Source organism: Plutella xylostella, chromosome 7 (genome assembly GCF_932276165.1).
Source record: "Plutella xylostella chromosome 7, ilPluXylo3.1, whole genome shotgun sequence".
Taxonomy (NCBI): Eukaryota; Metazoa; Arthropoda; class Insecta; order Lepidoptera; family Plutellidae; genus Plutella; species Plutella xylostella.
In genome coordinates, this window is record NC_063987.1 from 1,219,264 (window position 1) to 1,324,928 (window position 105,665).

Sequence of the window (105,665 nt, forward strand, 5' to 3'; positions counted from 1 at the left end):
ACTCTGATGAATATATTTATTTTAGTCTGGCAACACTTTGATCTGTTATTGCGACATCTAGTGATCTCAATCAAAACTGCTAACGTCCTACGCTTTGAAACCAAGCTAATAGTACACATTTTCAAATCTAGATGGCGCTTAACCATTTATAACATGCTATTATTTTTATTAAATTTTCGTATATCGATTAGTAAGATCAAGGAAGGAACATGGGTAATATTTCTCCAACGAGGTTTAGATGCAGGTTTCTACTTACTTTCTTGAAATTGTATAAATAGACAATTTATAGAAACATGAAATAATACTTAACGGTAATGAGTAACACGGTATTACCTAATTACTTATGTTATTTTGGCATGTCCGGGGCGCGATTCACATCTCAACCGAAATATTTGTAAAGCGATACGAACGAGTTACGAGATGAAATCCGCAATGTTTAAAAACGCGATTCATAGCACACATACTTTGATCTCGTTTTCATATCGCTAGTTCGTATTTGGATGGCTTGAGTGAAATGAATGAAACTATATTTTTTTTAATTGCCATGCAAAAATTATAAATACTACCACTAATTGTTTTAAATAATTTTGTTCCTACAATATATTTTGTTGGAATTAGTGTCGATAGCAAGTATCAAGAAACAGCTTTTTAATTCAACGTTGAAGAAATTCATAACCTGTGGCACTTTTGACAGCCGCCATGTTTTCTCCATAAAAACATTGATTTTCTTTGCTCATTTTCGTGTCAACGTAGTTTTTTTGGAAAATAAGAAGAAAGGAAGTTTAACTTACTTAGAGAAATACGACTGAGACATGTAAGTATCAATGTATTAACCTATTTTTTTAAAAATATAAATGTTACCGGTTGTAGTCAAGAAGGTATTGTAATTTACGATGTATCCAATTTCTGTTTTGAATTGTTTTAGAAACACAAGCAGCAGCCGATGTGCTTGAGTAGCAGAAGGAGCAACTGCGTTGTGAGAGGGCCACGGCTTCAGCCCTCACAATGATAGCTGATTAGCTGAAGTAATGAACAGACAGGCTGCAGTCAATGAGAGGCTTCTTGAGGAGGGGTTCCTCATATGGAAAAAGGTAGGTTATTCCTAAATGTTTGGCTAAATAATAGAATAGAATTTAACTTCATTGTTACCCCAATAATGTCTTAGGAAAACTGGTGTTGAATATTTATGTTACAGCGTAGTTTTGTTTAGTATCTGTCTGTAATTTTTTAGATCAATATCATACTGAACTTTTCATTTTGTCTTTTCTAGGCTAATGAAAGGAACAATCAAGACCAGACTTAAAGTAAAATAATACGTATACATAATTTATATCGGAATAAGTACAAAATATTTTTGTAGGTATATGTTTTAACTATAAATTGAAAATCCACAGATTTTAGCGGCGACGCAGTTGCGCGACCAGTGAAGCTCAGGCTCCGCGACCAGCGTGGAGCGCGCGGTCAGCGCGGCGCTGCTGCGGCTGCTGCGCGGGAGGATCCCGTCCCTGCGCATGCGCCTGGCCTTCAATGACCTCACGCCTCTCTTCTTCCTCTTCTTCATGAGTCAATTCAAACAGAGGAGCACCTGTGATTACTGATTACCTAAGTTCCTATATACAATAATAGTTTAATAATTGTTAACAAAATATTGTATATATAAGTATTAATAATTACTTATACAAAAGGCTAAAAGCATTTTGTACCAGCCAACCTATAGGAGAGAATATGAGAAAAATAATAAGACTTTAATCTTTGATTGCCATTATCTGTAGCTTTATTAAGTGGTAAAGGGACCTAATTACTACCTATATTTTTTTAGTATTTGTGATAATTCATAGAATTTATTAGTTCTATCAATAAATAAAATATACATGCATTACAATGTGTTTAATTCATTAACTTACAATTTGCACACTGAGGGAATGTGCATGCTTTCGGTTAAAATATTCTTCCTCATTCTGCGAGGGCCTCAGGCCAAAACCCACACCAATCAAATAAATATCACTATACAAGCTTACTATAAAGGAAAATTACGAATTCGGTAAAGATGGAAACGTATCTCGTAGGGACGGCTGTCCGGCTGAAAAATGGCTTGAAGATCTTGGAGAGATGCGTACAAGGTCAATTTCACTTTTAGCAGTATTTTCTGAAAACGATCTAACAATTTCACCCTTTTCTTCGAAAGTTTAAAATCGCTAAAACGTCAAAATATGACAGATAAGCGATATCAAAAAGTTCAACAAAAATGACATGAATCGCGTCATTCTCCATTCCGTTCATTCATTTTGCGATCTCGAAACGATCTTACTATGTAGCTTGTTTTTAGTGCCATGTGAATCGCAATTTCATAGCTCGTTCGTAAAAATCTGAAAACGAGATGAAAACGAAGTTGTTTTTTGTGACACGAATCACCCTGCAGCATTGTAGTTACCTAAGTACAATTATTGTAACATTACAACATTTCTACATAGTCTGTTAGATCGAAACCAGGGAAAGGTTGATCGATTATATGTCATCTCCATATTAAATTCTTGACAGATGTGTCAAAAACCAAGCAATAATCCCTGGTTATGCTCTAACCCACTATGGAGAAATTGGCACTTACTATTTTAACTCGCCTACTCATAAATACGGCTAATCGAGTCCGCATTGTTCTATGATAATGGTAAAAAGAAAAAAAAAACCATAACACTCTCATATTGTACATAGTTACAAATAAATTATTTTTGGCAGTAAGTATTAAAAAAATATTTTTTTAAGGTTACTTAAAATGTATTAAGTACTGAATATAGCCTCTACCCACGTGACGTTTACTGATTTAATTCTGCCCTATACTCGTATTTATACTTAATTTTACTCTGGGTAAGAAGGCTGATGATGATGCTGAGACAGTCCTTCTTCATTACTCTATACTATAGGAATTGCGATAAAGAAATTGAGTTAAAAAACAATGTTAAGTACTTACAATACATACGAGTTTTTTTAGTACACGATGGCATAACTTTACTGGTCATATTTAAAATATTCAAATAACTCCTGCAAATAAAGTGTAGGTAAGTATCTAACCTAGAACAAGAAGTAACCGATTATGAATGTAAGTACATATTTCATAACACCTACTTCAAGGCAGAAAATAATCGATAGTTTTCACTTCCTAACACTCAGAGGATGAAAACATCCGAACGTGGCGTGCCAACGATTTTATATCGGATTCTACCGAACAAAAATCAATGGGTCCTGTAATTTAACTAGTAAACATACACTCCAAACGAATTTAGTCCATATGCTATAATAATAAAACCGAGAGCGCAAGGAATTGTATCGGCTTCGAAGGGACACATAATAAAGTGAACGCTCTAGATCTCCTATTTAAAATTAAAATTAGTGTTTATTAGAGCATAGTGCTTAAGGGCAACTGTATAATATTGAGAAATTTATTGTTGCTTAACTATAAGATTGGTATCAAGCTATCTAGTATCAGTTTATAGGTTAACAATAAAGGTAAATTGAGTAGGTATTAGCAACTACCTACCTACAGTGGAAAATACAGGAATAGACCTAACGGAGGTGAAGGATCTACATAATATTATATTATATTTGAATGGGCCAGCAATTTAGTATACTTACCTACCATAGTAACCCTTAAATCGATCTTAATTTATTATTAACAAACTTCGGTTATGGTACTAGACCATCTTTACAACATTAAAAAAATAATGCCCTTTATGAAAACCTACCTTACCTTCTTATAATACCTATACTTATACCTATACCTGTATAATAATATGTGGATCATGGAAGGGTCATGGGACATCTCACACACGGCCATACAACTAGGCAGAGCTTGTAAAATCGGTATCGGACAGCTAGCTGATATACCTATCGACACAGAAGAATACCTATTGTACATATAAACACCCAAGACCCGACTACAATATTTGTATTCATATGAGTACTTACATCAATGTATTTATTTCCCAACTGTAACTTTTATACACTGATTACCAGTCGTATACCTAGGCTACTCACCTAATTATTATTACCTATTCTGAACCTAATTACGCAACTTTTCCATTAGTGGACAACGCAATATCATTGGGATCATCTGTAATATTACTTACTACTTTAAAGTAATCTATGCAAAATGTATAAAAGTACTATCGGGGAATCGGGTAGTATACTCCTTTCTGTACTTCGCCTAGCGTATCAGTTGTTCTGCAGAGTTCTGCGGCCTTCTGAGGTCTCTAGCTTTTTCTAAAGCGAGACAGCAGTGAAAATTGGCGCAAATTTGTATGGCGCGGAGCTAGTGCAGCGCGAATACCTCTAGGTGGCGACTCTCCAGCGCCATACAAATTCACGTTTACTCGCCACTACTTAAAAACTCGCACTTAAAGTCTACCTATGTGAAAAAATTAGACATAGGTAAGTACCTAATAAATATAACAATATGCGTAAATAGTTTGCAATATAGCCATGGACTTTCTCCTACTCTGGAGGGTAATCTCCATAATATCCACGCTTGGAAGTCGGTTGGAGATCTCATACAACACAAACATTTAACACCCAAAACCCAGGAATAAAAGTATTTGCCTTTAACAAATAAATATCTTTCTCAAGCGGGAATCGAACCTGGACCCCTCAGTATAGCTATTCTATTCTATTCTATTCTATTCTATTCTCTGTGGGGGTGTAAGTTCCTGCACCTGGCTCTCTCGAGTGGAACCTTTGTGCATATCCCCAAGGTCTAAACTGCCTTCCTAAGCTTGGACCATTTCCCACCACGCTGGTCCACTGCGGGTTGGTGGGTTCACATATCTAGATGTGCTAAGTAAATCTAGATATGCAGGTTTCCTCACGATGTTTTCCTTCACCGTAAGAGCGATGGTATACATTGTACTTAAGTTAAAAGAACTCATTGGTACATGTCAGCGCCGGGATTCGAACCCGCATCTCTTGATTGAGAAGCGGGCGCTTACCCGACTGAGCTACCACCGCTCAGTATAGCTAACAGAGTTACTAATCACTGCGCCATCATGTTATTTGATCGTGTGTTCACTGCACACATGAAATGCTCACGGGATGCGGAATCTTGTTTTGAAAAAAACTCAGATAGTATTTCCCTGACGGTACCTACAAATATATTTTATAGTAAATAAGTAGAAGAACACCTAGTTATTAAGTAATAACTTTACTGATAATTTGCAATAATAATTATACTTGCCTGTATCTGTCTACTTACGTACATGATTGTATTCATATAAATCCAATGTGCTCCTTTTGAAAAGTAAAAGGGAGATTTGTCCAATGACTATATTTAAGTCTGTAAGTAATTAGTTTTTCTTTCAATTTTGTAATTTTTTCGACATGTGACAATGACTATTAAAGAGTTAAATACCACTTACTTTACTATACTTTAAATCCCACTGTGTATTTTAATATTCATTTTAAAATAAACGTATTCACCCTTACTGTTTTTTCGGACCTATTATGTACAGCAAGCAAATCCTACTAACCTATAATTGGACCGTCATTAAACAGGTGTCTATAGTGCTCAACGTAATAAGCAGTAACAAATTCAAGTGGAATATTTCTGTAGTAATTCACAACTAACATATTACAAAATAAGTAGAATTGTTTTATCTCTAGTCTTATAATTATTATAATACACTTTGTTAGACCATTAGGCATTTAAGTTTTGGTTTGGATGTATAAGTCTACCGGTCTACCAGAGCTTACGTAGACTAGGAGCGAGGTAAAAAAATACCAAAGAAATTGGATAAAGTTGTTGAAATTGGAATTGGAAACTCTTCTCATAGGTCTGTACAATAATTTTATTAGACGATACTTAAAAACTTAAAAACATGTATTCAAAGCAAGTTCCTACATTCAACAAATTTCAAAACCACTCGTAATATGGGTTTAAATAGGATGCTTACATTCATGCTAGCTTATAGTTATGCGTTATGCACTAAAATTATAACATATCTGACACCGGGTACACGTAACAGCATCCGTTTGACATTTTATCTAATTGGTCATTAACCATTCATGTCCCCATTAATTTAAAAACCTAATTACCTTGTGAAGTTCAATGTTGTGTTATGCTACAAATATAGCTCCGTGATTTCCAATTTATATTAACTGGTTTGTAAAATCACGAAATTCGCTCACGCATACATTAAAAATAGGGTAACGCTACGGAATTAAATGTTGGTTTTAATTGGCAAAAGTGGCAGCGGTAAAAGGCTTTTAGTTTCGCCGGTTAGCGCAAGGTGCGTTTTCTTTACGGGTTTCGCATGCATGCTCAGCTGGCTGAATGTTGTCAGCCATTGCCTCGCTCAGTAAGCGATCGCCTTTCAAACGAGGTTGGTTGCCGCGCGGGAAAACTTTTTAACTGTCAAAAATCAGCGGCAAATCACGCGCGGGAAACTTGACGTTTCTAATAAATTTTTCAACTTTTATTCGATTCGTTTTTGTTAATTGTTTGTTGATAAAAAGTGTTTAGATATCAATGTTAATATGAGGACTTTCTAGTGATAGCTAGTTTTGTTAATTTAGAATACTGAATGACTTGAAATGCAGTGAAGTAGTGTTATTTTTTTTATTTGTGAAAGAGTTTGGATTGTGTTGTTCAACATGAAGTTTGCACACTTTAGCGCCGGATGTTTGATATTATTAGCTGTATTAGTAGGTAAGACAAAAATATCATTTAATATCTATAATATTTTTTACTTCAAGAGCATTATTTTTGGTGTATTATATTATATATCTGACTAAGTACCTACATTATGTAATATGGCCTCGTTGCTTCAGTGGTCATTCGGCCAGATTCCGGCTTCGATTCACGGTCGCTGTATAAACTTGCAACACCCTCGGGCTTTACAAAAACATAATACATACTTACTAGATATATGAAGGTAGGTAGAGTTAACTAAGGAGTTATTCTTAAGTACTATTCAGACGGATCTCCTAGAGGGGTAGATTTTACCTCAGTATAAAGATATATTATTGAAGTTCGGGCTACAACCTATGGGATCTGTGATGTCTATAATCAATAATCTAATACAATAACATAATATACCCTCAATAAATTGTTATAGATGTTGTTATACATTGTTACATGACATACCAATCTACATAGTAAAATATAAAAAATAACTACTTACTTACATACTGTTAAGGCAACAAATGAAGTGACCAATATGAGGCGAAGCTATAATCTCTCAAGTCAAGGATTTCTTAATCGCGGATTAACAATTCTAAGGCCAGCGGTATTAATGAAAACTGCATGAAACGCGCGTTTAGTAATTATGCATCTATTAATATATTAGTTAGTTTCCAACTTGCCTAATTTTATTTGCTCATGACACGAAAAAATATAATTTTTTTATTGATTCGACGGAAATTGAATGGAGAAAAATTTAAGTACATACTATTATTACTAATTGTATTTTTCTACTCGTGCTTATTAAAATACGATTGTAAAAATAATATTTTTCCACTACTAATAATTATTTGTAAGTTCAGTTAACTCGTTGATGTCTTTTGTATGAGAACTGCACTGAGTTAATGAAACTATGTAGAAAATATGGTATAAAAATAACTACAGATATGAAAAATACCAACAGAAATGGCATAACTATGTTTGCTTGATTTGAGGATAATATATGGCTTAAGTAGGTCGTATATAATTTTATTAAACATAGGACATGTGATTCTATAGGTAAAATGTAAAAATTAAGAACGCTGACACATTCACTGCACATGTGACATTTCAAATTGACGCAGTGAATAATAATAATAATAATTAATTTTTTCTTCACAATACTAAGCATCTAAGCAAGCTTCCTCAAAACGCTGATATGTATAAAACTCAGATGAGACCTAGCAACATTGACAATGAGAAGCAAAGAAAGTGTAAACCAACTCTATATTCCGTAGTTTTTATGAAAATTCTCTTTCTCTAGAATCAATTGCTACAATTCAAGTCAAGACGCTCCTCTGCATTATGCTTCTTACGATCCATTAAAGATTAGTTTCAGTCACGCAACCGATCGTGGCAAAACAATTTCTTTATTGATTCTATTCTATTCCATAGACTACACCGAAACAATCCATTCGAGGAATTCAAAATGACATTACTTAATACCTAAAGAGCTTTCTAATGCTAATAAGAAAGTGATTATTCGCCAGCGATGCCGTGTGATGGCTAAACAGTTATGAGAAATGCACGAAAAAGTCTAGAATTCTGAATAGCATCCTAGTTTGATAAAAATAGACGATGCGACTTTCTTTGTTCTAATGTGTTTCGCATTCTATATTTCTATGTGTGAAATGGTACGAACTTTTCAAATATATCTGTCTACTACCTGTATTTTGTTTAGTCAAATAAAACAGTTCTAGGTATCGGTATTCGACTTTTTAAGGACGTTAGATGTTGTAACAAATAACATTAAGCGTAGGTAATTTACGTACCTGCCATAATATTATTTCAAGTAGGCACTAATATTACAAAGAAAAGATAGAGTCAAATTTTAATTTGAGTCCACTAAAGTGATAGAATCGACTCATTCACAACATCAGTATAAATACTACCTATTAAAATCAATGATTCATTGTTTTTCATTAATATTAGGTCATTATCGTTTGTTACTAGAATCTAGTTTGAAAACGATTATTAATTATTCTATTAACATTTGACCTGATCCTTTTAATATGCTAACGAAACGCTTTCTAAGTCAGATATTTCTGGTTGAAATCTTTTAGCTATTCAAACTATTTGTTCAGAAAACTTTCAGTAAAATGTTTGAGATTTGGGTTTCCTGATTAATTGGAAAGAATATAAAAATAAACGTTCAGTATCTACCATGAGTATATAAGGGGAAGTATGAAAGTGGCTCCTATAGTGGAGAAGATGAAAAGCCATCGTCTTTCTTGGTTTGGGCATGTCATGAGAAGAGAAGATGATTATGTTACAAAGAAAGTGTTGGAAATGAGACCCGAAGGAAGGCGCAAGAGAGGAAGGCCAAGAAAGACGTGGCTTGATTGCGTGAAAGAAAATATGAGAGAGTGTGGAGTGAATGAGGATATGACAGAGGATAGGGTAAAATGGCGTGACATGACCAACAAAGCCGACCCTAAATAAGGATAAGGCAAAGAAGAAGAAGAAGAAGAAGTTCAGTATCTACCATCAATCAGACAAATGACTTATTAAAGTATTTACGGGTGAGCTATGATGATAATAAATACAAATATACGTGTTTTCTTGTTAGCCGCCATTTTATTAGTTAACGTGACAAGAGGTCACCATACACTTCATAGAAGATGACCATAGACACAGTCATGACTTATACATAGTTTAACCGTACCTACATACTCGTACATACAAAATAGTCCAAATCCAGTTACAAAAATGTCAACAACAGACAGATAACACACACATGCTCTAGGCAACATGCTTAAGCCCTAGGACCTAGATAGGGCTACGAGTGAGTCACCTAACGGTGTCATGTCTAGTCTATGCACCTGCTGCCTGGCCGATGCCACACTGGCATCGACCGGGTTTTTACTCTATCCATCCGGGTTCTGTATTCGGGTTATGCAATATTTAACTGCTTACGTTCTTGGTAATAACTAGTTAGGCCATAGGCCGGTCGGATTATGAATGGTGCAAGGTACTGTCGAAGCTGTGTTTGAGGTTTTATCTGCTTTCATGTTTATTATTACACTTACGAGCAATGGAAAAGAACGTCAATGGCTGGTGGTACTTTTTCAATGCACGTGATTGTATAAATAGCCAAAGTAGAATTTGGTTTATGTGTTAATGAAATGTAGTAACATATTGGTGAAGTCAACTTTAAGCCTAGGTAGTTAAGTTATATACTTAACCCACTTATTACGGGAACAATAAAAAATCCGAAAAATGCCAATGAAATATAAATTCTAACTACATGTCAGTAAACTTATATTTATGTATCATTTTTTGACATGTGTGTGTCTTTTAAGGAACAGTAGGCATATTCAATTCAAATTCATTTATTTCGAGCATGGCACCCCATATAAGTGGGTTAATAATAATATACACAATGAGTGATGCCTTTGAATCCGTTGCGCAGAAAACAAGCAGATAGTGGCTGGATGAAGAAGACCAAGCATAGAGTGTACAGGTGACCGTTAAAGGCACTCAAAAAACCAAGCATGTGTTCACTTGTTTTATTTATTTATTATGATATACATTTATTTTAAGTTGCTTTAATAGTCAGGTAATATATTTTTTACCTACTAATTACCGACGTGTTACACGTCTGTAAGTAACAGTATGTAGCATAATTATCTAGAATCAGCTGATAGAAAAATTCAATCTAATCAAGATTTCACTATAAAACCAACATTTTAATTACCTTGAAGGTCGCAGTCACTAGTAGCTGATCGCGTTTTCACCGACTCCCTGGGGGTCACTCTATATGATAAAGAACGAAGTTTCAGAGCGCCACTGTGCGACCTACGGCTCTATCTCGTTGTATTAAACGTGCCGATTGCACGACAGCTCTCGTTCGTTCGTTTTTCGTCAGTATAGAGTAACCCTCCTTAGGCCGACATACGACGAAAGACCGAGTATGGACTGTGAGCCATATCTTGTATTCAGAGCTCGACTCATGAGCTAGTTCCGGGGTTTTAAGTAGGTGTATAGTATACCGGACTTCAATATCTGTCTGTTTGCGTGTATTTTTGGCCATGCGTATTGCTAAATTTCAAACTTTTTTAAAGTAAAATGAGAGCCAGAAGTGAAAATAGTACCTTTGGTTCAAATCACAGGCATAAATTTGAATAAAAACTCACTTCATCCATCAAGTTTTGGTAGATTTAGATTTAAATGTGTTATCACTTTAGTAGTACAATTTTTTTAAGGATGACTTGCACCAAAAATCTAATTAAAAATAAAATCTATTGTTCTTATGCTCTCTCATTATACTATCAAAGCAAGACAGCAATAGATTTAATTGCGTTTAAATGTAAGGTGCAAGACCTAAAAGTCATATTGCAAAAATAAAACAATTAATCCGAATGTTTGGAACAAGTTTACTATAGGAACAAATGCGTAACCTTGCTAAACTTAAGAGACATTGAATATAACAATTAGTATAAACAAATTGGCTCTTCACCGGCAGTGGTTTCCCACACTAAAGTAAAGGCCGTATATATGTGATGAATTTAAGTAAACACCTTAAATTTTAAATTTATAACATTGCTGACAACTTTTGTACCAGCAAACTTTATTTTCTACCTCTATATTAGAACTTGAAGTTAGCAACTTAGCAGCAATAAAACTTTTTCACCGTGTCAAACTAACAAACCACCTACTGATTCTTTCAAAGAGTTTGGATCGGACTGTGGGATTGACTTAAGCTGCGTACAGAGCGGCCAAACGAACGCCAACGAACGGGTTTCGTTGACCTTCGTTGCTGCAATCTGCCCTATATTATGTATGATAAATATCCATCGTTGGGCGTTCGTTGGGCCGGTCTGTACGCAGCTTTAAACGCTTGTAGGGTGTGGTGATAATCTGCTAAGAAAATTTCTCAATAATGTTCACTCTAAGTGGTTGATTTGATTTCAATAGGATACTTGAAGTTGACATCAATATTATGTATTTGGCTTCTCTTTTAAATTTAGAAATCGCAAGCATTGCTTTTTTACATAATATTACGCTCACTAACAATTTGTCTTAAACTGTGCTAAATAATACCATTTCTTTATTTTGTAGAAAAAATCAAATAAGAAGAATTTGAAGAAAAAAGAATATGTTTATGGCAATAATAACCCGAGAACGACAGTAAAATTAATACGATATTTATAATGATGACATTTCAACAAACCCTTACAACACCTTTGATAGCTTCTGAGGCAATGCCATCATTTATTTCTGATGAAAAATCATGTATTTTATGATTAACGCTCTTCCAATGACATGGATCGCACATTACTTTCAACCTTCACCCCAATTCACCATTTTATATTTTTCCAATATTACTTTACTAGCTAATACGCAAATATGCATTTTTAAACTCTTAACTGCAACTGTTCTGTTTTATGTACCTACTAAGAAATGATGACTATTATGTTATGACGGTGGCTTTCAGAATTGTATACACAAAATTGTAAGAGTAATATTTAAGGTAAGCGTCTATCTTTAGGTATCGTACGTATCGGACCAAACGGATTTTCACAAATGTATGGATGCAGTGGACGCATTGCCGATGAAGTGGACGCACTTGTGTTAAATACCGCAAAGAATACTGAATGCGATGCGTTCTTAGTGTACGATGCTGAAGGTGGACGCTTACCTTTAAACAACTACAATATCCAATATTCCTGAAGTATAATGATGTATGCTCGTAGAATCCAACTCGGATGGGCAGCGTTCGGGAAATTACGATACATCTTCACTGAAAACATACCTCAGTGTCTGAAAACAAAAGTTTTCAATCAGTGCGTGTTGCCAGTGATGACTTACGGAGCCGAGACGTGGTGCTTCACCAAAGGGCTTATCCATAAGCTCAGAGTTGCTCAGCGTGCTATGGAAAGGGCTATGTTAGGCGTGTCCCTGCGAGATAGGATTCGTAATGAAGAAATCCGCAGGAGAACTAAAGTTACCGACATAGCCAAAAGGATTAGCACGCTGAAGTGGCAATGGGCTGGCCACGTAGCCCGCAGAGCCGACGACCGCTGGAGTACAAAGGTTCTGGAGTGGAGACCCCGTGTCGGAAATCGGCGTGTCGGTCGCCCCTCAACCCGTTGGTCTGATGATCTGCGGAAGGTAGCGGGAAGCCGCTGGATGCAGATGGCGGGTGACCGTTTGGGGTGGCGATCGTTAGGAGAGGCCTATGTCCAACAATGGACTACAGAAGGCTGAGAGAGAGATAGAAGTATAGTGCTGGAAACGGTGGTAGAATTCTTACCAAATAATTAAGCAACACTTAGGCAAATACAATATGCATTTATTTATTTCAACAAGAGGTGCTACTTTAACATTATTTTGAACTTTACCTTAAAAGTAAACAATAGGTAGGTATTGGGACATCGGCGTCATAATTCACACATTATTGTAAAAAAGATTCCTAAAGTGTTAGTTTAGCCCACTTTGTTAGTGAAAGCAAAAGTGAGCTGACATTTTAGTATGCGTAAGATTTCAAGGTTTGTTTGAATAAGTTTTCATAACAGAATTATGTTCTAATTTATCGATTGACTCCGTATATACCAACTAATGTCCTCGGCTTATACATAAACGAGCAATGAAAAAGTTCCAGTGGTATATTATGGAGCCGCAATGGCAGGTGGATCTTTTTCAAAGCACGCGATTTTATTTAATAAATAATGCTAATAAAAGTTAGGACATAGCGTTGGGGCGAGGCTTATGTCTTGCAGTAAACTATTAAGGGCAGAAAAATTCAAACATCATCTTCATAAACGAAAGTTTTACATCATATTTTATGTAACACACCCCAACAGTAGTAACCTAACAGCATAGAATAATAAACAGGAAAAAGAACTGTGACCAAACGATGACCAGCTATTAGTACAACGATATAGCTTTGTCACGCAGTATGGTTGAAAAAATGACACTTGATCGATAAACTGCCATTTCACACACAATTTCTCGGTCTTGCTCTAGTAATCGGTCCGTTGGACACACGTTTCTCTGTAATCATATATTTGGAGTTTTCATTTCGTGGAAGGAAATGCAAAGTTTCCGTTATTTGATCGGTGGTCTGATAATTATGTGTGATATGTATTAGGGGGAATCTCATTTACATATCAGGTTACTTACATACTTTCATGTATTTTTGGTTTCAGTTTTTTATGTTTTGTACTTTGATTTCTCATATGACAATTTTCTTTTGTGTCGTGTTGGGCTTACGAATAGGTACACGTTTTTCTTTCTTTCTTTCTAGTATTACGTACTATTTCCATGGCATTATATTACGAAATATCATATTCCTCATGTAATGATTATACGAAAGTTTTGTTACATGCGAAAATTGTAGGAACCCATCTAATAGCCTCATTAACTAAAGATACTTTCGCTTTTTAACATAAAATACAGTAATTATTATCACACACTACCTAACAAGTTTCCTATAAGAGTATATTCCCAACATTTGTTAGTCAATTATCGCTGCTCTAAACTATTCTCACTTACAGTCTTTTGTTTTTAACGCTATCGAAGAAAGATGTGTAAATAAGGTCAAACGAACTCAGTCACAGAATGTGTTGTGTATAAGTGGCATTGGCATTGGCTTTCCAATGGGAATCTCGTCCATCTCACATTATTATGTATATTTGTAGGAACATACCTACATGATTGTGTCATGTAGAGTATTGTAGAGGTATAACCGTCACGTACCCACTGCTGGGGCACCAGTCTCCTTCCAAGGCAGGATTTAAGGCCTAGTCAACCACGCGGGCCCAGTCCGGGTGAGCAGACAAATGGTGTAGAGGTACAATATGGTCAATTTCTCAATGTTCAATCAAAGATCTAGCACAGTTAAATAAACCTTAGTCATAGAGCCTTGAACTTGATGCAGTGTGTGGGACTAGAGTTTTATGTGCTATCTCTAGTTATGTACAAAATATATTGCAGCACCTTGAAATTTACATAATATTGACCTACTTTTTTATGGACTTATTAATTAAATTAATGTGTTAATGTATCGTTTTATCTAGTTTTGCTGGATCGTACATTTATTTACTTCGGTAGGTATTCATTTTATATATTTATTACGTACGGTTTACAATATGTTTTTAATGTAATATTATTATGTTAATTGAATAAACATCTGTTTAGCTGGATTATTCAACTCAAAAACCATACCTAGAAAACTGAAAAGGTTAACAAATTATAGTTTGAGAAGATGTAACTTAAAGATTGAAGATACAACCTTTTTAATTGTCAGCATTATGACGAAGGCTGCCGAGCTCACGCGATCCATTAATTAAATAAATCCTCAGGCTTAGGATACATATGGATAAATTATTTGTTAACAACCTCAACCACTTTTATCATAATACACTCACGAGCAATGAAAATGTTCCACTTACAAACCTGTCTACACGAAATGCCCCCAATTTTTATAATATACTAGCAGTTCCCGCGCGCTTCGCTTCGCCTTAAAAAGTTTTCCCGTGGGAATTCCGGGATAAAAAGTAGCCTATATTCTTTCCAAGGGTCTAGACCGTATGTATACCAAATTTCATTCAAATCCGTTCAGTAGTATTGGCGTGAAAGAGTAACAGACAGACAGACAGACAGACAGACACAGATTAGGATTAGTTAGGATAATATCGGTACTAAGTTATCTATTTTTTTAAATATATTTTTTACAATTTCAATTAAAATATGTTCTTTTTAATCGGTAGGTAGGTAATATTCTTAGGCGCTGTTAAATTTACTTCAATGTTGCAGACGGCGTCATTAAGCTAGCTTTTACCGTTTTGGAGTAGTTTGGTGCTAAGTCACTGGAACTTTTTCATTGCTCGTGAATCTATTACACCTAATAGTTTGTTTGTTACAGTAGAAATGTTTAAATCTAGAGGTCGCTGGTTCAATTCTGCAACGGACACGGATAATTAAAATTACCGACTTTAGTAACGGTCCGGACGGCAAAAAGAGATAAGCATTAAGTGACGGGTATTAACGGTAATTTGCGTTTTTTTCGAGTTTACTTTATTGGACATGGTATAGTTATAGGAGAGAGATATACTGAAAAAAATATCAATTTTCCATAGTTGACCAAATGACACTGCAACTAAACATATTTTAATAAGATTTCCATCTCGAGTAATATTTTACTGGGCAGGTGGTATCTTTTAAGCAACGCTATTTGTAGAGAGTCAAGTGAGATAATGGCCGTGTTTTAGTGCTGCCATATATTACGTGAGTATCTTAAAATATAGCTTGCCATATTTTCCCAAAAAACGGTGACATTTGCAACCGTACAAACAATTATTTTTGTAAATATCGTAGGTCATGACAGTAACAATTAACTGACCGAGCAGTCAGGGTCGTGACACTCATGGCAGAAAGGGCAGGATGCTGGTCACCCAATTAGCTGACAGGTTTATAGGGCTGTTAAACAAACAATTAGGTACACTAAGAACTACTTAACTTGACTAACGTGCAGAAGACACTTTTGAAGAAGCTATAACCGATGCCGCTCAGCTGTTATTTATATTGAGGGTTAGATTAACAACTGTTGAGATAAGGACGCGCTTTGATTCCTGTCTATCATTCGTTTATAAATGAAATATTATCGCCAACCCACAAATGGCCGTCGTTTTAGTCAAGTTATGTGATTACTAGAGTATATATGTAGGTGTTTATTACTAAATGTATACCAAACAGTCTGTTAGTTACAAATATGTAAGATTTTATCGGATCCAAGTTGTAGGTACAGTTTAAAGATTTCATTAGCTTCGATTACAATTATCTCTATAAAGTCATCTTATATTACAACTACAGAAAGGTCAGTCACTGAGGTGAAAGGATTAGCAAGTCAGAGAAGTTGTTAGTTGTTTACTGTACCTACTACATAACGTACAGGCAAAACTCTTAACTGAAAGATGCAATAAATAAAATAGTAAATTCCTATCCTACATATTTGTTTCATTCTGTGCTCCCTGGTGGGCCCAGCGTGATCGGGAATCACGGGTAACTCTTGGCTGGTTTTAGTGCAATACAATAAAATAGAAATACCGTACTATAATTTTCTCATAAACAAACACAAGCATAGGACTATCCAAATAGTGAGACAATTAGTTTTCAGCCTTAAAAAATAATAACAAAAGTAAAAACCTTTTAAACTCGTAAAAAGCTCACAGATTTACACTTTACTTGGACTTGACCGATTTGTGAGGCAAATTAACAAGTCAAGTCCATCCGGCCGCGGTGGCAAGGCCCTTGAAAACACATCGACTCATGCGCACTTGATTTCGCATTCTAGAACTAGGTTGCTAACTAGGTAACCTGCGGGCTACCGCAATGCCGAAGCAACTTAATATGCTAATTTGTACTGAATTGTGGTCATTTGTCATTACAATTTAATTACAAAAAGCATCTGCTTCTCTATTTGTAATCTAAGTGGTCTAAGAAATTTATTTAACTGTTAAAAGTAGCCAGTGGCTTGAAAACAAGTGACCCGCTTTTTGCTATGCATTTGTACCCTTTAGGAGAAGTTCTCATATCGTATAATAATTAAAAAAATTAAAAAACCGACTTCAAAAAACCACTAAAATGTAAGAAATAATTTAAGGTTTACACAAATTCTACTCGTATGAGACAGTACAAATATACCTACCTAAGCAGGAACTGTTCTTTTTTGATGTTGGTGCGGTGACAAAGTAATCTGAAGAAATATGGCACCAACTTCAAAAAAGAACAGTTCCTGCTTAGGTATATTTGTACTGTCTCATACGAGTAGAATTTGTGTAAACCTTAAATTATTTCTTACATTTTAGTGGTTTTTTGAAGTCGGTTTTTTAATTTTTTTAATTATTATTTTATTTAATAGTTTTTAGTTTATTTGTAATAATTTTCAATCAAAAGTAAGGTGCAAATGATACCAAAAAGTCCTACTAATCAATACGAATCATTCAAGCCTAAACACGAAGTAGTTGCTATATACCGTTGAGGAGTACCCCTGACTGCCTTCCGTTTCCATCATCAGATCAGCTCAAGGTCACCATCATATTTTTTTGTTATAAGAACTATATTTACGTTCTTAATTTCATTAGAATCGGTTAATATGTGCCCAAAATGGAAATTCATACCCTGTTTTTACCCCTTTACCCACCCTTGGGGGTGAGATAAAATTCTGAAAAAAAAATGGGACCATCTGGGAGCTCAACCTAATACAACAAAAAAAGAATTTTCAAAATCGGTTCATAAACGGCGGAGTAATCGGTGAACATACATAAAAAAAAAAATAAAAAAAAAAAAAAAAAAGATCCCGACGAATTGAGAACCTCCTCCTTTTTTTGAAGTCGGTTAAAAAGTAAAATTATTTGATACACTATCGTTTCGAATAACGGTTGCAAGTTTAATTTACCGCTTGTGATTCAATAAAACGCTTTGAAAACATGTTAAACGCTATCTGTGTTAATGCAGAATGGATAATCTAGCTGGATGAAACACGAACAAGAGTTTTCACTCAATCGTAATTCAACGAGAAATACCTACATATTCGCGGTGCAGGGCTAACATATAACTAGGCTTAAACCCTTCCTTCATTGGAAGGAGACCCGTGCCCCAGCAGTGGGGACGTAATGGGTCGTGATGATGAGGGCTAACATAAGATATTATGTAAATAAGAGTAACTGCTCAGGAGCGTTACCTAAGGTTGATAAGAAACATTAAGAAGATACGGCTCGCAGCCTATTCCGTGAGTGCAAATCTTAATGTACACCGAAAATCAGGGGGCTCACTTGTCTTACCTCTGACTATGGTAGTTCAAGGATTACAGTCGTGAGCATATGTATATATCTGAATGTAATAAAAAAACGATTGAAAAATAACTATTTAATAAAACCAGAAAAATTTGTGTTAACTTAACTTAGTTTACTGCAAGTTAGAATAGCCGCGTTCGCTGCTACGCCGCGCCTACGTCACCGCCGCCGCTCGGCCCTTGAAAAGAATTCAACGCGCGAGCGAACTTGTTTTTGCAATGTCGTTCACTGGGCTACTCTAAATGCAACACATTGCTGTATTATTGTAGCCTTTATGTTGAAAAACCTAAACCGTGTAAAGCATGATGTGTTTTAGTTAACATACATATTTGTAATATTGTACCTAATGTTAATAACTTTATAATCGTCGAAATGCGATATTGTCTCAAGGGATACAATATGTCTATGGATTTAACCTATATCGCGTCGATTACGGAAGTTTGGTTATAAGTTTAATTATACGGCAATAGGTCAATGAACTCGGCCAACTGAAAATTAAATAAATATGGGCCTAACTTTGAAATCACGAAAAAAAACTGCTTCATATCTAATTTTAGTACCTATATGAGCTAATTGTTTTTTTCACCATTTCATCGTTGGTGCACTGATCAAGTCCCAACCTCTAGTTATTTTCACCACATCGAATTTAGTAGAAAGTAATTGTCACTGTAGCACTTGTCAGCACTAGTTTAATACTTGACCTAGAACTTAGGTACCGTTTTGAGTCTAAACGGTCTAGAGTTCGATTTAAATTGTAATGATTGTAGAGAAAGTGTTATGTAGGTGTGAGCTACAAAATCTACCTACATTATTTCATTTATGTTTTCACATTTCTATTAATAACTGTTTCGTCAAACAATAATTTCACCATCAAATGGGATGATATAACTTGCTTATTAGAAGTTTGAACCAGTAACTATAAGAATTAATTAGTATAATTATATATTTGTAACAGTTTAACATATAAATGTTTAAGAAGAACATGATACGATGTTGACAGTAATACTGTTGTTTCATAATAATGAATATTTAATTATTACAAATATGCTGTACTGATTATTCGTAGATAAAAAATATTATATTTTCACAAGTCCTTTCCCATATTGTTTTGTAAGAGGTGATGAATATTATTATGATTATACTAACTGTATGAAAAAAATGTAGAGCTGGTATACCTACATCTACTTACATACTTTCTTCTTTCAACAAACATTTAAGACCATAACGGTGAATTTCCTTAAACAGAAATTTTACTTATAATAAGACTACTCTATGAATTTACCTCATAAAATGTTATCCAGTCTACAATCGAAGAGTACCTTTACCGTAACATAGCATAGAAACTGGTCGAACAGGCTAGGCATTTGTGCAAAAGACGTAATTGTGAAACTCGTAGGACATTACGTTACGGTACAAGATTTAAATCAGCGGCTTTGTAACATGTATTGGTTTGAATATTCAAAAGTTTTGTGTAACTTTTTTGGGTAAGGAATTGAGGAGGAGCATATTTTTTAGCTGCAGTTGAAAGGTTATGACGGGCGAGAGTTCTGTTCTGCTTATGTTAGGTAACATAAACACTTAGACCTGTGTAGAACTTTAAAAACATAAGCATGAAAAGAAACATTAATAACTTTTTGTGGTGCATTAAGCTTGACTCCTATTTCAAATTCTTGATATTTTAGACTATCAGATGTTAGATGCTATCAAAGAATCTATCATCGTGCTTTGTCATTTCAATGGTAAATTCAAGTAAATTTTAATATGCGTACAAATGAATGCACCAAACACCTACTAGTATTTACTACAACAAGCCTCAAACAGTGCCAGAGTAATTAGATAAACCCATTGAGTAACTTCAACCACGTAATGATAGCGGCAAGTGGCAAGTGTCATTGTGACAAAGATGTTATCACTGTTATACGAAAATAAAGTTATTCTTACTACACGGCTTTTAACATACTCTTGGGGTTTCCCTCAGTAACACAATATTTGATTATGTTAAAAAGTGTATACTTAAAATATTAATAGTATTTATAAAACAGTTTTTAAAGGTTCTTATTGTGAATTTTCCTGTGGAATTATTGATGATGATGATGATGAGGTTCTACCTTTTTTGGCATAAGATTTTTTTGCCTAATCTCGTATTGCATAGTAAGTAACGTTTGGTCAAAGTCTCGTTACGCCGAAAATCATATGGCATAAATCTCGTTTAGTAAAAAGTTATTTCGCATAACATTGTTTAGCCTAATAATGGTATGGCCAAATCTTGAATAGCCTAATAATGCTATGGCATAGGTTTATACAAAGTAATAATATTCGTTTGGCTTTAACTTTGACGGAGCGTCTCCCTACATAGCGCCAACTGGTGCCTTGTATTGTTTCCGCTGTTTGGAAAACGCTCCGCTTTGGTTTTGATGAACATGTGCACCTAACACGCTCCTCCTCGCTTTGCTCGTCGTCGCACCTATTTTTAGGTTTCGATCTCATGGGGTTTGTAATAATTATATTGGTCGTTAACTTTCGATATTTTGATCATACAATATCGTGATTTTGGGGATGTAGGAGAAAAATACCACAATTTGTACATTTACTACATACTTAATATATTATTTATTAAGATAACATTAGGAGAAACAAGATTATACATAGGTATAGACGAACATAAATTTGAGCAAACGAAACTTAGGTGTTTAAAGATTGTGTCTAAAGAGTTTTAGACGAAACGAGCCTTATGCCCCATAAGTCTTGGCAAAGTGATGGTTCGGCCAAAAAAGTTTAGACCATACGAGTTATGCGAAATGAGTTTTGGTCAATAAAGATTATGCCAGATGAGCGGAACCCTGATGATGATGATGTCCTCCACGACGTGTCCGTCGACGGCGACACCTTATCAGTTCCTGGCATGTGCTCGTATGTGGCTTGCGAATTATTACCTACTAGTAACTATATAGATATATATATATTTATATATATATATATATATAGTTACTAGTAGGTAATAATTCGCAATATATATATATCGTGGAGGGGGTACACTACATAATTCCGAATTAATTTTTAACGAATATGAAAATAACGATTTTTTAAATTTCGAATTTCATAGTTCCGAATAATTCATAATCCCGAATTTTAAGTTTCTGAATAATGAAAATCACGAATAGTTTATAAACGAAATTTCAAACAACACATTTATTAAAATGACGAAAGTCAATTTTCCGAATATTATTATTTCGATGTTTCAAAAGTACGATTTTTATTATATCGAATTATTTAAATTACGAATCCCGAAGTTTTAATATTCCGAAAATACAAATTCCCGAATGTTTCTTAGTTAACAAGAAATGGTTATCTTATATTATGAATAATGCTGCATAATGCGTATAAAAACAATATTTTTTAAGCTATATTATGTGAAACGCTCCGCTCCGCTTCGCTGCGCTCCGCTTTGTTTTTCGATATCAATGTGCACCTAACACGCTCCTCCTCGCTTTGCTCGTCGTTGCACCTATCTTTAGGTTTAAGTCCTAAGGTTTTTAAGTTTAAACACCATAAAAATCCTAGCAATTGTTTTGCTCTATATTTGAAACGCTCCGCTCCGCTTCGCTGCGCTCCGCTTTGTTTTTCGATATCTATGTGCACCTAACACGCTCCTCCTCGCTTTGCTCGTCGTCGCACCTATCTTTAGGTTTAGGTCCTAAGGTTTTTAAGTTTAAACACCATAAAAATCCTAGCAATTGTTTTGCTCTACATTTGAAACGCTCCGCTCCGCTTCGCTGCGCTCCGCTTTGTTTTTCGATATCTATGTGCACCTAACACGCTCCTCCTCGCTTTGCTCGTCGTCGCACCTATCTTTAGGTTTAGGTCCTAAGGTTTTTAAGTTTGAACACCATAAAAATCCTAACAATTGTTTTGCTCTTTATTTGAAACGCTCCGCTCCGCTTCGCTGCGCTCCGCTTTGTTTTTCGATATCTATGTGCACCTAACACGCTCCTCCTCGCTTTGCTCGTCGTCGCACCTATCTTTTGGTTTTGGTTCTAAAGTTTTAAAGACGTTTATGTTTTTTTGTCAAAATCACGAATTATCATATTTCCGATCGGGATTTGACTTTTTCGTGATTATAATAAATCGGTATTTTATTTTTCGTATATTAAAGTAATCGTATTTTTTAACATTCGTATATTTAACAATCGTAATAACAATATTCGTCATTATAATATTCGAAATTATAATTTTCGTGATTATTATAATTCGGTATTTTAAAAAATCGGTATTGCAATATTTCGTAAATTACATATTCGGGGTTATCAAATTCGGAAAAAAGTTTTTCGGAATATTTGGGTGTTCCCATCGTGGAGGACATCATCATGATATGAAACATTGTATCAATTAGATACTAGAAACATCTAGCTCTGATTGTTGTGCCTAAGGGTCCGGGGTTCAATTCCCGAGTATTTTTTTCTCAGGGCTCGGATTATTTGAAGGATTTTTCTGTGTCTATTCCATCTGAAGTATGTATCTTGGACATACGTATTATACATAGACTGGTTAAGTATAGGTACTTATCTACTTACAACATTCATAATATATATTAAAGTTTATCTCAATAATTTATAAACGAAAGGAAGTTGTAGGCTTTACCTAGAGGTAGTATTCTCCTCAAATTTCCCATAAAACCCAGCTATTGTCCATTGTTTGACAATTGACGATCAATAATGTGTTTAAACTCTTGCGCAAGCCCTTGAAGGTAATACGAAAATGCCGTAAGGAAATGCGAATATATGTTGTTGGATATTGACAGATGTCTGAAGCTTTTACCAGTACATGGGAGTGTCACAGTCATAAACTTTCATGGGTAAGCATAGGTAAATCATGAGAATGATTACTATGATGTTGAAAAGGTTCAACACAATGTTCTTTTCAGCTTCAAGATTGCAGAGGTATTGCAAAAAATATGATTGGAATAACACCCTGAGTCTCCCTCTTTCGGCTTTCCTTAAAGTGGTTAGTGGTTTTCTGTTGCATGTAGATTTCAATATTTTGTTGTTTCCCTATTACATATGTTTGGTTTTAAAAAAAACTAATAAATTAACAACAATAATATTGTAACAAATTTAAAATTGTGTTAGCACGATAATGAAAAAATAATTATTTATAACACGAACTCCTAATTAAAGGTTTTAAATATACTGTGTTTATTATGCATATCTTTCTAAATTATATTTTCATTTCAAATGTAGCCGCTGGCAAAAGTGCATATAATTTTAGCAGCAAAATGACTAACTTTCATTAGAAACTGGCAGTTAGGAACTAAATAACCAAGAAGTTTTAGAAAATTGCCAGTCTAGCTCACTGGAGGAAATATTATTAAAACTCATTTCTACAGTGTTTTGATGCTTTTGAAGGAGGTCCAAGGGTGTCCCACACTACGTTGTCCTGTTTGTGGTCTCCACTCGAAAACTGGATACCATAAATGTAACAAAACGTAGCATAAATAGTGAACGTGACTTGAAAAAATATGTAAACCTTGACCATTTATATATTCAAATTCAAATTCATACCATTTATTCACACTAATTCACAAACATACACAATACAATACAAAACATAAAAATTAAATTTGTACTGGACTAACTACCTACATACATGACATGAACACAGTTAATAAATTGAAACATTATTAAAATAGAAATACACATAATTATTTTTCACAATTGTGTGGGTAGTTATATAATAAATTACTGAATTACTGTTACAGGCGGTTTGCAGTAGTTGTGGTTAGTATATATAGTAGTATATTATAGTTTAGCATTCCGGGAATGCTCAGAGATCTGCTAATGCAATGCTGTTCAGTTACCAACTAGCCAAAATTGTAAAAAGGTATTTATAAAACCAAGTCAATTTATTTGAAAAGATACATATCTCTTTGTTTAGTTATCCAAGTATTTTGCTCACTTCAGTTCACACGTGTTTTAGCAAAGTGAAGACTCTGCCAGTGTGTTGCTAAGTAGGCAAATAAGCGATTAACCTACTATGCATTAGAACAAAAAGCTAAAGGTTGTCTCTTCAACTACATATTTTACATTTGTGAGTCTCTAAACAATATTACTAACTTACTTTCCATAAGATCCGTAGTTAAAAAACAATATTATGCTATTTTTTGTACGTTATTTAGTGAGAAAAAATTATCATAACTTTTCGGTGAGAGGTTATATTTCGGCATAGGTATAATAATTATATCAAAAAGTTTAAAATGCTGGAACATACACATAAGGCATATTTTAAAGTTTAAAAGTAGGTACTAAATAATAGCCGTCTGGAAGCAACCTAACAACATGTTCGACATACACACAGTGTCTCAGTAGCAACAATTAGCACTAGCGTCGATAATCTATGAAAGTAAAAACAATGAAAACTGAGTTTCCTATAAACGCTGATTCCCAAGCACGAAGGTAAAAGTAGTAAAAGCTGACATAGAATGAGTAAATATTGATAGTCGGCCATTGTTACCCGAGTACGGGAGAAATTTTTAGTTCAATACTGGTGTTTAGTGTGTGAATGTGTGTGTGTGTGTGTGTGTGTCATAGTGGAGAGTGTTTGTTTCAGAGACTACAGTAAGTACTCGTAACTACACTTTCATTTATTACATACATAATGCTCACGACTGTAATCCCCGAAGGGGTAGTCAAAGTATGATGAAATTACAAAGAATAATTGTTGCCCTAATAAACTGCTACTGATGATGACACTAATAATATCTGTTGCAAAGTTAGCTTTGCCAGACTACACGCTGAAAATTTTGAAAAAAAAACTCATAGCGGTACTAACTGTGGCAAAGGTCATTGTGGTCAATCAGAAACACATCAAGTTTAGTTTTCGCCATAAATGGGCAAACTTCCCAAATTGTACCCAACGGTACTTTGTCTACCACAAAGGGGCGTTTCTGAAGGTCACAATTAGGCTTGTCTTATTTTTTATGTAAATTTTATGCACGTTGTAAATTTTTGCTTTTAAGTATTGAAAAACTACAATAGCTGTTAAAAAATTGATAATATTCTTACACATATTATTATGATTTAAAAGGAATGCAAATAATTAAAGTAAATTGCATAAAACATAAGCAATGCTCCGAAAATTTAAGTTTGTACTTAAAAAGTTTTCAGTGTCAAAGAAATATAAAAAAGTTAGGTTACTCCCCGACGCTATAAAATTATCTATTTTCCCTTAGATTGAGATACAAGATACCTATTAATTAAGGAAATCTCAGGATTGTTCTACAAGGTAACCGATGGTTTACGAGTACATTTGAAGAGGTTAAAGGTTAGCTGGAGGAAATTGCTTTTTGACAATAAGTCTGACTTTGTTCGCAAACTATGTATGATACAGTAAGCTCTTTACAAAAGTTGTTCAGAATGAACCCCCGAATCACACGATTTCGGAATACTATTCCACTTTAGCAACACTCTGTATAAAATGTCATCTTTCGCTTCTTCCAAATTTAAGTCTCTTAATTCACGGTCTAGGGAAGTACTAATATGAGCGAAAATGCATGTATCATCTTAAGTGCAATTGAAATTATAAAAAGGCAATTTGTGTAACTTTCAACACATAAAATATAATATATTCAAATCCAAATTAAAGCGTAAATGTAAATTAAAATTTTGCAGTTAACGAAAGTAAAAGTTCATTTCCTTTTTAGTTTGGTTGACTACTAGGTACTTTCTTTTGCACATTTTATCACTTTAATTACAAGGTTTCTTTTTACTTAAAATAAACTGCTTGAGAATATTGTTGAATAGTCACTACGCCATCCAGTTGCCATTGATCAAGTGCAATCAAACTTGGCAAATAGAAATAACTCGTAAAAATTACGCAAATCAATCACCTACAATTGAACCTGAATTGAGCACTTTAATTGTACATAACCCTGCAATTCAACTTGTGTAATATTAACTAACTGATAGTCGATTTCATAATACCAACTCTTGTTAGAACGATGAACAGTGAATATGTGTTTTTTTGGCAGCCAATACGTAATTATACTCTTTTTGTATTGAAGATATTGATGAAATTGTTAGAATGTATTTAATCACCTACTGTTAGTGGATAATTTTCGTGTGGTTACCAAGAATTTTAACTTTTTATGTAGGAATACGTTCTTACTACTAAAGAGACACGATAAACAAGTGTTTAACGCTGTGAAATCTTATGCATCTGTAACATACCATGTTAAACACTCACAACTAAAACCTGCTCAAAACATTTTATTTATACTACAGTTTTGGACGACCGAATGGCGTAGTGGTTAGTGGCCCTGACTGCTATGCCGAACGTCCCGCGTTCGATTCCCGGCTGGGGGAGATATTTGTTTAAAGACAGATATTTGTACTCGGGTCTTGGGTGTTGATATTTATATTTAGTATTTATCTATCTATGTATTTGTGTAGATATATCAGCTGTCCGACACCCAAACACAGGTTCTGCCTAGCTTGGGGTCGGATGTTCGTGTGTGAGATGTCCCCACATATTTATTTAGTTTTTAACCTATACATAAATAATTGTACCAATTCAATTGAGGTAGGTACAGGAAATAACTATTGCATCAATTTAAATTCCTGTGCACAATTCGACAAGGCCCTACTGTAACTATAACGACCGGTTTCTTTCATAACCTGAAGGTTAACCTTAAGCCCTGAGTGCCATAGGTCCGGGTTCGAAACCCGACAACGGCCAATTATGCAATACAGAATCTCCTTACGGCTTTCGCCTCACTCACCTATGAACAAAGGTGTGTAATGTTCTCCTATTTACAATGGCTGTATGCGTTTTTGTGTTACTTATACTAAGGATTATGTACTGAGTTATGAGTAGGGTTAAATAATGCTTATGACTTGTATTTAGAGATTAGTTAGTGTGCCTATTACTATACAGGTTGTCCCAAAAGGTTACGTAGCTGGAAAGGTCAGTGATAGGTGTGATCACAAGGGTAACCAGAAAAAGAACCTTGTGACCACCTGTATCACCCCCCTTCCCAGCTACGCAACCCTTTGGGACACCCTGTATAATTATCGAATACATAAGTACTATTAGTGTAGACAAGTATTTAAAGCTTATAAAGATTCTTATACAGGGTGTTGCAAAAAGGGTATACTAAGCCAAAACCACCATGTGCAGCATGTTATATCTAAGCCCGAATCTGAAATCAGAATTTCAAAATTCCTGAAAAAAATAACATTTCTATAGAAACTTTGTTGGTCACGTGACTTTTTTATTATGGAGAATGTTTTTTTATCGGCTTAGTATACCCTTTTTGCAACACCCTGTATAGGTCTTTATCAACGAATGTGCCTTTATTAATCATGCATGAAATAGAAACAGTGTTTAATCGAATCCGGGATGTAAACACAATCAGAAGGTAATCTAATGCAGAGGAAATGGTAATTATTACAGGCGCGAATTTGTTAGGTAATTTAATTAAGGTATTTTTATGGCCTTGTTAGGTAATTTACTGCTAGTATGCTGTTATGTATTAATATAGTAGAAGTTGTGGTAGTTATACACTATGTTTTATGTAGTTTAAAGCATGCGTGTTTCACGGCAAAAGCTTCTTCAGAAACCATTGTTTCAAACCTTTTATTTTTTATCCCAAAATAATGAATATCTTCTTAATATCTTCCTTCATTCGGATTATTCTTGTTATTAAATTCTCTATTGTACATCAATTCAAGATTATGTGCGGTCATGTGCAGAAAAACCAGACCCCCCTCTCATAGTAACAATGCTTCTGAGAGTGGTCAGATTTATCTGCCTTATACTACCTACATAGGCAGACTAATGGCGTTTTCTTCCACCTTTGGTGCTATGGAGAGAATGATAGTGACGGGTTGATTTGTCACATGTTGTTCGGTGGTTTTAAGAAACACCGTTTTAGGTTTTAACCAAAAACGCAAAATACCATACAATGAAAAAGTTTTAGTGACATAAGGAAGGTCATTCCAATATTTTTATTGCTCGGGAGTGAATTACACACAACACAGCGGATCACACCAAACTGATAAGCGATTGCAAAAAAGCCGCAATGGTCAAAAATTGGAGCAGAGTAAAAGTAGATCAGAAGTGCAGTAAAATGTCTGCTCCAAAAGTGCAAACCTTTCTCTTACACACTACAATCTCAATTGTGGATCAGGTACTTTCTCCCATCAATACACTAATTGGTAACACACATTTAGGTAAGTCACTATATACCTGTCAGGTTTACACCTGAGAATGTTGAGTTAAACAGAACTTGAGTATGGAATGCAGGGCTATGATTGGCGGAATTAAATTATCGTTAAGAAGGACTTCCGTTAATTTTATGCTATATTTTCTCGTGCAAATATGATTGTTTGTTTCCACAAAGACACTCATACACTCATGCTTTGAAAGGCACTCCCTTACTGGGTTGGCAACAAATAGTATGTTTACGTCTATGTTTCTTTTTGGAGAGATACCGGTATCTCTTGCGAGCGAACTATTTCGGCTAACTAAAACGAATGACAGGCTAAAATATTATGCATATTAATTAATTTCATATTTCTTTGAACCTCCGGTTTTATCGTCTTGGGCGTTTTCCAGAGAGGAAGATATATTGGAATTCCTCATATAAATATTAGTGACCCACAATTTATGCACGTCGAGTGTTGTGGCAGTCGTTGAACTGAGGTTCGGAACAGAAATTCACTTTCGCTACAGAAGTGGACTCAACGGGCCATCGCGGGCATGGACCGTACGGACTCGGTAGTTTAAACCATATTTTATTTTATTATAAAATTTAAAATCCTAATTAATAAAAAATAATAGAATATAAAAAATAATGTACAGGAAACAACGAACTAAATAAAAATTATTTAAGTAGGTACTTCAAAAAATATACCCACAGATTACTTGAAACAACAATATAGTTCAAAACCCTTAAATGAATGTTAAAATTAATTTCTGAACGTGAGCTAACTTCACCAAATTTATAATCGCCCACTGCCTTGACACAGAACTCTATTACCAAATAACCCTGCTATGACTCACTTATGCATACTTTCCTCAACAAGGTCCGCACTGGGACAAGCCCGCGTCCAGTGGACAGCACACTCCGTCCGCATATATTTATTCCCCGTCCACTTTCACTCATTTCTCCTCACAAGTATTTCGGCTCATTCCATATCAAGGCCACATTTCGACGCGTCACCGTTTATCACCTCTTGTCGCCGTATTTGGGAGAGTTTATTGGTTGAGAAATTGAGAGTTATCGGTTTTTGGTTTGGAGTTGCGGTTGTGTTCATTAGTGAGGCATATGGGTAGGCGCGACGGAGTCACGGCGCGGGCTAGGCGAGAACTTGACAGAGTAAATGAGACATCATTCTTGCGCCTTAAAGCATCGCATCGACGCTACCTCGACGCGACGCCGCCTGCGCCTCGACTCTAGCAGTGGACGGAGAGCCTAGAGTCATGTTTGAGTATTTACTCCGTTCGAGCAGTGAAATGTAAACGTATCTTTGTAGTAGGTATGTTTCCAGTTGTCACTAAACTTAGTGGCACGCCGCACGGTTACACACGATGAAAACTTCGACTATGCTCACTGATGACCAATAACGATTGGGTAAATTATCACATCAAAACTGTTGTCAACCTTAAAGAGAAAATTCTGGTTTCATTAACATTTATAAGGTATAACCGTGATGAATGTCAAATTGGGCTTGGAAGTTTGGAAACGTGTGGTTATTTGCATTAAGAATGAGGTTGTTTGTCAGTCAATTTATTGACCAATCAGATGGGTGGAAAAGTTATGGTGAGAAAAAGATGTCCTAGTTTTTAATAACCTCAGGTTGGTATCAATAGGTCAAACTATTTTAACGGACAATAACTACACGATTATATAATATATATTATTGTATCCATTGCACATGGGTATTTTCAATCCTAGCGAGTTGGTGATAAATAAACTCTAGCCATTGTTATTAAATAAATTATTCACCACTAGACCCTAAACAACGTGGTGAATAATTTATTTAATCACAATTCGAAAACAGCATGTTTTTATGGCTCTAATTCGTTTAAAAATGTTACTCTGTAATACTACTCTATATACTACATAATAAAGTTACGTACATAGGTAGGTTGCATAAATCAATTCACACATTTGTAAGAAAACCACAGTTTAATAGACTATCATTGAATGGACAAGCAATTTGTAAATAATGCAATTTTACACAGTACCTAATAGCCATATTAAATATATAAATAAATATGTGGGGACATCTCACACACGGCCATCCGACCCCAAGCTAGGCAGAACCTGTGTTATGGGTGTCGGACAGCTGATATATCTACACAAATACATAGATAGATAGATACTAAATATAAATATCAACACCCAAGACCCGAGTACAAATATCTGTCTTTAAACAAATATCAGCCCCAGCCGGGAATCGAACCCGGGACCATCGGCTCAGTAGTCAGGTCACTAACCACTACGCCATTCGGTCGTCAATCGTATTATTGCCTATTAGCGTAACATCCATCATACTCAAAGACTAAAGAGTCCTTGTGTGACGGGTAAAGTTTATTATCAGAAATTTACTATAGAGGAAGGCAGACTTGACTAGAGGTAACATTCAGAAGTACATGATATACTTACACTGCAACTAATTTTCGGCAGTCCCAAAGTAAAATGCTAATTGCTGATACACGGGATGAAATGTACCTATTTCAATGTTTACACGAGAAATCCGGTAATCAATGCCTATAATCTTTTAGGAATAATGTAACGTTATAATATTTTATGATAATGAAAGAACTTTTGAAGTCAGTTAAATTTTGCCGAAGCCATATTTATATTCACTTAAATCTAAAACAAACAAATTCTTCTTTATTATAATACACAAAGATGTTTATATCCCAGTAAAATACGTTCATTTTTAAGTTGGTAATCTTCATTATCCACAAACCAGTGTATGATATTAATTGCTTCATAATAAAGGGATTTCGTCAATTTGAAACATGCAAACCCACTATTAATTGCAATTATGAGTAATTCTGTATAATGTTTACCATTGAAGTTTGATCTTGAAGCAGATACGACTGTAAATCATGAACATTTTGATACCTATGTATTTATGTAGGTATATATATAAAAAATATATTCATAAAAAAACAGAAAAAAATAAGAACAAAGACTTTAAAAGCTCAGGGGTTTGTCTTAATTATAGCTTTCATTTATCATTTAGTGTTATTACATTTAAGAACTTCCTACTTCACTAAAACCTACCTGTATTTTTTGTTCATGCTTAAATACTGTACTTAGTAGTTACTGTGGGTAAAACATTTAGTGCTCAAGGTAAATACTACACTATTATTAATACTTATTGTATTAAAGCTTAACATATTTATTACAGGTATAATTCATCCGGATTTTTGCCAAAGTTCGTTTCAAGTTCCTTTCCAAAGTACTTAATTTAATAAGTGCTTTCAACAGTGGTCATTCAATAAATTCATATCAATATTTAGGTATAATTTTACAAAAGCTTATTAGCGATCCCGAATCAAATTCAAAATGATTATTTTCCCAACTTTGTGTGAACGCATATTCGTGAACATACTCCGAAAACTATCTATCCTAAGAAGAAAAAAAAATGCACGATTAATTAGATTTCTATTAATTAAATTATCATCACCATAGTAGATCTATTAAACCGTGGAAATTTGAATACATAAATAACCCCCCACACTTTCAATCTCAACAAAACACCGTCCAACCAAACAGTCCTTTGATGCTGCCTCTCGATCTCAGAATACAGGAGGCAGCAAATCTGTACAAATCCAAAAAACTTTTGTCAACCGACTACCTCCCGCCAGGCAAAGAGCTCGAACGGAAAGTAGGGTACCTGGACTTACCACATCCGTCCACACTTACCTCTACCAACTACGAGTTCTTTGAAAACACCAACCCGTTGCATACCGGTTCCCAAATCTTCACGGATGGAAGCAAGATAGAGGGAAAAGTCGGCGCCGCCCTAAGTTGGTGGGAGGATGGAAAAGAAAAACTGTCCGAGACTTTTGGTCTCCACCCGTCGTGCACGGTCTTCCAATCGGAACTTTATGCCCTTCACAGGGCAACAAGACTGGTGAGCTCTAGTACGGATAACAAAGTGAACATCTTGAGCGACTCGAGATCATCACTCGATCTGCTCCGAAATCCGAAACTGAGCCACCCCCTGGCAAGAAGCATAAAGGAAAACATTGCGAGGGTCGTGTGCGAGGGCAGGGAGATAAAAATGTTCTGGCTGAGGGCACACATTGGAACTGCCGGGAACGAAAGAGCCGATGAGCTCGCCAAAACGGCAGCTCTACATAGCACCTCCCACGACTATGACAAAGTCCCCCTGTCCTATGTCAGGAAAAAGATCAGAGAGGAATCGGTCCGGAAATGGCAAGACCGATATGCGACATCCAGTACAGGAGCAGTCACGCGTAAATTCTTACCGGATGTCAACCAAGCTTACCGGATTACGCGAAGTGCCAAACTGACCCCTGCTCACGTACAAATGCTGACTGGACATGGGGGGATGGGAGAGTATTTGTACAGATTTAAACTCAAAGAAAGCCCAGAATGTGAATGCGACCCCAACATCATTGAATCGGTCTGGCATATAATTCTCGACTGCCCCCGTTTCCTTGCTGCAAGACAAGATCTGGAGACATTGATAGACAGGAATTTGGTGGAGTCAGAATTAAAAGATATTCTGGCAGACACCAAGCATAGACCTCATTTTCTATCTTATTCAGATCGTGTCTTCAGAGTAGCAGCCAGGAGAAACAGCACCATACCCCGCCCCGACCCGCAATCAATACCAGTATATCAAGCCTCAGTCACAACCATCACAGCACCACCACAAGCAACTCCTAAAGAAACAGCAACACATCAGCTGTTGGATTGTGGAGAAAAAGGAGAAGCTAGACTAAGACTCCGAAGCGTGGCTCTGTTCATGGACGGAAGCAGTGAAAGACTCGGCATCAGCTTCTGTATCTCAGGGGCGCGAAAGAGCGTGGCCATATCACCCGGCCTAGCCTCTCTCCTAAATGGGAGCACATCGAAGGCTACCATGAAGCGTAAAGCCTACGACGCATTGCCAGTAACCCTAGTGGGAAATCAGCCCTGCAGACTAGTGCGATGGCGTAACAAGACCATCGCACTATTCGAGTGGGCCGACGACACCCCGTTCGTTCAGGCATGCTCATGGCTCAGTAAGCTTGGAGAGATAGCGCTAGACAGTAACGTCCCCAGGATAATAAGCGTAGACGCAATGGTGATCGAGTATAGGAAAGGCGAAATTGTTGACCAGCTGGGTTGCCTAAAAGCCTCAAAACATCATGAAATAGTGGTGCACGAGGACAGAGGCGAAGATCTAAGCTTTCTCAAAGGTCATACTTGCGAGGGGCATTGACAACTGCCACCAACAAGCCGAATACTTGGTCACCGGATCTGAACGCCTACAGGAGAGGATGACCGCTGGGGCTGTCGCCGCTTCAGAACAACGGAACATGGAAAGGAGGATGCACAATTTAACATCGCAAGGGCGTGTCCAAGGGTTCCTCCAGGCTTTTAAAGCAGCTGCCTCAAGCCTTATAGGAAAACCACAGAGGACACCCGAGAGGCGCCAAATCTCCAGAGAACCTAAAACTGGAAAAAGGCTTGCCCAGAGGAAAATTACTCGAGCGGATATGGGCCAGGTGGTCCCACCGAAGCTGAAAACAGCTACCACCTCAAACGACCATCTAGAGAATGCCGCCATCGAATTTATGGCAATTACAACCGCCACAAAGCAGGTAAATCTCTTGTCCTGCAAAACGATCATGCAGACCTACAGGCAAGAGAACGAAAGCCAGCTAAAAGTTTTACTCGAGGAGGCCGAAGCCTGCATATACGATAACAGTAGTTGCCAAGTCCTCAGAGGCAAAATGACTGGAGCGTATATGGCGGCTTATAGCGAGGAATGCGGATTCGTGCCCTGGGAACGCAACATCCCGAAACTCACTCTCCCACACAACAACCAAATGGTGGTCGTAGCTCAGTGTACCAGGATTATGCTAGAGGACAAAATCCTAGCAAAAGCGGAAACCATTAACGCTACCTGGAATAGCTGGACGATGCCCACCATCGTTTGGGTGAACGGGGTACCTGGATGTGGGAAGACAACCTGGGTGGTAAATAACTTCGATGTGAGCAAAGACACCATTATCACCACGACAACTGAGGCGGCCGTCGATATACGAAACAGGCTAGCGCATAGGATCGGGGACATGGTTAGAACTAGGGTACGTACGATGGCATCAGTCCTAGTAAACGGCTTTAGAGAACATGTCGGATGCCAACGCCTGATAATTGACGAGGCCCTGATGAACCATTTCGGGGCAATCGTAATTGCCGCCCGCCTGTCCCGTGCCAGTGATATTGCTCTAATCGGAGACATCAACCAGCTACCGTACATAGACAGAGAGAACCTATTCGAACTAAGGTACAGTCGCCCAACACTGGTAGCAAACATCACCCAGGAGCTGTTGTGCTCATACAGAAATCCCATGGATGTTGCATACGCCCTAAGAGAAGTATACTCAGGCATATACGCAGCCACAACGCGTATCCAATCCCTGCAGCTGAAAAGGTTTACAGACGCAGCAATTCCAAAATCCCAAACCAACACTCTATTCCTGACGCATACACAGGAAGAAAAAGAGACCCTGACCAGCCAAGGGTTTGGAGCAGGAACGGGATCACGCGTCTTAACCATACACGAAGCACAGGGATTGACGTACGAATCCGTCATTATCATAAAAACAAAAGATAAAATAAAGTTGCACGATAGCATACCTCACGCAGTAGTGGCGCTGTCGAGGCACACCTCCGCCTGCACCTACTATGCGGATGACACCGAGGACGCTATCGGCAACCTCGCTAAAACGGCAATAACAGCACCGAAGAAACGGATCCTCGAGTACAACCTAAAGATGGCAATAAAAAATCGGGACAAAGAGGTCGTTGCCCAGCAATCAAGGCTTTTGGCAACGCAAAATGGAGCGGAATAGGAGAATTTTGATTTTAATTTTATATTGACGGCCAAACCGTATTGCATGTATTTCATAGTTTTGTTATGTATAGTATATAGCATGTATTGTATAGTTTTGATATGTAGGTATTGTATAGTATATCATGAATTAATATTATCTGTATAAGAACTAACCAATAAAATTAAGATAGTTTTAAGAACACTGTCACACATTAACACCAGGCAAAACAACAGCGATGACAAAAGGAGTGTGTGGCCACTGACAGGCGTCTGTTAAGTTCTCTGAAGACAGCTGACACTGGCCCTACCCTTCAAATGTTTGTTGCCATTATAATTGTAAGTGTGACTGTGTGAAACAAAGAAAAAAAAAAAAAAAAAAAAACAAGAAATGCACAACTGGGGGTTTTTAGTCGGTTAAAGGCCGACACTACCTGGGTCCCCTTCCCAGGTGTCTGTGTAGATTTTCCTCCAGGAGTGCAAAAAAAAAAAAAAATTATTAATAATATATAGGTATATATATATAAAAGATAAAATATATATATTATAAGCTTCCACATTGAGTAGTGAGTAGTTAAAAGATGAAGACAAAAAACAACCAAACTCTCACAATATATTGATCTCTCAAAAAGGCACGGACATAAAGTCTGTGGAGTGATAATAAAATCTTAAAAAAAAAAAAAAAAAAAAAACAGTCCTTTGATTCTCAAAAGCATACCTTATATCCTTAGCACAACGGTTCAATATTTATTAATCCATGTACATTGTACAAAGGGTGTTTACCTATACGTACACGTAATCGTGATATTGAGACGGTTGGAAAGTGGCCAGGCGACCTTGCCGCGGCCTGTGCTTGGGTTTCCACGCTTTTAAGGTGCAGCCCTGTATATTTTATGTATAACTAGCAGTTCCCGCGAGCTTCGCTTCGCCTTAAAAAGTTTTCCCGTGGGAATTCCGGGGTAAAAAGTAGCCTATGTATTTTCCCAGGGTCTAGACCATATGAATACCAGATTTCATTCAAATCCGGTCTGTAGTTTTGGCGTGAAAGAGTAACAGACTGACAGACACAGATACTTTCGCATTTATAATATTAGTTAGGATTAGGATATCATGTATATTGATGTTGTAGATTATGAGACGCCCTGTAGCTATCCGCGACGATCTGTAAATGCTGGCTGTGCATAGATTACTAACTAACTATAATGATAACTTGTCATACCTATTTATCAGTGAATATCAGCACTTTATTGTGCTTTTACTGGCGTGATTTTTTCTTGGCGTCATAATATATGCAACGTGGGGTGTATGGAAACGGCTGGATTTAAAATATTGTACCATAATAGGGAATATGCATAATTTTTTTTTATACTTTTATTGGATAGTTTTACATCACTTTATTATAGTTAAAAAAAATTCAACGCCAAAATAAGTAATTTAAGGTATTTTAAAGAAAGTTAAAAAATTACAACCATCACGAGTACTTTGAAATTCCCGTCAGGATGGCGGGCTGGTGTGACGTCATAATCTTTTAATTTCACGGCTCAGAATAATAAGTCCCGTCAGTCGGCATGTCGGCATAGATTTTTTACCTAATCAAGTAATCATAGAGTACTTTTGTATTTTCAACAAACCAATGTTGTCATGGTAACAAACGAAAAAGGAAGTGTACAGTGCGACAAACTTATCTGTTCCGGTGAGAGCAAACTAAATTGATCCATATCTCATTATTTACTAATGAATTATGTATTGATATTGATTAGATGCGTTTATTGAAACTAGAAGAGCGAATTACGACTACTGGAAAACTTAAAATCTTATAGAATGAAGAAATATTACACATTTACGTGAGCTGTCACCGGAACAGATAAGTTTGTGGCACTGTATAAAGTGTGATCAGTGGTTGTTTTGTAATGGTAATAAAGTGTGACCAGTGGCTGTTTTGTAATGGGAGCTCGTAAGTAGCTACTAGTAGCTCTTTTGAAATGGGAGCGCGCAAACCAGAGGACCTTTGTACACAATATTACGCTATTATGGCAATATGAATATAAAGTAATATTTGTATTGTATGTAAGTACTTACATAATAGTAAAAGTTTATTTATTAATTAAAATACAAATTTATCAAACATACAATCCACCCTCGCTTCGTCAAAAATAAAATACAAAACAAATAAAACACAACTTACTTAGTTAAATAAACCACCCCAGGACGCACCCGACCCAAAAGTCCCCATAACGCTAGCAGTACTTACTGTAACTTTGGTTCTCAGTAAGAGAGGCTAGGATTAGTGGGTCATTCTATTCTATTATCTGTGGGGGTGTAAGAACCTGCACCTGGCTCTCTTGAATGGAACCATTGTGCATATCTCAAAGGTCTAAACCCCCTTCCTAAGCTTGGACCATTTCCCACCACGCTGGTCCACTGCGGATTGGTAGGTTCACATATCTAAATGTGCTTAATCTAAATATTGAGGTTTCCTCACGATGTTTTCTTTCACATGCTACATGATTATCCCCGAATTTCATTCTACAAAAATAATAACGTATAACATACATATTATCTTTTATTTATAATAAAAACTTTTCCGCAGTTGGCCACAGTTTAATCGTTCATACTGCGTAATAAATTTAATGTGTCCAGTTCTTCTGATTACGAGAATTCTTCCATAACTTAATTTAGAAAAAAATAACAACTTTTGAAATATACTAACGACTGCCATTATAACCTAAAAGTAGAAAGAGCAACTTGTGTCATGTTCATGTCATAATACTTACAATACAAATTAAATTTTATTGTGTTGCAATATGGAGCATATTTGAGTGGCTCGTTGACTAGCGAATGGCTGTTTACGCCTCATTACAAAATAACAACTAGTGGCAGCCCATACACTACCAACAAAAAATATAAAAAGTCCTAAACTTTGCAAACAAACAAGCATATCAAACAAAGAAGTGGAGAGGTTATAGGAGGCTAGGATCTATTGGAAGAATTTTTATATAATCCATCGTATCTGATCACAACGAGCATCACAAACACTCGGTGACATTAACATTTCTTTGTTTACACTTGACATTTATTTAACTTCCGCCGTAAACGCAAATAAGTTATTATTCTGAGATTGATATATAAAGAATTTTGACGTCACATCCGCCCTAAGAAAATGGGTGACGTTTCTCTGAAGTTAGAGTTTACCGAAGTTTATTTGTACTTTTCAACTTCATTTACTTGCTCAAAAATAAATTATAATCAAAAATATTGATGGAGGCGTAGTTATAAAATAACAAAGTTTATTATAAATAATATTTGACCTTTATTTGAACCTCTTGCATATTCCCTATTTATGGTTTCGTGAATCACAGTATACCATTGCAGCAGTGGCGTGCAATAGTTACTAAGTTACAATAGTTACTGTTTTTGAAAGCTGTAAGAACTAAGCTCAGTTTAGTGAGCCAAATAAAAAAAAAAAAAAAGTTCAGTTTAAAAAAAGCTTTGTTAAGTTATAGCCAAAAATTGCACAAAATTTTACAGCTTCCCCTTAAGTAGTGTAACTGTTAATGTACGTTTTAGGCGGTCTTCAAGGCGTTTTAGATCCGAATCTAAACTTGAACCACAGCCATTAATTATATTTTATCGTATTAGATAAACGTGTTATTGAAGTAAAAGTCTCCATACATAAATGATGTTAATCTCTAGGGGAAATCAGAGTCGTGAGCACAAGTTTCGATCCTCCGTTAACGTTGCGTTTCGTCTAATGTCACTGTCAAAATGTAAGGCAAAGTTAGTTCCAAAAGTGACATTTGTTTTTTCCATATATGTTAGGTGGAATTTCACCAAACGCTAAACGTATTTAGTAGCCTGCCATACGTCTGTCAGTTAGTACAAAATGTATTTAAAATTGGATTTAAATACGTTTAGCGTTTGGTAAGGTAAAAGTGACCCTTCGTGTAGATTCGAAAATAGTATCGAATCCTATGCTCGCTGCACAGAGGTTATTCGTAAGAGAGATATGTAAATTTTGATCTAAGTTCCACCCTGGAATTATGCAACAGAACCTAAACTTTTACTTTGCCATAGTTGTGACATAATAATATCATACTTATTAAATATCTATTTTATTTGTTTCAGGTACGTATGCGTTTGAAGACCCCAACAAGTTCTGCTATTTAAAATAAGTATACCGACACACAAACGCACACAAAACAAACATCGAACACAACTAGTAATGTTTACTGAAATACACTTCGGCTAGTTATATTTTTTATCTGTTTTCTGCATAGGATTATGTATTTATTTGTTGTTTGTACTGTTGTTTTTTGTCAGTGTGTCAAATAAATATTTTCTTTCAAATATTTTCGTATCGCCTATTCAAAAATACAAATGGCGAAAGTGAACAAAGAATCACAATTACATTTTGAAACTAACACACAGATTCAATGGTTGCTGACCTCTGGTCCCTACGACACTGTGGCTTATTGCTACAACCATAATGTTACAAGTTAACACTATGTAACTTGGCGTTTGTAACTTCACATTAAAAATGTAAGTGTAGGTCAAAAGTTACACTGGCGATAATGATTGGTCAATAGATTTTTTGTTGGCTTTTAACCCTCCGTCAAAGAGAGGGGTGTTATAAGTTTAACGTACCTATCTGTATATATGTGTGTGTAGTCGTAAATATAGGGTAATTTTTTTTAAATTTAAATGAATGGAGAAATGGCTTCCGCAATGCCGATGAAATGGACGCACTTGTGTGAGTTCCTAAGAATAAATACTGATAAGAAATAATAAATGAATGCGATGCGTCCGTTACGTACGATGCCAATACGTGGACGCTTACTTATACACCAACAAATGACCTACCCACTAAACATTATTAGCTAATAAACCTCCCAAGTAAACATTAACTTGCAACAGGCCTGTTTATGACAATATTGAGGTAAGTAAATCTTCTTCACTTACAAGTTTGCATAAATAATGACGTCGGTAATGCATTTATAATGACTTGTTATGCAATCAGTTGCAATATGACAAAGAAATGGGTTAACCAGTCAAGTTCATGTTTCTTATATACTAGTGTTCATTCACATTAGTTACTTACATACATACATATGCCCTCGACTGTAATCCGAAGGGGTAGTCAGTACCCGATCGAGTCACCCGCTTTTCGCTGTTCATTTGTACTCACGCGTGATAGGTCTCGAGCCGTATCGCCGTATTTTAATGAGTACAATGTACTGCGGGTACAGATCTAGAATCTAGATGTGCAGGTTTAGGCAGAACCACTGCGTTATTGTGTCGTCATAATACATTCGTTACTAATATTGTGTATAATATACTATGAGTATTTGAAAAAGTTTCTTACTTGTTTCACCGATTAAATAAGCAAATTTTTACTATCCATGACATTTTATGGCACAGTAATTATGATAATAATATTAATAATACGTAATTCTGTAACTAATATTATATATTTTGCTATTATGTGTCTACCGTAATCTCAAGTGATTGATTTGATGCTAGTACTGTAATCAAATTAGTGTCATATGAAAGTGTTACGTAGTTAGATGGACACCCACAAGTATTTCATCCTATGGGATATTATGTAAGAACTATGTTTCATAATTATATTTATATTGTTTGAAGTAAATTAAAGTAAAGTAGAACCGATGAACAGTGCGCGATAGGATAAAGGAGTCCTGGAGTGGAGACCAAGAACAGGCAAGCTTAGCGTGGGACGCACTCCGCTCCGTTAGACCGACGGCCTTAATTTACTGACTACCTAGTCAGTAAAAGCTGGATGAGGAAGGCCGTGGACACTGTGTTAAGCGCTCCTTAGGATAGGCTTATTAAGCAGTGGACATATACAGGGTGATGATAAAGTTTAAAAAATATGTTGTATTTATAAGCACACATATTACTTACAATAATTATAATAAATAACAAGGAGTCTACTTTAGAGCTATATTTAGCGACACGAGACCGCCGCTGCGTTGTGCGCCGCACTATAACTAAGTAAGTATATTTGACGATAACAGAATGTATTCTACTTTCCATTTCTTTGGCGGCCCGAGAAAGCAGTGACCAGAGTGAGGTAAATAACCAAGTTAAATACACAATAATATTACTCGTATCATACGCTAAAAGTGATACAGAAGCTATTAGCTAGATATTACTCAACTTTTAATTCAATTGAATAACTTTATACACTTGCGCTTTACGTTAACGCTACGTGACTTTTAAAATTGATAAGTTGTGTAATTGTCTTTATTGGATTCAATAATATTTTTTTTACTTTATAAATCCTATCGGACTGTTATTATAAAGGAAAGTGTTAGGTCAGGTACTTACCTAAGTTAAGTTAAGGAACGGGAAGGGGACTGAAAGTACCTCTATTTTAATTAAATACGTTGTTTATTATTTTAAGTAATTTACGAATTATATTTCCATAACATAGTTAATTACATTCAGTGTAGATTTAGGTCTATATTCAAATTCAAAAATATTTATTGAACAAAAGGTCTAGATTAGACGACCGAATGGCGTAGTGGTTAGTGACCCTGACTACTGAGCCGAAGGTCCCGGGTTCGATTCCCGGCTGGGGCAGATATTTGTTTAAACACAGATATTTGTTCTCGGGTCTTGGGTGTTGATATTTATATTTAGTAGGTATCTATCTATGTATTTGTGTAGATATATCAGCTGTCCGATACCCATAACACAGGTTCTGCCTAGCTTGGGGTCGGATGGCCGTGTGTGTGATGTCCCCACATATTATTATTATTATATTATACTTTAATTTTAAAATCTGCTGACGGGTTTCAGGCGTATTGGATTCGTCTATCTTACTTTACCATCTTGATCACACTGTTTGCGCTAGGGATAGGCATTAAATTTTTTGTTGACTGTACACTCGCGGACAAATAATGTGTTGCACCATGACGACGTCATTTCACGGTGATGATGCGGACAAGTTGTGTGGACCACGGAGAATAAGTGGACACAGATAACTGGGACTACTGAAACTGTGGACTACAGTAATAGTGGGAAATATTGAGGTTAGCCACACATTTTGGAGTTTTTCCACATTTGAAAACTTAAAACATAGGTATAAAAGGTGATGTGATGATGTCCTATTATTTTTCATCGTTACTAGGTATTTTTGTTAAAAATATGAATGTGAAATACTAACCACTTGATTGTAATACTCTCTTTACTTATAGATATCTTGTAATTTTTTATAGTCTATTCAAACTTATTTTTATTGTTTTTCTTTAATGATAGTCTATAGAGTATATTGAATGTGTTATCTGTAATAACTTATGTAATAAGTACCTTAATAATTTATCATAGGTTTAAGTACAAATACTAATAAAAGTATGTACAAAGACATGATGCAAGGTCTCTTATTATTCTATATATTCTATATGACCTTTGGCTTTCAATACGACAAAATATCAATAGGTGATTAAGATGTTTTAATGCTCAGAGGTGCAATTTTCGTATTTCGATAAAATTTTGTTTAAACCTCCTTCTAGCTGAGTGTTAGTTTTACAACCAGTAATAATATGGTATACGTTGGATTTCTACTAATACATAAGCAGAATAATAGCATAAACTGAGGATTATTATAATTATAATATTCTTATTGTACTCATACATTTTAAGTACCGGGAGGTAGATTCTAAAAATTGGAATTATCATAAAAAGGGCGTGAAACGTGGCGGTTTTCAGAAAAACGCTTTCAAACGGAAAAGCTTGCGTTGAACCTTAAGCTAGTATTTTGAGCAACTTTTTCAGGATTCACTGGAACTTTTTCATTGCTCGTGAGTGTAATAAACTATAGTTTACCTAAGTAACATAATCTAGTAAAATACACGACACAACTCCACAGCTTCAGTAGTGTATCCGATCGCGAGTGCGGTCACGGTATGTTTTCACTTTTCCATGAAGATATAACTCGACGGAAAAGTGGCCGCGGCCATAATAATGGTAATAATATTACCGTTATATGTATTTAATTACCAAGCGGATTGATGTATCATAGTTTCACTGCATCCATCTGTCTGCTAGTTAAGTTGTGATATTTTATTTCAGTTATTTTTAGATTTGGATGGATGAGTGTAGAATTATGTTGTGGAGGTTGACAATCTATTATTTCCACTAACTTTCTTCCCTTTCTTTTGAACTTAAATTGATATGATTATATGAAATTAACGAAGCATTAACGATAGGAGTTTTGACAGAATACTTAACTTTTTCTGTGACGGGATGTTAGTTACGGTATCAATCAAAATATTTGCAAAGTTTTTGCTTTCACGGAATATTTTAAATCAGAATAGGTTACCTACCTTCAAGTATCATGATAAAATGTATACGAGTACATACTCAAATATTTTTAATTTGTCAAAAGTATACTATACCGCATTATAAAAACATGTAGGTAACATTTGTATGCGTATTGTGTTTTCAATAAAAAACAACATGTTTTCACTTATGTTTGCGAAATAATTTACATAAATATTTGGCGTTTCTAGCATCACGTTAACATTCGAGGTGACTGTTCTAATTCTATAAATTCTCTTTATGTATGAGTGCTGCTTTGTTTTTACATTACTTTATTTTAGTGAAAGATGTGGCTAAGATTGTTTACCTTTTATGCCAAGTATGAAAAAATGCGGTATAAGTGATTTATTTTGTGGTCTTCTATGTAAAGTATTTTTACCTCATAATATTTTCTTGTTTACAAATAACACAGGTGAAGTTATGTGTGGCAATATGGAACACATAAGTAACGACAGCACAATAATACGACGTCTAGAATTTACAAAGATAAGATAATCTAATAATTAATGTAAAGCAGAGTACATACAACCAAATATTGTTCTTTATACATATAAAAAAGTTGTTTAGATCTAGATAAATAAAGACTAGACAAATTAGATAAATCCAAAAAAATAAGGTCTGTTTTTTTTGGAAAATGATACCTTGAATGAAACTGGTAGGTAGTACGTAACTACCGCCTATCAATCAATCCCTCAAGGATTAAGTATAATAAAATAACATCACGTAGGTATTGACCTACCAAATGAACATAAAATATATGGTCTGGTGCCTACCTTGCTTTATTAGACATTCGTGAGTCGAAATTCAACGTTAAACCCATGTTTTATTCGGTGGCAATATATACCCGTATAATTATTAAATAATAACTACAGTTATGGAGGCATAACAGACAAAACAATTTAATTTAATTAGGTCTTATCTATACGATTATTAATAAATGGTACATTATATTGCTGATTGTAATGGTTAAATGATAGATAAGAGAACTGATAGACATGAATAATTAAAGTGAACTTTCAATTAATTCAAGGCGCTTATTGGCTGATTTAGCTGCTATCTTTACCACATTATAACGTAAATTACAGATAAATCACAAATCATATATTTTTTCTTTGTGTCTGGTAGAGATTGCTATAAGCAGTAAAAATTTTTAAAATTTTATTTTCATATATATACATATTTTGGTGTGGTGCAAATAAAAAGGATTATAATTATAAATTGTAATATTTTATTTCAATTAGGTAACATCAGTTGTCATAGGATATGCAGTAGGCAGTAGTAGAATACATAAACAAATTTGAAGCGATAGCAGGAAAATATTATGCTTACACCCAAGATGACTTGTTTTGCTGACGCTACGTGGGGAGTCTTGTGGGCGCTGGCGCCTTTCACTGTGACATCCGGCTGTTACCGGTCAGCAAGGACCAAATCAGATGATTCACCATGTCTCATGTGATTGCCAGTATAAGGGTCAAAATCAGAGAGGTGAGCATTTTAGGTTTTCAAATATCTGAGAAATTAAGTTTTATTTTGAAGAAAACTAACAAGTGGAGTCTGTTGTGGCATTTGTCATGAACATAGCCTGTGATGAGGCACGCACAAAATTATATATTTTAGAAATTATACCTGTTAATAAGAATAATGACAGGGTCAAGAGTCATTTCGGGAACACTTTTAATTATTTTTTAAATAATAATATAACGAACACGTTTAAGAATCCCCTTCAAGAAATAGTAATTAACCTTTTCCTAAATCAGAAAATATTATTATTTTGATTTTTTTCTTAATAAAACCACTTATTTTTCAAATTACTCTCCATAAATTTCGAATTTGTGCAAATTTCGTTCCATAATTTCAATTTATTGTATACATTTTTGCACTACGTTATATATTAATAATATTAATACAAAGGTTTCAAGGTAATTTAATGCTGTATATGCAAGATTTAATTATAGCATTACACAATAGTGACTTATTTGCCGTTTTTGTGATGTTCCCGAAAATGATGGGAGTGTTCCCAAAATGACAACGAAGTTCCCTAAATGACGTTGACCTTCCCTAAATGAACGCAAAGCTAGGTTTTTGGTACATTTGGTGTATGAAAATAATATAATCATCATCATCATCATCTCAGCCATAGGACGTGCACTGCTGAACATAGGCCTCCTCCAATGATTTCCACCTTGTCCGATCGGAGGCGGCCCGCATCCAGTGCTTCCCCGCAGACTTGACTATATCGACCGTTCATATCGCGGGGGGCCGCCCAACAGTGCGCTTGCCAGTACGTGGTCTCCACTCGAGGACTCTTCTGCTCCACCGACCATCAGTCCTTCGAGCAATGTGTCCGGCCCACTGCCATTTCAGCTTACTGACTCGATAAGCTATGTCTGTTACTTTGGTTCTTCTACGGATCTCTTCATTTCTGATTCGATCACGTAGAGACACGCCGAGCATAGCACTTTCCATAGCTCGATGGGTGACTCCGAGCCTATTCAAGAGGCCTAAAGTTAGAAACCACGTCTCGGCACCGTAGGTCATCACTGGCAACACGCACTGTTCGAAGACTTTCGTCTTGAGGCACTGGGGAATTTCGGACGTGAATACGCTTCGTAACTTCCCAAACGCTGCCCAGCCAAGTTGGATTCGCCGAGTGACCTCTTTCTCGAAGTTGGATCTTCCTAGTTGGACTGTTTATCCAAGGTAGACGTAATTTTCCACCACTTCAAGAATCAAGTTCCGAATTGGCAATGACTTTCAACTTGTCCATATTCATCTTGAGGCCTACCTGTTGGGAAACGCGATTGAGGTCAGCATTTTGCTGAGGTCTTCCAACGATTCTGCCATAACCACGATATCGTCGGCAAACCGAAGGTGAGAGATGTATTCGCCGTTGATTGCCGAGTTCTTTTCAGTCTAGGAGCTTGAAGACATCTTCCATCACATTAGTGAAGAGCTTCGGAGATACTTATAACATCTCCTTGTCTCACACCTCTCTGCAATGGAATTGCTTCCGTAGTCTGGTCCTGTACTCAAACTGACATGGTGGCGTTTCTATAAATCACTTCAACACTTCGATATACCCGTAGTCAATGTGACACCGTTGTAAGGCGTTTAGCACCGCCCACGTCTCGATCGAATCAAAGGCCTTCTGATAGTCCACAAACGCTAAGGTTCTATTCTATTCTCTGTGGGGTTGCAAGTACCTGCACCTGGCTCTCTCGAGTGGAACCTTTGCGCATATCCCCAAGGTCTAAACTGCCTTCCCAAGCTTGGACCATTTCCCACCACGCTGGTCCACTGCGGGTTGGTGGGTTCACATATCTAGATGTGCTAAATCTAGATATGCAGGTTTCCTCACGATGTTTTCCTTCACCGTAAGAGCGATGGTATACATTGTTCTTGAGTTAAAATAACTCATTGGTACATGTCAGCGCCGAGATTTGAACCCGCATCTCTTGCGTGAGAAGCAGGCGCTTACCCGACTGAGCTACCAACGCTAAGGTTTTTTCGGACGCCTTTTTTGACTTCCTTTTCTCTTCATTTTCATCGTTCTCCATCTTACTCGTACTAAATGGATACCTAAAACCAAGATTTTGCATGTTTATGGTTTTATAAGCATTAAAACATCATTTTGCCCAAAAAAATGCCCATTTCAGGAACGTAGGCGTCATTTCGTGAACACCTGTCATATACCAGAACGTTCCCGAAATAACCGTTCCCGAAATGATTATTCGTTAAATATTTTCATGTCTCGCTTGACGCCGCCATGTTAAATATTGGTTTTAGAGATTATGAACAAGTGAGCAACAATATTTATAAGAATTTTGCTAAAAGTACGCAAATTTTCGAAAAACTACTTACTAAAGAGCGTTCCCGTAGTGACAGGGAATTAAAGTACGCTTCACACATATGAAATTAAAAGGTTGTTGTTGTTGCAGTCCTATGGCACCCCAGAGGTGCAGAGGGTCTCCACCAACGTCCGCCACTTCCGCCTATCTTCGGCTGTACTTTTGGCCTCACTCCAGCTTAGTCCAGCGGCTCGCAGCTCGTTTTCGACGCTTCGGCGCCATGTTTGGACAGGGCGTCCCCGGGAGCGCTTGCCATTTGGTGGCCTCCAGTCAAAGGCTATAGTTGCGGCATTCGTAGCTCCTCTCCGTACAGTGTGCCCAATCCATCTCCACTTTCGCTTCGCAATTTCCTTGCCGATGGGAGATTGTCGGCACAGCTTCCACAGATCTTCGTTACGTATTGTCTTCGGCCAGAAAACGCGTAGGATCGACCTGAGGGACTTATTGACGAACACTTGCAGTTTGTTCGTCAGCCCTTTCGTCACTCTCCACGTTTCGCAACCAAAGAGCAATACGGACTTCACGATGGAGTCGAAGAGGGAGATTTTTATCCGCCTTGTGAGCACATTCGAGTCCCAAACAGGTTTGAGCTGGGCAAACGCAGCCTTCGCCTTCTTGATCCTGCTCTCTATATCCTCATCTGCTCCTCCCTGACGGGTGACCGTGCTTCCGAGGTAAGTAAATGCATCGACCGAGTCCAAGCGTTGGTCATCGAGTGTTAAGGCGTCCGAGGTTTTAGCCTTGATACGCATATCGACTGTTTTGCGTCGGTTTATTCGCAGACCCATTACTCTGGCTTCCTCCTGCAGGTGTGCGAGTTTCTCTTGTAATAGGTCGAGAGTTGGCGAAATCAGCACGATGTCGTCCGCGTAGTCTAGGTCCTCTAGGACACCTGAAGCCCAGCTTATACCTCTCGGGATAGCAACCACGTTCCTCATCACATCGTCAAGGAGAATAACAAATAGGAGCGGTGACAGGAGACATCGCTGCTTGACGCCAGCTGAAATGCGTATTGGGGCCCCAAGCTCTTTTTCGTGTACGACCCTACATGTACTGCCCTCGTATAGCGAGCGTATCACTTGGATGATGCAGGCTGGTATGCCTCTGCGTTGTAGACTTAACCACAACGCGGTCCACTTCACGGTGTCGAAGGCTTTTTCGAAGTCTACAAAGGCCAGAAATAGCTCCGACTGCCATTCGACACGTTGCTCAATAAGGACCCGTAGGGTGTTGGTGTGGTCAGTACAGGAGCGTCCAGGGCGAAAGCCAGCCTGCTCATCTCTGAGGGTCACTGCTACTTTCGGCGCGATGCGGTTTAGCAGGATCTTAGCTAAGACTTTGGCGGCAGCGGGCAGTAGCGTGATGCCGCGCCAGTTGTCGCATCGCGATGGGTCCCCCTTTTTTGGAACTTTCACCAGGAGTCCTTGTTTCCACTCAGCGGGTACTTGTCCGGCTTCCCAAATACGGGTCAAAAGGGGGAACAGTAAAGTAGCAGACATTGGAGCATCAGCCCTCAGCATATCTACATGGATATTGTCGATACCTGGCGCCTTCCCCGGCTTCAGTGACTTCACAGCCGCAACTACTTCTTCGAAAGAGGGTGGCGCTGTTGGTATATCCAGAAGAATGCTGTCGTTATCCATGCTGGTGGGCTCTTGTAGGTCTGTGCCCTGGGCTTGCTCTAGGAGACTTGAAAAGTGCTCTGTCCATCGCAGCAGCTGCTCGCTCTGGGTGCACAATAGACTGCCATCGCTGGCTCTGAGTGGCTTCCTCGCAGGTCGTGTGCGTCTTCCACTGAGGCGTCGCGTCACGTCATATAGCGCACGCATGTCCTTGTGGCGAGCGGCTACGTTGGCACGGTCCGCCAACTCGTCTGCGGCTCTTCGGCGGTCTCGACGTGCGGTCCTCTTAATTTGTGAGCGGAGGTTGGCGTATCGGCTTCTTAGGCAAGATGCGTCCGGCTCCACTGCAGACAGTAGTTGGCCCTTCACTTGGTGCCGATCTTCAATTGCCTGCCACAGTTCTTGCGACATCCAGTTCTCTCTTTGAGGCTTGGAGTAGCCGAGCACCTCTTCCCCTGCGTTTGTGTAGGCGTTCCTTATGCGCGTCCAAGATCCGTCCATTTCCTCGTCCTCGAGTTCTTCTAGAAGTTCGTACTGATTTCGAAGGGATATGCGGAATTTCTCCCGCCATTCCGGGTCGCGGAGTTTTCGTACTTCGAAGCTTCTAGACGTCTGCTCAGGTTTACGGCTTGGGGTACACAACTTGAGGCGCACTTCTGCTACTACAAGGTGGTGGTCGCTATCCACGTCAGCACCGCGTCGGTTCCTCACATCCAGCAACGAGGATCTCCAGGAACGACTGATCGCAACATGGTCTATTTGGTTGCGGGTAACACCATCAGGGGATATCCATGTGACCTTATGACACTCCTTATGTTTAAAAAGAGTGCCACCCACAACCAAATTCTGTGATGAACAGAGCTCGCCGAAAAGTTCTCCGTTCTCGTTCATATTTCCGGCAGCTCCTTCGGAGCCCATAAACTGTTCGCGGTTGGAATTGTCATTACCCAGTTTTGCGTTGAAGTCTCCCATCAAGATGACGATGTCCTGCCTGGGGATGCTTCTGATGGTGTGCTCAAGCTGCTCATAGAACGCCGTCTTAGCATCGTCTTTAGCAGAGTTAGTTGGAGCGTAGCATTGGACGATGCTAATTTTACGAGCGCGGGAGTCGAAACGTGCCGTGATTATGCGTTCCGAAACTGGCTTCCAACTCAACAGGCTCATCTTGGCACTGCGGCTTAAAAGTAGGCCAACTCCGAATTCACGGCTCGCATCCTCGTCTTCTTTGCCGCTGTACAATAGTGTGGTACTGTAATCTGCTGGATCTTCACCAAACCCATTCCATCTCGTCTCACTTAGTCCAAGTATATGGATGCCGTAGTCGTTCATGACTTTTGCTACTTGGGGTAGCCTTTCAGGTCGAGCCATGGTCCTGACATTCCAGCACCCAATTCGTGTCCGTTTTCGAAAGCCAAAAGTCGTCGTATAAGTGGTCCGGTTATTATTGTTAAATGGAGAATTCTCAATCATCAAATGTTTTAAGGGTGTGCAGGTGATTAGCCCACAGCACCCCGATCACGACGATGGGGCTGCCATCTGTGCGTCCGTGCCCGCAGAGCCAGTCTGTTTAGGGGGTACCCCAAGGCTTCTGGCAGCCTGAGTGGTTTCATACGGAGTGTCCTTCTCCGGCCTGTTGGTCCGCGGGAACTATTTTATTTCATTCCTACCCTGCTACAGAAGTAGACGGGCGTGCCCCTATCCGCCACCTGGGGACGCGTCTCCTAGGAGTGAGGCTCTCCCGAAGAAATTAAAAGGTACTTACCAACAAAATCTAATAATTTTTTTTCGAAAACACAACACACGCCTTTTGCTTTGAATTGTGAACTTTACACTGCTGCTCGCTAACGCCACCTGGCGTGTGTTGTTTTATTTACATTGACCGATATCCACCACGTTCACGGAATGATTTGATAAACGACGGACAGCATTTGAATAGCCGAAATATGAAGAAGTTTTACTTGTAATAATGTAATTTATACGTGTATTCTTAATTTGATTACACTAAAAGCCAATATTAAAATATGACAGTTTTAAGTGGTAATTTAAAAAAAAAAATACTTGTCTGAACTATGAAACATGGTATAAGGACGCATTCCCGGAATGACGATTTAGACCTTTTTTGTTTAAAATCAAATAAAACTTACCATAGCGAAATAAATATGCTGAGTGCGCTGTAATTATATGCACAGAACCTTTATTTTGAAATAAGTATTTTAGTAATATCATGTAATAAAATGAGGAAAAACTTTGTCGGAAGCATAATGCTCACCTCTCTGATTTTGACCCATAACTTTAGGCTTTATTAGACAATTGTTTATAGCGCAGGTTTTTGTCGTAGAATTATAACCAATGAGTTTATATGTGATACTGTGGCTAGTTGCGAGATTAGAATTCGATTTTTGAAAGCATTTTTAATGCAGCTGCCTTGAACCTCGGTCAAGACTCAAGACAAGTGCAAATGTGCATTTTAATATAACTTTTACGTAATGTAGATAAACATAGATAACACAATATACTGCCATGTTTCTATACAACATTTACATAAATCATAATACATTTACTTACGAATTAGACAGAGATTTACTTTCCTAGTTGGTATAATATGATAACTTGTAAGGGCTATGTTAGGCGTGTCCCTGCGAGATAGGATTCGTAATGAAGAAATCCGCAGGAGAACTAAAGTTACCGACATAGCCAAAAGGATTAGCACGCTGAAGTGGCAATGGGCTGGCCACGTAGCCCGACGACCGATGGAGTAGAAAGGTTCTGGAGTGGAGACCCCGTGTCGGCAAACGGCGTGTCGGTCGCCCCCCAACCCGTTGGTCTGATGATCTGCGGAAGGTAGCGGGAAGCCGCTGGATGCAGATGGCGGGTGACCGTTTGGGGTGGCGATCGTTAGGAGAGGCCTATGTCCAACAGTGGACTACGGAAGGCTGAGAGAGAGAGAGAGAGAGAGAGAGAGATAACTTGTTACACTGAAATTCAACAAAACCTCCATTGACTTCGCATTGGAACGAAAACTATACCTTCAGCAAACCATTGACAGAGGAAAGCAAAAAGACAGCAACAAAAAATGTCAAGCCTATTTGACGTTGCGGTGAAACACCACAATCCGACAGAAGTGTTAATGACTAGTCATTACATGTACTGAGGGTCGTCATTACTCGTAATTGGGTTTTATTACTAATGTTACGCAGTTGGCATCTACCTGCTACATCATCTTACGTCAATTTATAGTTTGGGAAAATATACCTATTACAGAAAAGTAATTGATCCTGATGAGATTGGAGTTTATGTTGTGGTTTGCAAGATTTATAGGATGATTAAATTTTAATTTTAAAGATGACTAATGTAATTTATATTAATGAATCACTGAGGACCCTAATATCTCAAAATGTAAACCAGGAGGTCACTCTATACATTTGGAGAGCAGTTGCGCTAATAACGACCGATATCGTGGTATTAAACGTAGCAATTGAATGACAGGTCTCGTCTGTTCTTTGTCAAACTGGAGTGACCCCTCAGTTTGAGTAAAACTTTATGAAAACTGGGGGTCTAGTGCAGGTTTGATAGTTTGTCGAAAACTATGAAAGTTTACGTTTTCTCGTATACTAAGTGGCGCCTCTAATGGAAACTATTATGAAACTTTTGACAGATAATGTATGCAGATGACAGGAGAAAACGCAAGCTTTTTTCGTTTTCATAAATAGCAAAACACGTACTAGAGGGGCTGAGCACATATGACTCACTAAAATTATGCCTAACATTCCCAGTTATGAAACCGATCAACCAAATTCAAAGCCATATTAAACTACCTCCTACTAACTTTAGAACTTTTAAAAACCTAACAGACGATGATGACGGTCGATTCGGTGCAACAGCATGATTTGACCTTACGATCTACCGCTAATTTGACCAAAATATAAACCTTGAATCTTTCGACCTATCATTAATACGACCGCATCTGAAACTCGGCGGATAAACGCAATAAATGCGGGACTGAAGGACGTGATAGACAATATTTTTGATCTGCTGCCGCTACACGGGTTCGTTATCGTTGTAGGTAAACGTATTAAATGTACTATACCATGTTTCGCCGTGATTAAATAAGCTTATTGACGTCGATAATAGACTCGTGCCGCGGCCGCTAAACTGCGGAGAAAAACGTCATAAAATATTGTGTTGTACTTGATGTATAAAAATAAATAATCATTTTTTTTAAGTAAAACGCAGTAATTACTGAATATTTCAAACACAAGCGGAAGACAGAATAAATAGAACCAATATTAATAGGTATGTAATTAGGTATATTGCGTTAGTAATAAAATATCTAACGAATCTCACGTCGAAGCCTCAACTCAAGACGCCCCTGAGAAAATAATTAAAAAAAAAAAAAAAAAAATCAAAAATATTTATTTAAACACCTATGAATTTAAATGAGTAAGTACAATATTATGAAATTAAATTGGAAGTGTGTGAGTTAGTAAATTTACGAGTTTTGGTGGCTTCCACACTAGGCTCGGCCTGTGTCGTGGATGCCGGTGTACCGGTTATAAAAGGTATAATATTAACAAAGAAGGTAGGTAGCACTTACAGTAAAAACAAATGTAAAAAATGTTTAAATTACTAAGACTAATCATAGGAACATTTTTCGTTGACTTATATTCATTAGTGACAAAATAAAATAAAATTAAAATTAAAATAACTTCTAAACAAAAAATTAACCATTTTGGTATTTAAAAACAAGGAAACATGCATTCTTATTTATAAATATAAATCGACTGAGTAATAAAATATGTATTGTTGGGTATGGAGTAATGTAGTTAACCAAACATTTTATGGAATATAGCTAAACTAAAATATAGATAATAATAAATAAAAGTATATGTATTTATATATATATATATATATTTATAGATAGATCAGTATAAATAATAATAATACATATTAATAATACTTATGCTTAAGTAGAAGAATCAATGTAAGTAAGTGTCTGTATATTAATAATGATATACTTAGGTATATTAATTTAGTGCAGGAAGTAAATTTTAAGGAAAGCAGCGGTAAGTTAATGATTAAATTATTTCCTTATTAATAATAGTTCTTCAGTCTCAAAGTAATTAAGATGGTGAAGCCATTTCAAAACTACTTTTTGTGCGGCTTTAGTAGTTAGCTCTTTAATGTTACACGATTTAGCGAGTTTGTTGTAGATATGGGGGTGAAGGAAGGGCGGGAATCTTTGGGCAAATGTGGTATTGGCGGGCACTGTGTCTATTCTAAATATTCTTTGTTTTAGTAGCTGGCTGTAATTACTGGAGTTAAGTGTCTTACGGTGCTGAAGAAGGACGACTCTAATTATAAATAATTTCCGTATACTCAGTATGTTGTATTCTTTATATAAGGTAGTGGTTGGATATCTTCTAGGTTTTTTGTACATAACTTTTATGATCGATCTCTGAGCTCTTTCTAGAGTGATCATATTACTTTTACAGGAACCACCCCAGCAAGATATGCAATAACTGAGGACCGATTCACACAAAGCTACATACACCAGTCGGAGTGTATCTTTGTTAGCGCCATTGCGCAGAAGTTTCATAATATTTATGAGTTTTCTGGCCCTGGTGGATAATGCATCAATATGTTTATTAAAGTTTAGCTTTTCGTCTAAGATTACGCCGAGATATTTAATTGCGTCTACTCGAAGGATGCTATCGCAGAAGCAGGAGTCAGACAGACGATTGCATGTGTGTATTTTTAACGGTACAGATATTTTGGGCTGTGAGGCAGTTGTCTTGTGGAAACAAATGTACTTAGTTTTCGTTGTGTTCAAGGTCAGTAGATTTCTTGATAGGTACTTTGCTATGTTGGAAAGGCCTTCCACAGCATTTGATTCTGCAGAACTCCAAGAGTTTCCAGAAAATAGAATCGCCGTATCATCGGCATAGCAAACTACTTCTGCATTAAGGGTGGATGGAAGAGAAGAGTGTATATCATTGATGTAAAGAAGAAATAGAATTGGACCCAGTATGCTACCTTGCGGTACTCCATATTTTATCGGCATGAGATCACTACAATTGCTTCCTACTTTTACTAGCTGTTGCCTGTTTGTAAGGTAACTTCTGAACCAGTCTAGAGTTATGCCTCTGACCCCAATGTTTTCGAGTTTTTGTAGGAGAATAGGGACCGACACTGTATCAAATGCCTTCGCTAGATCTAGGAAGGCACCAATGCAGCATTCGTTTTTGTCAAGCTTGGATGAAATAGAATTAAGAATTGTGTGTACAGCATCTTCAGTACATTTCCCTTGCCTAAACCCGAACTGAGTAGGTGAAAGGATATTGTTAGTCTCGAGAAAATTTACAAGCCTTTTACTGACAATCTTTTCTAGAAGTTTGGAGAGAGTGGCAAGTAAGGAGATAGGTCTGTAGTTACAGTGATTGTTTTTTTCGCCTCCTTTATGAACAGGTGTAACAGATGCAGATTTCCACACAGATGGAAAGACTCCGTTCAAAAGACTGAGATTAAATATATGAGTAATGGGTTCTATGATCGTATGTATAATATTTTTGAGTAAAAGGTTTTGTATTCCGTCAATTCCAGGAGCGCTATCATTTTTTAACTGTCGAATTAAATCAATTATTTCAGTCTTATCCGTGGGGTTCATAAAAAATGAGGAAGCTGGGGAAGAATTAGACTTTGACAAGTAGGCAAGATTTGTTTCAGTTTGACCAGTTTCTGTAAGTATTTTATTAGCTAGATCATTTCCTATTGTTGTGAAATACGTATTGCACTCATTTAGAGATTCTTTTGGTGTATCTTTGTTATTTAATAGTGTAATTGAAGCATTTGTTTTAGTATTTGATATTTCACAGATATTTTTTATGACGCTCCATAATTTTTTTGTATCATTTTTGCTGTCAGTAAGGAGTTTGTTTTCATAATCGGATTTAATTTTGTGGAGGAGATTGTTGCAAAAGTTTTTATACCTATTGTAAATAAGCCGGGCGCTAGGATCTTTAGGATGTTTTCTGCATTTTAAATGTAATTTGTCCCTATGTCTTGTACATCTAAGTATACCCGGGGTGATCCATGGTTTTTTAATGTGTTTAGATCTTGAGACATTTATTTCACAAGTATGTTTTTCGATTGTAGCATTTAGGTGAGATGTAAACGCCTGAGAAGCTTCCTCGACATCGTTATTACAGGTGATGTGGGACCAATCATATCTTTCCAATTCAGCTGCAACCGCTGAAAAATCTGTTTTACGTTGCTGTGTTGATGATGAATAAGAATGGCCATTTTCACATTAAAGTTTAAAACCGACAATTGGTATGTCGTGATCCGTTACTGAAGTTTTACATACAACAGCTTTCGATTCACACTTGGTTCTAACTAGGATGTGGTCAATACAAGAGTTTTCTCTTGTCGGTATAGTTATAGCTGGTACTAGACCATGTTCTGACATAAGGCATAAATAATCTGACTTCCGGTTATCATTTGATCCTGTTAAAATATTTATATTTATATCACCAGCCAATATTAATTCTTTGCTGCTTTTAAGCGTATCGAGAAGATTATCTAAGGATTCCATGTATTTATCTATATTTATTATAGAAGGAGATCGGTATAAGGCAATGATGTGAAAGTTATTTGAAAGTTTAATTAAGAGACAGTTTGCATCATTAAATATAGGTTCGGTAATTGTGGCATTCCACTTTTCTTTAAAGTATACTATTATACCACCATTTTGGTTGCTAAATGTCTTAGTGTTAAAGTGCGAATAACCTTTTATGTTTTTAATAATTGGATTATGCCCGAGGCGACATTCAGTTAAAATTATTATATCGAAAGATGTATCAAGACGGTGCAGAAGAACAAGGAAGCTATCAAAATTTTTACTGTGACTTCTTATATTAAATGTAAGAATTTTAAAATTATAATCATTATTAATAAATTGTTTACAATTTTCTGCCGAATCTAATGCGTGACAAGGAATAACCAAGGAGTTATCAATATCATCAGCTATATTCATGGTGGCCATCTGTATTGGTTCATTCGTTTATAGATTTTGGAAAAATTTGTATCACGCATAAAATGTCGACAATTTGACACTAGGAAATATTGAATGGTGAAGAAACTTACATACATGTTTATAGCATAAGATATATAGTACATAAAAAATATTCTGTTGCATACATAATATATATAGATAATAAAATAATGTGCGATGTATAGATTGAGTGGCTCAACAGCATAATAGATTGAGTTTGTATTTCGAGCATAATTACAGCTAGTAGCTTCACATCTTACTCCATGTTTTTCGTGGCAAATTATGAACAATTCAAATTGGTTAGACCAGATGACATAGCAGGCGTTCAATGGTTTTTGGTTAGGAACAGAAGATAGAGTAACAATATTAAAATTACAAAGTTTACAACGTATCATAAAGATTTGGAAAATAATAACAATTATTACATGTATTGCCATGAATGATGTACAATAATTATTGAGATGGCCCGTCTTTAGGGGCTGGCCCAACAAGAGAGTCGAGTTCGAAATTACTTATACAGTAGCTGAATCACTACGCCAAACCATTTATTAAACGTCGATAAATAAAAAACATGTGAGCAACAATAAAACCTTGTTCAACTACTGTACTCACACGAACAATAGAAGCAATTACATATGTTAATTGATAGGAAATACAGCTACGCACATGAAAAGTATTACTTAGGGAGGTAAATGAGAAGTAATAAAATACCTATGTATAAAGCAAGTGCCTTATAGAGTGTCCTAATGCCCCAAAATGCAGTCAAGGAGACCTGATGAAGGCCAATGATCTCGCAATAAGAGTAGCAAAACACTGGAGGAAGCTAGCTTAGTGCATTTTACACGATAGAAGAAGAAGCAAGTGCCAATAAAAGTGATATTCCCAATACCAACACCATTGATTATTATCTAAGACTCTATTCTGATTTCATTCACTATAGTACATTAATTAAATATGTCTCCTATAAACACGTGTTAAATAGCCTACGAAAAACACTCTTAAAAAATAGGTGTTATGTAGGTAATTAACTAGTCTCGTACAGTAAATTTACCATTTGGTATACAAAGTTGCCCAAAAGCATTGTATTTTTTAAAATGTTTTACTTGGTTGGTCATCACCATAGCTGTGCTACCTATGAAATAATCCTTTTCTGTTTTAATGTATGTTTTAAAGAATTTCCTAACGCAAACATATATCGAAGACTTTAAATTATATACGTGTTCATTAGAAAAAACTTCTGATCTATTTTATCATAGACTCCATCTATGCCTTTGAGCATCGTGTCTTGGCCATCATGCCGCAAGTCGGCAAATAAATAACCATAGAAGTGAGTTTGGGAAATGTCATCTGCTGTACAACCTCCTCACCTCAGTGTACAACCTTATGTGTCGTCCCCTGCCAATCCATTCAAAAAACACACACACGCACTCACGCCTTGTACTAATGTATTCCCTTCATTTGGGGTAGGCAGAGGTGCATTGCTGCACCCACTTTTCGCCAGAGTGTTATGTTGGTCCCAATGTAATAGGGGGCGGGCCTATTGCCATTTAACGGGCACATCCAAGACCCGAGAACAAATATCTGTGTTTAAACAAATATCTGCCCCAGCCGGGAATCGAACCCGGGACCATCGGCTTAGTAGTCAGGGTCACTAACCACTACGCCATTCGGCCGTCCTCGATTCAATCCCTATAATATCAATGCTTTCATCTTTCATCATCTCAATAGGGTATAATTAATAAGCGTGGTTCAAAGACATCAGTGATGTGCCAAAAGCTCTCCCATTTGTTAAGATTAAAGTACAGTGGAGAATAATAACTATGAGTGGCATCTCATTCAAATCTAACTCTACAAACATTCTTATTATGGGCGGTCTAAAGTTATAAGCTTAGCTTATCCACCATTGTAGGTACCTGATAATAGTTATGACAACTAAGATTGAAGATACTATTCAAAGTTTGTAAGCCGATTTGAATCATTTGTAATACTTCGGTGATAGGTGTGAATGTAGGTACCGAGTGAACTTTAAAATGTATTCATATAAAACAGTAATTAGAATATAGTACCTATTATCCAATAGAATACTTACAGGGTTCTTATTAAGGCCCTGTTTCACAATGTCTGGTTAGTGACTACCTGTGAGATAAAAAACAGACAGTGAAAGTGTTGACACAGTTGACAGTTTTTGACAATGACAGCATGTATTTTATCCTACAGGTGGCCACTAACCAGACATTGTGAAACAGGCCCTTAAAGTCAAAATCATACCTTGGAGCCCAGCTCAGGAGATTTCAGCTAAAGAGTGTTTGTCACAATTGTCACTGATGCACTAAAAAGAAGCATATGTATGTTTGTCTTCATACGTTAATTTTTTATTTATTTACCTTATTGTTTTTGTTGTTTCAGATATTGTGCAGCCCACATGCGTGTTAGAATCAGACTTCGGGTTCAAAATCAACTGCGCGTTCAAAAAGTCCGGTCTTTTTAGGGTACGCAACCTCGGCGGGGTCAAAGCACATGCCAGTATAGGTAATGTACTTTGATTTAACTTTTTAACCCTAAGGTAAAATATGGGTGTTTTAAGTTTAATGTGTCTGTGTCTATGTCTATGCTGAACCTATTTCGTTTGATTTTTACAATCAGATCTATCTAAGAGCTGTGTGGCACTAAAAAAATAGGAGCAACACAATATTTTTTTTTCACATTGGTAGGTATACCTACTAAGTCTAAAGAAATTTTCATTCATGGCCTTTTTCTCTTCACGGTATTCATGATAGTAGATAATGCGCGTAAAACATAAAATAGGGTAAACTCTCAGGTCATTCAAATCGTATTTACTATCGATCAGTGTCAACTTGCACTTGAACTACACTGTTGTTTGATGCCAACTCTTTCTAGGTCATTGTGGAGAATGATCTTGAAAGTTTTCGATTCATGTAGGTAGATACACTTTGAACAGGATCTTCATGAAAATCTATATCAATCATTACTATTTTATTCAACCCTTTTTTAAAAAAAGTGTAAAACCTGAAAGTGTGTCTTTTTTAAGTACTTACGTACCTAATATTTAAACGAGTCATCAAAAGATTCATAAATAATAGTTTGAGTACCAGCAAGTCAAAATGGAATAGCAACATACTTAATCAAAATTAAACGCCGTGTAATAAAATTACCGGCCACGGGTCACGAGCTAACCGCGTTTACTGATTGGCGCGCGGAGCCGAAAATGACACGATTCCACATTCCAAGAAACAATCAGCGAAACTACGTTTATTGCCGTGACATTCGATACGCATCGGACTTTCATCGTCACGAGTACTCACCACGCCGGCAAGTGGAACGGACAGTCGGACAATCGTGAGCGATATAAACTAGATTGGAACGTGATAAATATCTTTGTTGACTTTATCCAATCGTGACAAGTTAAATATTTGTATTTTTTGAATAGTTAACTAGACGTTAACATCTTTATGATGATGATTACATCTTTGGGTATTGTTTTATCACAGACATAAACTTCAATCATAAAAGTTTACTACTGGATTCAATACGAAAAATATGATTCCAATAAAATTATTGGGGACAGCTATAAATAAATAATTAAGATAGCTTTCAATTGTCTCCATTGATGTAATCGTGATTCCATTGATTAGGTATATTGATAAAATCGTGAGATGCCTTTGTCTATATATTGTTAGTAGACCCTTTAAATTGAGAGTTAAATACTGGAAATAATAGTATTTAGGTACCATGAAAATGTGATATTTTCATAACAAACATTTGTACTTATAAATATCCCACTTTCTCCAATACCGTTGTCTACTAATATAATGATGTAATGATTAATGAATTGACCTTCAAACAGAACAAAAGAACTAAATGGCAATAAAAGAAAAGACTTTCTACTTCCGTCACGATTATAAATACCCTATTAAAAGCTGTTGATGCCTAATGAACCGTTGGTTAACAATGGGATTTTGGTTCGTGTACAAATTGAGATGTTAGATTGACAAGATTAGATCTTTAAAAAGGTGTCTTGTAAGTAGGTATTATTAACAGCTTTAGATACCTCGATTTGATTGTGATCTCATACTACGGCACAGTTTATAATGACTTAATAAAAAAATAACTAAGTAGATATTTTGAATTTTGTTTGTTCATGTAGGTACAAAAACCAGAAACAGATATAAAATATAAATAATACATGTGAGATCTTCAAGCCATATTTCCTACAATGCCTTTTAAATGTAGCCAAGCACTAAAACCTAGGTTTATGTACTTTCAGGATTCAGTCTCGGGGATGAGCTGGGCTTCGAGCAGTCCCTCACAAATCTGGACCCGAGCCGGCGTCGCTCCGTGAGCCTCAAGAACGGTGCCCCCCCGAACCTCCTTGCTGACGGCACCGCGCGCGCCAACACCAAACAAGAGGTCAGTGAGTCCACCATTTACATCACCACTGACCTTATGCCTACAATTCTGCTGACCCTAAGCGGTTGCAATCAAATTACGGTCGCCAATTTTGTCTTGCGCCACCTACTTACATATTTCTATTGTCATTGGCATCCGTTGACATATTGGTGTGGAAAGATTTGAATGCTAATGTCGGATGTTTCTAAATTGCAGAAGCGAGGCAAACAGAACAGAATCATGATGCGGCCGCCGGCGCCGAGCAATAGAGTGAACCAAGCGGCGATCGATAAACTATCTAGTCTACACCGGAGAGTGTCCAGCACTATGCAGCCCATCGTCGTTTCTGGACCCTCAGTGGAAGTTCCCACCACCATGAACAAAGTTAACCCAGCGCCTAAAGTCACTATCGCCAAGCCGATGCCCATGGGAGTACCTCCCTTCAAGCCTCTACCTCCAAAGGACGACCACCTCAACGTGGTCCCAATCACCACACCCTCCAAGAAAACCTACTCACCTCTCCAGATCCCACAGTCGAAAGGACCGGGCCTCGCGTACCAAAGTGAGAACTATCCTAAAGTATCACACGAACAGGTCTCAAAAATGATATCACAAATATCAGGGTCACAGCAGCAACTACAACAGTTTGTCCGCATCACACCCGCCCCACTCATGGGGGACCACCGCCCCAATGCCATATTCCGCATCCCTACTACTGTCAACCCCTTCGTCCCCATGCCCGTAGCCGCCCCCCCTACACAAGCCGCTATCTCTATCATCCCAGGCCCAGTATTCAAAGACTCCGTCCAAATACCCATCGCTCCCAACATGCTCTCCAACTCACCCACCGCCTTCTTGACACAAAACACTTTCTCCATCCGCAAAGTACCTGATCCTATTTCTAACTTCGTAGATCCCGTTCCCCACCAAGTTCACGAGTTGGCCAATCAGCTGCATCCCGTCTACAACACTAAAAAGGTCGACGATTATAATAGCATCACGGGTTACGGTGATGATACGAGTCTAAAGTTTACGAAGGAGGATATAAATGAGAAGATAGCTGAGATAGCCCGTGCAGGGAACATATCGATGGAAGCGGTGGAGGCGGCAATTGCGTTGCGTCAGCAGCAGTTGTTGAACAAGTACGCGAGCCTGGCGGTGCCGCCGACAACGTCAACAACGACGACGACCACGACGACGACGACAGAGGTGCCGCTCGTGTTCCAGCCGGAGCCCGAGCCCGAGATCATCGTGCAGCACGCGCATCAAGTACAGCAACATAAGAAGAGGTGACTATTATCTATAATATTTTTTTTAAAACTTAACTGATGAATAGATAGATATATTTATCATCTAGATATGTGAACCCACCAACCTGCAGTGAAGCAGCGTGGTGGGAAATGGTCCGAGCTTAGGAAGGCAGTTTAGACCTTGGGGATATGCACAACGGTTGCATTCGAGAGAGTCATGTGCAGGTACTTACACCCCCACAGAGAGAATAGAATATGGTATATTTAACGTTATTACCCCGTTATGCTGTTACTTTCATTAATGCCTGAATTAGGGCATGCTGAGTCATTAGACCTTTATGGACAGCGACATGTTGGCTTAGAGTGTGTTTGTGAAACACGTATTATGTTTTAATGATACGCCCAGTGTACGCCTCATCAATGTCATCATCAGCATTTTTTTGCATTGGACTACACGAAAGGAGCCTGTGTCTCATCCAGTGTTCTTAAATATACAAATAAGTCCTGTACACCATTGACAATCTGATACTGATCTGACTAGCTAATCCTTTCACCGACACACAGAGAACAGTCTTCATCATCAGCAACTCTCTGATGGACATGATAACTTTACTAAACACCAAGATTCTAACCATTCCCTAAACCAAACCACCAGAATCCCAACATCAGGCAAAGTGATGAACGCACCTCGCGAGTACTACCCCGTCGGCTATGAGAAGAACTTCGACGACGCCTTCCAATCCAAGGTGGACCTGCCAGAGACCAGCTTCCACTGCGGAGACCAGAAGTACTTTCCAGGACTGTATGGAGACGAGAACCTGGGGTGTATGGTGAGTTGTTTATGTATGTATGCTATCGTTTGTTTTATTTATCTGCGCTAAACTATATAATTATGTCTGTTGATCGCTTAGGTTTCGGAAAAAAGTTAGCCAGGTGTTAATTTAGGTCATTTTATGAAAATCCTTACGTGAAAGAGTAATAAACAAGCTCAAGCTTTCGCCAACTTCTTTATTAACTTTTTTATGTTCGATAATCTTAAATCCTAATCCTAATCCTAACTAATATTATAAATGCGAAAGTAACTGTGTCTGTCTGTCTGTCTGTCTGTTACTCTTTCACCTCAAAACTACTGAACGGAATTGAATGAAATTTGGTATTCATACGGTCTAGACCCTAAGAAAGAACATAGGCTACTATTTATCCCGGAATTCCCACGGGAAAACTTTTTAAGGCGAAGCGAAGCGCGCGAGAACAGCTATACTAAATAAGTTAAAAATTATATTAGGTAGGTAGCTTAGGTAGCCCTTTGCTTTTGAGTGGCATTTAGAACCGTCCAATAATTCATAAAACATTTGAACCCGTTAACCCTTCATATTTTCTTTTCCGACATCCATGTCAAACCGTTCAAGCCACAATCTCTTCCATTGATTGACGTGAACCGAATGATGATACATTGAGCACACACCTTTTCGTTGTTTTGCATTCAGACAAACGCTCTTGTAGATTCGTTTCTTTGATTGTGCTCTTAGCATAATGAGTTCCGGTGACCTGATTATTATTTATGATGGAGAATCACTTGCACTGTTTATATTGAAGACGTGATAATGGATTATAGCTTTTACTTCGTGGCTGAGTGATTGCATTCCTGTGGGAAAGAGTGAGAAGTCAAGTGACATAAATTGATAAAACGTGATTTTGATTGATCTTTTTTTTTTGTTTCGGAAAGTTACTTACCAATGATTATATAAAATATAGCGTGTTCCGGTTTATTATTTTATTTTAGGTAAAAAATAAAACGTATCAGTACTAACCTATTGGCAGAGTAAACCATGCTATTGGTTATTAGACTTTGAAACAATATTTTTAGCATTGTAATCCAGTATATTACGTACAATATGGAAATCGATATCCAAAGCAAATTTGACTACATAAATACAATTATAATTTAAACAAAAGCTACAGTTCATATTCATTATCATCAGCAATAATCCTCCTTCTTCGATTTACATATCGCAAGGAGCACTACAAATAGGTACTCATCATCAAACCAATGCCAAACCAGTTTAAAAAAATCTTCTCAACAATTTTCTACAATCACATTTTTTTCTAAATTTCAGGTGTTTCACGTCTGCGCTCTCACAGACGACGGTCTGGTCATGAAGTCTTTCCTCTGCCCCGAGTCCACGCTCTTCGACCAGACCATCCTCAAGTGCAACTGGTGGTTCTACGTCGACTGCAAGAATACTCGTCGGTTGTATGACACCAACATTCCCGTCTCCAAGAGCTACCAGCTCATGAAGGCGCTTACGTTCTTCTCTAATTACAAGAAGGATATGGATGATGCTAGTAAGTTCGTGCTTTATGTTTCAAGCTGTAGTTAAGGAGATGGGAATTCGTTGTAGCTCTTTTCATTAGTATAATAACGATTTTTAAGACGGTGTTGTTTTGTATCAAATTTACGTGTCATTTACGTAAATTTGATACAAATTTATATTAGAAAGAAAGAAAGAAAGAAAAAGATTTTATTTGGTGCTGCACAAATACACCGAAAAATACAACAAAACAAAAACATATTACAACAAAACATCATATACAATTTGAATATAAAATTAATAAAACCAAAACCAAAAAAAAAAAAAAAAAAATGACATAAAAATAAAAAACTAAACTTAATTCCTAAAAATAAAAATAACTTAAATATTGGCCAGCCTGTGTATATGGTGCATCAGCGCAGCGCCAAAAAGGCCCCGAGCTCAGCAATTGCTGCAAGTACATAATGTACCTGCAGCGCTGATTTTCAGCAGGGACCCTTTATGTGACTCACGGAAACTACAAATCGAGATTTACCCAATATAAAATACATGTAATAAATAAGAAACAGTCATTAAGTAACAAATACTATACATACCTACATAGACAATACAACATAATACAATACAAGTATAATAATACATAATACAATACAATAAAACAATATAAGTTATATTCAAGTGCTGAAATTTTAGATAGATTTTTGCATATTCAGCAGGTAACCTTTAAGTTGGCACTTAAAGGTATTTATGTACCTACCGTGTAGCCTTTTTAAAGGAGGGGGGAGGTCATTCCAGCACTTGGACGCCGCATATCTGAAACTGCCTCGAAAGGCGGCTGATCGATGCGGTGGCACGGACAAGCGGACCTTATACTTGTATGAATTGAACGACCATTGCAGTTTTTCATACAAGTATTTTGGGGTCTCACGCTTGACCACACCAAACAACAACGTTGCAAGGTGCAATCGTCTTCGTGCCGCCATTTTGAGCAGATTAGCGTTGTTCAGATACGGCGTCACATGCGTCCTGGGGGGGATACGGAAGCAGTAGCGCGCACACGCATTCTGAACTCTCTGCACCAGCCGTTCAGATCTACCGAGGAGGCACCCACCGTAGACCACGTCGCAGTAGTTCAGTCTGGACAACACCAGTGACTCACACAATTTGATCCGCATTTCGACACTGAGGTAGTCCCGTATTCTGTACAGTACTTTGAGCCGGTAGAAACAGCTACTTACCACCCCTACAATATGGTCCTCGAATTTTAACTGTCCATCCATTAGTAAACCCAAGTTCCTAGCTTGAGCAACCCGCTCTATTGGCACATTACGTACCTGGATAGTTGTAGCCGACAGTTGCTCAATCGTTCTCGTTCGCTGGAGACTTGTTCCGAAGACCAGGAACTTGGATTTACTTGGATTTAGCAGTAAGCAATTCTTTTCGGACCATTGCACAACCCTTTCCAGATCAGCATTTATCCTCCGCGTGGTCTCCAAAATATTTTGAGGATCACACGAAAGATAAAGCTGCAGGTCATCGGCATAGAGGTGATAGCGACAATGTTCCACCGACGATAAAATGTCAGCACTGTACAGAATAAATAAAAGTGGTCCCAATATTGAGCCCTGCGGGACTCCTCTGGTCAGCGGACGCGGTGTGGATAGTATAGTGCTGCCATCTGCCTTACGTAGACCTACAACCTGTGAGCGGTTTGATAGATAGCTACCAAACCACTGCACTGATGCCTGATCGATCCCATAGTACGTCATTTTAGATAATAGAAGGGACACATTCAAGCAGTCGAAGGCCCTGGAGAAGTCGAGGAGGACAAGTATTGTACTCCGACCTTTCTCCTGTTCCGCAAGCACATTGTCCACTACATCTAGCAGCGCTGTGGCTGTGCTGCGACCGCTGCGGAAGCCGGACTGCAAACTCGGAAGTATTCCCGCAGCCTCCAGGTACCGCGACAGCTGATCATGTACTACCCTTTCTATTATCTTCGACATACACGGCAGGATACTTACCGGTCTTAGGTCAGAGAGTTGCGAAGGATTCGGCTTCTTTGGGAAAGGGGAGACTTTGGCAATCTTCCAATCGTCGGGAAAAGTCTTTGTCAGTATGCTTTTGTTAACTATAGTCAAAATTATGTCAATAGTTCGTGTCAATGTCATTTCTACCATGTCTATCGAAATCAAGTCCATTCCCTTGGCCGCTGTTTTAATTCGTAACACTGCTTTGTGAACTTGTTCCGCTGTAACAGTCGTAAGTCCAAATGTCTTGTCTGAGTGTCTGTTTGTGGTAAAGTATGCTAAGTCTGATGCAGTTACATCGTTATTACCTGGTACGTCTAGAAAATGTCTATTAATTTCGTCCGGATCATTGTAATGTGTCGGAATATCATTGTCCTGTTTAGTCGGTAGTACAGTCTTTTTTAAGTTTTTCCACAATGTCTTAGAGTCATGAGCGTATTTATTGACATTCTGTTCAAAAAACACCTTTTTTTCAAAATATAACGCAACATTTACTTGGTGTTTTAAGTCTTTATAGTACTGTCTCTTTGCGTCAGTTTTAGTCTTTCTGTAAGCGTCGTAAGCGTCGTCACGTAACTGCATCATGAATTTTATATTGTCAGTGATCCATGGATGTGGTGTCTCTCTCACTACGATCGTCTTTTCTGGCGCATGCAGGTCAAAGAGACTTATGATCGATTGATTGAGACACCTCACCATTTCACTAACATCGTCCATTCTGTTTATTTTGTCCCAGTCAATCAAATCTAAGTCTTTATTAAACTGTTCAATGTCTATATCCCTAATTGGTCTGTAAGTAATAGTTCTAGGTTTGGTCTTTGTCTTTTTAACCGACTTCAAAAAAAGGAGGAGGTTCTCAATTCGTCGGGATCTTTTTTTTTTTTTTTATATTTTTTTTTATGTATGTTCACCGATTACTCCGCCGTTTATGAACCGATTTTGAAAATTCTTTTTTTGTTGTATTGGGTTGAGCTCCCAGGTGGTCCCATTTTTTTTTCAGAATTTTATCTCACCCCCAAGGGTGGGTAAAGGGGTAAAAACAGGGTATGAATTTCCATTTTGGGCACATATTAACCGATTCTAATGAAATTAAGAACGTAAATATAGTTCTTATAACAAAAAAATATGATGGTGACCTTGAGCTGATCTGATGATGGAAACGGAAGGCAGTCAGGGGAACTCCTCAACGGTATATAGCAACTACTTCGTGTTTAGGCTTGAATGATTCGTATTGATTAGTAGGACTTTTTGGTATCATTTGCACCTTACTTTTGATTGAAAATTAATACAAATAAACTAAAAACTATTAAATAAAATAATAATTAAAAAAATTAAAAAACCGACTTCAAAAAACCACTAAAATGTAAGAAATAATTTAAGGTTTACACAAATTCTACTCGTATGAGACAGTACAAATATACCTAAGCAGGAACTGTTCTTTTTTGAAGTTGGTGCCATATTTCTTCAGATTACTTTGTCACCGCACCAACATCAAAAAAGAACAGTTCCTGCTTAGGTATATTTGTACTGTCTCATACGAGTAGAATTTGTGTAAACCTTAAATTATTTCTTACATTTTAGTGGTTTTTTGAAGTCGGTTTTTTTTAATGTCAAGAGTTATAGTAACAAAAGCATGTCGTCCCAAGGGTCGCTTGTATGTTACATTAACATCTCGCACCTTAGCGTCTGTACATATTAGGTCAATTGTCGTCTGGCTGGTTTCTGTAAAATGCGTGGGGTCCCGTACGTGTTGTGTTAAATTAAGCGTATGTAGAAAAGTTTCACATTTGCTCGACGGTAGTAGCGGGGGGGTGTGGTAGGGTGCGGGCGGAGAGGCCTTGCCGCACAAAGAATCCCACGCCTCCGCCCCGCGAGCGCAGTCGCCTCGGCCGCGCCACGTGACGCAGTCGATAGCCGGCTACTCGCGGAGCGCGGCCCTCCTCGCCGTCATGCAACCACGTCTCATTTATCGCCACCACGTCTGCTAAAGAGTTGTGTATAGTCACAGTCAGTTCGTCGTGTCCAGTACCAAGAGAACCTGCATTAAACAGACCAACCTTAAAGTAATTTGTTTTAATCATAACTAGTTATATATGATAAGAAGTGCCAATGCAAGGAATACGAAGGAAATGTGAAGGGATAAAGGCAAACACGTAAGTAAACAATCGCTAACCTATGCCTAAACCTTTCAGCTAATAAATATGATATATTCAGACTACAATAACAATAAACCGATACAAATAATATGTTGAAAGTGCAATAATAGTTTCGTAACCAAATAAAAATGATACAATAATTTATAAACCTATACCTATATTTGTCGTTCCAGCGAGTACACAACGAGGTTTGCAGCCAGCAGCCTGAACCCGAGGCCATTCCACCCGCCCCACCGATGCTCCACTGCCTCTTTATGTGTCTGACTAATAGAGTGATCATAAATTTAAGGTAAGCTAATACATTATTTACACAACCTGTATACAAATTATTGTGACAAAAATTGCAAAATTTCTCTGACTCAATATTATTTTTTTTACATTTCAGATTATCCATAACAGCACTGAGGCAACAGAGCATGACCATTAGATAACACGAACACATACAGAAGAAAATAATATAACAGAAGAATAGTTTACAAAGTGGAGCGAACTGGTTCCTCTCCAAAAATATTAATCAGGTCGTTTGCGCATCTGATTCTAGAAGCCGGTTTGCCTTCGGCTTGGCGTACAAACACACGACCATCTTTTGTCCATACGAATCGCCACGAAAACCGCTTACACAGATCTCTTGCTTTACCAAACAGTTGCCTATTTAGCTTTGTAAGTCTCTCATTTAAGTAGAACCTCTTTGGTTCTCCTTCGAGGCCCATGTCGGCTGTGGTGAGGCCGCGGCGCACGCGCATGGCGCGCAGCAGCTCGTCCCGGGTGGCGCGGCGCGCGAGGCGCACGACGAGGGGCCGCGCGCGCGCCGCCGCCGCCGCGCCCTCCGCCGCTCCCGCTGCAGGCCGCAGCGCGCCCACCCGCACGGCGCTCACGATGTCGCGCTCGTCGACGGTCATGCCCAGCTTCAACGCAATCACTGACACGAGATGGATTGGGTTCTCGGATTTAGTCTCGGGTATGTGAGATATTTGGATGTCATTACCCAGTAAATCTTGATCGCGATCGTGCAATTCCATTTTTAAATCCTCTATGGCTTGCTCGAGGCTTTCTATCGCAGGAGATTTATTGCTGGAGTAATTGGTCTCCATGGCTTCCACTCTCTTTTCCATGTCCTCCAGTCGTTTATTGCATGCAAAGATCGCGGCCTTGAAGCTAGAGATTTCTTCTCTTAATTCCTTAAATTCGCCGCTCACTCCCCGTATCTCGTTACTGCAATGCGTTTTGAGAGATCCCAGTTCCTCTCTGAACGATCTTATCTCCAGCGCAAGGTCAACGTGGAACTCTAAAGTTGCATTATTTGCCGTGCTATTCATTACAGCCTCATCTCCCGCCTCGCCATGAGCACCTGTTATAATCTCGCCAGATAACGTCGCAGGAATTGGGTTAATTAAATTTGTATTGCATGAAACTGCAGCTCCTTTCACTGGTGTGTCATCATAGTTGCTTTGCCTACGCTTGCGCTTACAGCTGAGGCAAGCCCAGTCAGCGGCAACCACGACTCCTTCAAGCACTCCCGCGCATTCCCGGTGAAATGTTCCGGAGCAAATTCCGCAAACAACGCCATCTATGGCCGAGTGGAACTTTCCGCAGTTAGTGCACTTGTTAGCCATGATATTGTATAATGTAGTGCAACTTCAAAGTTCTTAGGTAGTCTACTAGATGGCGCTCTTGCTTGACAAGTGACAGCAAACAGGGAGACAGCTGTCTAGCAACAGCTGATTTTTAAACAGCTGACCGCTTTTGTAAACAAAAAACACGGGGTAGAACTACCAAAATACACTGGCTACCAATCTAATTTTCACTGAATTTGCACTTAAAACACAGTTTTATCACAATGTATATAGTGAAAAAGTCGTGTTATATGTTATAGTTTAACTTCCCGCTAAGTATATTAAAGGATGTTCACTTTTAACACTGTTTTTTATTTAAATTCTTAACACAGATTTGACTAGCAACTGCCTCGAATCGCGTCCGTGACGTCACTGCTATTACGTGCAAAGTACTTTTATCACATCTTAGATTGAAAAAGTATCTACGAATCTTATTGTAAATCTAAGCTACAAACCAAATCTGTAATTTTACCCATCAAATATTTTTCAAATATGATGAATAATATGAACTTATTCTATTTTCAGACCGCTCAGCCAACCCAGAAGATATGGAAGGAGTCAAAGAAGCCATTTCCATCTTGGAAAACCAAAACAATAATCAAAGGCCACAAAATAATGCCGACTCCATCCAGATAATCACTCCTCAACCTTTGACCAACACTGAAAGTGCTGTCTACGTCACTCCCGCTAGTGACCCTTCTCCAGTGTACCGAGTCAATAGAAACTATAAAAATAATACTACTAGAAGTTCCAATTCTAATACTCAATCAACTAGAAATACTAACTCACAAAGTAGTGAAGTAAATAAGTCTAAAGAAGATCTAGAGTCTGCCAACTCAGATATCAAACTCATCACGCTTAACACTGGTCTAAGCTTCAAAGACAAATCATCGGAAGATGCACACAAAAACACGTCTTCTGTATCTTTTTCTAAGAACACATCTGCTGAAAGCAAAGAACGCCAGAATAGAAGACGACAAACTTCTAGAAATAATAGATCTTCTAGTACAACTAGCAAACCGTACATAAGTAGAACTGTTACAACTACGGTTTCACCTTCAACCGTCGTCCAACCAACAACGCCTGCTATTGAAGTCATTAAGCAAGAAATACAACCTATCGAATACTTCCAAGTCCACGAATCAATGGAAAACTCCCAAGTCAAACAAGAGAGGCTAACCGACCAAATACCAACAGTTTTAAAAGAAGCTGAAAATTCTCCTCCAGTCAGAAGATTTTACAGATCAAGTGCTGAAGCCAGCAGTAAAGAAATGACTGTAGTCAATAATGAAAAGATTCAAATTGTGAGACCAACATCCACGGCTAGGTTAGTAGGAGAATTTGCGACGCCAACCGCAGCAATAGCTAAGTTAGATGAAGCCATTTTAGGCAGACGGTATAAGAAAGATACCGGAAGAATAGCAATAGTAACGCCAGAATTAAGTCCAACGTTTAGAGAACGAACATAGCAAAGTGTAGTCAATAGCTAAATATAAGTGTCATAACCTCTTGTTAATTTATTTATTGTTTTGAGTCGCGAGTGGTTGAGGCCAAATGTACTATTCGCTTACTTGCTCAATTTTGTTCGTAGACTAGTAATAGGTAGTTAGAGAATCAGTCAAGTGATATTACGGTGTATGTTTTAGTTGATTAGAATAAATTTTTATTTTCCTATCTGTTGTTTTAATTTTGTACATACATTAGGTACTTGGTGATGGAAAACATCGTGAGGAAACCTGCACATCTACGGTCTTATTCATAAAAAAACCTTAAAGTAGGTTTACTGAGCTCAATAGCTACGGAACACTTTAAGCGAGCTTTAAGCCTATTTGAGGTTTCATAAAAATCTCTATTCATAATCGTTCCGTAAACCTTCAGTAACTATAGTGATGCTAATAGATTTCACAGACCAAACATTTTGACATTTACCCTACTAAGTTGCCGGTCTGACGAAACCATAAACAAAAGTAGCGAAAACTTACATTCATTTATCAATCTCTATTATATATGTTAGCCACGGCGCGGCACTTAAAAAAGTTTACGTTGGCTTAAAGGAGCAGTGGCAAAGCCAAAACCCACAAAAAAAATTATTAAATTTTTACGTTACCATGGCAACTTATTTTCAGCAAATATTAACTCACAACAAATGTCAAATCGTCAATAAAGCAGAACAGCTGTTGACCGGCCGCCATGTTTTTGTACAATAGGAGGTTTACGGAAGGTGTATAGTAGGGTCCAGCCAACTTTAGCATATCAAGGTTTTACGAATCAGTTGGAGAGTTCTTTAGCGCTATTGATCGTTTATGAATAAAGTTTTTTTGACATTTGCTTATAGCAGGCCTATAGGTCTCCCGTAACTTTTTATGAATAAGACCGCTAGATTCCACATGTGTATCCTAAGTGCATTGTACTTATGCCAAAACGGCGGTATGGTTCACAACCTATCACGTGAGTACAAATGTGCTGCGAAAAGTGGGTGGCTCGCTTTGTGAGCCACCTCTGACTACCTTATTAAGGGCGCCTTCAAATTAGTCGCTAAGTGTCGCGCTGCTGTCAAAATCCATATAAATTTTGTAATTTAAAAGATGCGCGACTGCAGTGCCGCAGCAGCGCTGCAGTCGCGCGTTAATAATTTATATGGAATTTAGACAGCAGCGCGGCTGCAGCGCTGCTTCCGCGCGACACTTAGCGACTAATTTGAAGGCGCCCTACGTGGCCCGGACTTTTTTTTTTCAGTTTAATATTTTTATTTATTTTAATTATCATCATCATCGCCAGTCTGGGGGCAAAATAAACAGATATTGGCACCTACAAATACCTACCTAATTTACGTAGCAGTGTAGCTATTTTATATATTTCACCTTTTTTATTGTATTTGCAAATTAGATTGAGCTTAATAAGAAAATAAAAAAACAAATTGACACGGTGATTAGTATATTGCAAACATTTATATTTGATTAATTATAACATGGTTGGTTTTACTTTACACCATTTTTTTGTTCATCGTAATCCCTCGCACCGTATTAGTAGATTACTTCTTAGCTGGTGGTTTAGGGGGTGCCTTGTCAGCGGGTTTGTCGGCTGGTTTGTCACCCGGCTTGGCGGGAGGTTTGGCGGCGGCCGCTGTACTCGATGACTTAGCTGCAGGTTTGGCGGCGGCCCCAGCAGCGGGTTTGGCTGCAGCGCCAGCGGCCGGCTTGGCAGCGGCAGCAGCAGCTGGCTTGGTCGCAGAAGCGGCTGCGGGCTTGGCCGGGGCTTTAGCAGGAGCTGCTGGCTTAGCTGCAACTTTAGTGTCAGATCCTTTTGGAGTGGCAGCCGCTGGACTAGCTCCAGGCGTAGGTGTGGGTGTGGCAGACTTGGGCGTGGTGGGTGTGGCGGCGGCGGAGGCGGCACTCGGAGTAGCCGCGGGGGTCGGGGATTTGAGGCTGGTGGCAGACGCTCCGGGCGACGGTGTGGCTGTGGCGGGCGCAGGCGGCGCCGGCTTGGCTGGCGCTTTGGCTGCAGCTGCTGGTTTGGCAGCAGCCGGTTTAGCTGCAGCTGAAGCAGGTTTAGCTTTAGGATCGGCTGGCTTGGCAGCAGGCTTGGCTGCAGCAGGCTTGGCTGCGGCGGCGGCGGGCTTGGCTGCGGCGGGGGCGGCGGGCTTGGCGGGCGCGGCTGCAGCCTTGGCTGGGGCACCAGGTTTGGTGCCAGAGTCAGCAGGCTTGATAAGTTGAGAACCAACCCCAGTCTTCTTATCTCCTGCAAGTGAAAATTTTCGGGAAGTATTTGTATCATAATAAAAATCTTTTAGTTGTTACTGAAGTTTGCCAAGTTTGCAAAATTACTCTATAAATACAAAAGATAACATCAACCTTTTCACAAGTTTGGTTAAACTCTAACAGAAATTCACTATAAGCAACCAACAGCAGAAAACGAAAGGAAGGAATATTGATAATTTCAAAAGTTTGGTAAGTACCCTTATTACTCAGGCAAATAAGTAACAATAAAATAATAACCTACGATCATTTAAATACAATACAATACGTTTTACAACAATACAAAGCTCAGACAAGTTTTAATATATATCCTATAAAATCTGATAATTATATTTATGTAGGTATTTGTAGTTTATTATATGATATATATGATTGTTATGGGTATATAAGTATAATTTCACGTAAGTATATTGTTTAGTTTGTAGGTATTTATAGTTAATTAATAAATTCTTTAGTACACTTGACCCTATCTGAACATAAAATATTCTTCCACCTAAAGGTTGTCTTGAAAAAATCGCTTTTAGTGATAAGACCGCCTTTTTTGTACATATGTGTTTATATTTAAGCTTTGTATAATCAAGAATATTCTATCTATCTATCTACAAAGCAACCATAACTAGCTACATACTAAGTTTAAAATAAAAAGCATTTATCAAAAGCTATCTACTTAAGTGATAGCTAACATCTTAGCCAACTTCTAAGCCAACTTACAGTATTACATTACTTACTTACTGGCTTTTTCTCCAGAGAGGCACTTCAGTACTTTCTCGCAGACGATGGGTCCACACGCTACCAGAGTCACTGCTGCAAACGCCGTCAAAGCTGTCATGCAAATCATCCTTGTTATTGGTTCTTTATTCTTCTGCCTTGAAACTAATCCTCAGCTATGCAATAAGCCGAGCAAAATTAGTACCACCAAACTTATAAGAATGGAATTTGAAAGGATGACATTTTTAATTTGTTGGATGCTTGGATACTCTAAGTTATGAATGTAGAAGTTTTGTTTGCTGTGGTTTGTGATCAGAACATTTTTCCAAGATGGCTCAAGATAAGCATCGTCCGATGCTTTCATATCATAGGGGTTGTACTGGTTCGGTTCACCTGAGACTTCTTAACAATCATCTTGAAGACACATATTCATATTTTAGAGCTTAGAGAGTGTAAGTATTTATGTTTTATTTATTCGGTAAATTTTATTGTTGAATTCATTTTTCGGTGTCACCTGTCAACAAAATAGAATTTTGTCACCATGCTGTCATAAGAAAAAAGAATTCTTCTCCAAGGAGCTTGAATTATTGTGTTGTCTATGAGTTTATCTTCTGGAGACATAGACCGACTACACATCTGCAGAACTCTACTGATAAAAGGGAAGATTATATAATAATATTAAAATATAAACGTGAGGGATGTCTCACACACGGCCATCCGACCCCAAGCTAGGCAGAACCTGTGTTATGGGTGTCGGACAGCTGATATATCTACAGAGATACATAGATAAATATATATTAAATAGATAAACGACAACCAGACACAAGGCAAACACAAGTGCTCATCACACGAATGTTTGCCCTGGGCGGGATTCGAACCCGCGGCCCCAAGCTTCGGAAACAGCTTCACTACCGCCTAAGCTACGGTGCCCGCCGTCCCGTTTTCGGTTTTCATTATCGGACTCGGGGTCTCTAGAGTAAAATTATTGATTTATTTATTTATAATCATTGCTGTGATACATAGGGTACAGAAGAATTCCCACAAAACCAATATTTTTGGTTTGACTGTGGGTAAACGGTGACATTTTAATTAAGCTATTATTTAAAAATTAACAAAATAAACAATATAAAGTGTAAAGTGAGCTAAATTCTAAATAAAAATAATATTTACGCTTCGATTGATTTCATTGTACCATCTCAATTTTTGTTATTTGTGACCGAAAAGTTTGATCAAAAACTTTGTAAGTACTTTGTGCAAAGTTTCGTAAAGTTATAAACTTGAATGTTACCAGTATGAAAAATATACTACGTCCACACCTCAATCAAAGAAATGAGTTTTGTTATTATTCTAAAACCTCAAAAAAAATATTTAAGCGAGATATTTATTATTCTGAGCTTTAGACCAAAGAGTAAATAGATGTACCAAAAAGAAACGCGCGAGGTTATTATTATTTTAAGTCAATCTATAAATCGTCATCATCTAAAAAGCCTATCTGCATTCTGTATTTACAAATATCTGATGTCTGCTCCATGGGAATTGAGCCAGGGTAGTAAGCGGCTAGCAGTTAAAGATATGGTAGAAGGTGATAGGTGGGTACCTATACCTAAAAAAATAATATTTAATGTTCAGGAAAGCTATAGATCATCCAGTGGCATGCTTTGGGAGAGGCCTACGTCCAGCAGTGGACTTCTACAGGCTGATGATGATGAGGTTTATAAATAAAAATACAAAGGTAAAAGTACTTGTAGAAAATAAAATATACTATAGACAGATTAGATAAAAATACATTTTAAAATAATTTTCACAATACAATTTTCACAACACAATCATACTCTTGCAACTTTGGGTAGGTGGAAATGGCACTTCAAGCGTTTTTTCTTTATCGTCGGTGGCGCAGAGGACGAAGATGACTCAGTACCAGTCGTCGACGCTCTACTCGACATCGACTTAGTATCACCTTGTGATTTTGCAGGAGGGACAACCGGTGGACTTGCAGGAGTAGCAGTCGGTGATTTTGCAGAAGTTTTAGTTGCAAGAGAGTCACCAGATCCTTTAGGAGTGACTGCTTTTGATCCCAGTGAGGGTGATGGAGATTTTGGCGTAGTTGCACCGGGAGATTTAGCAGAAATGACTGAAGGGGTGGTTGATACTGAATAGCTTGAATAACTGGACCCAGGACTTGGCTTGGCAGGTCCTGCGGGCTTGGCGGTGGTCACTGATGATGACGATGAGCCAGCTGGCTTGAGATTGTCAATTGGCTTTGCTGTGTCTGGTGGTTTGGCGTTTGAATTGGGACTTGCGTCTGGTTTGTCGGCCATTTTACCAGTAGTTGAAGCTTCATTTAACTTCTTATCGCCTGAAAGTAAGTGTAGAATATTATTGTTATTGTATAACACAAAATTTAAGGTGAATGTTGGTAACTTGCGTAAAATGGGTTTTGAGCAATCCTAATTAATACGAATACAGTAAAAAATACAATAAGGATGATGAAATAATAGTTAAAAAGTATGAAAATTAAATGAATAAGAAAGTTGCATTTAAAAATAAATACTACAGTTTAACAAGTATTTAGGTGAGGCCTGACGATAGTGAAAAAGACACATGTGTAGTTATGGAACATGACTGTGTATAATCCTCTGGAGTGAGTCAAAATGTGCGAGGCGACGTGTCTGAGATGACGTGTAATACACAAAATTACTTTCTAACTTTTTACTATCACTTCCTCCTTTGAGACACCTCATCACTTTGTCGCAAACGATCGGTCCACATGCTATTAAAACTGTAGCAGCCACTGCCGTTAGCACTGTCATACAAATCATGTCTACTGTTTTTTCAAACGTTTCTTATAAAAAGTATTTTTCATGAAAAGACCGTTCAGTGGTTTATTTAAAATGGTATCCCACACTGGGGACACACAGGGTGGGGTGGACACGAGCACTTTTGTTTCGAGTCTTCTTTTGCACAAACTGCTATTGAAGCAAAGAGGACTATAGTCACACCCAATGTTATGATAAGTGGTTCAAAAATCATAAACTGACGAGATCCTCCAACAAATTGTAGAGTGCTCCTGTAATGAAAGAAAGAATATTGATTACCATGTGGATAACTTATTGTTATTGGTGTCAAACAAAACGATAAGACTTCGGTGTTAGGTTATCAATAATGTCAACATTGTACAAAACAAGAGCAAATAATAACAAATCTGGAAGAACAGGCTAGAGTAAAATTGTCTACAAGGTATTTACAAATCAGATCATGTCAGATAGCCAATAGCTTACCTTTGTTTATACTTTGCTCGTCCAAGCTCGGAATCATTTGTTTACTAAATCCCAAATGACAACACCGAGGCCTACACAACGGTTGCCCAGCTACACAAAAATTTAGGCCGCATATTGTTGTAAATTGGTCAATAAAATATTTTTTACATTAAAATTTAACTCTATTTCTACACAATTTGACAGTTGACAAGAATAACTTGTCATTTTATTGAAATTCTAAAAACGAAATTTCCTTTTTACTAACCATAAATGTTTTTTGAAAAAGTTCGCATGGTTCGTGCTTTATTCTGATGATATTATTATTATTTTTGACCATGGTGTGGATTTACCAATCGAAGCAGTCAACATTTCTTATTTGAAGTCTTGTTTAAATGTTCATTTAGTAACAAACATTCATTTAAAACATTTGGTTCAATAAAATCTTTTTATAAATTTTAGTCAAACGATGAATATTAACACTTAGAATAATAGTTCGTCCTTAGGCCTTAGGGCGCAGAATAATCGGCTTCGCTACTCATTTATTCTTCTTATTAGTCCATGAGCTTTTGGTAAAAATTGCTACTCAGAATAATATCGTACACGCAAGCTCATCATGTGCCATGTGCTCACTATTTTCCATAGTTATATTCTTATCAATTTTCTTAAGCTGCGTACACACCGGGCCAACGAACGCCCAACGAACGCCAACGGTTATCCCAACGATGGATATTAACATACATAATACAGGGCAGATTGCAGAAACGAAGGCCAACGAAAAACGTTCGTTGGCGTTCGTTGGCCCGGTGTGTACGCGTCTTTAAGCTATTTTTCTATTTTCGCAAAGTGACACTTTTTTCCAATTTTCCCATGATTTCTTTCCATTGTCTATGAGGGAGATTATATATTCTGTGGGCTCTGACAACTTCCTAATTAAAAGGATTTACACTTAGAAAATTGAGTTACAAATTCTTAGTGCAAATTCCATGCCTACCTGTTGTCTCCTAAGCACTCAACAAAGTTTTTATACATGCAATAATAACCATTGCCAAAAAAAATAATTTTATTATGGATCTTTTTTACCAAATACTGCAACCTATATTTTTTGTAACTTTTATAATCTTTAGTTTAAATATTTTTTCATTTTCTCATCTAATACCCTCCTATTACCTAGAGAACAAATTGTTCTTTGACAGAAAGTGATGCAACTGTACAATAGCTAAAACTTTCAATAACATCGCGCTAACACCCTAATCGATAAAATGCAAAGAGGAACTGATTGTGTAGAGGTACTTTATTCACATAAACACACAAAATTAATAATAAAAGCGTGGCATTGTCTTAGGTTTTTCAGGCTCTTGCGGCTTGTTCTCAATCATAGAGATCTTAATACATGGCCAGCAGTTATATAGCACTGTCGTCAAGAGGATACAACTGCAGCTTATAACGAGGATAACCGTTGGGCTTATAATAATTGGTATATAACAAACGATCATCTCGTATCGGTGAAACTACGATTTGCCCTTCAGACAATTCAATATCTTTTGTAGCTTCAAGTGTTTGTTGATGACGGGGAAACACGCCAGTACCGAAGCCGCAGCAATCATCGTACACATGGACATACAAATCATGTTGGTTTGGTCTGTTATTTTTTCTCTTTTTGACTACGATCGGGAAACCAGAGTCCCGAGGGTTCCGCTCTGTAAACAAACAAAAAGTTTTTAACATCGCTTTTCAGATTCGCTAGTAACTAACAACTAACAAGGGAGGAACACAACCAAGACCCACGTATACTTGAATTATTTTTGGACAACACATTATAATTACATTACCTAACACATTATTATTGGGTCTCACAATAGGTATTATTGTTACTATATTATTAATCACGACTACCTTAGATTCAAGACAATAGTTTGTTATTATCTTGGTCTACTATCAATCATCTGTCAATTAAGGGTACACCAACAATATTTTCTACTAATACAGTGATAAACCCATCAAACTAACACTAATTTCCAGCTCTGCAATAGTAAAAGTAAAGGAGATATTCAGAAAAGCTTGCAAAGAAAATAAAATTTTGTAAAGATTTCAAAAGGAACAACTTGTGCATGTTTGCTAACCTTGTATTTTGTCAGTCCAATCCTCAATCGTAATCGTAAGGACACCGAGGTAAGCCTTTATAGCTTACGAAATTTCGGTGTCAATTTTGAATAACACATAATTTCACAACTATTTTTCTTAATTCATTTTTTACATAAAATTTGGTTTTTTGTCAAAAATTAGGATCAAAGCGTGACAGTCCCTCCACTTGTCAATTTTCGAATAATTTTGTTGTTCTTTTCTTTGCTAGCAGGTCAATAATTGAAATGAGTCCGAATGCTTATTATTATTGGTTCTGGTTCCAGTTCCTCAAAATGTTCAGACCAAGAATTCATTAAGTATATGAAGGGTGGATTTATGAGTTTTATGTTTATTATGTATATTTTTCGTTTATATGACTTTAAACCAGAGTCATACAAATACATAGATACATTATTTCCTAAGGTAGTATAAGCGCCTGAGGATAGTTTAAACTGAATATAAATGTTTCTCACTGGTGATATACCTTGCTCATTGGTTATTTTATAAGTAAAGTAGATACCTATTTACTCAATAAAATTAAGACAATTAATTTTCTACTGATCTTAATAATTTTAAATCTTGTAATAATAATTCGGACAAAATATGTTAAACCTCGTTTGATGAATATAGCATAGATTAGAGATCAGCTGATTTCTGACTCTATGGTTTTAATGAAAAATCCTATCCTTATTCTCAGTTTGGTTGCTAGATTATTATTTTATGTTTTCATGTGACAATATTGAACATTTTATTCTATTACATCTACAGCCATGTTTAGTCAGGAATGTTTTCACTTTTGAGAATGTAAGATGAGCCTAGTAGGTTAATTATATTTAGTAGCTTTCAATAATGTAGTCCTAGTGATTGAAGACCGTGTGGATATTTACATAGATATAACAGACCTCAAATAAAGGTAACTTTTTCATAGCAGAGTATTTGTCATCGACAAAAAGAAGTAATCACGCTTCCAAATTTAGAACCTGTCATTATTCTTGTCAAACCATTTTGATAGACGTGTTTAGAAGCAAAAACCGAAAAGAAAATTTAATTATCCACCATTCTATACAACAACTTTATGCAACACTTTTTAGGTATTTTCAAGGCACAGCGAAACGGAGTTGAGTAAATGTTCTGTATGACAAAGTGAGGATAGATGAAAGTGTTTGTGTGTTTGTTGCTGACGGTTGTGTCAGTGTGGGGTTTCCCAGAGCTGAGAAGTGAGGGGAGTCAACCGCTGCAGCTAAGCGCTAGAACGCTGCAGACGTTGGAGCCATTGAAACAAAAGCCAGTGCAGAGAGACTGCAACAAGGGGAAGTGTGCGTCTTCAATAGCGCAGAAAGCGGCTGCTGAAGCGAAGGCAGCGCAAGCAGCACAAAACGCGGCTGGGGCACAGGCTGCTCATATGGTAAGTTTCATTCATTTACACATAAAAATAACCTAAAATTTACTGTCACAGTGGCTTATTGACATGATGTTTAGAACATAAGTTCTGTATCCCGCACTATTTAAATAATGATTGTCCATCGTGTGCTAGATTTTAAAAGGGGAAAAAAATGTGATGAATACAATGTTGATTAAAAAACTCTTTCATTTCAGGTTAAAACCCAACTAGCAGAGAAGGCATTGCAGGCTGCAAAGGCAGCAGAAGCAGCTTTGGCTGGCAAGCAGGCCGTCGTCGAGCAACTACAACAAGAAGTGAAGGAGGCAGAGGCGGTCGTTAACGAAAACTCTCAGTCGTCCCATTCTCAAGAAGCAACGATCAGCGCAGCGGTGGTCGCGGCCCAGCAGGCGACGGCACTCGTAAGTTGCTACATACGTACGTTAGATAATCCTGAACCGAAGTGTGATGCGTCCATGTATGATGCTTTCAAAACATATGATTTGCCGTGAACTGAAATTGGTCATTGATTGTTAGTGGCAGCAGTCAAAAGTTATAGATTTTTCGAATTTATTTCAATTTTATAGGATCTATGTAAAGGCTATTTTTATTCAGTAATGATGACTCGGTTACACGATAACAAAGAACCAAAACTAATGACACTAACTGTAAAATTGTTTGTTCTATCATGAAATCCTCTATTAGGTGCAGAGCTTTTAAAACTTTGTGCACATTCTAGACTTTAAATCTTGGTTTACCGCTAGGTTGATCTTCCTGAAATTTATGATAGAATCTTGATGACCATTCGTCAAAATGTAGTCCGTAGTTTGTATGTCTTCAACAATTCCTACCAGACCAAAAGTTGAAATCAAGTTTTACGAAGTTGTAACTAAAACTAATGCTCAATTGTACAGGGGGATTCGGTTGACGGTTACTGCCACATTTTTGAATGCGCCGTTGAACGTTTAAAATTTTTGGTAGTAATTGTTGAAGATGACCCTTGTGCTGAGTGAGGGTGATTCGTAAAACTTGATTTTCTCTTTCCAAAAGGTCTGAGCGGAAATCGGAGAGACGGCCAACCGGGTGAAGAAAAAAATTACGTAAATCTGGAGCAATGTTGCTATGTGTCTCTGTAGGGGCACTACTGACCATTTCTTCAGTGTTGGCCTGCATACCAATCATGTACAATAATTGGAGTTGTTTATGTAAACATAAAGGAAAGTAGTATAGTATGGTGGATGTAGTGTAAAATTTAAATTTTTGTAACGTCTTTTTAATAAATCTCAGTTTAGAAATAATTGTCTTTTCCGTGAAAGGTGCAAACACTGTAATTATAATTTTTATTATGATTTGAATTTGACCTTTGGCCCTTTTTATAATGATCAGTGTAAAGTTGAAAGGGAAATATTGATACGTTTTATGCGAAGTGAGTATATAATGAGTATGTATAAACGCGTTGAAAGAGTTATGCAACTGCAAATAAATTTATGATTGATGTACCTAAGATAGCTTTTAGCGTAGAAATGTAAATAATGATATCGAAAATTATAGCTTACCCACACTCATCTTCATGAAGCAAAATTACGTTGTCTTTATTTTTGTATAATTGTGACGTCAACATTAAAATTTAGCTAAATATTTGTTCTTTACAAATATAATGTAGGTACTCTAATATTGTATTGTAATACTGTTATATCTTTATATGATATATTTCTAAGAGTGCTGTAAATTTTGATGTTTTTTTAAATAAATAACATAAAGTACACTTATTTGTTTTAATCAAATTTTGTTATATGGAGTGAGATTAATGTTGACGTCACAATCATATTTTTAAACTTTAGTGAAACCGCTTGAATTTGTAAGAATCTAAAAATATTAGCAAAGTAAGTGTTGGTCAACATTGCTCTTGCTTTTTCATAATACATATGTACAATATTTAGTCTCATCAGGAGTGATATACATAATAACTTAAAGAAGTTTGTAATATTTACGTAAAAGATCATCAGGGTCAAAAGATCTTCAGTCTTCCTTTCTGCATTCTTTTCAGATTTCAAAGTTTTCCTAATCCACACCACTAATTGCAATGTAAAAACATTTTTGGCGTCGTGGATATTTGATGTTACTGAATTTAGGTTTCCGTAGTATAACACCAACTTGGTACACATAGACCTTATCATAACATTAGGATATGCATCCTAACTAATATTATAAATGCGAAAGTAACTGTGTCTGTCTGTCTGCTACTCTTTCACGCAAAAAACTACTGAACGGATTTGAATGAAATTTGGTATACATACGGTCTAGACCCTGGAAAAGAACATAGGCTACTTATTATCCCGGAATTCCCACGGGAAAACGCGCGGGGACAGCTAGTTAAGTATAAATAACAAAGATTACCGATGAGGGTGCTAAAATTGGAAGTTAGACTACAGATAAAATGGACGTATGTACAAAAACGAAGACCCACAATTAGTAAGTAACCCCTCTGAACTGACTTGATGATGGTAGTGGCTTGATACAGGGGTACGAGAGGGTTGTACTTGTTATATTCCTAGGGAAAGGTACGATGATAGTATGGAGGTGGTAATAAACAGTCATATAGTTTATAATGTAGAGCCCAAAATAAATGCTGAGATCGGCAAAACCTACAAACAATCAAAATTTTAACATTTTCCTTTTCTTTAGGAAGTATCTTACAACAACCTATGGAAAATGAGAAAAATATTGTACAAATTCAAAAGCTCCTAATATTTTGCAGAGCGAGTTCTTAAATCGGATGCTTCGCTGCACTGAATGCTTGGAGAAGCGTGTTGACAAACTTATGATGAAAATCCTGGAGATTGCTAACGGATGTGAATGCCAAGAAGATTATGCCAGGTCCCGACTGGCGTACATGCAACATCGACTGCAGGAGGCGGCTGCGGACTGCGCTGGAACTAAGTTGAACGCACTACTAGCATGCGATTCAGTCAAGGCAGCATGCTCAAACGCCAAAAAGACTTGAAATCGTAGCTGCCGTTTTATATCTACGTTCATTTAATGATGTTTTAATATAATTATTAAGTGCTAAGAATTACATGCTTAATTTGTTAACAAAGCTTGTGAATATAGAACTGAATAACTTTCAATTTTGTATTACTTCATAAAATAGAGATCCTAAGGTTAGTGAGGAACTTAAGGCAAGCACTTCCCAACTAAGTATTCTCATTAGGAAATTAACTGCTCAAGCTGATGATGGCTTTAAACGTATCAACCACGTAACTTACAATCTCAAAACACTTTCAGCGCAAGATTACCTGTCAAGCTACCCAGTTCGCAATTCGCCTAGAGAAGCAGACTCACTGCTTACTCGGCAAGATCAGACAGGGACAGAAGAACGGGCACACACAAGACGCTAGAGCGAGACTGGCGCAGTTGCAGCACAAGCTGCGGTGCGCATGCGCAGACTACATGGCGACCAAGCAGGCGGCGCATGCAGCATGCGAAGCTGCAAGGGCCGCATGTAGCAACGCCAGGAGAAAGAAATCACTCAAAAGACGATCGGCAGACTTACGTAAAAAGAAAATGCAGAAGAAAAGGATGAGCCTGATTTCAGAGAGAAATGTCAGGAAAAGAGATTCTCTTCAAAGAAGAAAAAAAAAGCATCAGAAAATAGTGAATTTAATTTCTGGCAATGGCAGGAAAAATAAATCTCTCAGAAGACGGCGGCGGTCGGTAGACTTAAACAAAAAGGAAGTAAAGGAGGAAATTATGAATCTAATTTTAAGGAATTATCATCTAAGACAACGCAGAAAGAGGATTTAGTGACTTCGTGTTCCGTCTAGATGTAAGCAGCTGTAGTGAATTGGGTTCCGGTGTTTTGAAACAAGATTATATAAGAAATTTGTGATTAATTATACTATAGTTTGTGATATACCTAGTGAAAGTTACTAAGCGTTTTTGATAGGTCATTATTTGTAAGCATCTGATAATATAGTTTTATTTTAATAACAAAGATATATTTTATTTGTTTGTCTTCAGTTAGATAATATTAATTTTAGCCATAGGTCTGTAGGGCATCTATTACAAAACTGCATTCTACCTTATCAACTGATTTTTCGTCATCATCGGAGGGTGACGCTTATATTATTGTTTATAAACCTATAGTAGTAGGTAAGTAATGATAATAGAAAACAGGATGGACCACAGCCAAGTAAAATAAAAAAACTAAAACCATTATCCGATATCTATTCCGGTAACCATAGTGATGATGATGATTAAGATGATAAACAACTTACAGCGCAAGATAACGTGCCAAGCAGCCCAGTTGGCCGCGCAGCTGGAAAAACAGACGCGATGCCTACTGGAGAAGATGAAGAACTGCCGGAAGACTGCCTACTCTCAGGAGTCTCGCTCAAGGCTGACCAAGCTGCAGCACAAGTTGGCATGCGCATGCGCTGAGTTTGAGGCGACGCGGCTGGCGGCGCGCTACGCATGCGAGGCCGCAAGGGGCGCCTGCACTAACGCAAAGAAGAAACGATCCATACTTCTACATCCTTTGATAGAGGGAGCTAATGTCACGACTTGTGAGAGGTGATTTGAGCAGTGCGGAAGAAGTTACTGTGGTTTTTTTTTGTGGAACATTTACCTTAGCTTTGTTAAATAAGTGTTGTTTGGATGGTATAGTTATTTAAGTTTATTTACATAGATTTTCACGTTAATACAGTTTTAATTTAGATTAGTCTGTTTTATTAGTCCATGCGATCATCAGGTTCAATTTGAAAATGAAACAATGCAAGCAATTTATCGTAAATATTTAATTTAACTATATTATAGTCAACACTACAGTAAGTAAATAACGTATTGCACTATGTACCCTCAAAATAAATATGAGATAAATGCTTTCCTCTAACAGCAGGTAAACTTGTCTTGAGCATAGCTCCTAAGTTTGTACCAAGATCGCAGAGAGGCTACAAAATTAAAGTTACTCCAAGACCTAACCTAATCCTTACAAACTACTTACTATGTACTAAATGCATCGTTTAAATTCTGCGGGCTGAATGCTAGATTGCTGTTTTTGTAGTTGATGTAAGAGGAGACGGTGGCTGAGCTCATCATGTCGGCGTCAGCGTGTCTCGGCGGCCTGAAGTCTTCGTCGTCGGACGCCATTGCGGCGCTCGGTTGGAACCTTGGCACATACCGCGCCGGGGGCTCCGCGTACTGCCCCCCGACCACTACATGATCACTATGATGATTACGAATAGCAGCTACATGATGGTCCTCCTCCTCCACACCTTCGTATTCCTCACCCTCGTCGTAAACTGTCGGTTCCGGATTCTTCAACTTTAAATTAGATAACTTTCCAGGCCTTCGAGGCTTGGAGTAGTGTGCGGGACTTTTGATGCCTCCGGGTTTGTATCTGTTGCTTTCTTTCATCTTCTGTCCGAAGTATGTGTAGGTGTCGCCACCGTCGTCGTCGTATGGGTTCTCTGCTGCAGGCTCGTGGTGGTTGTGGTGGGCCGTGTAAGCTGGGTGTTTCTTAGAAAATGCGTAGGCAGGTTCGTAGTTTTCTTCATGATGGTTCCACGTCTTGTAGTCCCCTCCTACATCATGGCTGTGGTAACTCGGATCTGATATTGGTGCTTTTAGTTCATCGTGTGCAGCGATAACGTTATACGCGTATCTGTTATCAGAAGCTGAAGGTAGTGTTTTGATTGGAGCACCGTAAGAGTCGACAGGTACGTCGTGGTCATTTACAGGAGTATCGAGTCCTGATTGGCCGAAGTGTGCTGGGGGTTCGCCGAAGCCTATTGGTTCTGGCGGGTACTGCGCTGGCTCTGGTCTGTAAGGAGCTGGGTCCTGGTGGTAAATCGCCGGTTTCTTGTAGGAGCCACGTGGTTTTTTCTTGACAGCTGAGGAGTGTTTCACGGGTACTCTTTTCGGGGCAGAATATCGGGGTGGATATCTGCCCTTTTTAGGTTTTGTGGCTGGGGCATGTCTGTATGTCACTCTTTTGCCTTGGTAGCCTTTGTGTTTCACTGACTTATATTTGGGACCAGATTTTCCATACTTAGGCTTAGTTCTTCGGTAAGGGGGGTATCTTGATACTCTTCTGTATATGACCTTTGGCTGCTTAACTTTGGATTCCACTGGGTAGTTGTCTATTAGTAACGTTGTCTCACGTTTTGATATCCGCTTCTCTTTATCTTGTGTGAGTGCGAGTGTGTTTGTGCTCTCAGCTTCAGTACATGTTGCAGTCACCGTTATCTGCAATAGAACGAAATAACATTCATAAATATATCTATAATTATATAACGGGTGAAGTTGGGATTGACTTTGGTGTAACAGTCTGCAATTTATGGGCTGATGTTTTCTCTAGAGAGGATTTAAGAAAAATGTTGCGTGAAATAGTATCACTTTTTCCATTCACAGCTGAATAAATATAACAAAGTGATACTCGACAAAAAGTATTCGTTCCATATACAGCCCATAAATGCATGTTTAGTCCATATAAACCGATTACATTTTCATAACCGCGCGTGAAGCGTAAAAACGGGCGTATCTTGATAAAAAGTCGGTGATAATGGTTGACAATATTGCGTCTGGCTACATGATATCGTGTTGTTAATCGTTGAAAGTATTTTCGATCTCTGTAGCAATGTTTAAATTGCTACTTTAGTTAAAAAATAAGAGTGAGTTATGAAGATTTAATGTCTTTGTCAGCGTCGTAATTTGAGCTAAATTAGTAACTGAATAACTATTTGTTGAGTCATTGGAACATTGGCAAGATTGCACCAACTTAAATGCAAACCATATTTTACGGATTATAAAAACAACATGCTGTATAAAGGTAAGTAATATCTAGGTCATTATTTATTAATAAAAGTAACATACGGATGCATAAAAAAAAGTAAGAAAGGAGTCCAATTAATGTGGTATTACCGGTATCAATAAATAGTCAAATAAAGTAGCTAAGAATTCCTAAAAAGAACACTAGGCGAGCCTTTGATCTAAATTCCAAGAAATGAAATCCTTATTTTAAATAAAATGAAAGTTAACTTATAGGCACGCCTACATGTGTTTGAAAAGGAGTGTCATAAATAAATACATTTATGTGGGGACATCTCACACACCGACACAAACTAGGCAGAGCCTGTAAAATGGGGAATGGGATGGGGATAGCGGGGTGCACCGTATCGGACAGGCTGATAATTATAATCTACACAGATACATAGATAGATACATATTATAATATAAATACAATACGAACACTAAACAGAGTACAAATATTTTTTCCCGGACGAGCTACCTACCTACTTTTTATCCCGGAATTCCCACTGAAAAGCTTCGGCGCGAAACGAACCTCGTTGGAACTCTAGTAAGTATTTGATATTATAATAGAAGTGAGTACTTAAATAAACAAACTTTACTTGTTCTTTTGATATCTTTCAAGTAATATTGAAATCAAAAATAAAACGACAACATCTAATTACGCTTTCTTGATGTTGTTTATAAGTGTTAAAACCAATGATAATAATTTAGTTGGGGCTAGATGGGGTGACGACTTGCGAAAGGTGGCTGGTTATGATTGGATGCGGAAAGCTAAAGATCGCATCCAGTGGCGTGCTTTGGGAGAGGCCTACGTCCAGCAGTGGACTGCTTTAGGCTGATGATGAATAATTAGTTAACGGAAAGTTATTAGAAAATGAAATCGACAGTTTGGCCACGCCCTGAATGCAAACCAAACGTTCTTCACGGTTTCTCGAAGGTCATCTACAGGTTCTGGTTTACATACATTAGCATAATCTTTTGTACTCTCACTGTGAGATACCGTTTTAGTTACGTGAGTATAATCATAACAGAGTTATTAGGGTTGCCTCTGCAATTCTACTAAGAATAGAATAGAAAAGAAAGAAAAGAATTGCACTAAGATTCGTACAATCGGAAAATATGAGAAACTGTTCAAATAATGATTGGTCCGACCGATTTCGGCCATGGCGACCACTTCGACCCCTAGTTCTGTTGGCGCGCGTGCGCCCTAAGATGGCTTATATAGCCGATCTTTGCGGCGAACCCCCTCGCACAGTGTGGTTCAAATAACAGTTCAAATAATATGTAAGTACTCTCATGGGCAATGATCGTTCGATTTACTTCAATATCGCAGACGGCGTCATTAATTAGTCTTTTCTGTTTAGGAGTAATCTGTTGCTATTGTCACTGGAACTTTTTCATTGCTCGGGAGTGTATTGGAATGTTTAATGTAAAAATAACGAAGATAGATCAAGGGAACAATATTTCTTATTAAAGCAAAGCATTCCTACTTGACACAAAACATTTAAATTTTTCATAATATAAAAAGTGATTAAACCAAGTTTCAGCACTGTACATTACCAGATCTGTGCCCAAATATCACAGGCACAGCTGACTCATGGAGTCACAACTCACAACACACATGGTTATAATGGCTGTATGCAAATAAGAAATGAAATCTTTGTTGGGTCTCGATTTCTAATGACTATTAATTAGGTATTGCTAGTCCAGCGCTTTGGTGTCCATTGTTGCATGGTGATTTTATTGGTTTAATTAAGGACTAAGGCGACCTTATAGCGAATTGGTGGAGGAATGTTTTGCTAGAGTCCCAGGTTCAATGCCCGGTCGGGTCGATATTTATTTATAGATAAATATTTGTTCTCCGTCTTGAATTTTAAATGTTTGTGTTGAGCGATCAGAACATAGTTCATCAGAACATAGTTCATCAGAACATAGTTCATCAGAACTGTTGTGCTTTTCTTTATGAGAATCTAAATGTATCTTTGTATATTATGATATCGGGCACACTTAAAAAATACTTATAGAATCTCTAAAATTTTACGCTATTTGGTTAGTCAAGGGCATAAAAATCGATGGTGAATCAATTAAACATTCGCTCCACATCCATATTTTACGTTACCGATCTTACATAACCCACCGTAACCGTTATTAAAACGGGATATACAAACACCATTTACATTTTAACCGAAGGAAGTAAAGACACAAAGAATCTACCTCTATAAGCAAGGTACTTCCTATATTAGTACATTTGCAATTTATATCTACCACGGGAAGTGCACTGTAGGGTCTAGGCAGTACAATGACCTCGGTACCTTACCGCAACTTATGCTGGGAGATAATAAAGTATTAGGTATTACATAAAGGTATTTTTTTTACAACTTTGCAGCTTAATGTGATATTTTTTTTGGTATGCACTCTAAAAGGCAATCGAGGACTTATTACATTGTACTACGGGTCAGTGACACAGGCTAAAGGTAAATAACATTTATTTATTAAAATCTGTTTATCCGATAGGATGGACGCTCTCACTAAAGATTGGTACATCCCGCTATCATTCTATACAGTTGCGCATAAAGCACATTACTGCATAAAAGCATGCCTTCCTCTAAAAAAAACATTTGAAGAGACCTCTGAGGGCAGTCAGGGCATATACATAACATTTTAACGGCTAAAAACGAAAAACAGTAAAGCTCTAACAATTTGATAACATCTTAACATAGGATAAGCTCTCTGAGCCAGCTTTCAACCACAGCTAATCGCTTTAATCTCATGAGTAAAAGTTAATTCCTCTGAGTTAAAGCTTACCTATTATACCTATTGTTAATTGTATACCTATTGTTAGGTAATTGTTGTAATTGTAGAGACAGGTGGACTATTTGGACGAATAAAACAATAAAAAGCTTAAAGTACTTAGTGTTAATGCGTTAGGTTATGCAATGCGTACAATATTTTTTTATTATGTTAGGGCTTAGTTTTATGTATTCAAATGTGAAAGTGCATTGATTAGTTTTTACCAACGGATTACGGTTATTATGTAGTCTGAGCCTATCTGAAACCTAGTTAAACATTGTGAGATATGGCGTTTCGACTTTCTCCGTGTTCGGCATCATAAGGGTCACAGTGGCAGTTAAAAAAAAGTCCATTTTTCTCTCCACCTTTAATTTGCAAGGTGCGGGTGCCTATATAAATAGAGTGAGTCGCCCGCGCGCCTCAGTTGGTTTTTGATTTTTGAAGTGAACACTTCGGCAAAATGGCTCAATGTAGCCACGGTTCTCGTCGGCTTCGCTCCGACGGGGAAAAATATAATATTGAATTTGCGGAGTCCTCGCTGCCGGGAGCTGTAGCGTGATGCGGACCAGGCGGCGCGGGCCCTGCCGGCTGCTGCGCACGCAGCCATTGCTGAGGATTTCGCAACGAAGGTTTGAGTTGATAAGCCGTGAGTAAAATGCTATTATTTACTGCTTTTAAAAGCTCAGCCACTGGTCATAATGCTCCGGCGCTTGGGGTTTTTATCCCACGCAGTAGGGTCCGATTCAATAGTCGTGGTGATGATTGATCACATATTCCGGTCCTACTAGTGGCGCTTGAGCTAGATACTTACATTAATGACCGCTTTAAGTAAAGCATATGTTAATTTTATACAGGAAAAAATTATAAAAATATATTTTTCTACCCTCAATTTCTAATATTTTTAGAAAACAGTTGATAAAAACTTTGCTATTACAACAATGCACTTGATTATAGCTTATGTAAGGCTTTACAAACAGGAGCTTTCCAGGACCGTCATAGGATTTTTTACAGGAAGCACGTGGCTCCGAGTTTCAGTATGTTGGGACATGCACGCACCGTTTTGTGCCACCGGCATGTGCGGCGAGTAATGTGATCCGCCGGTACCTACCCGCTGAGGGTAGGCAGGCCGATTCGGTGAAATTGAAGTTTCGTGTAACCTGCACCCGGCCCTGTGCTCCTGCGCTGGCCGCCGTCTCGTGGCACCTGCATCGCAGCTTACACCCGGCCCTGCGCTCCTGCCCTGGCCACCGGTTCGTGCCACCTGCATCGCAGCATACACCCGGCCCTGTGCTCCTGCGCTGGCCGCCGTCTCGTGCCACCTGCATCGCAGCGTACACCCGGTCCTGGCCCTGGCCACCTGTTTGTGGTACCTGCTACCTACATCGCTGCATAGACCCAGCCATGCACTCCTGCCCTCGCGGCTGTACACCCGGTCCTGGCCCTGGCCACGCACCGTTTTGTGCCACCTGCATCGCAGCGTACACCCGGTCCTGGCCCTGGCCACCGGTTTGTGCTACCTGCATCGCTGCATAGACCCAGCCATGTACTCCTGCCCTGGCGGCTGTGTTGTCCCACCTGCATCGCTGCGCACACCTGGCACTCCTGTTCTGGTTGCCAGATCCAAACGCCCCCTGTCTGGGAAGAGATTTTATGCTCAGCGGAACCGCCTGCACTATTGCTAGCACGGTCATCATCATCATCAGCCATCATTATGAGTGACTTATTTAGAAGGTATCGAGTAACGTGCGCTATTCATCAGTGATTTTGGCATATGCAGACGAACGTTTACTGCCAAGGTTGGTCATGTTAGCCATACAAGGGCACACCAACGAAGCCTGAGTAACCACCTGCAGTCGCCGTAGCCGCATCGGCATGGATGACGACAAATCGGGTAACGTGCACCGCTTCTAAAAGTGTTATAGCACTTCAATTTGATGCCTCCGCTGAGGTAGGGTATTCTATTAAAGCAGCTTTCTTCTGAACTGCCCAAAGTGACCTGTAGACTGCTCCTGGGGATAGTTGTGCAATCAATTTTTTATTTCGGTGTCTCTGCTGATGTTCTAAACTGCCTAAAGATCATTGGACTGCTCATGGGAATGGTGACGCACGGTAAGTACAGGAGCGTTACTCTATACTGATGAGAAACGAACGAACGAGAGCTGTCGTGCAATGTCGTTTAATACATACAAACAGATAGAACGGCTCGCGCCGCAGTGCACTGAAAGTTCGTTTTTCGTCATATAAAGTGACCCCCCAGACACTATCTTAAGTGTCATGACACATCGGCAGATTCCAGCTTTGAGTCTTTTCTTTTCTCGGCTGTGAGCAAAGTGAATCCCACCGGCGAGTGTTCAACCTAAAAGCACTGAGCTAATTCCTGATTTCGTGAAAGTCGCTGTTGCTATACCATACCGCTTCACAAGTTACCGAATTTATTATGATCCTACTGTCGGGTGATCATGATCGGAGTGTCATCGCGGTTTCTGAGTGACACCATATTAGCTGTCTTCCTTATGTCCCAGTGGATTGTGAGTGTGTATCCGAGCTCTTTGTTGAAAAATGCGTGAACCTCCTACGCAGCAGCTGTCTACTAGTTGTGTATCGAATAAATCGAGTAACGGTGCTCTTGCACGAGACGACTACCTTTTGGTAAAATTATAACTTCCACTATTCTGGGAACATGCATATACCTACTGTGTACTGTGTATCACATCACGTGTTGCCGCAGCCCTACTCAATGTACGGGGCTAGATAATAAACAATGGCAGTCGTCATTAAATTTCTATGAATTTCGAAGGTCATCACTTGGTGCACAATCCAAAGTGTGAAAGTACCTATTCATGCCTAAACGGCTTCTCTAATGAAAATGTATTTTTAATTCGATTCTGGCGCAAACGTTTCATAACCATTTTTCAACACTGTATCTGCTGAAACTACTTAGACTGACTGGTTAAGATGCAGACGTGCCGTTTTCACAATTCCACTTTGAGTAATCCTCAACTGTTTTATGGATCTTTCAGTTAGTTATGTAACTAGTTACCAAGTAAAAAATTACTTGTGTCATGCTCGTACTCGCATCTCATTTAGGAGCTCTCTGGCCTCTAGCTGAAGGCTAGAACTGGTATATATATCTACTAAGCTAGTACAGAGTTATAACCGGGCAGCGGTGACGTGGTAGCTGCTTGATTTATTAGAGTTTGCTGAAAACTTTCTAAATAAGTAATAATTATTAGTCATAATATTAACTCTTCGCAGTTCTTTCAGAATGCAATACCAGGTCGCTGAAGTAGGTAACCTTCCTTAGCTGGACAACAACAACAACAAGTAAAGAATGTCACAGTTATTCGTCGTTCCACTGTCATATCGATGTCCAAGGACTTTTTCTTGGGTATAGCTAACTACCTAAGTTTACCTATAGATAGCCGCAAGCTATCTGCTGTTGGCGAACTCTCAGTTCTGATTGATAAGTCAGGCTCGAGGTGGCTCGTCCAACTGTCCATGTGCCCGCCACCATGATTGTTGCTTCCACAGATTAGAGAGTCTATGTTGGCTGTCGTTGCATCAGGTCTGATCAGGTACAACTAACATCTTTACGTACCATCTTTATTTAATCGAGCTATTTTATTTTGTTTTATCTAGGTTGACTTAATGGTTTCAAAATCGAACCTACAACAATGTAAGTAGGTACCTACCTACGTACCTTTGAAGCTGCAACAAGGCGAAGCCTTAAGGTTTTGGCCGAGACCTGCCCTTAGTGTTGACGAACATACCTAAAGGTGACCTTGTTAATGTTTTTCATATGAAGTACTGAACATTTTACTTATCCTGGTGGCATGACTGATCATTTACTTACCCAGTTAAGACATGTTAGCCGGGTTTCATTTATCAACTATTATAATTGTTATTGTTGTGTTAATCAATCTTTATTAATTGATGTCATCTACCAAGGAATGCTGCCAGAGCTCATAATATTCACACATGATGATACAGAATGATAGTAGGTAGCCCACAAAATCGGTTCAAAGGCTTATAAAATAACTTTCCTTCCTAGTAGGACTGCACAGGAACTCGTTAACCGCCGAGTTAGTTAGAATACAAAATTAGACTGTGTGTTACTTGTCAATCTAGAATATGAATAGTTATAGTGACCTGCATCATGTTTTGAAAAACTGAATACTTAGTTATCCGCCAGTGTCACAGCCTTCATCTAATCTTTTCCAGTAGCTGATAAGGCTGAGATATTTAGTAAAATTATCTTCCCTTCAAGCACCACTCCTCGTTCCAAGGACTAGATGCCGCGCCAGGTGTTGCAGGCCGTGTCGTCGTACAGGGCTGACTGAGCAGGTCCTCGAGGCTCCAGGGTCGCCTGCTGCATTTCTGAGGTCAGTCCAGAATTACATACCCTAGTCAGCATGTGCTGACCTGAGCCCCAGCGGCCTGGATCGATATTCTATATTTTACAGCTTTTAAATATTGTTGCAAAGTATTTCACTGGTTCCATCCATTCGGCTAGTGTATGTTAAAAATATTGCCTTGACAATAACAAGATTTTGATCAATAATTACTTATAAGTATTGCTTTCGAAGAGGCACTGTGTGTATCCATATGTATAGGTATATATAAATACCTACCTATATGTATAGGTACATACCTTCCATAACTTTCTGACAAGTCAGGAATAATAAGGAAGTACTTAAGTCTTATGTATACTTATACCTTTCTTTTTAGTATATCTATTACCTAGAAATCTATGCATTATAAATTTATAGATTCAAATATTTATCTACTGATATACTCATCAGTAGCTTATGGGTCACAGTTGGTTTTCTCTCCACCATGCGATAATAAACACATCTCACAATGTTTAACTAGGTTTCAGATAGGCTCAGACTACATAATAGACGCATTTTTCCTGAAATAAAAATGACATATTATGTATCTAGCCTATCTGAAACCTAGTCATTTCTGCATGGTGATATTACAACTGAGGCGCGCGGGCGACTCACTCTATTTATATAGGCACCCGCACCTTGCAAATTAAAGGTGGAGAGAAAAATTGACTTTTTTTTAACTGCCACTGTGACCCTTATGATGCCGAACACGGAGAAAGTCGAAACGCCATATCTCACAATGTTTAACTAGGTTTCAGATAGGCTAGATACATAATATGTCATTTTTATTTCAGGAAAAATGCGTCTATTATGATGATGATGCATAAAAAGAAGAAAATGATATTTTTTAACTACCGAATGAAACTGATATAGAAATATAACATTATGTTGCTTTGCTACAGAGAATAGATCAATATTGGGTTGTAAGTGGTAGCAAACTCTTACCTATTCAAAACTATTACCTATTGCAAAATTTCATCTGAAACAAACATACATACATACATAATACTTTATACTTTTAGTGAGCCGGTATTCTACCAGGATATGAACTTTGACACTGTCACATGGCATAGAAAGGCTGCTGAATGGCAAACAAAGCCAAAGAAACCAACAATAAAATTACTTGCATAATTTATGCTTATGCTAGTTTACTAACAAAAACCCCAGTGATTGCTATTGCGACACTATTATAGCTCTATACTAAATCTTAGTTCTTATATTTTTATGCGAAAGAAAATCACTCTGAAAGTTTTAAATTACCTGGTCGTTTTTAAAAACGAATTAAGCGCCTCGTCCTCTTTTTCTGAGATTTTATTTTAAATTATATGATTATTTGATAAAAGTATTTTTAAATTAAATTAATGATCACATACAGGATTTACTACATTGTGGCTTGATATAATACCCTCTGCTGCATCCAAATTTCGGTATTATGTTAACGCAAATGTTTGTTGTAAATAAGCTGGCACTCTTCATTAGCAAATAGACTTATTATTTCCCGGAGTTTCTACGGGAAAACTTAGGGTAAATCTAAACTAACGGTAACAGCTATTTATAAATAATTAAAAGGTAAACTCTTGACTATCTATCGACAGCTTACCTGTCTCATAAATTTCATATATGCGAAAGTGTTCCTATAATATCTCCATTGTAATAGTGTATTTTCTTTTTATTTAGCCTTCCGTCTGTCAATAATTAGGTACATTATCGTTATGAGAAATTGTAGAGAAAAAACTCTAAGCAATGTAGCTTCTGCAGGTAACAAGCGTATAATGGATCTCATAATAGTGATAGTAGTGGTATGTTGGTATCCATGTATAAGTATTGTGTGTGTACATGAGTATACCATGCCTAACTACAACTCTTGTTTTCACACTTCACTCCTATTATTTACTTTTCCTTATGCGAGATTGATTTTAGTAATTTAAGTTTGTGCTAATCCTATATTATATGCTAAATCAACCTACAATTTATTATTCAATGTACAATTCATAATGCAGCTCAGATAAATAATATAGATAAGTAGGTAGGTGTGTCTGGATGTCTGTTGTAGTAACAAAAAAGATACGCCCCAATATAAAGTTACCATTTTATCAAACACAAACATTTATTTCATAAATGTTGTATGTAAAAATGTAGTTGTAATTAGTAAAAACTAACTAGTACCTTACGTACCTACTCACTTTTTTTCCCGGAATGGCGTTAGGAGAGGTTGACAATAAATGGGGTCACTCACAGGAGCGGTGGTAGCTCAGTCGGGTAAGCGCCCGCTTCTCACCCAAGAGATGCGGGTTCGAATCCCGGCGCTGACATGTACCAATGAGTTCTTTTAACTTAAGTACAATGTATACCATCGCTCTTACGGTGAAGGAAAACATCGTGAGGAAACCTGCATATCTACCTAGATCTAGCACATCTAGATATGTGAACCCACCAACCCGCAGTGGACCAGCGTGGTGGGGAAATGGTCCAAGCTTAGGAAGGCAGTTTAGACCTTGGGGATATGCACAACGGTTCCATTCGAGAGAGCCAGGTGCAGGTACTTACACCCCCACAGAGAATAGAATAGAATAGAATAGAATGGGGTCACTCTCTAATTCATTCGTTCGTTTATTTAGAGTGTAACCCCCCAGAGACGTGTGGAACAAGCAGGGGCCTTTGCCCAGCAGCAGGACACAGTTATGGCTACATAAAAAGTACTTTACTCAATCTAAAAAATGACTGCTTGTAGACAGCAGTTAAATCTATATTCCCACAGTCAAAGTAGTTAAGTAGTGAAAACGTTACAAAACATAAAATAGCAACGAATTATATTAAGTCAAAGTTATAATAAAATTTGGTGTAGGTATAATCAAATCTAAAACTTTAGAACAGTAATCCACTTTGTAACACGCACTTGGGTTTATATCAGATTAGTCTATGCTTATACCATACTTATGTACTTACACTACATATTGATGTTGATTCTGAAGGCAGAAATTCTAATTTTAACGCTGTCATACTAAAAAATTTGCTAGCATAAAATGACATTTACGGAAACAATCATAGAGTCGAATTTTAAACAAAGAAATTAAGGTTTTGACATCGCTAAATTTAAAATTTCTGCCTTCAGAATCGATATCATTGTAAACAATAAATATTATTCAAATAATTTAACTAACAAAATAAAAATATAAAATATTGTATACTATGTACTCGTATATTTAAATCCACTCTTTTTTAAGCCCTAACCTAAAAGAGAGTGTTATAAGTTTAACGTGTCTGTGTATGTACCTATTTGTCTGCGGTAGCGTATATTTCCCAAACGGTTGAACCTATTTTCAATTTATTTTTATTGATTCATAGGTAATTTTACACCATGTTTTATTAAAATCGTCTTTTTTTAACGTTGTAGCCAAGGTTTTTAGGTACTATTAAGCGACTTCCTCTTAGCTCTGACTGTTACTATGGTTGAATTGCAAACCTCCTCTTTTTTGTTTCGCTTGATGAACTAAACATTTCTTTTATTACATCAAATCCATTAACTTCTGGCCGTTTATCTAAAATCTATCAATTATAGGTAGAGAGTTCTGGCATGGAGTGAATGAACTGTTCTTTGTTAAGTCACTGTATACCATTATTCAGATTCACATTTTGAGAGCTGATCATGATCAATGTATAAATTATAAATACTCTTAGTGCTGAAAAGAGGGTCCCAGGATCGATCAATAGTTGGGCAGATAAATGTTTTCTCCATAATACAACCATACCTACAGGGCCTTTGGCACTAAGGTGGAATTTCACCAAACGCTAAACGTATTTAGTAGCCTGTCAAACGTCTGTCAGTTAGTACAACATGTATTTAAAATTTCATTTACTTATACAATTTTAAATACGTTTAGCGTTTGGTAAAAAAGACCCTAAATCTAAATTTTATATCTTTGTGCAAGTGGCCCTAAGTATTAGTATAAATTAAACTTCTTAGTGCTCTTTTGCAAATTCAAATTAAGCAACGAAAGAAACCAAACCAAATCAAATATCTACCCCAGCCATGCGCAAAATTCACACAGCAATTTACATTATTTAGTCAATGCAATAACGATTACACATTAGCATAACCAACTATCCACAGCATGCTATAATATGCTATTACGGATAATTCACTTTTAATTTGTTTAACCGAGTGTTAATCAGTACACGTCTTTATTGTCAATGCAGTAGGAGTGACAGGGTAATGCTAGCACTTAGATTTAAGCCAGGTCCAGACGAGTGTAACGTGTAATGTAATTCACCGTGTAATGTAACACGAATTCTACGTGTGGACGTCACAACGAGCATTACATGTATTGCATGTAACGCTCTCGGTTGATAGATCGGCTGTCGGTTTTTCGCGCGAACACAAAAGCGCGCGCAGTGCTCGTTTGGTTGAATTCGCGTGCCGTCCACACTGTTGACGCTAAATTACACGTAATGTTACATTTCACGTTACACTCGTCTGGACCCGGCTTTAGATGGTATATTGGAGTAGTGTTGTTTACGCACGTTGTTATGAAACAGCTCGTGCATCGTGAAATTGCTCGCAGTCACTGCTGCGTTTAAGTGAGGGTTTTCACTAATCGAAAGTGCGACATTTTCTTGGTAGGTGATATTAAAATTAGGCTAACTAATAATCTATTAATTACTATTAATCATACATTACATATATTTTTTACCATATTGATCGAAGACGGATATTTCACCAATTCCTGATATACCTAGGTAGTAAAGGAAAGCTTCGGCATTGCGTAATCTAGATCTCTTAACTTATTTTGGTGGAAATCGAAATCCATTTGCAATGTTTTTTTTGGGAGTATCGTTACTTTAGTTTGTTAATTACTTAGGACAACTTTCACTTTCAAACCTCTTAAGAATACTGTTATTGATTAAATCCTTTTAAATACTGGCACAAGTTTTTTTTAATGATACTGATGATATACATTTGCAACAAACTTGAATAAACAACGCGTAACTAAACCGAACAGTTAGTTCTGTGACTATGAATGTTAAGTTAATTTCAAATCTTTGTCAATTAATTACATTTCATTGCATACAACCCATACAATAAATCGATGGAGAGTAAAACAAAAAAGTCTCTATAACGTCACATAAATCATCTTAGCTGAAACGATAACGACGCTTATAAACCTCGTTTCAGTTAGATTAAGCAGTTTGCCTACTGGGAACGGAGCTTTACTCTACAACTTTCTCATAATGAGTAACCAACAGACACGCACATCACACCGTTATGCGCTATGACCACACAGCCCACAGGTCAGGTCAGGGAGCAATCTAGCCGAGGAAGAATGTAGCTGACTGCTAAACGTGGTTACGGTGCAGTGTCATGACTCATGATGATCGTGGCAGGTGGAAAAACACCAACGTGTTTTTTACTTGACGGGCGAATGGTGTAGTGGTTAGTGGCTCTGACGAATATGCCGAAGGTCCCGGGTTTGAGTCGCGGCCGGGGCAGATGTTTGTACCTACTTGGGTCTTGGGTGTTAATGTTAATATGTATCAATCTTTGTATCCGTGAAGATACCTATATCAGCTGTACGATACTCATATTACAGGCTCTGCCTAGTTTGGGGTCGAGTGACTGTGTGTGAGAAGTCCTCACATATTATTAAAGCTCGCTACAGGGAGGCGAAACAGACTTTTAAATCCCCTGTCAATACTGCTAGAGTTTAAGTTAGTTTTCTCTCTGATATACCTATATTATTATGTTATTTATTATTCTGGTATTTAAAAAATGTATGTGTTTAGTTTATAATATGGGCCTCGGATGCCTGAAATAAAGTATGATTATTATTAAAGCTTTTCCGCGTGAGCTTTGCATAGCATTTCAACTTATACAATTATTTCAAGTAACAATAACTTCCCATATTGAGGACACCTACACATCTTGTTTAAAATTTTTAGAAAGACAAAAAAAAGTGAGCCGAAATTAAAGCAGGTTTTTGAAACAACGGTACAACGGCGCTGATACCAACACGTTTTGCTTATATTTTAGCGATTGGCACAGATTTTATAATATATATTTAATTTCCGGTGTAACCGGATTGTTAGAATAGGAGGAATTCCATAGAAAAATACGACTAACATCGTAGGAAAAAAATAAGAAAGCGATTATGAATGAGATAAAATATTAGGAAAAATATATTAGGTTTCGTAATAACATTTATGAGTGTTTTGCGTTTGTTTATGACTAACTATTTTAATTTAAAGATAGGTAACATAATATTGTCTTGATTTTCATTCTGACGGGGGTCAGGATAGGGTGACGGGGGTTCGCGATAGGGGTATCGCGAACTTGTTTTGACAACAATTTTCAGGTTCAAAATGTATATAACTTGACACTAGTTGATACTAATTACTTCGTTTTGACTGCGCGATACCACCCTAGGTTTCAGTTATCTTGGGTAGAATAGAATCTTTGTTTCCTAGTAAATAACCAGAAGCTAGACACCTTATTAAAAAAAACATTTTGATTCTTTAAATTCCACGGCTGAGCCGAGGTCACAGGCAACCGCCAGTTGCCTATTCCAATAACTTTATTTTTAACAATAGAGAAAATATTTACCTATTAATATCGAAGAAAGTTAAATCTGTCCAGTTAGGATCTCAACATTTGAAACCGGATTCAAATTTTGGCAATCGAAAGTGATGCGGCCGAAAATTATAGCAAATATTATGAGTTTATAACTTTAACACACCCACACCTACAATTACATTAATATAAATTGAGGTAGGTAAGGTATAATCCAAAACGGTTTGTATATAATCATATAAATGGAGTCCCTTATCTCTAGATCAGCCCCCGTATTTTGTAACTTTTTGAGAGTTAGCAACCGGTGATAATTGGTATCAACTTAGAGACTTATTAACCGAAAACACCAAAAATCTTAGTGAAAGAAATATGCAAGAAGCCTAACAATATATCCTTACATTCAACATAAACGTTTGTGAAATCAGATAAGTCAGTAAAAAGTTATTAATTAATAATGCTCTAAGTTGTCAGCCATTTTATACCAACCAACCCCACTCGGAGTTACAAAATACGGGGGCAGGTACTGACTTGAAGTGTGATATCGTTGTGATGATAATAATTTGATGAGTGGAGGACCAAGTGATTTCTGGTCCTTTGCAGAGGCCTGTATGCGTTTATGGACATTGATGATGATGATGATGAGCCCATAATGAAAATTCTGAAGCTGTTGGATATAGTAAATTAGTAATTATAATATAGCAACGCAGGTGCCTAAGCGATTTGATATGACATATATTTATTTGTTTTTGCTCCATTAGAATAAGACGAAAAGCCGTAAGGCCTTCTGAAGAATTCATAAGAGATAATTTATTGTCGTGTATGTATACGAATGACAGTTATTAAATCATTCGAATGCAACATACACACACACAAATCATTTTTTACTTCTGTCGCTCGCATGATATCTTGGTCAATTCTGTATTTTCTTTAAAAAACTTACGATATTTTTTCTTTTATTCGCGTGATAACGTCCATTATCAACTGAGATATTATACCTAATTCTATTTTAACTGAAGAGTTTATTTAATCTAGATGTGACTGAGAAAGTGTGGTTGTAAATTATAAATAATAACTAAGTCAGTCGGAATGTTTAATAGTTAATTAATACATTAAAATAATATAATATTTTAGCGGTAAATACCTAGTTAACATTAATAGTCGTGTTTGGAAGTCGTGTCGTGATGTAAGGAACCGGAAATGTGAAGATGAATGATACATTATCGAATCGAAAAGTATTAGTGAGAACCTACAGGTACACTCACGAGCAATGAAATAGTACGTTTATAGTTGATAACAATCTGATGCTAAATGTAGGTACGTCAATATTGCTGACAATTTTCTGCGTTTAGGAGTAATTTAGTGCAATTGTCACTGAAACTTTTTCATTGCTTGTGAGTGTATTGAAAACCGGAAGTTACTACAATTATCCATTTAGTGTAGTAGTAGTGCCAGAACTCATTTTTAAGTTTGTCATTATCGCATGAACCAACTTTATTATAAAGCCCTCTATCCGATTATGCTATGTATTCTGGAAGATCGATAGCACACATTATAATAAATAATTATGATTAATTTTACAAAAATTGCGTCAGGGACCTGCATGTTTATAAATAGCATAAAGCTTTTCAATGTCCAAAAAAACTTTTATTGAAAAAAAAGCTCACCGTTAAAAGTGCATAGCACACCAAATCAGCCACAGGAACCTTCATGGTCACACCTCACAGAACTACCGCCTCATTTGCGGTTCACTTTTTAAAAAGTAAACAGAATTTGTTTTTAAATTTTGAATTCGGAACTTGGGATGACGTCTGCGGCGCGGGAAAGTCGACGCGAGTGTGGAGCCGCGCGGTGCGTGCGGCGGCGGATTGCTGAGGGGTACCCAGCTGTGACGATCTATATGGAGCTGTTCGTACCCCGAGTGGAAAATAATATAATTTATTCAACGTAAGAAAATTAAAATAATTTGTGCATTGTTAAGATTATGAGTCTACCACCATTTCACGAAGGCTCAGTCACTGAGTAGAAGAAGCCATTTCTTCTCTTCAGTAAGAAACTGAAACCGAAACTCCTCTTTCAATGTTCGTAAATGTATAGATTGATAATGCTACAATAAAATTTCGTGATTAAATTTTTCTCTATGCTATAAGGATGAACAACGCAATTATCGCCCGTTATGTTTTCTGGTACTAAGGAGCGCCACAACTCAGTGTTTTCGGCCTTCCTCATCCAGCCCTTACCGAGTACCAGTCTAACATTGATTTACCGATTGGTTTGGTCGAAAAAGTTACCTACGTAAATTTAATCATGTATGATGTTGTATCTGCTCTACATAAATATTAGAGTCTATGGATTATTCTGTGCCGGGCGCATAGCTCCCACATTATTTAATTGTTTATTATTCGTAGAAAAATAAATATTGTGTTATATTTCGTGCGTAAGTAAATATCGAAAAAAATATCATCTTGCAGATTCACTCAGTTGGTTTTCATAATTTCAGCAAAGTATAACAAAGTAATCTGTGGAACTTGGCGTAACATGGTGGGGCATATATCATGCAATGAATTGACATAGGTTGATGATGATGATGAAACGATTGAGAATCATAAGAAACGAATGATTAAATTACTACATACTATTAGTTAAATGACCTGCACACCTGCACAGCAAC

At 37.6% G+C, this 105,665-nt stretch overlaps 4 protein-coding genes, 4 long non-coding RNA genes and 1 other non-coding gene across 12 annotated transcripts; 4 read left to right on the top strand and 5 right to left on the bottom strand.

The window, feature by feature from the left end:
- Positions 1-361: 361 nt before the first annotated feature.
- On the top strand, positions 362-1,923 carry LOC125488775. Of its 2 annotated transcripts, none has more exons than XR_007266494.1 (3): positions 362-814; positions 926-1,091; positions 1,395-1,923. It is a non-coding gene; the product is annotated as an uncharacterized LOC125488775 (long non-coding RNA). The 2 variants fall into 2 exon arrangements; XR_007266495.1 differs by lacking the exon at positions 1,395-1,923 and adding an exon at positions 1,271-1,388.
- Positions 1,924-6,215: 4,292 nt separating this feature from the next.
- On the top strand, positions 6,216-72,896 carry LOC105398770. 2 transcript variants are annotated; one of them, XM_011571009.3, is made up of 8 exons: positions 6,221-6,691; positions 59,861-59,983; positions 61,740-61,882; positions 62,078-62,423; positions 62,775-63,150; positions 63,767-63,941; positions 65,229-65,457; positions 71,748-72,896. In XM_011571009.3, exons 1-8 carry the CDS (start codon positions 6,637-6,639, stop codon positions 72,689-72,691), a joined length of 2,391 nt encoding a protein of 796 aa, XP_011569311.3. In that variant the 5' UTR covers positions 6,221-6,636; the 3' UTR covers positions 72,692-72,896. The 2 variants fall into 2 exon arrangements, with proteins under 2 accessions (XP_011569298.3, XP_011569311.3); XM_011570996.3 differs by having other exon boundaries at positions 6,216-6,691; positions 62,078-63,150.
- Positions 47,458-51,696, bottom strand: LOC125488727. Its single transcript, XR_007266444.1, has 2 exons — positions 51,167-51,696; positions 47,458-47,513 (listed from the first exon to the last, which is right to left on the bottom strand). It is a non-coding gene; the product is annotated as an uncharacterized LOC125488727 (long non-coding RNA).
- LOC125488726 lies at positions 69,265-70,971 on the top strand. Its single transcript, XR_007266443.1, has 3 exons — positions 69,265-69,606; positions 69,783-69,898; positions 69,995-70,971. It is a non-coding gene; the product is annotated as an uncharacterized LOC125488726 (long non-coding RNA).
- A 1,243-nt stretch (positions 72,897-74,139) lies between the features above and the next one.
- On the bottom strand, positions 74,140-76,222 carry LOC119690911 (transcriptional regulatory protein AlgP). The gene is made up of 2 exons (XM_038107108.2): positions 75,710-76,222; positions 74,140-74,960 (listed from the first exon to the last, which is right to left on the bottom strand). The coding sequence occupies exons 1-2, from the start codon at positions 75,813-75,815 to the stop codon at positions 74,254-74,256; spliced, it is 813 nt and encodes a 270-aa protein (XP_037963036.1). The 5' UTR covers positions 75,816-76,222; the 3' UTR covers positions 74,140-74,253.
- Positions 76,223-77,418: 1,196 nt separating this feature from the next.
- Positions 77,419-79,155, bottom strand: LOC105398792. The gene is made up of 3 exons (XR_007266454.1): positions 78,964-79,155; positions 78,392-78,752; positions 77,419-78,041 (listed from the first exon to the last, which is right to left on the bottom strand). It is a non-coding gene; the product is annotated as an uncharacterized LOC105398792 (transcript).
- Positions 79,156-80,215: 1,060 nt separating this feature from the next.
- Positions 80,216-81,487, bottom strand: LOC105398802. The gene is made up of 2 exons (XR_961233.3): positions 81,063-81,487; positions 80,216-80,639 (listed from the first exon to the last, which is right to left on the bottom strand). It is a non-coding gene; the product is annotated as an uncharacterized LOC105398802 (long non-coding RNA).
- Positions 81,488-82,040: 553 nt separating this feature from the next.
- LOC105398810 lies at positions 82,041-87,158 on the top strand. Of its 2 annotated transcripts, none has more exons than XM_011571036.3 (3): positions 82,041-82,468; positions 82,660-82,863; positions 85,727-86,435. In XM_011571036.3, exons 1-3 carry the CDS (start codon positions 82,217-82,219, stop codon positions 86,243-86,245), a joined length of 975 nt encoding a protein of 324 aa, XP_011569338.3. In that variant the 5' UTR covers positions 82,041-82,216; the 3' UTR covers positions 86,246-86,435. The 2 variants fall into 2 exon arrangements, with proteins under 2 accessions (XP_011569338.3, XP_011569348.1); XM_011571046.3 differs by lacking the exon at positions 85,727-86,435 and adding an exon at positions 86,721-87,158 and having other exon boundaries at positions 82,043-82,468.
- Positions 87,159-87,217: 59 nt separating this feature from the next.
- Positions 87,218-104,843, bottom strand: LOC105398828. Its single transcript, XM_011571066.3, has 2 exons — positions 104,662-104,843; positions 87,218-88,687 (listed from the first exon to the last, which is right to left on the bottom strand). The coding sequence occupies exons 1-2, from the start codon at positions 104,704-104,706 to the stop codon at positions 87,443-87,445; spliced, it is 1,290 nt and encodes a 429-aa protein (XP_011569368.3). The 5' UTR covers positions 104,707-104,843; the 3' UTR covers positions 87,218-87,442.
- Between the last annotated feature and the right edge of the window lie 822 nt (positions 104,844-105,665).

Bases quoted from the DNA above. Each gene is read 5' to 3' on its own strand.
- LOC105398770 (XM_011570996.3), top strand. From the start codon at position 6,637: ATGAAGTTTGCACACTTTAGCGCCGGATGTTTGATATTATTAGCTGTA. The intron at 6,692-59,860 runs GTAAGACAAAAA...TTGTTGTTTCAG, and splicing joins ATTATTAGCTGTATTAGTAG to ATATTGTGCAGCCCACATGC. The intron at 63,942-65,228 runs GTGAGTTGTTTA...TCTAAATTTCAG, and splicing joins ACGAGAACCTGGGGTGTATG to GTGTTTCACGTCTGCGCTCT.
- LOC119690911 (XM_038107108.2), bottom strand. From the start codon at position 75,815: ATGATTTGCATGACAGCTTTGACGGCGTTTGCAGCAGTGACTCTGGTA. The intron at 74,961-75,709 runs GTAAGTAAGTAA...TTTCACTTGCAG, and splicing joins CCTCTCTGGAGAAAAAGCCA to GAGATAAGAAGACTGGGGTT.
- LOC105398810 (XM_011571036.3), top strand. From the start codon at position 82,217: ATGAAAGTGTTTGTGTGTTTGTTGCTGACGGTTGTGTCAGTGTGGGGT. The intron at 82,469-82,659 runs GTAAGTTTCATT...CTTTCATTTCAG, and splicing joins GGGCACAGGCTGCTCATATG to GTTAAAACCCAACTAGCAGA. The intron at 82,864-85,726 runs GTAAGTTGCTAC...AAACACTTTCAG, and splicing joins CCCAGCAGGCGACGGCACTC to CGCAAGATTACCTGTCAAGC.
- LOC105398828 (XM_011571066.3), bottom strand. From the start codon at position 104,706: ATGAAGGTTCCTGTGGCTGATTTGGTGTGCTATGCACTTTTAACG. The intron at 88,688-104,661 runs GTGAGCTTTTTT...GTTCTATTGCAG, and splicing joins TGTGCTATGCACTTTTAACG to ATAACGGTGACTGCAACATG.